Genomic DNA, 121,883 nt, shown 5'->3' on the forward strand with positions numbered 1-121,883 from the left:
GCACCGGGGGTCTTCCAAAAAAAAAAAAAAAATGCCTTCCTTTGGCCTTTCAATGTTGCTCATTAGATTGGAGTCTCTCCAAATATTTTCCTCCTGTCCATATGTTGTTTTTTCTGTTCATTCTGTTTTCCCCCTTTGACCAGCTCTCCCTTTCAGCCTATTTATATCTTCCGCGACCACACAGTCCGATCGTCTCCTTCCAGTAAAACAAACTTGGCACAATCCACACTGTCGACATTTTTCTCCAAGTGAAGACTCACCAGCCAGACCAGTAGAAGTCATTCATGTGCACACATTTTTATTTACTAAACAAGCATATAGCGGGAGAAAAAAAAAAAAAAAAAAAAAAAAAATAGCTAGCTAGCTAGCTAGCTGTAAAACTTTTCAATACTGTATTTATGAGTTCTTCATCCCATGGGGCGATGAAGGTGGATAATAATTTTGGTACTGGTACTGTGGATAAACGGGCATAGGTACTGTCTGTGTGTTCGGATATTTCGGGGTATTCATAACAACATATTCTGGGGGGTACGGAGGCATATTAATGTTTGGGTTTGGTACAGTGGAATTATTCGACATGTTCAGAGGGTTGCTGCTGTTAACACCGTAGTTCAGAGTTGGGGGGATATATGTCGCTACGGGAATGTTAATGTGTGAATCTTGTGCATGCAAATTTGGCACCTGCGGAGCCTGTACGTGCATGTTTGATACTTGTGCAGATTGCACATGCAAATTTGTAACATGTGGATTTGCCGATGCAAACATATTCATGTTTTTATTCGGAGAATAATTAGTGTCCACATTGGATACGGGAACGTTATAGTAATATGCACCATTTGCATTCGGAGGAATTGAATAATTCGGGTAGTGTGCTCTGACATACGGGGTATAATATTGGGGGTGGTTATCTATAAATGGTCCATTAACTGTTGGGTGAACAACAGGTATTACAGGGACATTTACCAAAATGCCTGGCACGTTCGGCTGCACGGGTATGTTTCTGGGAAAATGATTTGCCTCTTTGTATATGTGCACAGGTGCACCCATGGGAGGTTCTCCGAAAACGTTTTTGTAACTATACTGCTTGTTGTTTCTGAAGTGGATGGGGGTTTTTACACAGTCTTCCATTTTGGAGTTCCTCAGGGTGTTGTTCATAAGGGAATCGAATTGTTTCTTCGGCGCCAAAGTTCGCTGACGGGAGAAAAAGGGGCACATAAAGTGTAGGAATTAAAGTGGGCAAGCACGTAAAAATATGTCTACTCAGCGCCAGTGCACTTATTCTCTGCATCCTTTCTCACATGCACAGGTGTACAAAAAAATGGATCTGCATAATGGATAAAAAAAAAAAAAAAGGTGCAGTGACCCGTAAGCGCACGGTGTCATTATGCCGTACAGTTGGAAAGGGATGAAACTCCTTCTGGTACTTCCTATACGATGGGTACTTGTGGTGGTGGTTGACACTGTTATGAAACTTGTTCAGCAGCATGTCAACATTTGGCTGTGATAAAAGAGGGGAATGGCAACAGAAAAATGAGATGAAAAAAAAAAAAATGTATAAATGTATATATGTATACATGTGTATATGTCCAAATTAGCCAACATGACAATGGTGTCATTTATTTTGTAAACATGGAACAGATGTCAGTAGTGGCATGCAGTACAATTATCAGATTGAAAATTGGCTGCAATAGGGATTCAACCATTGAAGGTGGAGTGCATTCCACAGGGGTGATCTTCCCAAATGCTAAACTGTGGAGGATTCATTTTATGCACACATGTACTGAGGGGTAATTCTTACATATATGGGTCTCGTTCCTACATTTTTTCGCAGATACAAATCGGAAGTAGGGTATATCTGAGTTGGCGTGCTCGGTACTTGGGTGACCATGGGGCGGTACTCTGCATTGGGTGATGATACAAAAGAAGGGAAAAAAAAAAAAAAAAAAAAAAAAAAAAAAAAAGTCACTTAGAGATGCTCAATTTGGGCAGATGCGCCCTAAAATTGTCTTCCTATATTAATAACTAGGAAAACTACTAATCGCAAATGTATTCTCTCATCACGCGGGAATTTTCATAGAAACACATGCATTGTCACGCTTGTATGTACACTCTTCCATCGTACCCACGTTGTGGCCAATCATGCCATGCTTCATGTTAAATTGTTTGGCACTGTTAAACTCATTCAGGTCATTCAGATTGCCAATGCTGTTCTGGTTGGTAATGTTGCTCAGGCTACTCGGGTTGTTAAAATTGTTTAGGTTACTAAGGTTGTTAAAGTTTAAAACGTAGGCATCGTACGGGCGCAAGCTGGAGTTGCTCAAACTCACAGTGTTGCTCTTTACTATCGTGTTTTCATTTTCGGGAGCTATATTCTCATCTGCGTAGGGAAGGGAGGGGGAAAAAAAAATAGCCACAATTAGGATGGCATCATTGCACACGTATAACATAGTAGGCTCTACAATATGCAGAATGTTTTACCTGTCTCGCCCACGTTGTCATTGTTGATGTTCTCTGTAGAGGGGCGATAAAAAAAAAAAAAGAAAAAAGAAAAAAAGATGTGTAATTAGTGTAATGCGTGTGTGTATGTGGCGACCACCATAGCACTTCCAATGGGCCGCTCCACCATTCGATTAACTACCACTAGCACGATAGAATCCCACGCGGAAACCTCACCTGTAATATTTGATTCAGTTGTCTGCAGCTCAGACTGCGGGTTTTCGAGCTCCACCTGCTCAAAGTTCTGTTCATTCTTCGATTCCTGCGTGTGTGTACTCATTTTGCTAAAAATTGCGAAAAAAAAAAGGAAAAATTTACTCATTTGATATTTAACTGCTGTAATTGGGGGATACAAATGGAGAGAGATAAATGTTACAAAACTATGTCTTCCATCAAGTTATCGAATGTGATGTAAATGAACATGTTTACATATCAACATTTTTATAGATAATGTATTAACGTGCTCAATTTTAAAAAATAAATTTTTTTTTTTTTTTTTATTACTTGGCTAATTTTTCATTAAACTCCTTTGCTGCTGTTATAAATTCTTGTTTCTCCGTTGATTTGTCCTTCTTGTTGGCAATTTTATTTCTTGCATTGTTCTTGAACATGATCCATTCAGTTCTGGTTTTTTCATCCAGTCTTGGCAACGCTGGTTCTAAATTTAGGGCATTGATTCCCTGCACGAGCGGATGAACAGATGGGTGAACTGATGGATGCATTATTGAAGTGCAAATGAAGCGAACGTCAGGGGGATGCGTTCCTTTTGGTATGTACTCGTTTGGTGAGTTGCCAAAAAGGGGGGAAATATCATGCGCAAACGATGAGCGTGGAGCGAATGCTTTAGACTGATGTGCGCAACTTGAACGAATTTTTCTTTGTTTCGGAAAACTTACAATAAACTCCGCGCCTTTTCCGTCTTCCTTTTTTGATGAATCATTGTTTTTCTCGCTGCTTTCAACGTCTTCCCCGCTTGCCGATATGGTGAAATTTATTTTCTTCTGCTTGTTAGCTTGAGATAATGAGGGGGGGGGTGGGAAGAAAAAGGGAGAGAAGGAAACGTTACGATATCCGTCGGGCGGGGACGACAAAAAATAGCAGGGATTAAAAAGAATGGTTCAGGATACAAGATGATCAAAAGGAGCAGGTCAATCGTGGCACCAGAAGGAGTAGACGATAACATTGACGCTAACGCAGGAGCGTGGTGAATTCACTCACTTGGATATTTTTTCTCGTTTTCCATTTTGACTGATTGTATTTTCTCCTTCAAGTCCCTGAGGGCGAATTGGTTAAACCTGCCCTGCGGGTGGCTGCTTTTTCCTTCCTCCCTTTTGCCTTTGAAGAATTTTCCGAACTTATCCTTACTTTGTCTAACGGCTCCGAACAAATCTTCTTCGTCCAATTCTTTATTGTCTCTTTCTGCATCCTCTGGGTCGAGGTGCATTCCTCTGTTTTCTAACTCCTTGGCAATTTTATCCGCGTGCATTTTTACATGTTGCGGAATCTTGTTCACATCTAGGTTTGTGGTGTATAATTCTTCCTTATACGTAGTTGTTACCCCATACAACTTCCTGTTGTGTTCGAATTGATCCCATGGTTCTTTCATGTTATCGTCTAACGTTAATTTATTTTCATCGTACAATGATCCTTCACATACCCATCTCTTTAATTCTCTATTGGCACTATTATAATTATATTTTTTTTTTTTTTCCGAAATATCTGTATCAATTTGAAATTTCCCCTTGACATTTTGTACTCCATCTGGGTCTTTTAAATCCAGTTTCATATTTTTCGCAACAATTACGTTGTACAAATTTTCTGGAATGATCATTGCTTTATTTATTGGACCGCTTACTCGGTCTTTCTTTGGCTCAACCCTAGCGTAATTTAACGAAATATCACCTGTGTTATTTTCTCCCTTATTTCCATAATTATACGCGTGAAATAATCCTTTAACTTCATTTCCATCCTTCATATAAACGTTCACTTCCTTCCCCACGAGACAGCACATTACGTAGGCCAACCTCTCTTGGTTGACGCTCCGGTGCGCCTCGGGCGATTTCCCCTGTGTCGCTTTCTTCATTGTGTGTTTACTGTCGCAGGGAAAGCGCTGTGGAGCGCAAAATCATTCTTTCGCTGGAGGGCGTCGGAATAGGTTGCTATGTAGTTTCTATGCAGATGGTAAACGATCTGTCAATCGGTCTTTCAGATGGTTCGCAGAACGGATAGTCTCGGTACTTCCTTCCGTGTGCTCGCAGGTCGGATTTTCCTTGCCTGTGGCGATTCTCCAACTCCTTCGAAAGTCGTTTTAATTATGTATTTTTTCGGAGTGGAAGGGTGGTTCTTTCCGTTTTGCCCACGGGACTGTGTGCATTGAGGGCGGGGCAGTGGTGCATACGTAAGCCTGTGTGGGGATCCCACATCTGGGCACATATATTATGTGTATATAAACACAATGGTACACTCAGGTATTTCTCCTCCTCCCTCCTTTTTTTTTTTTTTTTTTTGCCACTTGGCGCTCTCGTCCTCTCCAATGAATCCGTGCTGCTACAAACGAATATCACGAATGATTCGAGAGATTCAGGCGATTCTCCAACTGGATGTAATTAAACATTTTAATTACTCTGCATGTATGTATTGGGTAGGCATAATTCGAAGCAAAAAAAAAAAAAAAAAAAAAAAAAAAAAAAAAAAAATGTAGGCAGGAATGGAACACACAATAAGTCGGTATATTTATCTAACGAAAAAAAAAGAAAGTAAAAAACGAAATCTGTGGGATAAAAAAAATTACTTGAGGTGTGTGAAAGTATTCTTTTCGTGGCTGCCAAGGAAAGAAATATGGTGATAAGCATCTAGCAAGGATGGTAGTATACCGCATTAGTGATCGCACTACTGCGCGTTCTGATGATCACCGTTAAGCTCACAGATAAGCACGCCAACAGTCTTTCCTAAGGCCTTACCGAAGGAACGCCCCACGGGTGACGTTAACGCCAAAAATATACACGCGCAGAAGGGGGGGGGAATGTACAATACGTAAGTACATTAAAAATATGAATAAGCTCGCGATAATTATTGCCCGGAAATAACCCCGACTAAAATCTGCTTCTAACTTGGCATTTTCTTGCAACACGTTTGTAAATCTACTTTCAATGGTCGTATGCCCTGAACGTGATATTCTTCTTACATTGCAAAGATTGCACAAAGAGGGGTGGGAAATTGTATATATGTGCTAACTCCCTGACGCTGTGATTTACTCGCGCCCTGATTTCGTTCCACCCATTTACATGTTTACAAATGGTTCTGTGTTACATAAAGGAGTTATATACTTCCGTGTGTAGCGACAAACACGCCTGTTTTGCGCAACATTGCCTTTTTGTCCCTGTCATAAGAAGGGGAAAGTAAGAACAAAAGGAAAAAAAAAAAAAAAAAAAAAAAAAAGTTCAATGAGAAAAATTGTAACGGGCTACAAGTGATAGCTCCTTTTTTTCCGTTTCAAATGACGACTCGTAAAAGATTTCAAATTAGCGGCGTTCACGGAAGAGCACGGGAAATTCTTTCTTACACGCATTTGAAAAAAAAAAAAAAAATGCGCGTTGTTATGTCAACTGCAGTAGTGGCCAGACGGAAGAGAATATGCTTAAGCTGTGCACATGTGTACATGTGCATATGTACACGTACGAATTTACGTATGTACCTACGCGATACGCTTCCTCTTAGCAGGTAACATAAATTCTTTCAGGGGCGTCCGTATTGGTTGGCCAAAAATGAGAAGCGAGTGTTCCAAATCGGTGAAGAGTGTTTTTGTTTTTTACTATGTAAGGCCCACCAAGAATTGTTCACAAAAGCTTGCACGAAAATTTTGTCACTCGTACGTTAAAAAAATTGATCGGGCAAACAGCTCAAAAAATGGATACATGTCCATGTGTATATAGACGTTCGCATATGTACAAGCTTGTGTGTGTATGCCTTGCACATATGAACATTTGAATGAATGTGAAAAGAATGCAGTTAGGAAAGAACTTGCATGCAAAGAACAAATCTTACATGAAGGTTTACACCGATTAATATCCATGTAGAGTGTTATATGTGGTATTTATATCACTTCATAAAATTGGGGATATGCTCAAATGGGCGGATAATAATGTCTGACGCGGTGAAAAATGCCTTTCCCGTCGTGTCGCTTGTTTTTGTTGCGTTCTCTTTTCCCAGACGAGCGGAAAGGGGAGGAAAAAAAATTTGCATAGTTTTGGCATTCCCCTTTTAGAAGGTATATAAAAAAAAAAAGAAGAAAATTACGAAAATACACATTTATACACGTGAATTGAGGATTCCACAATTTTATTTTACTCGTCATTTCTTTACAAGAATTTTTTTTTTTTTTTTTTTTTTGTACTTATTTTTTCCCCTTCGCTTATCCACCAATCTTACGGATAGTTCTCCCCCCGCATTTTTTGCACACTTCGTTTTTCCCAAACGATATGTCTGGGTTGTTAATCCATTCCCCCAATTTGTTGAAAAAAAATGTGTCACACAAAAAGTGGAATGAGCTCCTAACTCTTTCGTAAATTTTGCCAGAAGTAGGAGATTCTGTGTGGTTCGTGTAAAATACAAAAGAGGAGGAAGCGAAACGACCGTTTACTCTTTCACCTTTTCCCTATTGCCATGGCTCGCTTTGTATGTACAGGTTTCAAAAACGCGACATCCCTTTGCGAAGGCGCAAAAGGGGAACGGACGAGAAAAAATAAAACGTAAAATAGCAAAAAAAAGGAGAAAGTGCTTATACCTAAAGAGGTTCGTCCAGTTAACGGAGAGGCACAATATTGTAATTATCGAGAAGAATGTGTTTTGAACTTTTTTTTTTTTTTTTTTTTCCGAAAAATGTGATATGCCGACGGGACTTGTCCTCACGTCGCCTACTGCATTGAAAGCCCTGCTACGCAATCGCGCACTAGTGCAAATGAAACATTTTGAGAACATGCTACTTATTTTTCCTTATATATTGAGGTGTAAAAAGGAAAAATTCGATTCACTTCTTTTGAAGGACTTCAACATTTTGGTGCTATCACATGGTCGTTGATAAATGTTCTTTTTTTTTTTTTTTTTTTTTCCTCTGTTTTTCTCACCACCCTCAATGCTCAAGCGTTAAACCTGGGATTTTTCTTCCAAAGGAGGAACCCCGCTTTAGGGGGATTAAAAATTCTTAACAGTGTCGAGGGGAATTGGAGAAGCTCATCCTCACGCGTTTTGTCCTCATAGATCATCTGGCTAAATCTGCAAAACGGCACATCTCTGTTTGGTGCATATGCCAGGTAATCCTCTAAGCGTAGCACAGCAGCGAAGGGACACTGGAAAGAATCCCATGCGCGGGGAAGGCAAAAAGAAGGGACACACCTATACTCATTTTGTTCTCATTTTGGGGGGTGAAATCGAAATGGATCTACCTGCGGTAGATGACCTCCCACAAATAAAAAAAAAACAACAAATGAACACACAGATGTTGTGTATTTCCCCCCCCTAGTGTGCATAAATAAAAATGCTGAAATGTGCCGGGTGCCTATTTGGCCCACTAAATGGGAAGCCCAAATGTGCCCCACATTTCAGTGCCAGGAATTTCTCCATTTTGGAAAGATACATAAGGGCGAAGCCGCTGTCGCACGAGTTGAAAATTAAGGAGGCGAAAAATGAAGGGATCAATGGTGAAGGAGCCAGAAATGGAGAGGCAAGAAAAGCCAATGAAAAAGGGGCAAGCACATATTACCCCCCAAACATAACCAGAGGAGTTATACCGAAAAGTGCCTACATGAATACGTGGAAGTTACCAGATCAGCCCGCAAATCCGAAATATCTAAAAATAGCACTAATTGGGGCTCCCAATGCGGGGAAAAGCTCTCTCCTAAATTCCATTTTGAATAAAACGATTTCAGCAGTTTCGCCAAAAATTAATACTACCAGGCAAGACATAAAAGGTATATACACAAAAGACAACGTTCAGCTAATTTTTATCGATTCGCCTGGTATTGTCCCATCACATAAAAAAAAAAAGTTTTGTAAAGAATTAGTGAGTTATGCATGGAAGGGGTATGAGGAAGCAGATTTGATTTTATTTGTCGCGGACACTGTGAAGAGGCCAACACACGACGTGTTCAACATAGTACGAATGCTAGCACCCAAAAACGTAGAAGCATACAACAGTGAGAGCGAAGACGAGGGGGAAACACAGCAATACAGCTTTAATCACCCCAGTGAAGACAATGATCAGGAGGAACATTTCGAATGGAAGGGAGAACCGCAAAACGATTTGAGTAACGGCTCCACCAGCGAAAAACTTTACGAAAATTCCCAAAAGAATGTGCAAAAATTTGTAGATTATTTTTCCACCGCAATGGAAAAGGAAGCCAAGTATAGGGACAAAAGTGTCAAAGAAAACTTACTTAAAAACAGGAAAAAAATTATTCAATCATACAACAGTGGTGTAGATAGTAAGAACACGACGAAAAGTGAAGGGGAACAGCAAAAGTTGGTCCCACCCGTGATACTCGTCCTAAACAAAGTAGACTTATGCACAAACAATAAATGGGCCAATGCGCGGGCGAAGGAATTTATGAGCAACGGAAATTTTGACAACATATTTTTTATTTCCGCAAAATATAACAAAGGTATTGAGGAATTACTGGATTATATAACCAAGTTTAAGGCTAAAAATCAATTTTGGGTATACCCCAAGGACTCCAATACAACATTGACCAAAGTACAAGTCGTTGAACAGCTGATTAACACCTATTTGTATTGCTGGTTTAATAAGGACGTCCCTTACAAAGTCAAGCACAACATGCTGTCATGGTGTGTGAATTTGGACAATTCCCTCATAATTGAATATCAAATTGTTGTGAAAAGCCAAAAGGTTGCTAAAATGATTTGCGGAGTTCACAATAAACTTATAATTAACATGCGAAGAAATGTGTCTTACAAGTTGACGCAGCTGTGGGGCCAGAATGTATACGTGCATATCCACGTGAAGTCGGTTAGCACTTAATCGGGAATGACACATTTGACCAATGGCAGGTGCGAATTTACCTGAACAAGTCAGGCATAAATTCATTTGGGGAGCGCACCATCTAACCCAAAAAAAAAAAAGCAGAAATTGCACGTTTTATGGAGGTTTTCCTACATGTACATTTATCCCTACCATTTTAATCCTCAATCGGGTTGCCATTTTAGCATTTTTTTTTTTTTTTTGTTCTCTTATGGGGAAAAGTACATCCCTGCGCTGTGTGCAGGGGGAGTCGGTGGCTAGCTGCATGTACACATGTACATGCACAAAAAAAAAAAAAAAAAAACTGTCCAATTTAACACGCTTTAATGCAATTCAAAATTTTGAACGGCTGACGAAGCCTACTTCAGGTCTGGCCAAGTAAACCTCGCGTTCGTGAAGTTGTCCTCGGGCAACTGGTGAACAAAGTGGTACATCCGTATGCAGTAAACAGTTAAGTCGATTAACTCTCTGGAGTTCTTAAATTGGTCATTCTCATTGTAAATGTGATTAAAAAGAAGGTTGCAAATATTTCCCGCGTAGAACTCTTTTCCTATGCATTCATCCAACCCGATGCAAAAGCCTAGGGAATATTCTTGCATATTAATCAAATACGTATTGAAGGAAAACTCAGAAATTTTGTACTTGATGAGTAATGCCCTGTAATAGTCCCATATGATTTCCCACAGGAGAATCTTTAAATAACGATTATTCATCGTATTTAACTTGGAGCAGTAAATCCACACGTGCATACATAAGAAGTACATAATTTGTCGAACGTCGTTTCTGTTTATTTGAAACTTTACAAACAATTTCTCATTATTCATCCTTTCGTACAGTGGAGAAACAAAGACGTGAATATTTACTCTGTACCTCAAGACGATATTTTTGTACAGATAATTTATAAGGGGGACATCCCGAACCTTTTCCATCAGACTGTTTAAAATTTTCACATAATATTGGCCAAAAAGGCTGCTGCCACTTCTGATGTCATTCAAATTGGAGTTTAATTTTTTATAGTATGTAGAGGTGTTCATATTGTCCTTATAATTTTTAACGCCTTCGTGCATGACATGCCCATCTACATTTATGTCGCTGTTTGCAATTATGCGAAAATGATTTTGTCTTAGTTGCGCTTCCTCCTCGGGCGTGAGTATGTACTCACAGTACGACTCGTTTGTGGTCTTCCATTTTAAGTTTTTGTTACTCAGCGCGTTGTTGATTAGGCATTTGGACCTTTTGAACGTCTCAAAGGGTTTGAACTTTTGGCAGCGCCGGAGGAGGAACTGGTTCATTTTGCGCGCTTCGTTGGAGGGGGATGCATATGTAATGTGCACGCTCCACGCGTGTATCAGTTGCTCTCATTACACGCTCATGTTTGCATAAACATAAGGGCACATAAGCGTTCGTGTTAATCGATGGCGTAATTGTATGGCCTTTTCAAAGTGGAATGTCCTTTGCGCACGCTCCTCTTAGATTATGCAGGGGGCTTACCGCGCCGATATTTTTTTTACGTTTATTTTTAAGTAGCGAAAAATGTAATTGGAGGGAAGTACTTGGTCATGGAAACGCACGCTGACTTTTATACATGAGTACAAAAAGAATATTTTTCTTTTTTTTTTTTTTAGGCACTTATATACGCACATGCGAATTTGCGGTAGGTGCGAATAATGCGCAGCTGCGAAAAATAAAATGGTAGTTATATACTACACCATTTGCTGTTTGATAATTTTTCCATATAAATGAAGATTACAGGAGCGAATATTTATTTTATTTTTTTTTTTTTCTTTTGGCTGTATTTAAAATAAAATTATTTGGATCCTACGAAGACATTCCTTCCAAAATAAAGCCCTACCGTGTATATGTTATATGTGTGTATTTTTTTTTTTTTTTTTTTTTTTTTTTTTTTTTTTTGAAGCAGACGAGAGGGGGGAAATGGGAGTAGCTAAATTTGAAAGCAGAGAGGGGGCATAAACTTGCAGTTAAGACATGAATATATTTTTTCCCCCCATTTGGCAAAGCCGATGCGGAGCATGACATTCGATGCGAACTTCATGAGGTAAATTTTTAGCGTAACTTTTTAAGCAACACTCCCGAAACGTACCTTCCAGCTGCAACAATCACGTGACGGTCTTAACTCCACGCGCACTCGCCACTGCCCCGACGAGAAAGGCGCAGCCTATTCTTTGCCATCAAATGTATCAATGTGGCGAATATTATATTGCCACTCCGGGAGAGCAGAAGCGGTAGGCGGAATACAGTGGCGTTCAGTAGCAACAAAAATAAAGGGGGGGAAATTGCATTGAATTTGCATGAAAATATATGCGAATTTTTCGTAAAAATTTGCACCAATTTTGTGTGAAAGTTAACAGCAATATTTTGCTAATTAGGGGGCGATTTTTCCCCCAAGTGTCGATAAAATTTTGGCAACCCTACACCAAGGCGTTACCGCAGGCGAAGAACACGTATCATATATCCGTTTTTTTTTAAGGGGGAAAGTTTAAATTAATTCTTTCACCCTTCACCCCCTACAACGTTGACTCTACTAATTTAATATGTGCCTAACCTTATCCAGCGCAAGTGGGCAAATATTTGTCGAATTTCTGCCAACTATATAAAAGTAGCAAGTTGGCAAACATTTAACTAATTTCTACAACCTTTTGGCAGAATTATTTCCTTTTTTTGGCTCCAATTATTTACATTTCTTACAAGTTGACTTTTTTGGCGATAATTGCATCACAACCTCTACGCAGCCTTCAGTTGTTAAAAATTTTGCTGCACGTGAGAACTTGCAAAAAAAAAAAAAAAAAAAAGAAGATACATATTTTTACTTCCTACTGCGTAAAATTTCTCTCCGTACACGTGTGACCGTTACATGGGCGCGATCTTTGGCAACCACCTCTGTTTGTGGCTCCATACATTTGAAACACTCGTACGTCGTTCCAGCTAAGGAACAGAACGGACTTAAATAAAAATAAACGTGCTATATTATTTTATTATTATTATTATTATATTTTTTTTTTTCGTTTGCCAACCGTGTACATATTTGTTTGTTCAGTATTTATGCGTAGCATAGAGAAATGAATAGTTGTCATTCGCTTGCAACATTGAAATGAATGATGAAGTTTGCGAGGAAATCATACTGTAGACTATCGAGGGAAAATGCAAAAATATTAATGATACATGAAATCACCCTTTGAGACCTTTCCAATTGGTCAGTTACTTCCTTATAATTTTGGCGCTGTTACATAATTAGAAGAATATCTATTTTTTTTTTTTTTTTTTTTTTTTTTTTTTTAAATTGGAAACGCGCGAAGGCACACGCACCTGTACGAGTGCGAATACATACGTTTGCGTTTGTATGTTTATGCATATGTAGTTGCGCGTGCTTGCACCTCCCCCTTGAGTGTGTGTTTGGCAGAGTGCATCCCTTCACTTTATCCGCTAACTGCATTAGTGACTCTCCTTTTTATTATTTTTCGCTACTTATTTTGCTAATTTTTTACGATTTAATCGGACAAATCACCTCCGCGTGGAAAACCGAAAGAGGTGTACTAGAACTGTTGTTTTTGCCCAAACGGGAATTTGCCCCAGATACAACAGGGTAACACGTTGTCGAAGGTGGGAATAGGGTATTCCTCCACTTGATTGACCATTTGATCTACCGTGACTTTGTCGTTGTGACACTTCGCCATCGTAACCATGGATGTCACCGGGTTGAAGAGCTACAAAGAGCTGGTGAGCCTGACCGAGGAGGAGAAGAAAGTTAGTCTGAAGGAGTATCTGAAGGATAAAGAGAGATCAGAGCTGCTGATCAAAAAGTTTAAGAACTTCTACATTGATTTGTCTCGCCAAAGGTATGGAGCGAAGACGCTGAGCAAGTTAATTGAGTACGCGGAGGAAGTAAAACTGAAGGAAAAAATTGAAAAAACATTTAAAGGAGAAAAAATGAACATGACAGAAAATAGGAGTGTCCTTCACACTGCCTTGCGAATGCCAATCGAAAAAATAAATACACACAAAATTGTAGTGGACGGAAAAAATATTCTTGAAAATGTACATGAGGTGTTAAAGAAAATTGAAGCATATTCAAATAGCATTCGAAATGGAACTATAAGGACTTGCAAAAACACCAAATTCAAAAATTTAATATGTATAGGCATAGGGGGGTCGTACCTTGGAACAGAGTTTGTGTACGAGGCGATGAAGTACTACTATTACAACACGATGCTGGAGAAGACTGAAAAAAAAAAAAAAAAAGAGGCAAACCAGGGGGAAAGCAAAAATGAGGGAGAAAGTAATTTCCACATGGATTATGATCAAGACGAAATAATTAATGTACGATTTTTGGCCAACGTAGATCCAAACGATATTAATAGAGCTGTACACAATATTGACCAGACGGATACACTTATTGTTATAATTTCGAAAACATTTACAACAGCGGAGACGATGCTAAATGCGAGATCTATGAAGCATTGGCTAAAGTTAAAAATAAAGGATGACAAAGAATTGAGTAAACATATGGTTGCAGTAAGTACAAACTTAGAACTCACAGACGAATTCGGTATAGTGCGCGAAAATGTATTTGAATTTTGGGACTGGGTAGGAGGAAGATTTTCTGTAACGAGTGCTGTGGGTATTCTACCTCTTTCCATTGCATTTGGCTATGAAAATATGAGGCTCTTCCTGAATGGTTGCCACGATATGGATGAACATTTTTTAAAAACAAAATTCGAAGAAAACATTCCTGTGCTCCTAGCACTAACCAGTTTTTACAACAACCAATTTTGGGATTGTAAAAACGTAGCTATTTTACCATATTTCCAAAACCTGCTAAAATTTTCTGCTCATATTCAGCAGCTGTCCATGGAGAGTAATGGGAAAACGGTGGACCGAAATAACAAGTTTATTAATTATAACACGTGCCAGGTGTTTTTTGGAGAACCAGGGACAAATGGACAACATAGCTTCTATCAGTTAATTCACCAAGGACAGATAATTCCAGTAGAACTGATCGGCTTCAAACATTCCCACTTCCCTCTTCATTTCCCAAGTGAAAAAGTTAGTAACCATGATGAACTGATGACGAACTTTTTTGCACAGGCCGATGCCTTGGCTATGGGAAAGAGCTTAGAACAAGTAGCTCAAGAAAACGAAACGAACAAAAAAAAAATGGCTCCAGAATTGTTAACCCATAAAGTCTTCCAAGGCAACCGACCTTCCACACTGTTACTTTTTGATGAATTAAACTTCTACACCTGCGGATTGCTTCTCTCTTTGTACGAATCCCGAATCGTCGCGGAGGGATACCTACTCAATATCAACAGCTTCGACCAATGGGGTGTCGAGCTGGGAAAGGTTCTGGCCAAGGAGGTTCGCAACTACTTCCACGAAGTGCGTTCCAATAAGGAGCCCCCCGCCACCTCCTACGAGTTCAATGAGTCCACTAAGATATTGCTGAAGTATTACCTCAGCTAGGTACTCCGTCATCATACGAGCGGGTGATTAGCATCGATTAGAATAATTAGTGGCAGGTTTATAGCTTCTTTCCAGCGTGACTCATTCGCCTGTCCCATTTGCAGCGGAGCATCGTTTCCGAGGCGTATCGTGCGGACACGTCTATGCCCACCTTGCGTGACTGTAAAAATTATTCATTACCCCTTTTTGGTACGTAATTTAAAGGCGCACTCGAACTCACGCCTACTAGTGCCCTTTTGCCCCCGTGCCGTCCCAGGTTGCATGCTCATTTGCCGATGCGTACGCATGTATATCCCTGTGCTCCTTTGATTCTGAACTCTTAATTTTTTTTTTTTTTTTTTTCTCCCCCTCCGTATGTGTCCCCATATGTCTGTATCTTCAAATTTTATTATTATTATTTTTATTATTATTATTATTTTTTTTTTAATGTTCGTGCGGATTATGTTTGCCATGCACCTTGCTCATATGCCAAACAGTAAAAAGAGCAAAAATGCGAAAAGTTTTTTTTCTATACCCAGCAAACATACATGTGCACACATCAACAAACGCGTTTTCAATTTGCAATAAAAAAAAAAAAAAAACAATGCTAAGATAGGGACCATTTTCCATGCACGCATATTTATGCGTGCGCAACTTTATCATTCTTTGGAGCTAATCCTCAATTTTAAAATGTTTGTCACCAAACGAGACTTAAAAATGGAATGGAGTTGTTTAACCGGAATAAAAATGCGCTTTCACCTCTGCAAAAGGAGTCCACCTATTTATCTTTTTTCGACTTGTCAGTTCTGTAACAGGGTTCGTAGCTCACTGGTCATAGGCTGAACAAGTCGCATGATCAGTGGCGCATCGAAGAGATGCGAGTTCTCGTCGATGAGACCAACGCAAGAGGAAAAAATAGGAAAATTACGAATTGGGGAAAAGCGCACACAAGCATTTCTTAGACTTACAACTTTGTTAAAAGTGGGAAATTCGGGAAATTAAGCTTCTTCCATACTTGTACAAAATTGCAAACGTGATAAAATTGAAAAAAGAAAAACGATCGGCGAGGCACACTCAAATTGGATGGCTATAATTTTCCTGCATATCTACTCACCACTCCCAGTGTGCACAAAAAAAAAAAAAAAAAAAAAAAAAAAAAAAAAAAAAAAAACACCATTACAATATAAGGGATAATTTTAATAGGCGTAACGATTAATTCGACCGAATAGTAGGTTTAAGGGAGAAGCTAAATTGGGCATTTAGCAGAACATGTTCATGAGCGTAACCCCAAGTTGTATCTTTTTGTTAGCAGAGTTTGGCTAAGCCCCTTGCTAGATACATTTACTTCTTCCTTCCTTTTTTTCGTTTTTTTTTTTTTTTTTTTTTTTGTTTTTTTTCGTTTTTTACCTACCTCAATGGTTTAATCCTTGGCAATCTGTTTGCGTCCGGGTAAGGACGATCGGTGCGACTTCTGATAGAAGGCACGAATGTCCGAACAGGTCCCCAGGCTTGAGTACCGCGGGAGAGGTCCCGCATGTAAGTTGCGTCCAGTATGACGCTAAGGAGAAAGTTGCCACAAAGCATCCGTTTGATGATAACAGTTTTTCTTTTTTCGTTTTTCGTGGGAGGAGTTCCATGTGCTCCTATCACCAGTTGATACACTCGTTCATGTAGGGGGTAAGAGAGGAACTGTTCCGGATGCACACAGAACGAGTTCATATATACATCCTCCGGAAAGCGTGCAGGGAGAAGGGTATCTCACCCGATGAAAGACGAGAGACAAAATGATAACGTTACGTACGTTAATCGAGCGGATCGTGTTCGTGGCGATACTGATCGGTTCTTCCTATTTCTTCCTGGATTTCATGTGTATATATGATGTCTCCATTCGCTATTCTAGTCTGTTGTTTCTGATCCTGATATATGTGTTGTCGTACTTTCTAGCCATTCTGCCAGAGATAACGAACTCGATAAGGTATACCCTATTTTACAAAACGAGGAAGAGGAAAATTTATTCGTATTCTTTGAAGAAGGAAGATTCACTGAGAAGGAAAAGCAATGACAAGGAATTAAAAATCGATCATTTGGTGGACACCAGTTTTCTGTATATGAACCAGGACCACTTCGAAAAGGTGAATTTTGGCCATGGGTACTCGCGAGGGCTGAATCGATCCTCTGGCGAGGGAATCGATGCACTTTACAGTAAGGAGGGCGAATGTAGTGAGGAAGGATCCTCCTCAGGGAGAAGTATCTCCGTGGAGCAGTCAGACAATGTGGACCATGCAGCCAACCCCCCGATGCAATGGCAGGGGAAAAGAAGACGAGAAAAAAAAGAACGCAAGTACAGCAAAAACGAAATAAACGATTACGTATTGAAGAAAACGGGGAGGAACAAGAAGTACATAATAGACAGCTGCGAGGAGTTTGAGAAGATCTGCCTGAACGACCAGAGGAAAACGCTGAAGATGAAAGACCGGATTATTAAGTACATCGAGCTAAACGATTCGGAGGAGGAAGGGGACAATTTTCGTCGGGGTAGCGTGAATGTTGGCAGCGCGAATGTTGGCAGTGTGAATTTTGGCAGCGCGAATGTTGGCAGTGTGAATTTTGGCAGCGCGAATTTTGGCAGCGCGAATTTTGACAGCGTGAATGGAAGGCCATATCAATTCGTAAACCAAGTTGGAGGGTCCCGCCTGAGTGAAGAAGGGCACAGCGCGCAGGACTACTTGAAGAAGCGGAATGAGAAGGAAGGAAAGCATTTGGGTTCCTTTATCTACGACACGAAGTATTTAAACATACAGAATGAAGAATGCACAGAGGAAAGTATTCGATTCCAGAAGAATAAAAAGAAGTACATGTGTTTCATGGTGAATAACATGTTGCACGGGAGGAAAGAAATGAACAGGTGGAAGACCAGTTACTTGCAAGGGCTGAGGTCAAACACGAACAAGTATACTCTGCATAGTTTCTACGATAGAAATAAACATGTACAAAAGGATACGGATTTTTCCAGGTGGCATAATTTATTTCTTAAATTTATAATCAATATAAAAGTGGTATTCGTAAAGTTTTGCAAAAACACTTCATTCATTATCTCCGATTTGTTGATAACGCTTATGTTACATGTGGCTTGGCTTAACGTTTATAACTACCTACGAAGGAATGATGTATCTACAGATACGGGCATGTTTAATTGGAATACGGAGTACATTCCCCCCTTCTTCACCAAAGTCGAAGCGTACATACAGTACTTTATCCTGTACGATATATGTGTAAAGTTCTTTCTCTTCTTCTGTGCCAAGCATATATTAAGTTTTTGGTTTCTGTTAAACTTAATGAATAGCCCATTTTTCTACCTTATAGTTTCGTACGTAACGAATTGTCCACTAAGGAAGCATGGGTGGCTGTACCTGACCTGTCCATTTCGCTTTCTCAATTTTCTACGAATAGATAATTTGATTGGACAAAGTAACAACCACAATAAGATAAACTTTCCAGTGATTACTCTCTCTGTTCAAATTCTAGTCGTCATATATACCTATGCTTGTATCCATCTTCTAATTGAGCAGCCTTGTAGAGGGGATTACCAAATATATGATTACATTTTTTCCGGCATGCAGACGGTGTCTACAGCAGCCATGGGAAGAGGCACATGTTTTCCATTCACCTTGCAATCAAAAATTACACATACCTTTTACATATTCATGATTTTTACTTATATACACTACCAGATAAGGTACTTGAAGAATCACATGGTGGAGGAGAAAAAGATATACGGCAAAATTCCAAACATTGGTGCGAGGTACTTTGTGATTATTGGACATATGAAGCCAATAGCTCTGTACGTAATTATTAATGAATTACAATCCACGTATAATAATTTAGATGAAATAATTTTTTTAACAAGTCTTCCTGTTAAATTTTATTTAAATATTATTCGCCTGTTAAACAGAAGAGGGTATTGCCAAATCAGTCTTTGCCTATACGATTTGAACAAACCATTTCCTTTGAAGATTAAAAAAATTATTTCCTTTAGTAGTGGAATTTTCATATGTAACAATGTTATGAATACACACCACAATATTAATAACGATATGGAAACGCTAAAAAGGTACAACGAAATTAATTCTTTAGGCCCTTTCAATAAATGCATTTCCGTCTTCCTCAACAATATCTCTAATAATAGTATATTACTCAAGAGGAGCAATCGGAATATTATTTGCCTGAACGAACTTAAAATGAAACTTTTTGCGAAAACTTTGGATGACTGCCCAGGTATGTTTCTCCTTACTATTCTCTTTTTTATAAACACACCACAGAAGTTGAAGTCTAAACATACTTATATTTTGAGCAAATATTTTGACAACTTGGAGGAGGAGATCAATCCAGAGACCCCTCCTTTCGGTTCGTCCACTGATGGCGGCGCCAGCGATCGGGAGGAGGACCACGTAGGAAGTGCATCCACCCACCCTAGTGCATATAAAAAAGGGGATGGAAAGAGGGGAGGAAAGTCGTGCAAATCTCACACACAATGCGCATCACACACAACTAATAAACCATACACACGGAGTCGATTCCCCTCCAGATGGCTACACCTTTTCAGCGGGAAAAGGAGTCAGCGGTCCTCCACCGAGGGAGACCACCCCAACGGTAAACAATCCCGCGAGAGCAATTTTTACAAAATTGATCTACGTACAGGGGATACAACGGACCAAAATCCACCCTACAAGAAGAGAATCAGCAGGCCATCCGTGTCGATCCTGAAACGGGTGAAGAGCATCACCCAAGGAGGAACAAAAAAGAAAATGCCATTCCGAGGCTTCCTATCGTATGAGTTTGATGAAAGCATGTGTTACAACTCATACAATAATTATCTGCACTATATAAAGGGAATAAAATATAATATATACAAAATAAAGTTGCCGAAGAGTTTTCTCAATTTACACTTTATCACCATTGTCCAGTATATGTTCATGAATTACAACGCCTTCTTGATAGGTATCATAAATGAGTATAACGAGGTGATCCTAAACCCTGTTCATTTTATTTACACTTGTCTAGACGTACAGTTTATTCTGCTCACAGATAAGTACAACATTCTACAAAAAATACAAAACCAGAAGAAGGTACAACTGGACTGGCTCAATTCTGTAGACTGCGTGAAGATTAAAAAAAGTGACACGTCAAATGGAGCGGGGCACAAGAGCGGGTCGGCACCAACTGCTGGTCATCACTACTACAGTGAAATGAACAAACTGAAAGGCCAACCTGGGGTTTACTTCAACCCTGTGTTGAGTATCCTTCGTGTGGACAATTATTTGCAGGCTTTGGAGTTCTTCCGCATCAGGCGGGAGGGGCAAGCTGGTCAGGCGGTTAACCACTCGGCGGATGAACCGGGTGGAAAAGCGAACCACCCGCACGACGATTTCATCATTCTGATATACTGGCCCCAGTCCATCAACACCTTCCTGAAAGTGTTACACCAGCGGAAACGACACAACATTCTCATCCTGAGCGACCAAATTCCGTCCTACATCCACAACAACAAGTTGGCAAAGTACAGTATCTGCTACATACAGAAGTCGCCGTTGTCGCTGTACAATTTAATCCTCGCAGGAATCTTGCGTTGCAAAAAATGCGTAATTTTTAAAAATTATTTAAAGTTGAATTCCCATCATAATATTATATCGTATAATGAGAAGGCCAAAAATATCAACTATTTTGAGTACATGTGTGAACACAACGACAGCGACTTGCTCATCATCTTTAACAACATACAAAATATTTTCCGAAGGAGGGACATCAACGATGCCTTGGTGGATTACTACATACGCCAAGAAAGTAACCCATCAAAATCGTATGATAATTATTTACTTCAAAAAAAATCCACAAAAAAAAGGGATATTCAAAATGGGTATGACACACAAAAAAACAGTCACACTGTGGATGCCCAAGAAATGAGAAAAATGGACCAAGCGTGTAATAATATCATAAACGATAAAAGTAGAAAAACGAGGAAAAATATTTACCTCCTCATAGAGCTAAATAACACACTTTCCATCCAGTATTTAAATAACGATGTATATACAAATATCGACATTTTAAAAAAAAAAAAAAATAAAATCATCAATATGAACAAAGCTCATAATTTACTCTTCATCGAAAATTACAAAAAACAAATACAATTTTTTAAATATGGTAATTTACTTGTGGAAAATATTTTCAAAAAAATTGAGCACATTTTTGTGGACAATTATTATTTTTATTTGTACTTTTTACAATTCACCTCCGCCAGTGTCTTCATCGATGAACTGATTTATCACCTCATTGGGTATACCTTCCCCATCAAGAACAACTCTCTCAGTATTGGTACCATTGAAGCATTTATAAACGGAACCTACGCGGACAGTTCCAAGAGGATTAAGTCGGACTTGCTTCTCAGGCGCATAAATCCCAAGTACCATTCTAGAAACTTCTTTTTTCTCTTCCAGGTGGGTTCCACTGCACTCCATCTTGTGCTACTAATATGGTGTAGCTTCAACCTGATGTAGTAACACACCAATGCGATTCCGCCACCAACACACACCCTCTGCAGAAGTACCTGAAGAAGGGATCCATCGTTATCGGCATTTATCGCTGCAACGAGGAAAACAACATGAGTATAGTTATCCCCTGCCCCCAGCGCAACTTCATCATGCACAAATCGGACAAGGTACCAACAAGTCCATTTACAAAGCGGTCACATAGAATCGTCCACCACTGAGCGCCCAGTGCTCAAAATATGTAACCACTTACCCTATCCTGCAAATATGTCGATACTTCACATGGTTCCTTTTCATCGCAGGTCTATGTCATCGAAAGCCAGTACAGAGCCAAGGAAGAAACCCGTTGAAGGAATCAGAAATCCCGGAATATGCAAAGGTTTTCCATCTGATGGGGATATTTCACATTTTCGAATTCTTCATCATCCCAGGAGTTCATGGAGCAAATATGGAAGCTTTCAATGTTCCTATTTTTAAGCGCCATTTTTTTAAAATTCGTATCATGCGCATTACAGAAGAGGAAATTTTTAAAGGTGCCCTCATTTCCCCACATTTGTTCTTCTTGATCTCTCTGGCTAGAGCATATTTTTTTTACCTTCACATGATATTTATGTGTATTGTGTGAATTAACCTTAACGGAATTTTTTGTAACGCCTTTTTGCTCTGTCCGTACATCATTTGCGTTTCTGAAGTAGTCATATGCACTACATATATTTTTTAAAATGCAATTCTTGGAGTCGGATTCTTCTGTATTCCAAGTGTTTGTAGATGAAATTCCTTTGACCATGTTGCAGCATATTTTTCTCTCCCTCTGGTCATCATACTGGTGGCCCGTCTTCATCATTATGTTGTGATTTACGGTGAAGAGGTTGTTTTTTTTTTTCTGCGATTTGAGCATCATGTCTTTGTACAGCTGCGGCTGCGTGGAGAAGTTCCATGTGGGGAGACTCCGCTCGGGAGGGAGTGATACCTGTCTGGTTGGCAGACCAGATATGGAGGTTTGGCTCACTTGGTATAATCGGCGCATCTGGCTTTCCTGACTTGAACTTCTCGCACCGTTCCCTCCTGGAGAGCTATTCTCATAATCCATCAGGACCACACCATTTGCCCCACCTGCGTTACGACCCATTTGGTGCTTCACATCAGTGTAGCCGAGGAAATTTGTTACCCCAATACTGGTCTTCAAATTGTTTGACCCCTGGATATGTTCGCAATGAAACTTCGCCGCGTTGCGCGCGCCTTTTATATAAGAATAAGGCGTGGATGGATGTATTTTCCCTGTGTGGTGGTTGGTAGTTCTGCCGCATTGGTTAGTAGCCCCAGTGTTGTTCTCCCCCCTCATGTTTCCCCCGGATAGTACATGGTTCTCCCTAAGCGCACCGAATTTATCTCTCCGATTGAACTTCCTATACTTGTTAATCGTGAGATTATTTTTATTGACGCACATTTTGATCTTTCCGTTTGACGATTTCCCACTTGCAGCTTTGCATTGGAACCTGTTCTGCAGGAAAGCCAAGTAGTAGTCCCACAGTGGTGCATGTACCTGTTGTCCATTCTGCTGATTCACTATATAGGGGACGAGTTCCTCATTAGAAGATTTCTTCACGATGTATGATACGTTTGTATGATTGCCTTTTAAAATGGCACTGGGGATAATACACAAGTTGTTCGGTACCTTACTCCTGTTACTACTTCCAGATTGTGGGAAATGCAATTGGACTAATTTTCCATTTACTTGTTTTTCATAAGTTCCTTCGTTCTTCTGGTATGAGTCCGCATGTTGGAGACAATACTGATGTTTAACACCCCGTATGTTGCTAATTCGGCGATGAGTAAGGATATTGCCTCTATTAGGTTGCCCTCCTGGAAAATACACATTTGTTACTGTACCTTCTCCACATGGGCGGTAATATTTCATCACCTGTTTGGCATTCACACATTTTTCATTCCTTTTCGATTTGCTTAACTTATTCTTCACGTAATTTAGCAAATTCATCCGATTCATTTTCTGCTGACGCGAGTCAATTTTCATCTCATTGTAATTGTTAAAGGAATGGCGTTCCTCCAATCTTTTATTCATTCTTAATTGTGTGTGATGCCCCCCTTTTTTTGGTCCTGCTTCATGCCTCTCAAGTGAATAATTATGTTGCTTGTTCTCCTCTGCCTTATCTAACTGATGTAAGTTTTTTCGGTTCAAATTTTCGTGAAGAAGTAGCATTTTATGTTTTGAACCTAAATTGATCTCACTGAGGGGGATGCTTCTTATGCGTATTTTCTTTTCCCCTGTGCTACCGGAGGATACTGTTTGACCCGTATGGATGCTTTTCATCCTCTGAATGAAGACATTTGCGATGCATTTTTTTGTCATGTTATTTATCCGATTAAATAATTGACTCTTGCTTCCTAATTTGTTTGTTACTAGACATATTTTTTCGCATTTTAATTTTTGCAGGAAATATTTCTGAGCCCGATCCATGGAACCATTGGTTGTCGAAACGTCCAACTGAAAATTGTTGCTCTCGCCTTGTACGGACCTTGGATGTTCTTTCCGTTCCAATGATTCGTTTCTCCTTTTGAGCGATAGGCAATTGTTTCCACTCCCCCCAGGAGTTTGCACAATTTGTTGCACATTCTGCTGTGTTTGCTGATACTCCTGTTTTTCCTTACAATATATTAGGCGCGAGTTATCTTGACTATCGCGGATGTCCTGTTTGAGGGTTCCAACTAGCGTCTCGTCGCTCTTAAGCACTTCTCTCCTTGAAGTGTCAATTCGATTGGACTCATTTAAAACTACATGATGTATGTGACTATCCGTCTTTTTCTCCCCAATATCAACACCTTTATCCGTGATGATGGAGAAGCTAGGAGAATTACCGACAAAACCTTCAACGTACAACGCTGTTTCTTCCTTCACTCCAATGTCTCTGCCCCTTTTCGCCAACTCGCCATCGGTGCGTACATTCCTTAGGGGATTCTTGTTGATAGCCTTCATTTGAGCCTTCTTTCGACGCTTCCTCCGCAAACTCTTCACCTTAGAGCCAAACTGAATTACTCCATCGAGGGATTCATCTCTACTGCTAAATTTATGCACGATCCTTTTGACGTTGTCCGAAATGTCCTTTTCCATTTTATTGTAATTTTTCTTAAACATTTTTATCATTTTCTTCAGATACCCCCTTTTAAAATTCCTGAGGATATGGTTTTGTAGATGTGAGTACAGTTTGTGTACCTCTACCGATGTCTGCACATTCAGTTTAAATTTTTCTTCTGCGTCTGATTCGTTTTGTATGCTTTGTGCGTTCATATGTTTTTGATTCCGTTTGAAGGTTCCTTCTACTTCCTTTTTTTGAGTCTCTTCTTTCGCTCCCTTTTGTTTTCCTTTCCGTTGTTGTTTTCCTTTCTCCTGTTGATTTTCCCTTTCTGTTTCTTCACACTCTCTGCTAGTATCTGTGTATTCACTATTCACACTCTCGAACGAACGGAAGAAGTTGCTAAGTGATTCTATGCTGAACTCATGGCTGAATTTTCTGCTCTTGTATGTGTTGAAGGAGAAGGCATTTTTTCTCATCAAGACTTTATCTCCGCGTTCTTCGGGTTGTTCCTCTTCTACTGGGTCGTCGTCTACTACTACATCATCCATTACTGTTTCTTCCACTTCCATCTCATTTACCATATCACCTACCTCCTCGTTGCAGTTGTCATAGAGTGCTTCGCTTTGCTCGTACACCTCTTCCCTCTGTAAGGCCTCTTCCATTTGGTCAATTTCCTCCTGATCAGGTAAGTCCTTTTCCTTTTCCTCATTTTCCATTTTAGTCGACTCTCCATGCTCCTCATTTTCCGCTTCCCTTTGATGATCATCTGACTTTCCACTCACCTCCTCAGCCACCTCCCCTTTAAGGCTGTCCTCCTCATCTCCTACTGTTCCCTTCTGTTTTTCCTCTGCATCCCAGAACGCATCAAGCGTTTTAATCTCCGAACCTACCGTGAGAATATCATTGTCCATAACCGTCCTGAATATCTCTTCGATACTTTTTCTTATTTCCATTTCCATAGTGTTTTGAATTTCTTCCTCGGAATTTACAACTCTTCGCATATCACGCGGTTCTACTTCCATGGTCTCTTTGGCTTCTACATCTACTTCTTCGTTTACTTCCTCATCATACTCTTCGCCCCCCCCTTCACTGTCTTCCAACCCTTCTTCACTTTCACCTTCGTCGTACACATCGTCCTCTTCTTCCACGTCATCCTCGACCCCCTCTTCGCTTTCTTCTTCTTCTTCTTCTTCTTCTTCTACTTCTTCTTCTTCTTCTACTTCTACTTCTTCTTCTACTTTTACTTCTTCTTCTACTTCTATTTCTTCTTCTACTTCATCCTTTATTTCTTCTTTCTCCTCCGCGTCTACCACGCTTTCTTCACATTCTGCTTCCGTCAACTCCTCCTCATCGTCCTCATCTTCTCCCTCTTCATCCTCATCTATAACTTCTTCTTTTTCCTCCATTCCTTCCTCTTTTTCTTGTTCTTCTTCTTCTTTTTCGTCCTTTTCTTCCACTTTGATTCTTCCGCCTTCTTTGTCCAACTCTTCCTCATTTTCAGATGAGGTATCAATCACCTCTTCATCCTCCTGTTCTTCTGATTCTTCTTCTTCCTCCTCGTCTTCCGACTCCTCTTCACTTTCACCTTCGACCATCACTTTATCTTCCTCTTCACTTTCACCTTCGACCATCACTTTATCCTCCTCTTCACTTTCACCTTTGTCTATCACTTTATCCTCCTCTTCACTTTCACCATCGTCCATCACTTTATCCTCCTCTTCACTTTCACCATCGTCCATCACTTTATCTTCCTCTTCACTTTCACCTTCGTCCATCACTTTATCTTCCTCTTCACTTTCACCTTCGTCCATCACTTTATCTTCCTCTTCACTTTCACCTTCGTCTATCACTTTTTCCTCCTCCTCACTTTCACCTTCGTCCATCACTTTATCCTCCTCTTCACTTTCACCATCGTCCATCACTTCATCCTCCTCCCCACTTTCACCATCGTCCATCACTTTTTTCTCCACTTCACTTTCACCTTCGACCATCACTTTTTCCTCCTCTTCACTTTCACCTTCGTCCATCACTTTATCCTCCTCTTCACTTTCACCTTCGTCTAATTCTACTTCTTTTTTTTTCATTCCTTCCTCTTTTTCTTCTTCTTCTTCTTCCTCTTCGTCCTCGTCTTCCGACTCCTCTTCAAGTGAGTCACACCCCTTATTTTGCAACTCTTTCTCCACGTGGAGATGGCTATTTCCCAAGTGCACATTTTCCTCTCTCCCTAAATTTTTCGTGCAAATAAAACATTCCTCGTTAATTGTATTGCCTGATTTGGATTCCTTTTCTTTGTCTTCACGTTGGTCGCACACTTCTGCGCTCATGCAAGCGTCACTTGGTTCATCTTCCTCTGTGTCATTTTGGCTGTTTGTCTGTGATCGAATTTGGCATACGCTTAGGTTATAACTGGATTCCACGCTACCGTCTTCTTGGCTAGCTGCTTCGTTTATGCATCCCTCTTTACCTTCCTGATTATCATCCGTGTCATCCATCCTCTCTCCTTGGATTTCCTCCATAAAGGAGGATTTGATATACGCTAAACTCACATCATAGCTTTCCTCACTTTTTCTGCTCCTGCTACTTGCGCTTGCGTCGTCCCCCTTGTACAACTCCCTGCAACCTTCGCTTTGTGTATTTTTTCTCGAAATGTCTGCCTCTTCACTACGACCACTGTAACTTCCTTTCCTTTCCTCTATGTTTGCTACTGCATCATCCTCACTTAATTTACTGCAACTCTTACTACTACCTTGAAACTTAACAATATTTTCGTCCTCGCTGAACATACTACTCATTTCCTTACTTTCTATCCTGTTCACACTACTTCCCTCCTCGTTGAACATACTACTCATTTCCTTACTTTCTATCCTGTTCACACTACTTCCCTCCTCGTTGAACATACTACTCATTTCCTTACTTTCTATCCTGTTCACACTACTTCCCTCCTCGTTGAACATACTACTCATTTCCTTACTTTCTATCCTGTTCACACTACTTCCCTCTTCGTTGAACCCACAGGAACTTTCAACAATGTCATCTATTGCCGCACTGCCAGCCTTCGCAGCGCACACTCCACCATCGGAGCTAAAACTTATCTTCTCATTACTCTCATTGGAGGTGCCTCCAAAAATTTGGCTACCGAGATATTGGCTATCAGCAGATGGATTCATTTTTCCTGGGGAGTCCACCTCCCTGTCTACATTGGAATCCATTTTGAAGCTCTCTTGTTGACAATCACTGCTGTATGAACTCCGTTCGACATCACTGTGGTTACTTTTACATTTGGCTAAATCATTCACATCGTTCATGTCCTGTGGCTGAACATGAGGAATGTGTTCTCCCTTTTTCGATAAGACAATTTCTTTTAAGTTTATTATATCCTCCGACAGTACGTGATTATTTCTCCCCTTTTCCTCTTTCTGATTTTTTACGTAATCAATGTATACATCTTTGCAGTTGGTACAGATGGAAAATTCGTCTTCCCCATTCCTATAGTAGTCGTACGTTGGCATGTTGTTTATTCCATTTTTAAGATGATCACTGGTATGGTTCTCTTTGTTAACTACATCGTAAGCATTTTTTTCCATTTCCTTTTTGTAGTACCCTATTCCTTTCTCCACACGTTTCTCTATGCACACATCAAAGTAGTTCTCGTCCTCTGCATAAGCGGTGTCTTTCTTTTTGTATTTCAATTGCTCCTCCTTCGAGTTTGCACTGCTTCTTCCGCTGCTCAGTTCGTGTATAGAGGAACCTTGCTCATCTTGATGGGAGCTCTTGGGAAAGCTGTGCACAGACACAAATCCTTCCGCTTTGTTGGTGTCGCTATGGGAAGGAGCTGTCGTAAAGTGGTTAGAAGTGTCCTCCCCCACATTCACGCCTGCATCTGCATCAGCATCTACATGAGCATCTACATGAGCATCATCCTTTAGCTCATCGTTGGAACGACCCCTCTGCAAATGACTCACGTAAGATCGTCTCCAAGACTGACTGGACACATACTTAATTAGCCTTTTCAATTTCCTCGTTCTGTAAAATGTTTGCAGCTTCTTCTTTAACATACAATAGTATAAGTATCTGAAAAAATGGCACATGTTCATTTTTTTCATTCCCTTCCAAACTGCTTTTTCTTCCTCCCTCTGTAAATAGTAAAATGTCCTACAGGGGTTGTACCTTTTCTTAATTTTGCTCCTCAAAAGGATTTTCTTTTTATTTAATTTCTTTTTAAAAAATAACATTTTCCCTTTCTTTGTAATGTATATATATTTTCTCAGGATGGTCGATATTCCAACATATTGTATTTTTGTTTCTCCCTTTTTTATTTTGTAGCCATTTACTAGGTCTTCAATCTTTTTCTCGGGTGTCCATTTTTCTCTTTTTTCCTTATTCCGCCTTTTGGGTCCCCGTTTGGTTTTCCCTCCCTCTGTTTGTGTAGGGAATGTTCTGTGTCCTCGGCCACTATCGTTGTTTCCATTGCTACTGTTATCCCTGTTCTCATCACTGTTCTCGTCACTGTTCTCATCTCTGTCTGCATCGCTCCGCGAACTGTCTGTGTCGTAGATATGCACGTAGTTCCGCGCACACTCCCTCTTCGGGTACTTGCCATTGGCGACTGGTTCCAGGGACTTCTGTTGGTGGAACAAGTCATCTCGATCGTTCTCCCTCAACGTATTGTAGTCACTCTCGTCAGTGTAATCATAAATCGAATAGAAGGATTTTCTGGATGACATTCCTTTGGCTTCCTCATTTGCTCTCCCGAGTAAGTCCCCATTGGAATCTCCAAAACTGTTACATCTCTCATGTGGGTTTTGCATTACATTTTCTCTGTATGCATCTACCTGATGACTGCTACCTATATTCCCATCCGAACTTTTAATTTCATAAAAAATGGAATCATGAGAATTTCTTTTCGAATTATTATTACTTTGAAAAAACCAAAAATAGTTTTTCATGAAATTTATTTTTCCTGCTTTACTACCTTGATTATTACTTAAATAGTTCCCCAAACTTGAAATGCTCTCTTTGGAACTTCCGCCACTGAAGCTGTTTTGGCTTCGATCCTTGTAGTAGTAAATGCTTTTTCTCTTGTTGTTAACATCCATTTGGTCCCCTTAAATTAGAGCTCTTAAAGGATGCATTTGGTTTCCTCGCGTAACTGCGATGTAGGCACAAGGGGATAGATCATTCGGACAATTGTATTTTACCTCCCCTCTCCTCTTTCAAACTTTCCGTGACGCAGCTCCGCCTGGCACCGCTTACAAGGATTAAAGAGAACATGCATACAAGTATGCACACCTATGTATGCGCACGTGTGCTTTCTTCCAAATTGACGATTTAGAGAGGTTAACATAAAATTACAAAAATGGACAGAAAAAAGAGAAAAGAAAAGAATACAAATTTGTATTTTTTCTTTTTATGTTCTACTAACTCATTTGGCCCATTTCGGCATGTTACCTGTTTAGTTAAAATTTTGCGATTATTCCAAAGTGTTTTTCTTTTTTTTTTTTTTTTTTTTTTAGGAAATTTGTGCGATTAAAAGAACACCACCCGGTGTGCATAGCAGAACAGTTCTGTATATGGTGTTGTATTATTCCTGCAACAGAATTTTGCGCACTGTCAAAAAATAATTTGCACTTGGAAAGTTTAACCTGAAAATACGCGCATTTATTTTTACCATGGTCTTTTTGCGCGGGAAGGCAGGGGGTAATGTATTTGTTTCGCATTGATATTTTGTTCGAATTGGGCTGTGAGGTGGGGGGGGGAGTGGTGCGACACCTCGCTCGATTGGCGCTGTGTGGGGCCGTATAACCAGACGCTACGTTATTCTGTGTTATCATATGTATATCTTTTTTTTTTTTTTTTTTTTTTCCTCTCCCCATTTTTGCCCCATTTTTCCGCTTTTCGGTGCAGTTCAGTTTCATTTTTGAAACATACGCGAAAGGACACTGTTGTTACTAACCGCTTTTCACCCCTGCGATGGGATCCATTTCTTGCATGCAAAAGATGGAACACATTTTTTTGACAATTTTTACGATGCACTAGGTGCAGGCATGTAGAAAGAGCAAATGCGCAACCGGGGAAAGATGATAGAGAGGGTGGGTGGTATTCCACTTGGGAAAGATGGCCATATGGGAAATATCAAACCGGAGAAGTATCACCGTAAAGGCATTACTGTGTAACATTGCATCCTTATAATGACTACGGAAGGGGTGGCATGTTCCAGGCGAATTAACTAAATACGTCTGTGGTGCACCTCCAAGTCGCCCGTCTCTAAAAGGCAAGCATACGACTTGCAGCCGACCGTGCCACTCGATGCGTTTTTTTTTTTTTTTTTTTTTTTTTTTTTCTGTTATGAATGTTTGCTACAGGCGCCAAATGGGGCTAATTCAAGAGGTTCTGCTTCGTTCTGCGTCAAACAGAAATGCCACAATTGGGACGTGGATTATTCTATCCATCTTTTTTTTTTTTTTTTTTTTACCCTTCACTATGCGCTTTAGCATTTGGTGGGCAGCTTCCATTCGACTAGGTCCCGTTCGACCAAGTGCTTTTTTCCGCGGAACCGTCGCCGCGTGCATAAACATTTCCACATGTAATATTATATACTTGCGTATTATATTATATATACAAACGTATGGCACGTATAATATATAATATATATTATATACATACACTTATTTGATGCACTCCCTTTTTTTTTTTTTTTTTTTTTTTTTTTTCCATTAAAAAAACGTTTGTTCATTTTATCTCCATTATAAGTGCAAGAGCGAGCAGCGTCACGTCGTCGTCCCAGGAAATGCGGTATATAAATATATATACAGCCTTTGACCTATGTTAAAACTTTCTACATACACGTTGTGGGCTCTTTTCCTCAAATTAGAGTTTCTTTTTTCTTTTTCTCTTTTCGAATCATTTTTTTTTTATTCCGCTCTGGAAAAATTACAACGCTGCTTTGGATTACATTTTTTTTTTTTTTTTTTTTTTTTTTTTTTTAAATATTCATATGGATGTACAATAAATCTCATAAATCCTGCATTTTTTTTTTTTTTTTTTTTTTTTTTTTTTTTTTTTTTTTTTAATTCTCATTCGCTTAGCTTTTTAAAAATCCTTATATATATAGCCCTCTATTTTTTTTCTCTGTTGACTTTTTTTTTAATTTCTTTTTTTTCACTTTTCTTCATATTTTTCTTTATTCTTTTTTTCATTCTTTACCTTTTTTTCTGCGAGGCTTTTTACCCATTTGTACATTTTTTATCTACATTAATGCAAATGGGTAAGCAAGCGTGCAATTAAACATATTTGTGCTTCATCCTGTGTACAAATGCATATATTTGCATGTGTTTATGTATATACCTAGCACTTTGCACGTCGTTATTGGCAACAAGTTTCACTGTACAAGAGAAAAGGCCCCTTGACGTACACGATTTTTTGCTCCTTCATTGTACACTTATATTTATTCATTGACACCCGAGTACTTTGTACAGCTATCCTTTTAAATAAGATAAGAGAAGAAGAACGTGCGTCCCATTTGGGAAGTGTGATGTTACTTTCTTCAGTGATTTAGCCAGACCCGTTTTTTTTTTTTTTTTTTTTTCTTTCCTTTTTTTTTTTTTTTATATTTTTTAATTTGATTATTCCACCCCCTAGTACCATTTTGATTAAGAAAAAAGCTATTTCTTTTTTTTTTTTTTTTTTTTTTTAAATTTGCCTGTTTGTTCATATTTATTTTAACCCTATTCATTTTAATTTAATTTTTTTTAGATTTTATGTGATTGGTTTTTTTTTTTTTTTTTTTCTTTTATTTTTATAAACGTTCTATATTCAAATTTATGAAGAAGGGACAGTTGTTTATTTAAGTTCGCCTTTTAAACGAAACACACAACTGAGAAGTCGCATTGCGAGCACAGAGAATTTGGCTCGTCATTTTGGTCCCTTCCACTTCCTGCTTGCATATATGTAGTGTACCCATATGTGGAATACTTTTATGTAGCACACCTTTATGCGCCTCTACACAGTGTACAGTGCGCAAGGTGTATTGATTGTTTGTCACCGCATGTTACTTGGAAGCGCCACTTGCACATGTGATTGTATGTGCTTGTGCATGCATCGAGTGTAACACCGCATCTGCCTGGTAAAGAGCACCCACGAGCAGAACACACCTTTTACTGCGTACTTTGACAAACCGCGACTCGACACCATCATCCTACTACCATCCACATTACACAACCATACACACACATATATATATATATATCGGCCAAGATGAGACTTATCACCTTAGGATTCATCTTCCTGTCGACCTCCCTGCATTACTCTCACGTGTTTGCCCTTAATACCAATCGAAATTTGAACATTAAGCCGACCAGTCATAAGTCAAGCAAAAATGATAAGGCAAACGGAGCGGACAACATAACGAACAAAGGAGATTCCAACGATGCAACCACCGGAGCAACAGGCGCTTCAAATGGCAGTTCGAATGGCAAAGAAGGTACAGCGACCACCTCTGCTACCTCGGGACAGGGATCCCCAGGTACACCTGGAGGAACGATGACTCCAGGAATGAACCCAAGTTTAGAGGAAATGATGAAACCACTAAATGAAATTTTTGCAGGAAATGGAGAAGGATTAAACATAGAAAATATTATGAACAGTGAATCGTTCCAAAACTTCTTCAATTCTCTCATGGGAGGTAATCCACAAGATGGTTCCAGCAATGGCCAGGAGAATTTATTTAAAGATATGATGAGCGCCATTAATTCCCAATTAGCAGGTGCCACCGGAGGAGCAGCTGGTGCGGACGCGAACAATGGTAACAACGGACCGAACATCCCTGTGAGCCCAGAACAGTTGAACAAAATAAACGAATTGAAAGACAAACTAGAAAATGTCCTAAAGAAATCAGGCATAGATGTAGAGCAGCTGAAGAAAAGCATGGAAAATGAGAATTTCATGCAAAATAAAGATGGCTTTAAGGATTTCTTGGCCAATATGCCCATGAACCCAGCTATGATGCAGAACATAATGGGAGGCAAGGATGGAAATATATTCAACATGGATTCGAACCAAATGATGGATATGTTCAACCAGTTCAGTCAGGGTAATATGAATATGAAGGACTTTGGAATGGGTGACTTCATGAGCAACGGAGGGTTTCCTGCTGGTATGATGACCCCTCCAGTTGGCTCCCAAGACAAGGGTGCTGAAGATAACCTTATGGGGGGAAAGGCCTACGTATCTAACTCAAACAATAACGATATAAACTTTGCAGACAAATTAAATGCATTTGAGGATATCAACGGATCAGATGAAAGAATGTTCGATCTTTATGAAACGAATGATGAAGATGGGGTTACCAGTAACAGCATGAGCGACTCCGTAGAGGAAAGTGACATCTTGGAAGTGAACGGAACGAACGTGAACAGAAATTTGTCTGATGAAAATTCCGTAGAAGAAGATTTAGATGAATTAGATGCAAACTTCGGTTCCAATTCCAGCGCTACTGTGTCGAATGAAAGCAGTCAAAATAATAGAATCACGGACGAGGTAGAATCCAATGAAGAAGAATTAATTACATCCTCTGGAATTAAGGGAGATGCAAATAAAGTGACAACCACCAATGGGTATAAGAATAATAATGGCCTCTTCGACATGAACAATTTGAAGAAAGACAACAATGCCTCCTCCACGTATGGAAATGACAATGTAGGAGATAATTCAAATGGAGGAAATATAAATGAAGGAAATAACAACAAAGTGATGAAGAAACGTACTGGAGGAAAGAAAAAGAAAACTATAAAGAAAAAGAACCCAGGACAAATTCCATTCAAAATAGAATCCCTGCAAAAGTTAGTAAAAGAATTTGCCAACACGTCTAACCAGAAAATTATGGAAGATATTGTAAAAAAATACGTCTCCATGAATAATCAAAGCAGTACAAGCAACAGCGATGATGATGATGAGGATGAAGATATGGAAGATGAAAAAAACGGTAAGGGAAAAAGTTCCGAAAACGAGGAAGAACTGAGCATGGACGAATTCAGTGTTAAAGACATTAAAAAGCTAATATCCGAAGGTGTTTTAACATATGAAGATTTAACAGAGGATGAATTAAAAAAACTAGCCAAACCAGATGATATGTTCTACGAATTATCTCCTTACGCAAATGAAGAGAGGGACCTTTCGTTAAATGAAACTTCTGGTGTATCGAACGAACAACTTAATGCTTTTTTGAGAAAAAATGGATCCTACCATATGAGTTACGATTCTAAAGCGATCGATTACTTGAAGCAGAAAAAGGCAGAGAAGAAGGAAGAGGAACAAGAGGATGATAATTTCTACGATGCGTATAAACAAATTAAAAACTCCTATGAAGGAATTCCATCCAACTATTACCATGATGCCCCTCAACTCATTGGAGATAATTATGTGTTCACATCTGTGTATGACAAGAAGAAAGAGTTGATTGATTTCCTCAAACGCACCCATGGTGTTACCGACGAAAGTGACAGCACCAGTGGAAAGGACAAGGACAATTCCGCCGAAAATGGGGCATACAAATCCAAGTATTACGATAAGTACATGAAAAAATTAAGTGAGTACAGAAGAAGGGAAGCTTATAAAATTTTGAAAAAAAGAAGAGCACAGGAAAAGAAATTACAGAAAAAACAAGAAATGCAAAATAATAACAATAACGAAGTGGACTATTCAGAATATTTTAAAAAAAATGGTTTTATAAACAGCAGCAATGGAACAGTAAAAACATTCTCCAAAGATCAACTGGACAATATGGTGAAGCAATTTAATAACGGCGGAAGCGAAATTTTCAGTAGCGGTGGTTCTGGTGCAGACGTGGGTGGTGACTACTCCGGTATGGGCGCAGGTGGTCAGTTCTCACCTTCCAGCGGAAATAGTAACACCACGGGATACGTAACCTTTGATGGACAGAGCGTGGTCGGATCAAATGAAAATGAAGAGGAAGAGTCCAATGAGGATATACTGAATGAGGATGAGGATAACTCAGAGGACGATGACTGAAGAGGTGTGGCACCGTGGCGTGGACACAGTCGGCAAGCTAACGTTGAAAAAGCATAATAAAAAAAAAAAAAAAAAAGGGACCGACACAATACAACACAAGATGAGATAACCCCACAGCGGGATCCCCTGTCATTATATGTTTGAACTCTTATCTGTTGATTTGCACACACACACACACCCCAATACTTCTCCCGCCTAAGGCGATAAATGGATAAGTAGATTACCTGCCTAACTAGCTAATTCCCTCTTTCTTTCTCTCTCTCCTTTTCTCTTCCCTATTCGTACAAACAAATTAAAGATTTATCATATGATCTAAATTTGCTTGAATTAATTTTATAAAAATTTTATTTTATTTTTTCTCCCCTGTTGACAGATTTGAGTTTTCATTTTTCAGTTTTCATTTTTTCACTTTTCTGCCCTGTGTAGTTGCGGAACGACTGGCAATATATCCACGTCGTTGCAGCGTCCATACGACCATGTATTTATTTTATTATTATTATTTTTTTTTTTTTACTTTTCCCTCCTTTTAATATGTGATTTTATTTAATTTTTTTTTTTTCCTATTTTTCCAATTTTTTTTTATTTTTTATTTTTTTGCTTCAGCTTTCCAATTCAGTACGTATATATAATTGTATATATATTGGTACACGTGTGTATGTTTATATATATGATTATGTATCCATTTGATTATTTAAAAAGGAAGAAGTTTATAAAAAATGCCCTTATTTTTATTCCTTTTCATATAATTGCGCTTTTTAAGTAAAGGGTAAAAAAATGCAATGAAGTTATAAAAATAAAAAAATTTATTATTATTATTATATATTTTTTTTAAAAATTTTTTTTTAATTAAATTTGATATTTTAAAAATTAACATTTGAAATTTTTAATCCAACCCGCTCTTTTTTTTTTTTTTCTTCTTATTTTTTCACTTCGGCACATTTTTCGCCATATAGTTACAAGATGAGACAGACACGCCACTTTGACAAATGAATGTGCCGTATGTTAACCTTATCGATCTGCTTCCGATCGACGGTGTTTTGAAGTACTCTTATGGGGAGGAAAACTGCCATTTGCTATAGAGGGGGGGAGTAAACCAAACCGCCCCTCCTCCAAATATGCACATCTAATGGTTACTCTAACATACCCATTATGTTATAGATTAGCAGCTTCTTCTCGATGTTGTCGTTTTGAGTAACTCTTAAGAGGTCCAGTTGGCCCAGTGAGAGGGTGTTTACCAGAATGACGTTCCTACGGTTGACCTATTTTAACAACATTCAAGGGATGACAAAGAAAAAAAAAAAAAAAAAAAAAAAAAAAAAAAAAATGAAGCCCATATCGTCGCGCATTCCTCTACATTCTGTTCCGCATGTTTAGATGGGCCCCCCACAACGGGGTGAAAAAAAAAAAAAAAAAAAAAAAGGAGAAACGGAAGCGGAAAATATTTGTCACACGTTACGGTAGCTTCATCCACCCACAGTTAATTGTGCGGGGTGGAAATTCCTGTTCAATCAGGCTGGAAGCGCAGAATAAAGCCGCCATGGTGATCGGAAAAGTTCTCAGGGAGCGTGCATGTCCCAATCATTGGGGGTACATCTACGTTGAAAAAGAAATACATACTCGGATAAACGACCTTTTAAATCGTATAGTGTATGGGAGGAACAGTGGGGGAGTATGTCTCCAAGGGAGGGAGGAGGGTCATTTTACAGAGCGGGTCCTTACCCAAGATAACTCAAATGGCAAGGGCACTTCCAAAAGGAAGTGCTACGATAAGATAGCAGTAGATTTGTTAAAGGAATATGTGCGAGGATTTCATAGGGAAAAAGGAAAATGCCGCTTGGTAGTTTTCCAGGGTGAAGAACTAACCAATGGAGAGAAAACGGTGGAAGGGAAAGAACAAAGAGTAAACAACCTAAGCCAATTTACGAATGGCAAAAGCTTGAACAGAGATAGTAACCTTCCCAAGGTACAGTTAACTGAATATAGGGACACATCAAGTTTAAAAAAAAAACGACCCAGTAGGGAACTTGTAGATAATTTAAACAATAAAGTGAACACAAGTGTCCATTTGAACGATCTGCAATACATATGGCTCAAACACACTATGATTATATTTAAGTTGTTAATTGAAAGCAACCGGCGGGTAGAAGAGAAAAGAAAAAGTGAGATGACCACCACAGTATTGGTTCTACTTAAGAGGACACTGAGGGATATTCCTCGGGGTTGTCCAGAAAATGGAAGTACCAAAGTAGATACCCTCCTTCAATGGGCATATCTTTTGTCCAAAGTGAACATGGTCGATAAGGAGCTCATCATACAGATGTGCCATTTTTTTCAAAACAAGATGAAGACACTCAGTTCGGTAAACAAGTTCTACCTCCTAAGTTGCATGAGCAGTTTTCATTTCTTGTCAAAGAAGTTTCTACGATTAGAAAATTATCTGCAGAGATATTTTTATAATTTGTTGAGGATGGAACTGGGGGGGCACTTACATCAAGGCGGGGTCAATCTTCCCACTCATCGTCATGAGGAGCACTCAAAGGAGGGGAGCGAATCGACATACACACGAGCTCGAATCGCTAACCGGATGGATGAACCAACCGATACATTAGCTACCCACCCAACATTCAGCACCAGCGAACTGTGTCAAGTCCTATTCAAGCAAAAGAAACACCTTACACATTTAGACAGGACCATTTTGAAAAACGTGCTAAACGGTGAAGTGATGAACTATGGGAAAGTAACTGCCCCCTTCTTTAAATTTATTGTGAAGTTAGGTGACAGAGACTTGCAACGATTTTTATTTGATCGAATAATGGAGCACGTGGAGTTGTATGAACAGGCGGATCTAAACAACGTGTTAGGTAGCTTCATCAAAAGGGAGGGGTTGCGAAGGAAGTCACAAGAGAGACTAGAGAAGGGGGCGATACATCAGGCAGAGGAGCAGGATGAAGAATTTTCCACCCTCGTGAATATTTTACTTGAAGCGAATTTGGACAATATGAACCTGAAACATGTGTGCTACTTGTACGTGTACATAAATAGACATTTGAAGAAGGAGTTAAGGAAGAACATGCGCGGGCGAAAGAAAAAGGATATGCAAGCAGGGGAATGCGTAGACCAAACGAATTACACCACAAGTAGGCACACAACAAGCGAGCAAGAAGTGCACACTAATACATTTCTACCGTTTGAGGAAATCTGCGAAGAGAAGGATTTTTATGAAGGTGTGCCCGATGGGGATCCGCACGAGGGGAATATTAACCTCATGAACCAAGTGAACGAAAAAATTATTCTTACATTAGAAAAAAAAATGTATTACATAAAAATGAACAACATAGTGACCCTCATATATAATACGTGTCCAATCATTTCACCAAAGCAAGTTGCCTTTTTGGAAATTTGTTTTGCTCACTTAGTGGAGGAAAAATACTTAATGTTTAATTTGGCAAAAGTGTACCGTTCACTGTATAATCGCTTTCTACATAGCGGCATGTTTAAATCTGCAGAGTGCAGAATCCCTCCAAACAGGGGAAAGTACTTGAACCAGTCAAGCATCTCCAGCGAGGAGGATGCAAAATGGATATTTGCAGTTAGGTTACAGCATGATGAAAAAATGGAGAAAATTTTCAGCTACTTGAAGGAAAGGTATTACCTAAAGAGGGAACAGGACTTGGGGGACATCAGTATATGTACCATCCTGTTAAACGTTTGCCAGAAATTTTTGTTAGAGTTGCTTGTTTACTCTTTCCACAGGTCGCAGAGGTGGGGGGTGTTCCAATGGAAGGAGCAATTGCCTAGACAGGGGCACCTTGGGGGTAGTGGCGCTGCGGCGGTGCTGGATCTTGTCCAGCACATTTACACGCACCTGCACTTTGTGTTTGTGAGTACCCGTGGAGGGCTAAAAGAAAAGGGAGTCAAGGATGACTGGGATGGTGATGGTTATAACCATGGGGACCACTTGGATCGCAATGAAGAGGCGCACCTCCCCCTCTACCGTAAACAGTTCGAACTTGCACTGCTATATGGGCGTAACCTCGTGAGTCACATGGGCTCATACGTAGACTCGGTCGAGAGCGCCTTTGAGCTCTGTGGGACGAGTGTGGACGGAGTAACAGTTGGTCATTTGAGCAGTACTCTGCATGGGTCTAACGAAATGAACAACTCAGATGGGAAAAATATGCACAGGGGAATTACCCCCAATGTAGACTCTGAGTACAGCGACCAAGATTTTCATAATGATCCAATGAACGTACAAAATGTTCGTGACCTGATGCACTACGTGAATTATGTGTGCTCTTATATTCGTGAACAAATGGAAAAAGTTGAAGTAGAGAATACATGGGGAAAGGCGGAGGGTTCATAGGAGAAATTCCAATCAGGAGTGGCCACACTACTTCATCACCAGCGCGTTCACAAAATAGAAAACAATATGATTTGTGTATACAGCTGTGGAGATGCCGGACTGAATGCGTTCCCAATATGTGTACACAAGGAGTAAGAATCCCGCGCTGCAAACAGGATCATGCAAAACTGCGCCCGTTGCATAGATGCTCCGTTGAATTTTCACCCCCCCCCCCCCCCCCCCCCCCCCGGCCGTTTGCGCCATAATCGGTGTGCTCCTCAAATTATGCTTCTTCGAAAAAAGCATACTTTCGCAATACCATATGGAGCTCCAATTTGTGCGTCGTGTTTGCTAATTGGGTACTTTTTATTCCTATTTATTTTTCTCATGTGTAGTTTTTTTTTTTTTTTTTTTTTTTTTTGTAAAACGAAAGGTTTTCTTATATTCTTTAGAAAACGTGATTAGCGGTTCCTTTCCCTTCCAACCAAGCGAGGGGATTACCGTACTTCTCCTTAGTGATGAAAATGGCTACAATAACGGAGGAACTCACACTTGTGAAGAGAAGTTTCAACGGGGGCATAGGGCGAATATAAAAAAAAAAAAAAAAAAAAAAAAAAAAAAAAAAAAAAACAGGGAGATAGCACCTCGTGGGCAGAATAGTACTTTTTTTTTTCTAGAGAGGCAACTTAAGTGAAGTGGCAAGTGCCCACTCAGGTGTAACTGCAGGGTATTATTATTATGATCCCCGGAACAGTTTACTCATATGGGAAAGGGAGCCGCGAAGGATGGGGGAAGCTCATCCATTAGTGTGTGGAAAAAGGAACTTGGGCCTACGCTGGAAGATGTGTTTCTAAGAACGAGCTTACAGCGCGCACAGAATGGGGAAACAAACAAACCAATGAGTCCCCACCCCAATGGGGTGATCAACCGTGGAACCTCCCCCGATGGTAGTATGACCCCCGTGGAGGGAGGAGAAAAAAGGCTAAGCCGGAAATTTACCAATTTCGCATGCAGAGAAGAATTCATATTCGACGCAAACATAACGTGCTTTCCAAACTACATGCACAAGGCCTCCCTAAACATAAAAAAAAAAATAGACATATGTGATATCATTATTGAAGTGAGGGATGCTCGGTTGCCCTTTACCAGCACGAACGATTTCATCATGGATAGCATAGAAAAAAAAAACAAAGACAAACAACGAATCATTATCTTAAACAAGGCGGATTTAATCCCCAAAAAAGTAGCCCTAAGTGCAAAAAGTATAATTGAAGAGAAGACAAAACATATGTGCCTATTGACATCAGCGAAATTTAATAAAAGCATTTCAAAAATTAGGGATTTGTGTAGAGAAATGAAACCCCAATTTAGGAGCCTAGGATTATTTACCTTGCTAGTGGGATTACCCAACGTTGGCAAGTCGAGCATCATCAACTCTTTCAAAGATGTAACGCATAACCTAGCCAAGTATGGACACAAAAACAACAAAATAGCCTTTGAAGTTAATAGAAAGAGAGCCAAGACGAACGTCATTGCGGGAACTACTCAGATGGTCGACACGTATAAAGTTTCAAACAACCCTCTGCTCTACTTCATTGATACACCGGGGATTTATTTACCAAAAATGGAAGACAAAGAAATTAGCCTAAAGTTATGTGCCATAGGAAATGCACTTGAGTACAAGTACGACCACATGTATGTAGGAGATTATATTCTGTACACTCTAAATAAGAGGATGAATTTTAACTATGTTAAGGTTATTGGTTTGGAAGAACCAACCAATGACATTCGCTTTGTGTGCAATGTTATAGCGACGAAGTTGAACCTGTGTAGGAATTATAAGTATCTGGACATGAATGGTGGTTGTCGTTATTTTATTGATATGTTTCGATTGGGGTTGTTTGGGCGCATTTGCTTGGACAATGTGCCTCGCTCCACCGAAGACTTTGTCACCTACTTTGACTTCAACTCCGCAGAACCCCCTGCGGTCGACGCCTGCGCAGGTCCCTCTCCATTCCGAGGGTTGCTCTAGAATGGAGCGACCATTTAGCGAAGCAACCGGGCAGGTCACTCGCCCCATTTTACCTTTTTTTTTTTTTTTTTTTTTTTTTTTGTTTTCCTTCTTTTCCATCCCCCACTACCCAACTAGCCAAACCGTCACCTAGCCAATCGCGTTGCACAAAGAAAAAAAAAAAAAAAAAAAAAAAAAAAAAAAAAAATACAAATTGACGAAGTGGTTCGAAGGTCCAAGTTTGCACAGCCCTCGTTATGTGAACAAAAAAAGAAAAAAAAAAAAAGGAAGAAAACGAACGGACGGATGAACGAACGAGCGAACGAAACGCACAGGGGCTGCATAAATGTGGGACTCCTTTTATGCACAAATACATAAAAAATACGCGAGTGCGTTCGAAAAAGGCAGAGAGAAAAAAAAAAAAAAAAAAAAAAGGGGCCCAAAAATCATTTATAAGTCTTCTCATCTTTTTGACGCACCACGGTGCAAGACACCTCTGTGCATAGTTAGGTGCAATGGGTGTTCACCCTCAGCTACCGATACTATCCCAACGCAGATACCCTACTACGGGTCTCCTCAAAAGTCCACATCCCAGCTGTCATCCCCGTCGAGAGGTTCGCCCTCGGACAGCGCGTCCTCCTCCTCGATCTGCTTAATGTCAATATCCTCAGCATATGTCTCTCCTTTGGACACGAGCGGGGGCTCTAGCAAACGCCCCGCCAACTTATCCCAATTGAAATTGCTAAAAAAGGCATGATCCTTAATATCCTTGAACCCGTTTATGGAACATCCAATTCGTCCCTGAGGTAATCTACACAACAATCGCTTCATCAATTTTATGCTATCCTGATCGGTCACATACTCGGGAAATGTTAGATGCCCTGTTAGAATATCCCTGAATATTTCCAGTTGATCTTCTTGGTCATTACCAAATGGGAGGGGACCACAAATAAATTCGTACAGGCATACTCCTAGTGCCCATATATCCACAGTGCACCCATATCCTTTCCCCAAAATAACTTCCGGTGCCATGTAGTGAGGAGTACCAACAAGTGTGTAGGCCCTCCCCTGAATTTTCTTCGCACAACCAAAATCTATCAGTTTTACATAGCCCTGTTTGTCTAGAAGAATATTTTCTGGCTTCAAATCTCGATACACAATATTTCTCTCGTGTAGATATTCTATGGCTAGAATTATGGACCCCAAGTAAAATTGTGCCTGAGGTTTGGAGAGTAATCCTAATTTTCTAATGGCATCATACAACTCCCCACCAGTAACTAGCTCCGTTAAAAAATAAAAACACTTCGAATCTTTAAATGTCCTCACAAGTCTAATTATGAATGGGTGGTCATTTTCTGCAGTAATTTCCCTCTCCAATTTAATATTGTTTTGTTGATTTAGATTGATGATACTTCTTTTGCTGACACATTTTAGAGCATATCTAATTTGTGTCGGTTTGTGGTGCACTAACTTAACGGTTCCGAATGTACCTCTACCTATAATTCTTTCAGTTTCCAATTCGTCCATCTCCACTTTAGTGTCCTGCATCTTAATTCGCTCCTCCAAGTGAGTTAACATGGGTCCCTGAATAATTTGCAAAAACACACTTTTATCCACGAACCAGCACTCAACATTGGTTGCCTTACTGATGATAGATGCAGTTCTGGGTTCATCATATAGGAGAGCCCTTTCTCCAAAGTAATCATTTTTCCCCAATGTCCGTAGTCTCTTTCCATTTTTTGTTACTTCTACTTCCCCATTCTTTATGATATAGAACCTTGAACCCACTTCTCCTTCTTGAATTATATAATCCCCCTCTTCATACCTGGTAGTCCTAAAGGCTTCGATAAGTAAATTGCATTGCTTCTCACTTAGGTACCTAAAAATGTACATCTTCTTGATGATGCTTTTTTTGTTGTTATGGTCTATCGATGCATCTATGTTGTTGTCTCCTAGACAATCCGCCAAACAAGATTCTGTGATCAGAGCAATTTTGCAAATTTCAAGAGATTTTATTGTATGTCTGAATTTTTGCTTCTGGTTCAAAACGTATTGATCCCCGAAGGATTTTCCTCTTGTAAGTATGCCTATAGATTCATCATCCAGAAATAACTCCACCTTCCCTTCTAATACGATAATATACTTAACCGACTTAACCTTATCCTTATGAAGAATGTGATAATTGGCTGGGTAATCCCTAACAATGGCTGTGTCTGCTAAATCGTTTAGCTGCTCTGCACTGAATTGCTTAAAAATTTCGCTCTGTTGTAACGCCTCCGTCATGATGTTCCTGAATAGGACAACTTGTAAATTACCCAACACTATGTTTAACAACTTTCTACATATCGATGCGCATGATGTGTGTTCTTTCGCTATGATGGTGGCACTTCTCGGTTCGTCATACAACAGAGCTCGTTCTCCGAAGTAAGATCCCTAACAGGTAAGACCAACATTGGCCAAAATGGGAAAAAAAAAAAAAATAAAAAAAAAAAATAAACTTTGCCTACACATTTGGGGAGTCTGCAGCCTGATGGCCATCCATACCAATGGCAGACCAACACGTAAAGAAAGAAATATTCAAATGGGCGCGTGTCCATGCAGGCCCAGTTTTCGTATGTAAGTGCCCCCCCCTGAAGGGACCTCACCCAGTTATATTACTTTGTTAAGTACTCTTATTTCTTTATCGTTAATAAAAACTGTGGCTTTACCTTCCTTCAATATATACAACACATCACCATAATCGCCCTGCTTCACAATTATCTCTCCCGGTTTAAAAGTTTGAATAACGCATGCATTCGTTATCATATTCTTCTGTGCTTCAGTTAACATGTCGAATACAGACACTGAGTCAATGAAACTTCTGTTTTCGTTAAAATTTCTATTAGACAGTTGTTTTAGTGTTGCCCTGAAGGTACTTCTCTGTACACCCCACAGCGTCCCATCCGTCTCAGCCATAATCGTTGCGCTTCTCTGAGTGTTGTGAATTAGGGCTGCTTCGCCGAAGGAACTTCCCTTCCCCATGCTCTTCACCTTCTTGTCATTTACATACACGTCGAATTTGCCGCTGTTTATAATGAAGAAGTAGGATCCTTCGCAATGAAGCGAGGAATGTACGTGTGTGTGTATATATCATTGTGGTGGTGGTGTCAAGCAGACCGCGTCGAAAGTTTAAACAGACGCCAAGAAAATGCACAAAAAAAAAAAAAAAAAAAAAAAAAAAAAAAAAAAACGTACACATTCATGTTCATGCGCCTGTACTCAATGCACTTGTAAAGGTACCTTTCTCCCCCTGTTTTATCACTAGGTCTCCACTCTTGAAAACAAAAAACTGCATGTAATTAGACAGGGTCAATATTTCATTGTCGTTCAACGTGCTACAAACGAGGTTATTTTTGAGCGAGGACTTTATCATCTCAATGTCTTCTGAGAGCTTTTCCCTCAGTTGGAGGTGTTCCTGGTGGGTTGGTCAACAATAAAAAATAAAAAGGAAGGAGGAAAATATTTGGCTCAAAAAAAAAAAAAAGGAAAAAATTGCGAAACAACCAAGCTGAGAAGTGTTCACAATTTGTACCATGAACGGAGACTCCGTTCACTGGTACCGTACCTCCATCAAAGTGTCTTCCCCCGAAAATTCGTCATTTGAAAAAATTGCCTTCTTCTTATTCCGTTCATTGCTGAAATGCAGGTGGGCGATAGCAAAAAATGCACGGATGTATTTTTTACACATGTATTTTCCACTCACATAGAGAGGAACCACACCCTAACTTTGTACGCGAAAACTATACCAATAAAACTAAATTGTACTGTCGTTGGTAACAAACAACTACATCATTTTTGAGCACGTAGATAAGTAGAATAGGAGAGTGAAAAGGCATAAAAGATGGAGTATGCAGCGAACTGCTCAATATAACTCCCAACAAAGGTTGTACAACTGGTGCTGTGAATACAAGTTAGCATGTGTGCGTGTCTAAGCAGATTTGTCTGATAGGATTTTTCCTCTTCCACCTCGTTCCGTCCAACTGATTGGATGTGCACTGCCATACGCATTTTCACCTCTAGTCTACTAACTGCGCTTGGAGCGCATGCACAAAATGAGCAATGTGTAAAAACTGGCAGGTGTGCATACCAACCTTTTTCACACAAATGAAGGCAATAGAAAAAACAAACGGGTTTGTTTCTTCTACGATGTAGCACAGAGTGCGTTCGCATAGACACACACGCATGCATACATAAATGAATTTTCTTTCCACACTTACCCCTTTTTTGGAACATCGTCATTTTCATCCATTTTTTCCTCTTATTCCCTTAATTTCCTGCGTACTTTCCGTTTGCGGACTTTTCAAAATGTGTAAAAAGGGTATTCATGAGAAGTGTTCTTTTGACAAATTTAAAAATGTGGACGATAAAGGTGAAACGAACTCAGTGAGGTACACATTTTTGCAAAACTGAAATTATAGGCAAATCGGAAACGAAAAAAAAAAAAAAAAAAAAAAAAAAAAAAAAAAAAAAATTATTAAAGTGTGAAAAACACACCTAAATCCGTATCGGAAAAAAAAATAATTCACAGCAGAACGGTGTGATAAAAAAATTGTTAAAATGAAAAAGTTTAGGGGGATGAATAAACGAGTGGCATTTTTATCATGTTGATTTTGCGCTCGTTTTCCTTTACCTTCACTTAGTTTACATGTGTGTCCCCCCCGAATTCGTAACTAACAGAGCTATTTCCTCGCAAGTACTTGTCACTTAAGCGCTACGGCAGCCTGCCCCATTTTGCCCCTTCATTGGTATTTATTTTGGGTAGACTAGTGTAGCGCCATTTTGCTTTGAAGCATAGCTCTAATGCGATGGGCAAATTGGAAAAATGAATAGTATTGGTTTTAATGCAACCTAAAAGGGAGAGTTAAGTTTCCTCTTTTTGTTTTTCCCTTGTGTATCACTGAATGGTGCTGTGTGGTTCTTTTAATTGTCACATGGAATTGCATTAATTTGCATTAACATGTTTTTTTCTTTTATCTGGAAGGAACTACAAGCATTTGTACATTCCAGCTGTTTCCGCCCCCCTTTTAGTGAAAAGGTTATTTATAGTCGTAACTAGTGCATGTGTAGTTTCGTTGAAAATTTTGATGGGGGATTTGTGGAGAACGCAACAATACGTGCCTTGTTCGATTCATAGCAGCATTCCGTAGTTAACCATTTTAATGAGCCACTCGCCACGTTGCACACAAAATAAGATAAAAAGGGAGTATTTTTTGGAGGCATCCAAACTGGTGAGATATAACTCTCCGCATGTGTGCAGCAAACCTGGTGTAGGTCATATCCCCCCTCGCTCTGTCCACTTTTGTTACTGCCTTATTGGGGACACATGGGCCACTCCCCCGTGGAATTCTTTTTTTCTTTTTTTTTTGTTAGTGTTTAAGAAAACTTATGGGGTAGGGGGTACTATAATTTTGTTGCAATTTGAGGAGACAAAAAAAGAAAAAAAATGAGCAGAATGGCATGCCCATGAAAATACGAAGCAGTTTTCTCTTCCCAGAGTGGGGACAAAAGCATATTCCCGCAATTGGTACAACATACTTATGTATACGCAAACGTGGTGTTGGTACAACAACCATGTACTGCTAATCACAACGTAATGCAGGTAACATCATGCCGCCTATTTTTTAAATCAAAGGAATTGCTCATGACACTTGCGAGAGAAATGATGTGACCATAGCACAGCGTTCTATGTCCTATTCGATTTGTTCTGTATCGGCCATGCTCGCCTGCACAGAGGAGGCACCTAAACGTTTCAGCGTAAAAGTTACCGCGCTCGCCTACTAGTAGTGTCCTCCTCCATCATATTAAAAAAAAAAAAAAATTCTCACACGCCTCTCCACTGTTTGCACACAAACTGTGTACGCCGTGGAGTCAGCAAATTAAATGTATCAAAACTGCCTGAACGTGCATTATTATTATTAATTTTTTTTTTTTTTTTTTTTTTTTTTTATTTCCATTTGGCTAGCCAATTAGCTTAATTTTCTGGTCGGCATTCTTCGTTTCCTCTGAACGGTTGCTCTGGTACTGCTTTGCTAGCAAGTAGTAGAAATATTTGTTTTGAATTTTCTGCTTGTTGTAGGCCTGCATGGGGGGTAAGGGATGGAATGGGGTAATCGTCAAGACTGCTCGATTTGTGCAAGCAGACGTGAAAGCGAGGTGATGGTAACTCTCAAAACTGGCACACGTGTGTCTCCTTACAATCCTCTGAGCACGGCAATTCACTCACCTGAGTTATGTTCAAAATGTCTACGTTGCTGAGATCCGACATGTGCTTCATAAATAGAGGTATGAACACATTAAAAAAATTGGCATCGGTGAAGAACAAGTAGGACATTGATCTGAGTAGGGAGGCTAGCGTTGAGAGGCTCATAAAATAGACATTTTTGCAGATGTGCATGGAGAGAACTTGCAGAAGAGAGTAATTTTTCGTTTTGATAACGCGGCGTGTGTCACTGTTTTCTTTTTCTTCTGCATTCGTCGCATCGATACCCGTGGTGAGATTTAAAACGATTTTATTGTCATTGAGCCAAGAATAGCTATTATAGATGACATTCCTTATGGTGTGGTTAAATCTGTTCTTCTTAACAACTCTGTGCTTTGTGAAATTCAACAGAAAATAAAAAAATGTGGACAATGTACTTGGCTGGCACAAGTTATTAATGTACAAATCTACCATTCGATGCGTCAGGGCGTAAATAAATGCCTCTTTGTAATTTCTATTTGTATGTGATAAAAAAATTAACAGGCTTTTAATTTCGTCACTATCAAAATTGTCAATTATGTACAGTTCATTATTTTTTATAGCATTCAGAATTTTATTTTCCATTTTTTTGAATGTGGCACAATTGTGGTGTGCCTTCAAAGATAGCAAAGAGTCTACTATGTGAAATATATGACCAATGTAATAATTTTCGATATAAAGAATTTTTTTCCTGTACTGGTGAACAGCTTCGTCATCCATTTGTGTGGGTACCTCCTCGTCGGTCACGAGGTCGATTTCGACGTTATCCATATCTTTGCTCACCTGTTCAAACAGTTGTGCAATTTTCTTATGGTTAAATTGGAAGTGCAGATCTTCTGATAAAGATTGATTGTACGCTTCTACCATTTGTCGATCCCCCTTTTGCGTGTCTTCCAACTTAACGAATGGTTCGTTTTTTATATCTTTCTCTTTGTACTCATCGTGGAGGAATAGCTTGTGCCACTCGGACATGTGTGTACTGGTTACTTGGCGCTCTTTCTCGTTAGCATTACCGTTTACAAAAGTTAAGTTCAAATTATTTTTCCGTTCTAAGCATTTGTCCCTGTTGGTTGTCTTGGCGTCGACGAAGAAGGCGTAGAAGTTCAATCCATCGTTGTACAGGGGATGCTTAAAGAGGGGGTAGTTTTGTCGGTTCACGTTTTCAATTTCGATCACATCGGGGGCGTTCGCGGATTGGTTCTGCAACGGGGTGGAGAAGTCATCAGAGGTGCTGTTATCTGGGTTCTTAACATGGCTGCTAACGGGTCCATCCTCTTCGTTCTGAAAGTTGTCCTCATATTTGATCAAGTTGCGCAACAAATCTTCACACACGTAATTATTGAAGGTGATGTTTTCCCTTTTGTACAGGGCGTACGTGCGGGCCAGTAGACACAACTCAAAGCGGTTGGCATTCTCCCGATACACATTTTTATTTATCTTCCTTGTCAGGAGGAGAAACAGTTCTGCGTCCATAAAGCTCAGTTTATGTAGAAAGTGCACAATTCGCAGCACAAGGTAATTGTTGAAGTTGTAAAAGTTTTCCAAGAAAATTTCTACGACGGGCACAACATAATCGCGCAGACTGCTCTTGCCGCTTCTGTCAGTCGAGTCGGCTAGCAGGCTGAGACATTCTAGGTAATGGTAGATGACAAGGGGGGGCACTTCATTACTTACGATATAGTCTCCTACCTGGTTGCACAATGTTACATTTTTAACATTTAAAGAGGATAAGTAATGGAACATCATCATGCAATGGTTAATTGTGACATCCTTCAACACATCTTTCTCACGTTCATCGCGATGCCCGATTTGATCCTTTTTGTCACCGACCCTACTGAGTAGCACTTCCAGCGCGGCATTCACTTTCGTTACGAAGTCCAAGTCGAATATCTTTTCCATGTAACACAAATACAAGGTGGAAAAAATGTCTGCAAAATTGAGGGCATCCTTTTTATCTGCATTATTCTGAGACACCCCTTCCAAGCGTTCACACACAATTCGTTTGTACTGATCTATTAGCATTTTTTTTTCTGACGGTAGGGACGATTTTTCCTGCAAAATTGCAAGCACTAATTTTGGCAGTTCCCCTACCATTTGCTCCTTTCCATTTTTGCTTACTAAATGGGTGAGTATTCCTTCTGACGACCCTCCATCGGACTCATGGGAATAAGATGATTTCTCCCCCGCGTGTTGGTCAATCGATTTGATGTCTTCCTTACCGATTTTTTTATTCCCACTTTGCGCTTTTTTTTTGCCAAAATTAGGAGTCCTTTCGCGCGAGGAGGAGAATTTCCTTGTCCAGACGATCGGCCCTTTTCTCCTGAGCAAGTTATACCTGCCAAAGCTCCGCGATGCGAGCGAGCCTAGCAACAACCTCTTTGCGATCATCTTTGCCGGGGAAGGGGGTAAGACGGCCACGTTTGTTCTGTCCCTGTACAGGGGGGGAGGGGGTACTTATTTCCTCCAAAGTTGTAAGCCTATAAACGCGTTCCACTGCGCAAGCGTACCACCGGCCTGACTACTCCTTCTCGAGGATATGGTCCACCAAGTTGAATTCCACAGCCTCTGGGGCACTGAAATACCTATCCCTCTCCAAAATTTGCTCGATGTGACTCTTGTCCTTCCCCGTGTTGTTGGCAATAATTTCGACGACTTTCCTTTTCGTATTCATAATTTCCTTGTTCTGTATTTCAATGTTGGTTGCTTGGTTGAAGGGAATAACCGAGTAAGATTGGTTCAAGCAGAAAGACGAATTTTTGAGGGAAAAACGAAACCCCTTTTTCCCACTGCTAGCCAAAATACAGGAAATGCCATACGCCTTCCCCAAACAGTATGTGTACACATCGGATGAAATGTATTCTATCACATCGATAATCGATATGACATCTGTGATTCCATTAAGGTTTATAATTTTATTGTTTTCTAAATCGCCTGTACTGTTAATGTATAGATGAATTGGTTTTCTTTTGGACTCATATTCCAGGTAAAGGAGCTGTGAGATTATTTGCTCTGATATATGGGGATACACTGGAGATGACAGAAAAATGATTCTCTTGGATAGTAACATTGACGGGATGCTGATCCCGTGTTGGTTGTGTTCACCAGGTGAAAGGAGCAACTTCGTTTTGTACTTTTTAAAATTTTTTAATCTCTTTATTCGTACGTTGCTTCTGCTCGTTATGTAGCTGTACTTGGCGGTTGCCCCCCCTTTGTGCGCACATATGGGGGAAAGGGCAATCGCCGCAAGCAACAGCAGTAGCAACAGCAGAGGGTAACTTTGCATTTTCGCTTTAGATGCGAGCCTTTTCCGTGTGTACCGCGGGCATGGTAGGTGGTTCGGCCAGTGCGCATTTTTTTTGGAGAGATTGTAACCCTGGAAAGGGCAGTTTCTAACGAGCGGACGTTTCCTACTTATGGTGGGGGGGGGGGGGGACTCCTCCCAGTGGTTACACTACCCCATGTAGCGATGAACCATTCACCATGGCACAACTAGCCGAATTGTTCCTAAGGGACAAAAATGCTCCACGCATTTGCCAACAAGTTGAACATTCGCCTCGCACAGTTATGCGAAAAAAAAAAAAAAAAAAAAAAAAGGAAAAAGCAAAACATACATTGGATTATCACCTATATGTGCGTGTATTCTCCCCCTATTGTGTAGCCATTCGATGGATTCACCCGCGCCCATTGGTGCAGTGACAAGAATTTGCTAATTAGGTAGGGAAGAAGGATGAAAGAGGAGGAAACGTATTTACACCCAGGGGTAGTATCTTTTTTTGTTGGGTTTTCCATTTCAAATGAAAGAATTTAAGGAGACTTTCAAAGGGGAAGCCCCTCCAGAAAGTTCGTAAAGTGCATGAAGTACGCAATGCGCGCACACAATTTTACAACGTACGTGTTGCACCTTCCATGGGCATATCCACCCACATGGCAGATAAGTAGCGATGTTGGGCGCGTGAACACAGCACTCAGGGTGACGCAAAATTAACCTCGATGTAGGACTTTATCGTATTTGCTTCTACTTCCATTTCGTCGATGGATCTCATGGTGGTACTGAACAGAAAAAAAAAAAAAAATAGAAAAAAATGGGAGCACTTACAATGGTGAACATTGTAAAGGTGTAGTTTACGTGATGTGTGAAGGGGTACCCAAGAAAAAAAAAAAAAAAAAAAAAAAAAAAAAAAAAAAAAAAAAAAAAAAAAAAAAAAAAAAAAAAAAAAAAAAAAACAAAAAAAAAAAAAGTGGGCCCCCTCTCCCTGTTTGGGTCTTACTTGAATTCTTCCAACTTGAAGTTCTCCTCAACTGGACCCTTCAACGGAACCTTCACCAAATTCTTGCAAGAGGAACACACAACATCTCGTCCATATCCCCAATTTAATTTGGTCATGTCTTTATATATGTTATCATTATTCTTGTAGTCGGAACTTTTTCTAGGAATTATATGAATGTGGACCTGTTCTACCGTTTGCCCCGCATCCTTCCCATCCTGTATGGCTATAGAGAAGTTTGTTGTGTTGTGTAGGGCACCCATGACATGGCACATAAAATTTGATAACAAATTAATGTCTATAACTTCATCTATATCGAGGTCGTTATATTTTTCTTTCCTTTTTATTGTCGTTAGTAGTATGTGGCCAGGTAGAAGTGGTTTGTTGTTAACAAATCCATACGAGTGCTCTGTGGTTATGAACACCTCCCGTTTGTCAATTTCGAACATCCCAAACTGGTACTTTTCGCAGCTCCGATTTTTGTGCCACTTTAGTTTCGCCAGAATTTGCTTGTACTTATCCATTGTGAAGGTGGTAACAGAGGGGGGCACCTGTCTGCTAAATTCGGGGAATCAAATGCGTCCAGAATGAGTAAAGAGGAGCAGAGAGGAAACGAGCACGGAGGAGGAACTTCAAAAGTACAATCATAAAATGGTCACAAGTACGTTTGTGTCGCGCCACATCTCACCACTGCACCGCCTTACGAACAATCGCGGACTGCATATAGCCGCGGAGCTTATTTTTCGCCTTTTTTACCTTTCCTGTGTTTTTCCGTTCTCGGATGGGAAGTTCAATTACATGTGCCGCAAAACAGGATAAGGAAAAAAAAAAAAAAAAAAAGGTGAAGAATAAATCTCTTAATTTTTTAACTATTTTGTCGCCACCTTTGCACATTTTTTTGCAAGTGACTTTTTTTTTTTTTTTTCCCTTTGACACTTAAGGCTCATTGGTTTGTGCTTAAATTGCCTTGTAAAATCTCATGGGACAGGGGACAAACGCGCGCTCCGCACGTTACACGTGGGGAAGTGTGAAATATACATATATTTATATGCATGTACGTCCACACAGACGGGGGGAGGGAGTGGGAACACCTTTTTGCGCACTCTCTCGTGGCAACCACTCAGCGGAGAACTACTATGATCCAATCTTTCCATGACGACCCTTTCAAGCGTGCACACACCAATGATTAGTTGTACCCCAAATGATGTTTTTTTTTTATAATGAGCTCATTAGACTCTTCCCTTAGAATGCAACCTTGGCACAGAAAAATGTATTATGGGAGTATGTTTGCATATCGGAAGATGCCCACTCAGGAGCTCTGAGGAACCCTATCCCACCCATGTGGTGGGTATGTCATCAGTGCTAGGAATATCCCCGCCGAAATGTTTGCCCAACAGTGATCCTTCATATGCTTGTGTGCATACGCAATACCCGTATGATCCTGAACATGTGCATACCGCACGTTAATTTTTTTAACAATTTTTGACTGCTTCATAAAATTTCCGCTTGGATGTATTCCTCTCAAAAAAGGAAACATTTTCCATTTTTTTTTTTTTTTTTTTTCTACTTTCGCTGGGAAATTCCTTCGAAAAGGGGGAGGCCAAAGATATGCGCTGTTTTGCTTTTATTGCCCCAAATATTTACTGCGTAGAGGGAACCCTTTTAAGCGAACGTACATTTTGGCTGCGCGTTTACTTCATCGACCTTTTCTTACCAACATTTTGGAGCCATTTTCGCGCTTACTAAGAACGATGTTATGTATATATATAATCGCGGCCGCAATAAATTCACATATATATGTGTATATGTATATATATACTATATGTGTTTTTTTTTTTTTTTTTTTTTTTTTTTTTTTCATTTTCGGTGTTCCGCGCTGCTTGCTTTTTTCTCCAGCCTTTTGCATTGCTTAATTTGTTCATCACCCGTTCGTCACATGTTTATCTTTGTACGTAATAATATTTTATATATTTTTTCTTAATTAAAAGAAGGTCCCCAAAGGGGAAATGCGCTTTATAAAGAAAAACAATACCGCTCAGCAGGAGCGCATCATGACATGCATTTCACCTTTTTCGTGGGAAGTTTGAAACATATCAGAAGAAAAAACTCAGTTCAGATTATCATTCCCCTTTCAGCTTTACATGGTGACAATGCTGAAGTGATGAAAACGCTATTGTGATTTTTCAGTGCCAGAGGAAGCGCTGACGAAAACGCGGAGGCCAGCGCAAGCGCCCATGCGAACGTCTACACCAACGTCAGTGCAAATGCCAATGCAAGCTCCTGTGTCATCTTCTGTGAACTGCTGCAAATGAAACATTCACACAACCTCCTACGTTCGTGCCGAACTCTTCTTGGAATTTCTTCTGGTACCATTCTTTTTTCAAACTAGTCGAGTATCATCACGATCGGAAAAGGCAACAGTCCACATATAAAGTAAACAGCCAAAGTGTGGAAAGAAGGGCACGAAGAGAAAAAAGAAAAAAATAAAATAAAAAGGGGAAATATAACAAACAGAACAGGCAACCATGAATTTGTTCAAGCAGAAGGAGAAGACACCAAGTTCTATATCTCATATTTTAATAAGTAATATTTAAAGACATTCAAATTTGTCCTCCGTGTGAGTGTGTCCACGAATATCGGAAAGAGGGATATACTGCGTTGGAGCACCCGCAGGAATGGCGCTCTCCGACTTGGACACGTCTTCCGTTCGTTTTTACCTGAACAGGGAATATTTTTTTTTTTTTTTTTTTTTTTTTTTCTTATACGAACTAGCTATTTTGCATTTTTGTTCGAAGTGTGCATAATTTTTTTTTTGGTATGCCTTTTTCGACACCGAGTTATCGCTTTATCTCTTTACCACTTTACCGTTTTATTGCTCACCCACTCCTCCCTCGCAGATAAGCAAAAAGGAAAGTTCCCCGAACCGCTGATTTCGATAAGACAACTGGAAGAGAAGGATATAAACGAAGTAAGGCAGTTGCTACACGACCACTTCAACTCACTGACACTGCCTGCAGTTATATATTGGTCCATACAACACATTTATGATTTGCTAGTCATCGTGGTGATAAATTATATCTTTTTTCTGGATTTAAAGAAAATTTTTTATTTCTTGATTATATTTTTAATATATTTGTACATAAGGGCAAAGCTGGAATTTCTGAACCATATAAGAAATGACTGCCCAGATTTGGAGAATTTATATAAAAGCTACATAAACGTGGAGGGTTGCAATTTTTGGGTAGCGGAGGTTTTTGATAATAATTTTGGCTCGGCCAGCAGAACGACATGTAGTGATATACACGAAAGGGAAAAGATTTTACTGGAACAGGAGGAACAGGAGAAGTTGTTATGCAATGAGAAGGGAGAACAAGAAGTAAAAAATTCCGATGAAGAAAATAATAGCAAGTGCTTGAAAGATGGGCCATCGAAGGGCGGAGTGTTCGAAAGTGGTGAAGAATCGAATGAGGAAAAAATGTTACAGAAAAATAGCTTTAGCAGAAGGGAAGACAGAAATATAAATGCGGGCCATTCCAAAAAGGAAAAAATCATAACCACAAATGAGGGTGATAAGGACGGGGGCGTCAATCAAGGGACAAATTCTGAACAAAGTGGAACCAAAAGGAATATTGTGAATATGATGGACCTTGGAGAGTGCAAATCACCTAATTACAATGATATTTATTATAAATCGAGTAGTAAGTCACCCAGTAGGGGTGTAGACGGGTCGAATACCCCCGGAGGAGGGGTGAATCCTTTGAATGGCACGTCGGAGGTTGAGGCCATGGACGATAAGGACGACATGGATGGGAGGAAAAAAGGTAAAGGGAATAGCAGCAAAAATGGGGAACATGGTAAGAATAGTAATGATAGCAAATGTGATGATGAGGGATACAGGGAAAATGGAAACACTACCATTGGAGGAACCAATAATGATATGAATGAGAGTAACAGCCGAACGGTGGATCACGTCACCGATCTGCAGAACAGTTTACCCAGTGGTAGTGAGCAGAGAACGAAGCTTCTCTGCAACATAGGCGATATTGCCAACAAGGAGCTTATTGAAAGTAGAAGAACAGTTCCATATCGGTTAGATGAAATTAGGAGAAATATATTCCGATCCAAAACAAACGATGATGATGATTCGACCTTTCGTTTTGTGAACAGAAAAATAGTTGGCTGCGTAGGAATTGTGCCATTCAAGGGGGACAATTCTATAGCACAGCTAGTCAGAATGGTCGTAAAGAAGGACAACAGGCGAATGAGAATAGGGAGCAGGTTGCTAACCCAGTTGGAGAATTTTGCACATGAACAAAATTATCAAGAATTAAAAGTTTTCACAAATAATTTGAATACGGACAGTTTATATTTTGTTAAACAAAATGGCTTTAATTTATCTCAAATAGTTCGGAGGGGTCTGATGCGTGGCGACCTGCTCATCTGGTCCAAGATCCTTAACAAGGACGATTTTTACAAGTTCAATTCGTCAGGTACGAACCAGTATGTCAAGTCTATGAATTTGGGGGAATATTGATTTGGGGGAATGTTCATTTGGGTTGCTCCTCGTGAGTGGCACCATGTGATTGCGGGGCATGAGTTCTCCCCTCCTGTGTTCTTATATGTGAATTACGTACATTTCCTTGCGCGTCCATCTTTACCATTGCACATTTGCACTTCTTTGCGCTCATGCGATGAACGAAATGACTTAGCGAATTATTAAAGCGACCTATCCATTCCCCTCCAAAGGCATATCAATTTCTCATCGTTACTTCACATTTTGGCCACATTTATGAGCACCCCTACTGCTCATTTTTCGTTCTTCAATACTTATGCCGCCATTTCACGATAATACCTTATTGTAATCTATTGTGTTTATCCCCCTATTTCACCTCCTTTATGGTGGTTTCTAATTTTTTTTTTTTTTCCTTTTTTTTTCCGTTTGTTAATATGTTTAATTTATTTTAGTGAGGAATGGAGTGGATATTTGTAGTTTATCCTATTTTCTGTCATTCTTTATTTTTTCTTTTTTACCTCAAATTTGCATGTTCCCCTTTTTAACTTCAATTCTGTTAATTCGATTATGACGTCAAATCTTCATGTGAACGAGAGAACTTTTGTCTTAGAGGTTCTTCTTTTTTTTTCTTTTAGCCTCTTTACTCACTGCCTCCATTGCGTCTGTGTGTGTTGTTGGCAAGAGATCTTTCCGCCGCTTTTGCTTTTGCTTCTGCTTCCTCTTGCACATCCCCATCTAGTGCTTCCCATTTTTTGTGAATGGTTTCATCGATACGGCTTCCCCCCGCCGGAGCGTGAGGGCGCATTCGCCAAATGCGATGTCTCTCCACCCATATTACAACCCCTGCAGTTGCACATAGCGAGCACCACGCCCGACACAGCCAAACGAGCACGTGAAACTTTTATTTGTGCTTTTTCCTCGCTCCTCCTCTTCTTTTACAGATGTAACAAGTTACATGAATAATATTCTAGACTGAAAAAAAAAGAAAAAAAAAAAAAAAAGGGAGAAAGAACACCCGACGAAAGGCTCAACGGGAAGTTCCCCTGGAAGTAGTTTTTTCAACGGAAAGTGCAGGCACAGGAACGCGCACACTCCGCCATACACACACACCCACACACAGAAACAGCAGTAGAAGAAGTGTATACGCCAGCACGCACAGAGCAAAGAAACGAACAAACAAGAACAAAGAACGAACAAACGAGAACAAACAAACAGCAACAAACAAAACAAAAGACAGACAGAAAGGAACGAACAGAACGAAGATGATGCAGAAATTTTTCATCATTTTCGCGGCAGGCATCTATGGATTCTTCCTGAAAAAATGTGTAAAGAGCAACGCCATAATACCAAGGGAGCACATATGTGATTTTACATTTAATCCACATAGTAGCATCAAACCGGTGTTGGCAGACGGACCAAATGGACAGGAGGATAAGGACGTTTGGTGCGTTGTGCACAATCCACATCTAACGGATTACGTAGCAATGGTATGTCCAAAAAGGGAAAAGGAAGTTGAAAGTGGAAACTACGGCGAGTTGAATATCGTGCCCGCGAACTGCTTTACCGAACATTTGTACTCCCCTTACGATACAGAAGAAAAGGGAAAGGATATGCAAATCCTAGGATTAGATCCTTAAACACTATCCATACAAAGAACGTTTAACAATTTTGAGTTGAGGATGTTAATCATCCCGGGGTATTATAAAAATAACAAAACCATATATTGTAGATGTGACAACACGAAAACGGAAAAAAGAAGAAGTGATAGTCAGGGAGTTCATGATCATCGAGAAGTGGATTACGTGGGCAAAGTGGGAATAGTGAAAATTGTCTTAAATGAAGGAAAAAAAAAAAGCAACAGACCACCGAAAGGAATCGATTTTACTGAAACGAATGAATTCAAAGAAACAGACGATTTTGTACCAAGTGGAAATGATAGAATATTGGATGCCAAGGAAAATGATATAATTCATTTTAAATTTAAACCGAATCAAGAACCTACAGTAGAGGGATGTGAAAGTATTATTAACATGAAGTATGGATTTCTACAAAGGTATGTGTTAAGTCTCCCATCATTTCTACCGTGTTCCTATCCGCAGAACAATGTTCTATTACTATTAAGGCGGTTACAGAAACACCACCAACCGGACAGACGATGAAGATTGTCATGAAGTTTCAAAAGACAGAAAGCATAGATGGATGTGATTTTACCAAACCGACCGGAGAAGGAGATTATCAACATGGCTTTCCTTTAGTAGATATTCAATCCAATGAAAAAATATGTTCTGTACATATCAAATCCAGAAGCAACAGCAGTAACGGGTGCAAGGGGGAGGGAAGCAAAATGGCTGCAGGGATAAAGTGCCCTTATAAATTAACCCCTACTTATTTCTTTAGACATGTTCTACATGAAAAGAGCATGAAAGGCGTGAAAAATTATCAACCCTTTTTGATGACTGATGTGTTAGGAACAACCGATGTAGAGTTCTACAGCAATGTAAAAGAAGGATCTTATATCATTGGACTGCCAACAGGGATACAGAAATATTCGGTGGTGCGATGTCTTTGTGAGTATAGTGGAAAGACAGGAATTATGGAACTTAAAATAGATTCTTCCTCCAGATGGACATTCCTTAGCCGAACATTAATGCTACTCTCCCTCCTCATGGTTCTTCTATAAGAATGCTAGCGAAGACGAGACACATTTTTATTTGTTTTTTTTTTTTTCTTTTTTCTTTTTTTTTTCATTCTTCTTCACTTTTTTTTTTACTTTTTCTGTGCAAAAAAAAAAAAAAAAACTTCCTCCTTAAATCATCTAAATACCAGACCATATATTGTTGTTCTTACACCTTGAAACCGTGCACCCTAAAAAATGCAAAATTCTGCACATACATCGTAAAATATTAAATCCCGCAACCTAAATGCAAAATCTTACACATATACACCGTAAAATATTAAATCCCGCAACCTAAATACGAAATCCCACATATACACCGTAAAATATTATAAATCCCGCAACCTAAATATGAAATCTTACACATATACACCGTAAAAATATTATATCCCGCAACCGAAATTCGAAATCTTACACACATACACCGTAAAATATTATAAATCCCGAAAACCTAAGAACGCGAAATCTTACACATATACACCGTAAAATATTAAATCCCGCAACCTAAATACGAAATCTTACACATATACACCGTAAAATATTAAATCCCGCAACCTAAAAATCCGAAATCTTACACATATACACCGTAAAATATTATATCCCACAATCTAAATGCGAAATCTTAGACATATACACCCGTAAAAATATTAAATCCCGCAACCCCAAAATGCGAAATCTTACACATATACACCGTAAAAATATTATAAATCCTTCAACCTAAAAATACGAAATCTTAAACATATACACCGTAAAATATTATAAATCCCGCAAACCTAAGTACGAAATCTTACACATACACCCGTAAAATATTAAAAATCCCGCAACCTAAAAATACGAAATCTTACACATATACACCGTAAAATATTATAAATCCCGCAAACCTAAGTACGAAATCTTACACATACACCCGTAAAATATTAAAAATCCCGCAACCTAAAAATACGAAATCTTACACATATACACCGTAAAATATTATAAATCCCGCAAACCTAAGTACGAAATCTTACACATACACCCGTAAAATATTATAAATCCCGCAACCTAAATGCGAAATAATACACATATACACCGTAAAATATTATAAATCCCGCAACCTAAATACGAAATCTTACACATATACACCGTAAAATATTATAAATCCCGTAACCTAAAAATGCAAAATCGTACACATATACACCGTGAAATATTAAATCCCGCAATCTAAATACGAAATCTTACACACATACACCGTAAAATATTATAAATCCCGCAACCTAAAAATGCGAAATTTTACACATATACACCGTAAAATATTATATCCCGCAAACCTAAATGCAAAATCTTATACATACAACGTAAAATATTAAATCCCGCAACCTAAATGGGGAATCGTACATTGAATGTAAAAACTGAACCCTGAACCCTAAACCCTAAAACCCTGAACCCTAAATCCTAAAACCCTGAACCCTAAACCCTGACACCATAAACCCTAAACCCTGAACCCTAAACCTTGAACCCTGAACCCTAAACCCTAAACCCTGAACCCCTAAAACCTAAACCTTGAACTCAAAACCCTAAAACCTAAACCCTAAACCCTGAACCCTAAACCGTGAACCCTAAACCCTAAAACCCTAAACCCTAAAACCCTAAACCCTAAACCCTAAAATCCTAAACCCTAAACCCTAAACCGAATGAGACTTATATAGCCTGAAAACCTTAAAGCCAAACCATAGAAGCTTAAGCAAAAACTCAAACCCAAAAGAATTTAACCTAAAGTCCGAATTTTTAATGTTAAAGCCAGAAGCCTTAAACATGAAACTGGATCCCTTAATCATAAATTGGGACTCTTAACCCTAAATCTGAAATCCTAGAAGTGCATCCCCAACTTTCCTTCATTCTCTTTTTACTTTCTTATTTTATTCCTTTTATTTTTGCTTTTCATTTTTTTTTTTCTTCACTTTTTTTCTTTCATCCTCTATTTGACTTTTTTTTTTCTTCACCTTTTCCCTTTTTCGTTCTTTTCTTTTATCTTTTTCCTTCTTTTCCTTATCTTCCTTCTACTATTCTTCCCTTTCTTTCCTTTCTTTCCTTCTCTATGTTTTTATTTCATTCGTTTATTTCCTCTCCTCTTCTTTCTTTTCTTTTTTTCCTTTTCTTTTCTTTCCTTTTCCTTTCTTTTCCTTTCTTTTCCTTTCTTTTCCTTTCTTTTCCTTTCTTTTCCTTTTCTTTTCCTTTCTTTTCCTTTCTTTTCCTTTTCTTTTCCTTTTCTTTCCTTCTCTTTCCTTTTCCTTTTATTTTTCCTTTTCTTTCTATTCTTTTTAATTGCCTTTCCTTTTTATTCCTTTTCTTTTCTTTCTTAAATATGCTTTGTCTTCCCTCCATATCTTCCATATATTTATTTCCTTTTCTTTTTATTCTATTTGTATTATCCTCTCTCCTTTTTTCCGTTAGTTCTTTTATTCTTTTTCCTTTAAACTATCTTCTTCTCTTGATTTAAACATTACTTTTTTTCGCATTAATGTTTTCTCTTTTTCATTAAACATTCTTTTTTATTTTAAACATTTTTTTTTCCTTAAACCATCTTTCTTTTTCCATAAATATTCTTCTATTCCTCTTAAACCTTCTTCTTCTCACGGAATCATTTTCTACTCCCTTTAAATCTTCTTCTTATCTTTCATCCAATCCTTCTTTTCACCCTCTGAATCATCTTTTATTCCCTCTAAACATTCTTCTTTTTCCTGCATTTTAAACGTTCTCTACTTCCCTTGAAAACTTCTTTCCTTTCTTACATAAAACCTTCTTTTCTTTTTCCTCTTTAAAACCTTCTTCTTCTTTTTCCTCCTTCTTAAACATTTTTTCTTTTCCCACTTAAAAACTTCTTTCTTTTCCCCCTTAGAAAACCTTCTTTTCCTCCCTTAAAACCTTCCTTCTCCTTTCCTCCTTAAGAAAACTTCATTTCCCTTTCTCCCTTAAGAAACCTTCCTTCTTTTACCCCTTAAAAATCTTCCTCCTTTTTTCTACTTTAAACATTCCTTCCCTTCACTTTGGAGCTTCTTTCTTTTCCTTCCCTTTAAGGAACCTTCTTTTTCTTTCCTCCTTTAAGAAACCTTCTTTTTCTTTCCCCCCTTTAAACCTTCTTTTTCTTTCCTCCCTTCTATAACCTTCTTTCTTCTTTTCCTTCCCTGTAAAACCTTTCTTCTTTTTTCTTTTCTTTCCTTAAACAGTCCTTCCCTTTCACCCTTTCACAACCTTCTTTCTTCTTTTCCTTCCCTTTAAATCTTCTTTTTCTTCCCCCCCTTTAAACCTTCTATCTTCTTTTCCTCCTTTAAGTAACCTTCTTTTCTTCCTTCGTTAATACCTTCCTTCTTTTTTGTCCTTTAAGCCTTCCTTCCTTTTTGTCCTTTAAACCTTCCTTCTTTTTTGTCCTTTAAACCTTCCTTCTTTTTTGTCCTTTAAACCTTCCTTCTTACTTTCTTTTCCCTCTTTAAAACCTTCTTTTTCTTCCTCCTTCCCTATAAATCTTCTTTTTCTTTCCTCCTTTAAAATCTTCTTCCTCTTTCCCCTTAAAATCTTCTTCTTCCCCCATAAATGTTCTTTTTCTTCCTCCCTTTAAATCTTCTTTCTTTTTCCCTCCTAAGAAACCTTCTTTCTTATATTATTGTTTATTGGCAATGAAAAAAAAAAAAAAGGAACGAACAGAAGAAGGAAAATAAAAGAATTGAACGCATAGAATGAAAGAACGAAATAAAGAAGGAAGAATAAAGGAAGAAAGTAAAGGCTTTAGGGGTGTTAGAACTTAGATTTCGGGTTTAGGAAGAAGGTTGTAGGAGTGTTAGAAGTCAGATTCCGGGTTTAGGAATAAGGTTGTAGGGTTATTGGAATAAGGTTGTAAGCGTGTTGGAATAAGTTTTCGGGGTTAGCTTTAGTTGAGTAAAGGGGGGGAAAGGAAAAACTCCTCGCAGACAAACTAAACATGATAGTACGCACCAACCGGATTTTAGGAACCGGATGGCAGGGCTATTAGAAACTAGGGGAACCGGACAGGAAAAGAAGAAAAAGAAACGGGCACGTCGAATACGACGACGGAAGAAAATTGTTTCTTTTTTGAGGAAAATTTTTTTCTTTTCATTTTTTTCATTTTTTACAATATATACAAATTGTAGAAGACAACAAACAAGCAAGCAGAAACAAACAGAATAAACAAACATGTCATCAGAATCAACAAGGTCGGGTGCCAGTAGCGGTGGACTGTTGGGGAAGTGGATAGAGGCATTATTGAAGAATGGGGGTTCGCCTCCGACGAATCCTAAAGACATTACGGTAAGTGGATATAATAGAATAATGAAGAAGGGGACGAGGAGAGAGGGGTGAAGGCGAAAATGCTTCACAGAAGAAAAAAAAGCAAAAAGGTCATAAATGAAGAAAAAAGAGGAATTTTTGAGGGATGAAGAAAAGGAAGCTCCAAGGTTCAGGGTTTCGGGTTCACGGTTTAGGGTTCACAGTTTAGGGTTTAGGGTTCAGGAGTAATGTTTGATGATATAGGATTGATGTCTCTCGTTGTGGGAATAGGATTTAGGGTTAGGTTTTTCGAGGGGGAAGGTGAAGGATGAACTTCCAGCAGACGGAGACGGAACGGGGAAAGAACCGGATACGCAGTTCAACCGGAAACTGGAGGCCAGCCTGACAAGAAAGAAAATAAAATAAAATATATTTTTTATGAGGGAAAGAAAATAATGAAAAAAAAGGAAGAAAAAAAAAAAAAGAAAGGAAGGATTGAATGAATATGTTTCGGGTGTACTGCATTCAGAAATTGGAGTGAACCGCATTCTGAATTCAAGGTGTATTTGTAAGATTTCGTATTTTTAGGTTGCGGGATTTATAATATTTTACGGTGTATATGTGTAGGATTTCGCGTTTTTAGGTTGCGGGATTTATAATATTTTACGGTGTATATGTGTAAGATTTCGGATTTTTAGGTTGCAGGATTTAATATTTTTACGGTGTATATGTGTAGAATTTCATATTTAGGTTGCGGGATTTATAATATTTTTACGGTGTATATGTGTAAGATTTCGGATTTTTAGGTTGCGGGATATAATATTTTACGGTGTATATGTGTAGGATTTCGCATTTTTAGGTTGTGGGATTTATAATATTTTACGGTATATATGTGTAAGATTTCACATTTCGGTTGCAGGATTTAATATTTTTACGGTGTATATGTGTAAGATTTCGCGTTTTTAGGTTGCGGGATATAATATTTTACGGTGTACATGTGTAAGATTTCGTATTTTTAGGTTGTGGGATTTATAATATTTTACGGTGTATGTAACATTTCGCATTTAGGTTGCGAGATTTAATATTTTACGATGCATGTGTAAGATTTCGTATTTAGGTTGTGGGATTTAATATTTTACCGTGCATATGTGTAAGATTTCGTATTTAGGTTGCGGGATATAATATTTTACGGTGTATGTGTATGATTTCATATTTAGGTTGCGAGATTTATAATATTTTACGGTGTATATGTGTAAGTTTTCGTATTTTTAGGTTACGGGATTTATAATATTTTACGGTGTATATGTGTAAGATTTCGTATTTACGTTGCGGGATTTATAATATTTTACGGTGTATATGTGTAAGATTTCGCATTCTTCGGGGTTAATGTTCTTTCGTAGGAGGATAGCAATGTGGCCTGCTATTTTGTTTTATAGGATAAAATTTTCTTCTTTCGCGGAAAAGGAAAAAATAAAAAAAAATGCAAATATGCATGCACATTACCTTACCGGATTCGGAAGGAAAGAATAAATAAAATAAAGTAAAAAATAAAGAGGTGGGTGGGAAGAGGATGATGAGGAGGTTTTAGGGGTGTTAGAAGTCACATTGCGGCTTTAGGAGGAAGATTTTGTGGGTGTTGGAATAAGGTTTTGGGGGTGTTAGAATAAGGTTGCAGGGGTGTCAGACTTCAGAATCCGGGTTTAGGAGTATGGTTGTAGGGGTATTAGAAGTCAGATTCCGGGTGTTGGAATAAGGTTGTTAGGGTATAAGAAGAAGGTTCTAGGGTGTTAGAATAAGGTTTTAGAGGTATAGGAATAAGGTTGCAAGATTTAGGAAGAATGTTGTAGGGTGTTAGAATAAGTTGGTAGGGGTGTTGGAATAAGGTTGTAGGGGTGTTGGAATAAGGTTGTAGGGGTGTTGGAATAAGGTTGTAGGGTGTTGGAATAAGGTTCCGGATTTAGCTTTAGTTGCTTTGAGGGGGGGGAGGGAGAAGGAAAAACTCCTCGCAAACAGGAAGGCAAATCGGAAACTACACTAACAGGATGGCAGGGGAAAACTTGACACCCTGTCCAACTCGACAGGAGGAATCGGAAACTACCGTCTAAGCCGACAAGGCGGAAACAGGACAAGGAAAAGGGAAAAAAGAAAAAATAGTGAAAAGAAGATAGAGGATGGAGAAAAGTGATTAATTATAAATATATTTGTGGCTAATTTTATTTATGTTCACGTACACGTCTTCTTTCTTATCTCCTTGTAGGATGAATTGAGAAAGAGTTTGTTAGAAGCATGGGAGATTTTGAAAAAATGGTTGATGGACCAGGAGTCAAATGAAATAGGACGAATGTGTGATGGAGAAGTGGAACGGCGGGCGTCCCTGGGGGATAGGAATATGAGGCAGCACTACCTGAAGGTACTATGCACGGGTGTTGCCGAAATAAAGTATTTCATTAATGGTGTAAAAACAGAAAGGGACCGTCCCGAGAGCGGAACTGATAAGACAGAACCAACTGTTGAAGCGTTGGATGCAGCAAAATCTTATGCACGTTGTATTGTCGGAGCAGTGGCCCTGTCCGAAATCTATGGAGATCATTGTAAACTGCGGGAAGTAGTTGGGACAGTGGAATCAGAAGTGGACGCCAAATTAATGAAACATCTGGAGGCCCACGCAGGTGGGCGCGTAATGAATAAATGTGAAGGCATGAATCCGATCGCTCTAATGCTTGGTAAAGCACTTCTGCAGGAAAAAATAAAACAATGGACACAGGAAAAGAGGGACGCAAAGAGGGGCAAGGGGGAGGGATGGAGGGTTGGAATTTTGCGGGAAAGAATGGGAAGGTATTGTACTCGAAAGAACAATCCGCCTGCAGATAAATTGCAGGCGAAGAGGGAGCAGAGTTTACAGGAGAATAAAGGCAGTATGGTATCCTTCTTAGGAATGAAAGAAGATGACAAGAAGGACAGAACTGGTGGTTTGGGTATAGCTGATCTACTAGCAGATATAGATGGTAAATACAAATTAACGGAGAAAGACTTGGGGAAAGCATTGAAATCAGGAGTGCAGGGCGACGGTACTTTCCAAGTGGACAAGGCAATAGAGAATTTAACGAATGCATCTGAGGCAAAACTAAGTAAGAGGGGAAAGAAAAGAGTGAATTCAACAATTCATCACAGAGAGGAACGGATGAAAAAGGGAGAGAACGAGAAAAGAAGGGAATATAGAAGGAAGGGGGGAAGGGGACAGGGAACGGAGTTCCTTCCGTGTCCCCTTCCCTTTTCTTCTCTACTCTTCCCCCCTTCCTTCCTTTCTTATAACATTCATTATCATTCCTCTTTCTGCATGTTCCTGTTTCATCCACCAATCTAACATCCAATACCACATCATTCACTAATCCAACATTTTATACCGCGTCATCATCCCATGAACTTCCCCTTTTTCTTTTTATTACAGCTGAGGAATGCATGAAGGACAGCAGCAAGGAGTCATTTTGTGAGCGCCTAAAATGTGCAGAAAAACATTGGGAATTGACGAAACAGCAGAGCAACAACGTAAGCAGGGGAAAGACTGTACATATATATATACATATAAGTACATATATGTATATGTATATATGTGCATATATATATGTATATATATACCTTACTTTTCTATGTAGGACAAATTCTGGGACAACTATGTCAATGACGAATTGCGCAATCTCTTTAATTGGGGAACTGATATTAATAGTCGCACCGCACGTGATAATTGCGACAAGGGCGATTCCCTAAATAGTGCAAATAAAGAAGCTTGCAAACACATTACAGCTAAATTAGAAGTTATGTACCGAAAGGCAAGTGGCAAACATCAATTATCTGATCAAATTATACATTGTCTTATGTTAAAAGCTTATGCTGAAAAATTAAAAGAACAAGCAAAGCAAAAAGGATATTGTGACATACAACCTGGCATAACAAAAGCTTTTAGCGCAGCAGACGACATTAAAGAACAACATTGCATAAATAAGGAACTTTGCATTGTTTGCAACCTTGACGACTATGACAAACTTAAGGATTGCCCTATTGACAAAAATAAAGGGGACAAAGTAAAGTCTAAAGTGGAATCAATGCTCAACACCAACAGAAAAACGCAGGATCCCAAAATAGAACAAACCTTGGCTGAGTTCAATAAGGACAATTCCTTATGTGAACGTATACAATGCGCAGTGAACTGGTATAAGGACACCAAGACGAGTGGACAGGTAAGTGGGCACACGACACCTGATTGGGTGGTAAGGAATGGCAGTTACATGTATACACATATATATATACATATATGCAGACAAATGTATACATACATATATACACTTACATATGTACATACATATACATACACATACATCTATGTATATAATGTACGTATATATGTATACATATATATGTTCATGCATATATGTACATATACATATATACATATACACATATACATGTATATGTATACGTATGTATATATACATATGTATGTATACATGTGTATGTATATATGCATATGCATTTATGCATATGCATATATATATATATATATCTTTACTTGCAGGATGAACTTTGGACAACGCATGTCCAACAGCTGTGGACAGAACTGTCCGCAGCAATGACACAGAAGGGTACAGCAGAGAAAGAAGAATGTAAAACATTGCAAGATGGAAGTACGGCATCTCCTTCTGAGAAGACGGCATGCAAATATTTGCATGCCGGCTTAAAGCATCTGTATACGACGTCGCCGACAGGCGACGTCTTAAAGAACAACCAATCGTTGAGACAAGCGATGGGTTGTTTTTTACTTCATTCTTATGCAAAAATAATGAAAGAAAAAGCAATTTGTAATATTGAAAAAGGGATAAGCAGAGCTTTCGAATTAGGAAAGAAACTCAGTAATGATAGTAATAATGCTAATTGCAGTGGTGCCAAGGGACCTTGTGTCCCTTGCAAATGGGATGAAAACATCCTTAGCACTTGCAAAATTAACACAAATGGAAGCGCTGACCCAGATTCGAAGGTTGAGGACAAATTGAAGGGCATCGTAAAGGAAAACAATGACGCTGTGGTGGCAGCTGCACATAAAATGAATGAAGTGAAGGACTTATGTGATCGTGTCCAATGCATATCTGAAAGATGGTTAAAACAGAAACAAGCAAGCAATGGCAAAAGTGGTCAACCTCTGACAAAAAGGGACTGGGTAAGGAAATAATCATTACACTTACACATATACACTTACGTACGTACATACACATAGACTTACATACATATATATATATTTTACTTTAACTGTAGAAGGATGCATGGGAAGAAGTCAAAAAGGAAGCTGCCACACTTGGCGGCGCTCTCAAGGAGGCAACATCTAATGAAGAAAAAAAGAAAAAGGTTGAATCTTTCTGCAGCAGTATAAAGGACGATAAGGATGGAAAGGAGGCTTGCCTCCTTATAGCAGCCGGCTTAAGAAATCTCTACGACATCGAGGATAAGGGCAACAACTCTGTTGATGCATCGTTCCAAAGAACGATGCGTTGTGTTCTATTAAATGCCATTGCAGATAAAATGCGGAAAAAATTGCCATGTAGAGAGGAAAGGAGTGTATTGGAAGGGATAGATAAGGCATTTGAGAATAGTGCAAAAATTAAGGAAAGTAACGGTTGCAGGGATGATAAATGTTTTACGTGTGAGAGGTTTAGGGGCTATAAAAATTGCGCAATTAGAGAAAATAGCACCGAATTGGAAATAACGCCGTTAAAGAAGAAAATTGACCCACTCCTCAACGAAAATAAGGATGCTAGTAGTAGTAGTAGTAGTTCCTTAACGGTGGAATCTCTAACGAGGACCATATGTAAGTAGACACCACCAACACAATCGTACTTCACAATTCCCGCACAACCATCGTCACCATCACCACCATCGAACCATTCTACTATCATCACCAATTCCACCTTCCCCTCCTTCCTTTCTTTTTATTTCTTTTTCTATTTTTCCCTTCACCTTTCCACTTCCTTTCCTTTCATTTTCCTTTAACATCTTTCCCTTCCCGCAGGTGGTGGTCAATGCAAAAAAATGGGTAGTTTGTGTGGTCGTGCACAATGTGCAGGAGAGCAGTGGCTTGAAGACAGGGGAAAAGACAAGGATCAGCAAACTGACAGGGTATGGGCACATATATAATTGTCCACTCTATCATATGATATATTAGTATACGAAGTGTATGCGCATGCACTATTGTATATATGTTTTCATGGGATGAATAAATATACCCATACATATATACACATCTATGTGTATATATACATATACATGTATACATATATGCATATGCATAAATGCATATGCATATATATATATATATATATATATATATATTTCTTCAATTGTAGAAGGAAATGTGGACCGAAGTCCAAAAGGAAGTCACCAACCTTGTCACAAAGGTATCTGACAATGGGGGCAGGGACACCGATACAGACAGTCTGTGTGATTCCGTTCAATGCCCCAATGATGGTGCAGCGGATTGTGTAAGCAAAACAACATGCAAACTTATTGTTAAAGCACTAAAGGACATACATCAAATCAAGAAAGAAGACGGATCCGCTTTTGAGGGGGTCAAATTGAATGACCGAATATTTAAATCTACCATGCGTTGTGTAGCACTCAATGCGTTTATACACACATTAAAGGAACATGCGAGAAAGGGTGGTTACGGCTGTGCTGTAGAGAAAGGAATAAAGGAGGCCTTCCTTAAGGGGGAGGAGCAGAATAATCTAAATAAGTGGTGTAAGGATAATGGCAATGAGGTTGGTTCATGTGAGCCGTGTGAGGAAAGATTGTGTTTTGGTACTAAAATTGGGAAGGATGATAAACTATGGTCCAAAGTGATGGAGAAGTTAAACACTGACTCCACCATCATCAACACCAAAATACAACCAACATTATCAGAAATAAAAGAAAGGGTCACCTTATGTGATCGCGTGAACTGCATAGCGAAGTGGTACCATAAAAAAAAGGGACAGGGGAAGGGACAGGTAAGTGGGCATATATATAATTGTCCACTTTATGAGACGATAGAATGGTGCACAGTGTACATGTGCACTCTATATATTCTCATAGGATGGATGAATATAAATACATATATACACATATGTTACATATACATATACATATATACATACATAAGTGTATAGACGTATACATAAATATATGTATGTATTTACATATACCTACATATGCATATATATATATATATATATATATATATATATATATATATATATATATATATATATATATATTATACCACCACCCTATACAGGAAAAATTCTGGAAGGAGGAGGTCAAGGCATTGTGGGATGAGTTGGCAGGAGCAATGAAGACAGATGGGGGTAACGGCACTAGTGGAAATGGATGTAATCAAATGGATGATAATGGGATTAATAGTACTAGGGATGCCACGAACCCCGAAAAGACGGCATGCAATTATTTGCATGCCGCCTTAAAACAACTGTACGAACCGAATGCTTCGCTGTCAACAGGAAACAGTGGTATCTTGTCGAAGGAACACCCATCGTTTAGACGAACGATGGGTTGTTTCTTACTTCATGCTTATGCAAAGAAAATGAAAGACGAAGCGAAATGTGAAATAGAAGCAGGAATTAAGAAGGCTTTCAAAATTCGGGAAGATCTAATTGCTAATGGTAAATGCACGAACAGTAATGGTTCGTGCATTCAATGTAAATGGGATGAAAATTTGGACAAATGCAATGTGACCATTGACAAAACCTCTGTCAATGTAAAGACCAAAGTGGACCCAATACTCAAGGTCGATGAGCAAAACATGAAGACCGTCATTGAAAACATAAATAAAATGCAAACCTTATGCGATTACATTAGATGCGCCGGACCCAGGTGGTTCAAAAACGGCATGCAGGGTACTACTAACAAGAGTTGGGTAAGTATTACCACAACCAGCTCAACACTGATGGGGTAGAGAAAAAAAAAAAAAAAAGAATTCACATTCCGGGTGTCAGAATAGGGTCTTAGCGGTGTCAGAATAGGGTCTTAGCGGTGTCAGAATAGGGTCTTGGGGGTGTCAGAATAGGGTCTTAGCGGTGTCAGAATAGGGTCTTGGGGGTGTCAGAATAGGGTCTTAGCGGTGTCAGAATAGGGTCTTAGCGGTGTCAGAATAAGGTGGTAAGGGTGTTCGAATAAGGTTGTAAGGTTATTGGAATAAGGTTTCAGGGTATAAGAGTAAAGGATTTAGGTATAGGAATAAGGTTCCAGGGTATAAGAATAAGGTTTCATGGTTAGGTTTAGCTACTTTAAGGGGGGAGGGGAAAAGCTCCTCGCAGACAGAGATCGGATACGACACCAACCGGATACTATACACCAACCGGATACTATACACCAACCGGATACTACACCAACCGAATACTACACCAACCGGATACTACATCAACCGGATACTACATCAACCGGATACTACAATCTAACTGGATACTAAGCACCAACCGGATATTAAACCAACCGGATACTACAACAACCGGATACTACAACAACCGGATACTACAACAACCGGATACTACAACAACCGGATACTACAACAACCGGATACTACAACAACCGGATACTACAACAACCGGATACTACAACAACCGGATACTACAACAACCGGATACTACAACAACCGGATACTACAACAACCGGATACTACAACAACCGGATACTACAACAACCGGATACTACAACAACCGGATACTACAACAACCGGATACTACAACAACCGGATACTACAACAACCGGATACTACAACAACCGGATACTACAACAACCGGATACTACAACAACCGGATACTACAACAACCGGATACTACAACAACCGGATACTACAACAACCGGATACTACAACAACCGGATACTACAACAACCGGATACTACAACAACCGGATACTACAACAACCGGATACTACAACAACCGGATACTACACAACCTAGCAACTACATATATATAACCTTTTTTTTTTTTTTTCTACAGTGTGACTTTTGGGAGAAGGACGTCAAAACAGCACTGGAGATGATGTTCGAGAAGATCGATTCCGATGGAAAGGAGAACGATAATGCTGCATGCAATGATTTTGGTGATGGTAATAAACATAGTGTTGAAAGAAAAGCATGTAATCATATCGCGGCAGGATTAAACTACATTAACAATATTCAAGGTATTGACAACGGCCAGTCGAATCCAACTGCAAAAGAAGATGACAAGTTTTTTAAACAATCTATGATGTGCGCAGCACTTAATTTTTATGCAGATCAAATAATTAAAAAGTCTCAAGATAAATGTCCCATTGATGAGATAAAAATAATAGAAATGTTCATTTATTGGAATGCAAATAATAAAACTTCGTGTCCAAACTCTGGTAGTGGTGGTAGTAATAATAACTGTTTCGTTTGTGATAGGGTAAAAGATTCGGACTTCAATTGCAAACTAAGTGTTGACAGCTCTTTAATTAGTACAACACCACCGTCACCACGAAGTGGACAAAATTGCCCTTCTAACGACGACAAAAAAGAAGTCCAAAAACAAATGAACGAACTCCTCGATAAAGAATCCAAGGTGGGTGGAACATTATCCACCATAAATAAAATGACTACTTTCTGCTCTGAACTCCAATGTGCAGCCAAACAATACGGAAAAATTAAAAAAGGTACAGGCCCAAATAGAACAGTGACTTGGGTAAGCGAACCCATATCAATAACAACAACATTATATATACATATATACACATATGTATATGTAAATATGTATATGTATATATATATATGTATATATGTATATGTCTATGTGTATATATATGTATATATGTATATGTATATATGTATATATGTATATGTATATATGTATATATGTATATGTATATATGTATATATGTATATATGTATATGTATATATGTATATATGTATATGTGTATATGTATATATGTATATATGTATATATGTATATGTATACACATATGTGTATACATACACATATATATTTTTTTTTTCTCCTCTTTCCTCTTTTCCTTAATGATCAGAACAACATCGAAGGTGACGCCAAGGGCGTCTTAAAGGAACTTATACAACATATGACGAAAGAACAGAGTCAATCGGACGTTCACAAATACTGCAATAATGACACTGAATGGAGTAAACTTGGCCATAAACAAAGCAAAACAAATAAAGCAGCTTGTTTACTTTTTGCTGCAGGACTGAAGCACATTTATGGCCGTCCCAACGGCCAAAAGAAGGGCCCTGTTAATGGCCCATCGTTTGAACAAACGATGGGTTGTTTATTTCTTAAAGAATATGCAAAACAATTAAAAGAAATGGCAGAAGAACAAAAAAAGTATAAGGTACATCCTAAATGTAGTGTAGATGAGGGCATAAATCACGCTTTTAATGAAAGTGAAAACATTATGAAGAGTGTATTACCTCAGTGCGACAAGAATGGTAGTAATAATTCTTGTTTTGTATGCACACAAAACGATTATAATAATTGCCAAATTGGCAATACCAATGTAAAGACCAAAGTGGAATCAATCTTCCAAGACGAACCGAACAAAAACCATATGGAAAAAACATTAGAGAATACAGTCTGTCCCATCCTTCTTACGGATCTCCTTACCCCTTTTCTTCCTTTGGCTCCTGTCTCTATTGGCCTTTCTGCTATGGCTTATTACCTTTGGAAGGTAAGATAAAAAAAAAGAATAAAAAAAAATATATATATATATTTTAATGGACAAAATTAATAGTTAAAAGGAAAAAAAAATTCTAATGGAAAAAATTAATGGTTAAAAGGAAAAAAATTTTTTTAATGGTTAAAAGGAAAAAAAAAAATTTTAAATGGACAAAATTAATTGTTAAAAGGAAAAAAAAAATTTTTTTTAATGGTTAAAATGAAAAAAAAAATTTTAATGTGTAAAAAGAACATTTCACAATCTTCTTAACAAAAATATCCTCTCATTTTTTTTTTTTTTTTTTTTTGTAGTATTTTGGTCCTCTTGGTAAAGGAGGACCACGTTTCAGAAGATCTCCTGCTGAAATTCTTGGTCCATCAGTACAGGAACAAGTCCTTGATCATGTGCAACAAGATAGTTCACATGAATATCGATTGGTGAAGGAACGAAAACCTCGTTCTGCTCCAACGAGAACGAAACGTTCTGGTCCCGTGAATCGCCGCACGATTATTGAAATTCATTTTGAAGTGTTGGATGAATGTCAAAAAGGGGACACACAGTTGAACCAAAAGGATTTTCTGGAACTTTTGGTTCAAGAGTTCATGGGATCCGAATTTATGGAAGAAGAACAGGTTCCTAAGGAAGAAGTTCTTATGGAAGGGGTTCCTATGGAAAGTATTCCTTTGGAGCAGGTTCCAATGGAACGTGTTCCAAGTTTAGGTTCCGGGTTACTGGTTTAAGGTTCATGGTCTCAGGTTCACGGTTTAGGGTTAACGGTTTAGGGTTAACGGTTTAGGGTTAACGGTTTAGGGTTAACGGTTTAGGGTTTAAGTTTTAGGGTTTAGGTTTTAGGATTCACGGTTCAGGGTTTAGGACTGGAGTAAATATGTCATAAGGATAATATTGGTTTCATACCCCTTTTTGTCCTTTTTTAATTATGTGATAAAAAGACATAATAAGGAGTTTGAATATTCATGTTATTTCTTATTCTTTTTAAACTTCTTTTATTATTATTTTTTTTTTGTCCTCTTTATTTTTTTTGTATTGTTTGAATGTGCTCATGTGTTCAATGTATCATGAATATGAGAGCCTATAGAGGAAAAAAAAAAAAAAATAAAATAAAATAAGAAAAAAAAAGGATTTTTTCTTCCACCTTAATTTCTCATTTTGTTTGCAACTTTTTTTTTTTTTGGTGGTGAAGATTAAAAAAATGTTCATTTTTATTCTGTTACAATTTTCTATCTTTGAAATTTTTTTCAGTTTAACATATTAATTCGCCTATCATTTTTTAACGTGGGCTTCATGGGCATATGTTGACATACACGCAAGTGCGTACATCCGACGGATGCTTTCAACCCATTTGTCTATTACGTCACATTATTTATTTTATTTTTTTTTTTTTTAAGTTAAAATATCTAAAATAGGTTTTTCTATCGTTCTGTGCTTCCATGTGGTACGGATATCCCCCATTGGGGACCATGGATCTGAACTTCCCCCTCTTTTTCGGATGGTCCATTTGGACATTTCGCGACCGTCCGAAAGCAGAGCCCCAACTGTGGCCTTCGCTACCTCCCCTGCAAACTGAGCTTATATGTAAAGGGAGAAAATGTGTTAATCTCTACGTGCGTCATCGCTGTGTTATATATTTTTTCATCTTTTCTCATATGCAAAATTGAGTTCTCCCCGGAGTGTTGTTCTTACCTCAGTGGACTGCTACTTCGAGTTGGAGAAAAAAAAATAAAAATGAAATTACTAAACATAGAGACTATGTACGTTTCATTCAAAATGGATGGATTACTGATTAGGGGCAATGAAGGAATTTAGCAGAAATGAAAAGAGAGTGGAATAATTTTTTTGGACAACCTTCTTGAGATAGTGTAGCCTACTCGATTGTTGCAGTACACGTAGGGTAGTTGAGTGGGGCCTCATTTTATGTGTCAAAAGGTTTTCCTATCAGTCGCGACTCAAATGGAGGGATTCCCCCCTCACATGATTGAACATCGTCCGTTGTTCCGCTGAGGTCAGGGTTTCCACGTCGGCACACATAAGTACTGTACATTTTAGTCATTACCAGTTTGTCCATTTCGTGCTCGGCCAGTAGAACCGATTGGAGGTGAAATCGAATAAAGCATAACATAATGCAGAGCAAAAAAAAGGAGTGAAGTGCTACATAACGTCGAGAGGTTCCTTATATGGGACGATTTAAACAGACATTCTCAAATGTACTCACAATGTTGTATGTAATTCTTTTTTTTTTTTTTTTTTTTTTTTTTTGCTGAGTGACTTGTGTGATTTCTTCCGCACCGTCGTAAGTATCCCGTTCCATGCCGACGGAAAAATTCCATTGGTACCTTATACCCGTGCGTAACTCGCCCTTATCGTTCCTTTTTTCTTTTTTTAACAATTTCGCAATTTATGTAATCACCCTTTTGTACAATCTTCCAGTATGATCATTTTACGTGTAATAAAAATAAAAATAAAATGTAGCGGGAATTGTGTAGATCTAAAAGGAAAGAAAGATATCATGACTGAGGTGTGACTATGCCAAATCCTGAAGGTGGTAAGGCATGCGCTCTGGATAATAAACATGCCACTGAGCGTTCAATCATACACATTTGGCCGTTCCCCTTGGATTAAAAAAAAAAAAAAAAAAAAAACGTTAAGCAGGCCAGAGGAAGGAAAAAATGAAAATGTACATATTTGCATACGTGTGTATTTTATCAATTTTCGCAACAGGGGGAGTAAAAATTCAGAGAACTTGTAACTATATCTGCACGCAAGTGTTAAGGAATGCTTATACAAAAAAGACGGCGAAAAAAAAGTCTTTAAATTTTAATCCCCATAGGGAGGAAACTTACTTGGAGGCTGTTCAGTCGAATATAGCCAAAGCTACCAGGGAGGTTAAGAGTCCCTTCGGTCTGGCCATCATCACGCTTGCGCTGGGTTCGCTAGTAGGTTAGGGGAAGGCGAACTGCACATGGCAGCCATGTAACGTCAGACAGTGTTAATGTTAACCTGTTTGCACTTTTACTACCCCTCCTCCTCATTTTGATTTTTCTGCTCACCACTTCATCGCGATGAATTTTCAAATTTGTGGCAGGCCTCCTATACAAACGGAGGAAAGAAACGACAGAGGAAGGACCACACGGATCAGGCACATCAAGCGGCTTGTTCAAGTACAAATGCGTTAAATGCAACTTGGTGATATTTCCATCCAAAGGGAGGGACCAAAAATTCGTAAAGGAGGTAGGCCTCTATGTGTGGTGTGCATTTAAAAATTTCACACTTACGAACATGCATCTTCATTGTACTCTCTCAACCCGATCAACATAAGAATCTATTCTCCCTACCCCCTCTACACAGAACTTCATTTGTCCTAATTGTGGACAGTCAAACATGAACAAGCACCTTACGAAGGAGTGATGAGATGCTCCTTTTTTGAGACACTCCTTAGAGTTTAAGGAACCCTCCCCATAGGAATTCGCCACAAGTGGGAACACATACGTATTTGCACCATGATAGCGGGTGGGAGATACATACTTAACTTTTTTTCATTCAATTCATGAAAATTTTAAAATTTATAAAATTGTCCATTTGGTCAATATTGCCAATTGATAGGCGTCAACTGTCAGTTAATTCAGGAAAGAGATTACACACATGGGAGGTGTATGCACCAGGGTCGGTGCAAAAAACCGCAGTGGACAAGCAGAATCTACTTGTGGCCCACGCCGCGGGATATATGCGCGAATGAAAATGCCAATAAATTCGAAGTGTAAAAAACGCCAAAAAAATTTTACATTTTAATTGTGCATTTTTTTTTTTTTTTTTTTTTAGTTATTGTTTGGGAACGCTTTGTTGTGCGGTTCACCCTCGGGCTTACCGCTTCTTCTCCCTATGTCATTATGTCGTCACGTAGTCATGTCGTTATGTAGTACATGTTTAACTTGTCTTTTTTTTTTTAAAGGAGCATCTGTTACGACTGTTTCTGCATGACGGTCTAGGTAGCTCAACTGTATGAATACTTAACTGCGTTTTGAGGACAGTGTAGTTATGACTCTAGGAATGCACAACCCGCTGGTCGTTCAGCCCGAGCACATCAAGCACTGATCGTCCTTGTTGCGGCGGAGTGGGCACACCACATTCTGTGTGACAGTGGACTCGGTCGAAATGGTTTCCCTGGACACTTCCCTCGTGATGGCTACTCCCTCTTCGTTCTTCATCTTCGCGGCATTCTTCGCCACTTGCGTGTCCACCGTGAATTTTATTGCGTCCGTCGCGGCCTGCGTTCTCAGGTAATAGGCGCCTGTCTTCAGCCCCTTCTCCCATCCGTAGAAGTGCATACTGGAGAGCTTCGCGAAGGTGGGCTTCTGAATGTATATGTTCAACGACTGGGACTGCAGAGGAGTAAATAGGAAAGGTGCAAAGATAAAAAAATGGGGGGCTCACAAATGGTGACAAAAATATCAGCTGGCGAGCTACTGGAGCGGTAGTTGCACAACGGGCAAGCATCCATGTCATTTTGCACACATTAGAAGTTACCTGGTCAATGAAGGCGCCTCGATCGGCCGCCATATCAATGATGTTCTTCTGCTTGATTTCCCAAACAGTTTTATAGAGCTCCTTCAAGTCGTTGGGGATTTCGCTAATATATTGCACGCTTCCGTTGTGTGCAATCAGCTGTTGCTTCATGTCCTCATCCCACAGACCACGATCGAAGAGGTCCTTCAATAAGTGGGGGTTCACCACAAAAAATTCTCCACTCAGAACCCGCCTGTAGTAAATGTTACTCGTGTATGGTTCAAAGGACTCATTGTTGCCAAGAATCTGTGACGTCGAAGCAGTAGGCATTGGAGCTAAAAGAAGCGAATTTCTCAATCCGTGTTTCTTTATTTTTTCTTTCAGTTTATCCCAGTCCCAATACTTATTATCCACCTTCACATTCCACATATCGAACTGAAGAATTCCCTGGCTAGCTGGACTACCCTGATAGGTTTCGTAAGGTCCGTATATTTGTGCCAATTCCATGGACATCTCCAGAGCAGCATAATACATTGTTTCGAAAATTCTTTTATTTAATTCTTTTGCAGAATCTGATTCATATGGGTATCTAAGTAGCATGAAGGTGTCTGCCAATCCCTGTACTCCTATACCTATAGGTCTGTGTCTCTTGTTCGATCGCTCAGCTTCCTGAACAGGGTAGTAATTCCTTTCAATTATTTGGTCCAAGTTCCGAGTAATAATTTTTGTAATTTCGTACAGCTTCTTAAAATTGAATTCCCTTTTATCTACATCGACAAATTTGCACAACGCGATAGAAGCCAAGTTACATACGGCCACTTCGTCTGGTGATGTATATTCAATGATCTCACAACACAGGTTACTACATTTTATCGTACCTAAATTTTTTTGATTCGACTTCGCGTTACAAGAATCCTTATACAGCATGTACGGAACCCCTGTTTCTATCTGACTCTGCAGAATAGCAAACCATAGATCTTGTGCTAGTACTGTTTTTTTACCCATACCCTCCTCCTCATATTTTAAATATAGCTTTTCGAATTCTGCACCCCATGACTCACTTAACCCTGGACATTCATTCGGGCACATCAAAGTCCAATTTTGGTTTTCCTTTACTCTCTTCATAAAAAGGTCAGGTACCCATACAGCATAGAAAAGATCTCTAGCTCTTAGTTCTTCCTTCCCATGATTTTTACGAAGATCCAAAAACTCAAAAATATCTGAATGCCACGGTTCGATATACACTGCGAAAGATCCCTTCCTCTTTCCGCCACCTTGGTCTACATATCTAGCTGTATCATTAAACACTCTCAGCATTGGTACTAATCCGTTGGATATTCCATTCGTTCCTCTAATGTAAGAATTTTGTCCTCTAATATCCTGTACTGCTACTCCAATACCACCAGCTGTTTTGCTAATCAGGGCGCACTGTTTTAGAGTCTCGAAAATGCCTTCAATCGAATCTGATTTCATGCAAAGGAGAAAACATGAAGACATTTGGGGTCTTGGTGTGCCAGAATTGAACAAGGTAGGTGTTGCGTGCGTAAAATACTTCTGAGACATCAGATGGTACGTCTCTAACGCTTTTTCCAGATCTCCAATATGGATACCGATGGATACTCTCATCAGTAGATGTTGTGGTCTCTCAATAATCTTTCCATTTATTCGAAGGAGGTAGGATCTTTCCAAGGTTTTGAATCCAAAGTAATCATAATTGAAATCTCGTGTGTAATCAATTTCCTTGTTTAGTCTATCCTTGTGTTGAATCATGAAATCGTATACTTCCTTGCTGATCAGACTGGCTGGTCTTCCTCTAACATCCTTATACATATACAACGCTTCTGCTACTTCTGCTATATCATCACTGGTATTTTTGTGAAGATTATCTGTGGTAATTCTGGCTGCTAGGATGGAGAAATCTGGGTGTGTGGTAGCCATGTACGCACATGTCTGCGCTGCTAGTTCGTCTAATTCACAAGTCTTAATTCCGCTGTACATCCCGTTGATCACTCCTTGGGTTACTCTCGCAGGGTCTACTAATTCGTGCAATCCGTACGACAATCTCTGTATCCTCTTCAATATCTGATCAAATGAAATATCTTCTTCTTCTCCTTTTCTATTTAACACATACATGGTCTGTATTGGTTTTCCCGAGGGGGTTCTCTTAATTCCGTCGTCGGATACTCGCCCCGATGGAATTTTCTTCATATCCGCGTTGTCCACTGTGAGTGGTAGTCTCTTCGCGCTGTCTGCCATTTTTGGAGATGTACCTTAAGGATCAAGGTTGGAACGTTATGTCTTCGACTGAGTCGATTTTTCTGCGCCTTCGATTTTCCTAATAAGAGGGGGGGGTGGGTGGGGGGAATTGCGTATTAATTAGGCGACACCATGGTGCATATATGTATGTACGGTTAGATATTTCCATTTCGGGGAATATAATTCCCCCTTCAGAGCATCTACGTATTTTACGATGAAAAATAGTCCCCCCGTCATTACATCTCGCCCCTTTTGTCATCCCTCACAGGACAGTCTCAACTGGGGCACAGCAAAAGTATAGGTCTCGTGTTCTCTACTGCTTAACTCTCAACTTAACGTATACACTCAAATATTCTACTTCTTCAGTGGGTAATTACTTTCCATACAATTTAGGCTATACATAAGTGATCCTCCACCGTAACTGTGCGTACTTTTTTCTTTTAAGGGGATACGTCCTTTTTCCGTGACAATATCTACCAGCAGGATGACTTTCCTTTTGAAACAGACGTGCGATGTGTCTACTGGGAACCTTTTTACGGTGATGGAAATAGCTCTGTTCCTATTGTACTTCCAATTGACATGCACGAAAAATATGCCCCTGAGTGTTCATTGTGTGTACGTGTCTCTCCAAAAATAAGAGCGCCAGAAAATATTTTTCCTTTTTTTTTTTTTTTTTTTAACAAAGTATTCTCTCTGATTTTTTTTTTTTTTTTTTATTACTCTCCCTCTTTTGCGACATGCACAAAAATGTCAATGCGGTGTGCGCAAATTTATTATTATTATTTATTATTTATTTTTTTTTTTTTTCATACAAACAAGGCAAGGGGTGGAGGTAAAGCAGTTACTCCTATTTAGTTGCTATATTTAGACATGCCCGTTTGTGTGCAAAATGAGCATAACGAATGGGTGCACTCTGCCTGTCCTGCTTGTCTCACTCATTCTCTTTTTGTTGTCTTAATTCGAAACGCGCAAACGGTACGGTGCACTCGCGCAATTCGGGCACATATACAGAGGCGGGGAAGACACTGCTGCAATTGGCTCTTATCCAATCATCTGCTCATTTGTTCATCCGGTCGTTTTTTTTTTTTTCCTTTTTGCATTTTTTCCCAACGTTTAAGTGTACCTTGCAGAGGGATCCAAGTTGGACACTTTTTTTCGACTGGTCCTTTGCGCAGCTGAAAAAGGAGAAAAAATAAATAAAAAAAGAAAATGAGCAAATAGACGAATCAGCAAATAAAAAAATGTCTGCTGCGCCCCCTCTGATAATATACGTGCGACTGTGATGAGTAATCCTCGCGTTGGCATCGGGCGTGCAAACCGATTAACGCCCTTCTAACTCCTATTCGCACACGTATGTATCTTCTTACATGAAGGAACAACCTGGCGGTACAATTCTGGAACCCTGGCGCACACGCTGTGATAACTATCAAGTGGGCACAGAATTCACTGGGATATTTTTCTCCACAGGAATTATCTTGACAATTCTCTCAGAGACGCAACACGTATACTCACAGTATTTTATGCATGTGAGTTAGATGCGACAAAATTTTGAAGAACACCCTGTTTGTAATTTTTACAATTTCATCGTTGAATCGATGCCGGGTGGAGATCAACAAAAAGAGAGAAAAAAAAAAAAAAAAAAAAAAAGGCATAAAATATTGGAGGGGAAAAAATGTTAAATAATTTGGCCAAAATAAAAAAATTAGAACTTTATTCAGTGAAAAAAATAACCATGCAACAGAAGGACGCTTCATAAGGTAGACAAATGCACGAAGGAAGCATTTCGCATGAATGCAACATTGATAATCCTGTATGCATACGCTTTGGCGCGCATGGGCGAGATGGTTTTTTAAAAAGTATGAGGCAGTAAAATGTGCGTACGTGTATATGTACGTGCACATGCACACACGTGAAGGTAGGTACGGGCGTTAACACACAAATTAAATTTCCCCTAGACCGATGTACACGGTGTGTGCTTGGACAGAGGACATGGGAATTTTGGAAAACTGCGAGAGCAGCTTTCTCTTAGCCAATTGACAGGTACCGAGGTTAGGCTGGTAATCGCCACAGCTCCTCGGCTATGTGTGCGCATGTGCGTTCCGCGCATTCACACGCACAAACATGGGTTGTATGCATGCACGTGTTTGCGAACTGCGCTAACGTTTAAATGAACGACGCATGCAGTGGGCATATGAGATGATGAAAGAAACCTGGGGGGATTTTCTCCTCCCTTGTCCTTTTAAACAAAAGAGGGGATAAGGATAATTAACTAAACAATATACAGCTGGGGGGGGGTGTGCCGCTAAGTTAGCATGTGCTGCGTGTATATCTCTGCACGTCGCGTACGCAAGTACAAGTCACAATCACCAGGTTGAGACGTTCACCTGACGGTCAGCGCTCATTCCGTTCGGCGAAGAGGACATGCAAACAAGGACACAATGCATAAATGGAAAAAAAAAAAAAAAAATATATATATATATATATATATATATATATTTCCAATTTGGTACGCACACAATATGAATACTTTAATGCCATCACTCACGATGGAAGTGGGTGGGGAAGAGTATAAGAACACGGGTTGGTTATTACGTTCTTTGGAGTGTTCACGTTCATGTTGGAATGTTAAAATGTATTTGGTTCGTTCAGTTTGTTTCCTTTACTTTGGTTTTTCCTTCTTAACATTCGCGTATTGGCACTCTTTTTTCCTGCGCATTTTTTTTTTTTTTTTTTTTCCTGTATCGCCCTTTTTCGGACAAGCTCTAGATTGTGACAGAGCAAAAAAAAAAAAAAAAAAAAAAAAAAAATTGCGCAGGAAGAAAGGGAGGGGAGAAAAATCGAATACAAAAGGGGAATTAAAATTTGACAAAAACAAAATGCAACGAAAAATGGCACATCCAAAAATGGGGCACATAAGTCACAAATCAAATGCTAAGGGGAAAAGCGCAAACCTGCTGTGGGGGGAAACATACAGATTTTATATGGTCCCAAATGAGCGCTATTGTGATTTGGGGTCGCCTAGCAGTGCTGGAGGCAGCAGTGGAGGGGGTACATTACCTACGCAGGATTGGCACCAAAAGATGATCATGTGCAGTTGGCGCGGGGGGGCGAAGCGAGGGGGATGCTCATTTCACATAAGCACATTTTTACCCCACAAAGTGTGTGTTCATGCATGGTCACTATACACTGGAGCGATTTCTGAATTCGAAGGGGGATTGGCAAATTCCGTAAGAAAGAAGATGCCTGAACACACCTTTTCAAATAGGAAAATGTGTGCTTTTGCACGTTGGCCGCGTTACTTCTCAACGTATCTGCCTCTTTGTTTCGCCAACGCTGAGTTATCGGCTTCTCCGCCCCCTTGCCCTCCTTTCCCGCGCGATTTCTCTTCCGGTAAATCCCTAGGTGAGGGAGTCAGTCAACCGCCATGGCAGTATCATTATTTTAGGTGTGTGTTGTGGAGCAGTTACACGTGGCAGGACAATACCGCTTCATAAAAAGGAGTCCATGGCAAAGGGGTACTGTATACATGGACTTAAATGTATGTACACGTACACCTTGAAAGGGGAGAGGAATGCACGACTGGCATAAAAATATTGCGACAAACTGTAGCTGTTAACGCCTACTTATAGAAATAGGGCTAATAGAAAAAAAAGGAGGGAGACATTCGCCAATCACATATGTGCTCCTTTATCGTGGCGATCCACTGCTCATTCACAACTGCACTTTATAGGAAAAAGAGGAGTATGCATCGTCCGTCGTGTAGAACTCCCTTTTGCTAAAATGATTAACAGGAAAGGGTAAAAAAAAATACAAAAAGGAGAGTTTACATATATTGGCTTGAAGAAAAATGGAAGGTTAACACGCCATACTTTAATAAAGGTATATGTATATATGTATATGTATACATGTATAGCCCCTGCATGAGATAGAAAAACGACGTTGATTAAAAAAAAAAAAAAGAAAAATTATAAAATTGGCGAAATGGTAACCTATGCTAAGCAAAGGAAGTCATTCTACAAACATATAAACGTATCATAATCACTTGTAGAAGTTCTTTATACATAGAAACACGCTTCTCCCCTATGCGCATAAATGTTCGTGCCTATACATCTGCGTGCACTCACTTTTGCTCTTTCCCATTTTTTCGGATATATTCACGTTGCGCAGGTAGGCAGTCCGCACCTTCACACGTTTCCGGAGAAAAGAGAAAAAAAAGAAAAAATATATGAACAGGTCAGGTAACAAAATTAACATTCCAACCTCTGTGGATGGAATACAAAGTGGAGTGTACACCTTCTAAATTGTGCTGTTCGAAAATTTTTAAATGGATAAGTGACAGACAAAAGTTATGTGAATAATGCTTATAGTACTCTGAAAAGGTTGTAAATTGTCGAGAGGAATGGAAAAAAAGACCAGCACGTTAACATTTTTAAAAACTAATTTTCTAAAGATTAAAGCTGAATAAATTAAAAAAAAAAAAAAAAAAAAAAAATAGCCAGAAAAAATGCTCTTCCCTTTGGGAAAAAAGTTGTAGAGGCAGATTGGCTTTCTATCCGGTACACCCATACAATGTTAAAATATAAATGTTGGAAAAATAGGAAAAAAGAAAAATATATATATATATACGCACACGTGCTTGGGAGGCATCACTTTGCAGCTTTCAGTTGACGTAATAATGATGGCAGTGGGAGGAGCTCTGCTTCCTATAGATATCGTAAAGATCCCTCACTTCGACGGTGTCGTAGGGATTGTTAAGATTATATATATTTTTTGTTAATTGCAAGTATTTCTTTTTCAACCCATTTTTATGCTTGCCCTTTTTTTTGCTTTTTTTCCGATTTGTATTTTCTTCTACGTAGAAGCTTGTTTTGTTGTACACGATGGTGTTTTGGCATTGATTGCTGACACACTTTTTGGATTTAAATTTTTTGCAACAACATGTGCAACTACAATTGCAGCTGCAGTTGCTCCTTCTATTGTGATCGTTCCCGCCGTATGAATGATGTATGTTACCTATATTGGAGACTTTTTTCACACCCTTCGCTTTCCTCGCTTTGCCGAAATTTATCTCGTTCTGCGGGTAAAAAGAAGATATGGGGGGGGCAGGGGGGAAATCGCAGAGTGTAGGATTATCGCTGGGCAGTAGCAGGATGCACACTCCACACACATAGGAGGGCTGTCCCCCATCACAGAAGGGGGGCATATTTCTACAGAGCGGGAAGACTAACCCGATCGTCCACAAGACAATACCTCGCACAGGTACCAAACATACCGAATTTTTTCGAGTTGGTAAAATTTCCAAGGAAGGTTCTATAAATACCAGGAGAAAAAGCCAAAGGGGATGAAATGGCTGTTTTTTTTTTTTTTTTTTTTTTTTTTTTTTTTATGCCTTCTCTTTGTCAAAACGTGTAGGAGTGGACATAAAAATGAGCATACAAAGGGCGTGAGGGTGTCCATAATGACGAACAGAAAGACAATCCAAATTAAAAAAAAAAAAAAAAAAGCATTACATTATGTTATTCAGGAATCCATCTGTATATTTAGTAAAGTGGTTAAAAAGATTTTCCTGCTCTTGTATTGTCTGATTGTATGAGTTGAGTTTCTTTTTTATTTCATTTATTCTCTCCCTTTGCTCAATTAGCTGTGTGTTGTAAAGATGGCACATGTATTCCATCTCGGTGCACTTCCTCAGAGGGGCGTTAACCTGGATGCAAGGAGGTTAGGGGTGTGGAAGATGCAGCTTTTAGTCAGGGTGTTCCTGTACTTTGGTGTACTATGTATCCGCTCAGGGGAAATTTCAACTCCACTTTTGTAATCCCCTTCTCATGTGGGCAATCTCATACGACATTTGCTCAAACCCACACTGCTGAGTGCACTTGTCAGGATTTCTCCTACCTGTCTGGATTCCCCATTCATCTTTGCCTAGTCGAGTAGTCAATCAGGGGCAAATGAGCGGGCGCAAACTTACGCAAAAGTGACGCCACCGGGGGGGCCTTGCCAAATGTAACGATTTTAAGTTAAAATTTTGGAACCAGACGGAGGGGAAATTCCTCTTCGTGGGGACTGCACCTATGTACGAACCACTGCACGAAGATTTTCTAAGGGGTATCAGTCGAAATTTCTGGACATGGCCCCAAAGCGCACGTAATGCTTCGTTCCTCAGAAGGGGAAAACAGTGCAACCAATTTAGGGAAGCAGTTTGCCGATCACCTAGCCAACCAGATAATAAATTAGCCGATTGATTAGGTGGTCATTTTATGTATCACTCCACTTGTCTTTCATCAAATGAGTGAAAAAAAAAAAAAAATAATAACTAAATAAATATCCCTCACACGCATGACCCGTGATTGGTCACTCTTCTTAGAATGATTTGCGATGCGTTTATATTTATGTTTACCTTTGCCCGATGACGCAGAAAAAATTTTATAGATTTATTCTCCAAAGGGAATGGGTGCAAATCGGAGGAAAAAGCAACGAAACGAAAAAAAAAAACAAACAAACAAATGCGTATGCACCAAATCTAGTTAACACTCATTTGGTTATACTTGATCAGTCCTGCAGAGCACTTCCATAACGAGTGCGACTTTTCCCTTCCGTTGCGTATGCACGTCTGCGAGGTTCATCGAACACATATGCGCATGCCTGCATGGGTGTTTCACTTTTTCTTTTTTTTGGACACCTGGGGGAACCGTGAGGGGTGCATATGCCTAATGGCGCAACCGTCATGACAATTATCGGCGTAATGACCACCATTGGGCAAAAAACAAATTCGCTCTTTTCTAACTCAATGGGTAATGTATTTCATCTGAGGGTATTCAGCCAAATGAAATTGCAATTAGAGTTATGTGTATGCATGCACCTTCCCTTTGGTATTTCATTTTTTTTTTTCTTCTTTTTTTTTTTTTTTTTTTTTTTTTTTATAAACACTTTCTTTATGACCCATCTGTTCGAATAAGCTGATTATGCACAGTGAACGCACGCTTCAGTCTGCTCTCCAATTTTGCAGAAACATTCGGAGAACACCCACATACGGAAAATGCATGACATAATTTTTGCACAAATGGGTTTGGAGGGCTCCTCAAGTAAAGACACCTTTCACCCAGTTCTGTTTACGTTTATGTCTGTTTCTATATTTCCCTCTTTGTGCAGGAATATAGCAATATGCGCGTGCCTATCAGTTGAAAGAAAAAAAAAATTTTAAGCCTCCCTTATGGTTATGACCCATTTTTGTGTACCTCTCTCCCGCCGTATTTGGAGGTTCCCTGCATAGTTGAGCACTGGTGAATGTCCATTTGGAGGCGATGTGTAAAGAAAAAAAAAAAAAAAAAAAAAGTGTGGGAACACGGAGGTAGATCAACAGTGGGCATAAACATCTACATCTATGATGCATATAATTTGCAAATGAACAACGGTTGCATACGAGCCACATAAGTCGTGTTCACTTGATGAGGAAACCGCCCTACGCACGCAGGTAAACATAGGTTTGCAGCCTACCTTTGCAATGGCTACTTTTCCACTCCCTCAAATGGGGAAAAAAGAAGCAAAAAAGAAATAAAAAGGTGAAGTGAACGGACGTGTTATTTACGCATGGAGAGCGGAATACCGTTTAACACTTTCACAAAATGGTGATAGGCATTTATGGTCACGCTTTGCACATTAAGCTGAAGAAAAAAAAAAAAAAAAAAAAAAAAAAAAAAAAAAATTAACAGAAAGGTCCAAATGAATGATACCTTTAAAATATATCTATGCTTCACACAATCATCACCCACATTTTCAATTTTTATTTATTTCTTCAACACTATTTTGTACGAGAACTGTTACCCTTGATGGAGGTAGCCAAGTGAACAAACCATCTACGACTCGAACGAATGGCCAGGCTAGAATTTCCTACCTCCTACGTCGTAGTCACTAAAAACTTCTACTGGTGGTTATTTAAGTAGTAGGAGTGTAGTTGGGGGGAGGATAGCCTGATCAGTGTACTTCTATATATCCTACAACGGCTGCATCCTGGGGGATGTTAGCACACTAGGCATTTTGAAAAAATGGGCGCCTTCCCCTCCTCTTGTTCTGTACAACTCTAATTATATGTCCTTACTTATGTGATAGAGGGTCCATCTATGTAAACTTCCTGAAAAAGCACTGCATACCCCGCAAAGGTGTTTACTTCTCGACGTTAATCATAGAAAATTGTGTTTGCCTTAACGAGGAACGCAGGCGTAGGGGAACGTATCTGTATAACTCAACTTGGTTTTCCCTTTTGGACTTTTCCAAACCCATTTTTTACTTTAAGTTTATTACCGTTGTACCCCTCTCCGATTCCATGCACACCAGCACGTAGAACAATGGGGAATACACTGGGTGTTGAATGCTCCTATAACCAAGTCGGCGTGACGAGCATTCTGGTGAAGGAAAAAATAAAGAATAACCAAGAATGGACAATGAACGATGTAGACGCGCGCCGAGGAATCTTCTACTTGAGTGAGGATACTCAGGCTCAGGTGGGAACGAAAGAAGAAATTATTTCTCACAGAAAGGACCATAATTTCATCTCCGATGAAGGATCCCAATGGAAATCGGAACCATCCACCCCGAATGGGCAGTACCTCCAAATGCAGAAGGATATATATGCTTATCTGTTAACGATAAAGCATCTCATTGTGGGCCATTTACACCTGGTTGTACTGTGCCAAGATAGAGAAAAAAACGAACACCTTCAAATTGTACCGTCAAAAATGGGTACCCACATGGAGGAACCATTCAATGCGTATCGTCATTTCCTGAAGGACCAATCGGGGGTAGCGCAAAATAAACGGAATAACCAATTACTGGATGATCAAATTGCGCAGATTTATTTCTTCACCATAAAGATAAGTAGCTTGGATGAAGCTCTGTCCAAATGCTCACAGAACACAATCTCAAAGACGGTAATAAATTTTACCGGGAAGAGGAGTGGCTACCTTAGGAACAAGTTTTCCAAATTAAAAAAAATTAACAAGTTGTCCTATCACGAAGAAGTAAAGTGCATCAATAGAGCAATTGTTTTTTTGACAAAGTATTGTCCGAATAGTTTGTACAAATTTGTGCGGGAGGAAAATACACATGTGGAAAATAGGAAAAAGGAGGAGGAGGAGGAAGAAGAAAATAAAAATGGGCTACGAGAAAAATACCTGAGCGAAATGGGAGAAGGTCATGATGTATACCCTTACCTACTCGTCAGTGTAAAAAGAGGAATCACTTACCATTTGATTAACGCAAACAATGTTGTTACGCGGGTTGGTTCATGTTTCATTTCGTACAAAAGTGTGATCGGTTTGTTCTTTTTAATAACGGGAAAGCATTCCTCCATAGAAAGAATCTTTCAGCTAGCGAAACGTGGGAATAGAAAAACATTCGACATGTCCGTTGGGGACATTTATGGTACCTCCTATGGCAACGCCGGACTTAGTAGTGATTTGACTGCCTCTTTCTTTGGCAACGCACAGCACATAGTTGATGCTAAGGGATTGTTTGCACGTCCGACGGTGCAAAGGGATGCCTTGGGCTGGGGTACGGACTGTGACTCCTTCGATAGTCACAGCGACGATGACTGCGACGGTGATTATTGCGCAGATGATCCTCAGGAGACTCCCCACTGTGCCGGCGGGAACCGAGCACAGAAGATACGGACCGTGGTTAGAAATCCGCTCTTCCACTCTCACAGCGACACGGATGTTCCGCACGAGGGAGGCCTAACCAAACGGAATATAAAAAATAGAAGGCAAAAAAATATCCTCATGGTGAGTAGGAAATGCCAAAGTGACCTCGAAGTGGACCCAAACCTCTACTCAGATGGGGGTTTCCATGGAGGGCGCGAAACAACTGAGCGTCTTCTGTTTGGTGGAAAAATTTCCAGGAAAAATGGTAGGAAGAAAAAAAAATCCTCAAAATGTTATGAACACGTCAGGGGGGAAATTTTGAACTGTCGAAACGACTGTGTGGAAGGTAACGCTGGCGAGATTAACCAATCCGATCTAAACAGTAAAAACGGGAATGATTACCAACACGTTCAGGCGAACGTTCTGGGGGAAGAAGAATTAGACGAAGAGGAGGAACCCAACAAATACGAATGTGACCTATCCAGATCGTTACTCTCGATCGTAATTTTTAACGCAGTCCAACAGGCTTACATTCACAGCCAACTGTACAATGTTAAGAACGTTTTTTTTTCGGGCTATCTCCTTGACCATTCCACTTGCGTGGGACTCCTGAAAGTGATTCTGAATTTTATGTACCATAATATACAGCAGCTCCATTTTTGTACGTTTTCTTCGTACATGAGCAGTTTTGGTAGCGCCCTGCAGTGCCTACGTTGGGACGAGACCATCCCTTTTTGCTAATTCAGTTGAGCACGTTTGTAAAATGTGCCCACTTTTTCTTCCTTCCCTTGCTTCGTTTTGCGCACCTGTGTTGTTAATTTGCGCTGTTAATCTGTGTTGTTAATATACCCTGTCTTTCCGCCGTTTTCCCCCTCTTTGAAGTTTCGTCGATCCACCCGCGCACGTCCTGTATACATTCGGGCGTTCTTTCCTCCTAAGTAAGTTGTCCCTCACTCCCTTTTTTTCCGAAATTTCACGCAAAATCGCGTTAAACCCAATTTTATCAAAAAAAGAAAAAAAAAAAAAAAAAAAAAAAAAAACTGCCTAGACAGGTCAAGCAATATTTTGCACTTTTCCATTTCCATCAATTGTCGAGCAACTGAATGCTATAAATTTTAGGCCAATCGCATCGTTCTGATTTTTTGTTATCTCCATTACTTTCGAACATTTCAGCACGACACACATTTGCCATTTTGTGACAACTGAAGGAGTGGGGAGAATTCCCTATTTGGCCTGCAGTCGTTGTAATATACGTTAATTTAATTTATTATTTTATTTTATTTTTTTTACTTTTTCACATGCCCGTTCCCTTCACAACGGTTTGCAAATCAGTATAACGATATAAAATGGGAGTTGCTGGAAAAGCAGGTACAAACATGGCATTCCCTTTATATTGCGTTTTTTTTTTTTTTTATAATTTATTTTCGCGTTCTTCACAGGTTATTTTTTTTCCGCCGGTGTTCCAGCAGCGTACAGTTGAAAGTTCTCCTCTTCGATGATTGACACAGCGGTCAAATTGTGCAGGGATAGGCTGGGACATTGGCACATCATTTTCTTTCCTTTTTCTCCCTTCTCTGTTCCGCGTCGAATGTTCCTGGGCGCGCCCCCCACGTCACCTTATTTTCCAACGCACACGTGTGAACAGGTGTAATTAAATTATTGTGCTGGTTTGTTCCGCACCGCGCCAAAATCGAAAAATCGTGCGGCCGCGCAGAAAATTGCCAAAAAAAAAAAATATAAGCAACTGCAAGAGTCTTCATCGGGAATAATCAGGCATTCCCCCAAACGATTATATATATATATATATACATTTTGCATCCGCTCGGACGCATTCAAACATAAAAAAGGATAAAAAAAAAAAAAAAAAAAGGAAGAAAAAAGGAGGAAACAAAAGGAGAAAAGCACAGGAGAGACGCAAAAACGCTGCAACAGTAAGGGAAGCTCCACACTCCGCCGCGCTTGTTCATCGAACACCTATCTTCGTGTGCGTGAAGGAAAACACGGTCGTATATACGTTAAACGTATATGTTTACATATGCAAATGTGAGTTGCTCACTTCATATGCGCACCCTTCCCCCCGCAGGTGTAAGTACGCACAGCAGGAGCCCGCGTCACAAAACGAAACACGCTGGACAAAGGGAAAATGCGCTCCATTTATTTCAAGGTGAAAAAACAAAATCGAGAAAATTTAAAAAAAAAAAAAGAAAACACATAAGTCGATCGAACAAGCAGATATGTATGAATTAAAAAGTGTAACGAGCCATACAGAAGAATATGATGGCAATTCCACCACGGAATCGAGGACAATGGACATTGAAGAAGGGAACATTGGAAAGAAGGAATTTAATTATGGAAAAAAAAATAAATTAAAGTCTTGTGGCTTCTTTACAGACAACGAAAGTTCATTTCTTGGAAAAGGAAAAATGGCATCAGACAAGGATAATCAGACAAATGCAAAAAATAATGTAAAAATTACAGACATTTTAAATTGCCCATGGGAATTCCATACCAATTTTGTGAGTATGGTTTTATTTATAATTGGCAGTACATTTTTTCTTTACCCAAAGTTATACGTAGCTGGATGTATCATTTTTGCCATAGCATGTGTCATGTGTGTTTATAGCAATGTAATCGGTGCTATGAACGTTGGCAGGGAAAAGAAAAATGAATACATTGGGTATTTGTGTTACGTAATCGGGTGTGTTGTTTTTATAATCGGCTCAATTTATTGCTGTTTTAAGGAAGATTATTTTGCCATTATGACCTTCGTTGTAGGAAGTATTTTCTTCCTCGTTGGAGCCGCCTTTTTTATTATTGCTATGGATTTTAACAATATAAAAAGCGTGGATTATAAAGTCTTCATTGTTTACGTGTCCAATTTAGTTGGAGGACTTTTGTTTACGATTGCCAGCATTCTTTTTTTTTACGACAGTTGGTATAATTCAGCATGTTACATGTACGTCGCGGGCAGTTCACTTTTCACCCTGGCCACGTGGTACGATTACATCATTTACGTAACCGGAGTAGCGTAAAGTGTCTACCCTTCCAGCTGCTTCCCCTTGGCAGTACCCCCCTTAACCTTGGCATATTTTGCCATTCTGCCACTTGGAAAGTTTGCATAATTTAGCAGGCACCCACTCTTCACATTTGCTTTTTTTTCTGTGTCTCACATTCGTCACTACTTTTCACTTATATGTTTTCGTGCTCATTCAACAAATGCTCGACGAAGGAATTTCCCTTGTGTCGTTTGTGTTACGCTGCTTTACGCCCCTATTAATGCGCAATGTTCAGCCCCATTCGTTTTAATGTAATCTGAAGATTTGTTGTACGCCCACGTGTCCATGTGTGTGCATGCTAGCCCCCTTACCTCTGAACATATCGTCTATGAGTTTGAAATGGTGCATATCAAGTGTAAGAAATTTGGTGGGAATAACTACACAGAGTGGCCCCTCTTCCCTGCGCTTTGCAACATGGCGCCGTGGCTACCCTTCCCCATCTTTTTTTTACTCCCTTTCACAAGCTCCCATCCTACATTTGTGTGCACTTTAGCAAAGTGAGTGAAACTTTTTCAATAACTTGAACAAATTAAAATTAGTGGATTAACGATGTCATTATTTTTCCACCGGAAGTGTAAAGCCGTTGGTTCAGTTGCAGGTTGGCCGTGGAACGAGAGTATGAATGGCCAATTCGCTAATTTGCACACATGTGCTATTCTTACCTGCACAAAAAAAAAAAAAAAAAAAAAAAAAAAACAACAACAAAATGGCTAGCTGGGTAAAGCTACGTCCACACTTAAGGTCCAAGAGGATGAAAATAATTCACAAAAAAAGTTCACTACACACTGAGGTACACCTGCATTCGCGCCGTTCTGCAGGGTGAAGAGAATTATAGAAATTTTACTTAGAAGGCATAATATCGATGTATAAGAAAATACAGAGTCGAGGGGTCTCCTTAAACGCGATCCCCCCCTGGCGCATACCGTAAATATGTGCACTATTGTTTAAGGGGAGGATAAGGCGATAGAGCGAAGTTCCCGACATATAAGTTGCGAAACGGTTAAACTGGCAATTTAGAATGCGTGTACGCTGTGCAATTTTTCTCTTTAGATTATTTAACTATCATGCTATGGTGCTCCCATTTGATCATACGAATTCATCCCCCATGGTGCTCACACGCGGGGTTTTTAAAGGAGCTACGGGCTAGCAATTATGTATTGGTGTTAGCACAAAAGAGTGAACAGTGGATGCAGCGCTAATCCTACGGCGCTTTATTCATTTCCGTTGCTAGGGACTCTCCCAAGGGCAGTTAACTACGTTATTGCTATACATATTCTATATATAAAAATCGGTATATTGCCTTCCGCTTCTCCACCCCCACCCGATGGCCGGGCTTCCATTAAGAGTAGGGAGGAGCCTGAAAATCCGAAGAGGGCAGTTCCCCAATTCACGCAGCTTGAGCTCGTGCAGCAAGGGTGAAGCATATCAGCGGAATGGCATAAATGTGCAGCACACATACCGGGAGAGTGACGTGTACAGGCAGTACGATCACCTTCTGAACATAGGAAGGAAAACCCCAGAACAGGTAATAAAACTGTTGACCGATATAAGTAGGGAGAGGAAGTGTGACGCAGAAGTGGTGAAGACGATTACCAATCATCTGTACGATTTTTGTGAAGACTTTTTTCCACCTCAGTTGGTTAAAATATTAGAAATCTACGCCAAGTTAAAATACTCAAATGAAACCTTACTTGGAGTTGTCTGCAACAGAGTGAATGACCTAATCAATATCAGGTCTTGTCTAAGGGTAAAAATAATGACAAACATTTACAAGCAATTAAATCTCCACCACCCTGTTGTCAAATCACCACTTATATCTCAGCTGAATAGAAACATAAATGATTACAAAAATGAGTTGGTTTCTATAGTTAAAAATATATCGTACCTGTATGTAGATGCAGATACCTCTGCCAATATTATAAACAGAATTTTAACCAATTACGATTATTACGATAAAGATGGGTTCACAATACTTGAGGCGTGCAGTAGGTTGGATGACCCCCATGAAGTACTGATTGAGTTGGTGAACAGGAAAGTGAAGGAATTACATACCAATGGCAACAGTTGCAGGTTCAAAGATTTTGTAAAATTTTTAAGTGCATATAGAAGACTAGGGTTAAAGGAGAACACATATATACATACCCAGTTTGAGAAAAAAATTAATAACATCAAATTGTTGCCTCCAGAAAATATCTCCTATGTGCTACTCTTATTGTTATCGTCCAAAATTAGACATGAAGGATTATTCGACTTGGTTATCATCAATATAGAAAATTTCGTGAACAATAAAAATGAGCAGTTATCTTTGGAAGAGAAAAATTTGTATGCCATCCCCCAGGGGAAGAAGTGTGATGGGGAAAACTCACACAAGGAGCATACCCGGCGCAACACTTACAATCCATATATTCTTCACTTCTTGCCTTTCCACCTGCTATTACTAACGCTCCTAAATTATGGGGAGAAAAGTACACTTAAGCATCTGCTAAATCTTTGTGTCCTCGATTACCTACATTTGTACGATACATCATCTTTAATTAAGCTTCTGCATGTGTGCACACTCCTTTCCATGGACGGAGAAGAGACAAATAAAAAAGCACACATACATGAGCTGGAAGAAACTGCACAGGAAATTTTCTTGGCCCTTCAGCATGTGTATAAAAGCGCCACAATCAATGAAATGAAAATCTTATACGACTGTTTTTTATATCACCAAAAGCTTGTCGAAAAAAATTCCAAGTTGGTCAAGTTACACGATGAGCTGTTGCACACAGAATGCCTATCCCTTTTACCATCCTCTTATGATAATTTAAATTTTGAAAATTTAAAAATAATCAGGTGTGCTAGTTCGTCTTACTTGCAGGAGAAAATTAATAATAAAATTTATTTTTACCTCAACAGGAATGATTTTTTTTCCTCTGATGAGTGCGGATACGAGAACTTGTTACTTAGCGTAAAGTTGCGTGCGAACATTTTGCGCAAAAAGTATGAGGGGATCCACACTGTGGAAATGGTCTACCCTGGGGTAGCAACAGAGAGTGGACACATATCTCAAGGGTAATCACCACATGTGGATGTACCGACAAAATCGCATAACCCTTGTATGGCGTACACGTCCCTAGGGATGGAGAAGACACCCATGTTGGGCTTTGTCATATAGGGGGTCACCTTAGGGCCTATACTTTTTTTTTTTTTTTTTTTTTTTTTTTTTTTTTTTTTTTGGTCACATCTCCTTGGCCCCCCCAACGCATTTTTTTTCCTGCACTTAGATCAAACAAACCATCTGAACTGAGTTGCCATTAGCTTAATATGTGTTAGCTTAACGTAGATTATCTTAATACAGATTACCTTAACGTAGCTTACCGAGTGAAGTGCGAACAACCAGTTAACCCTCTAACATGGTACAGCTTGGGTAATATTTTTACTTTAAAATGGGTAAGGTTGAAAATGCGTGCAGTTTTTTTTTCACGAGGAGGAGGTATCACACCCACACTATATTCTGTGTCTTTTTTTTTTTTTTTTTTTTTCTGGGCTAGGGGTGGGAGAAGGTGTCCCAAATACTGGAAGAAGGTTGTGCTTACATGGTTTCACGTGACATGTATTTGGGTAACCACGCAACTGCTTAACCGCGTAGGTGCGATTACGCTTTCGCATTACGAGCTCGTTTTGGTAGCGCCAACGTAGCAGATTATATCCCCTTGCTCGTAGTCCACCTCGTAGGACATGGACTTGAGTTGTTCCGCAAAGGGGGAGTCCTTCTTAAGGTACACAAAGTTCGATGTGCAATTTTGCTTGTTCGAAAAAGAATTTAGCTTCTGGATCAAGTGCGTAAAAGTGGCTGCATCCGTTGCATAAGGATAGCAATGGTTGGAATCTTGCCTTTTCTCTGTTTTTATCAAGCCGCTAACTTTGTTGTTCTGCATGTGGAGAATAACATTGTAAAGGTCGTAATCCGCATTGCACAGCTCGAAGGCAAATAGCTTCGTCTTGATGGTGTCCTCCGTGGTGAAGAAGAAGGTACTCTGGTGTAATTCTTTGGCGTTCTTTTGGAGAAAGGTGTGCATAAGTTTGACATCGTAGGGATGGATGGACCTGGTGACGGAAGCGAACTGGTGAGGGAGGTCCACTGGTGGGGTAGTTCCTTCACATGATGCATCCTTCTTCACCTGTGCGTCTGCTTCTTGGCCTTTTTTGCTTTTTTCCCCGGAAGTGTCCCCATCAAAGAAGACCATATCGACTGGGTACTTCTTCGCGAAGTTGCTGTACAGGGAGTTGTTCTTGGCAGACTTGAACGTCTCCGCGTTTACATTTTTTCGGAGGGTAAATCTAGCGTCGAGCGCCACAATGTTGCTTCCTGAAACGAACAAGGGGTTTATATCACACTCGTTGATATAAGGAAGGAGATCCAAAATAAGATCGGAAAAGTTGATAATCTTGTTAATGAGCATTGGCATATCACATTTTTTAAATCTCGAAGATTTGCCCAATAAGGCATTATAAATTTTTGTTTCCTTCATCATGTGGTGGGTATACGAATAACTCAGCGGGGGAATCAAGAGAACATTATCTTTAAATATTTCTACGTAGGATCCACCTGAACCGAACATTAAAACGGGTCCGAAGTTCTGATCAAAATAGTATCCTAATATTAATTCAATTCCATCGTTTGTGTCTATCATGGTCTGAATGGTAACTCCTTTGAATTCACTTTCTAGGTTATGTTTTTTTACGTTTTGGTGAATAGTCTTATATGATTCAATGAGTTCTTCCTTATTCTTAATGTTAAGGATAACTCCCCCAATATCCTTCTTATGTGTAATGGTGTCCGAATATATTTTCATGGCACAGGGGAAGGTGATTTTTGAAAGATTATTTTGTATTTCTTCTAAGGTGTAGAACACTTCTGTTGAAACGGTTGGTATGCCATAACTCTGGAGAATTTTTTTGGAATCAAATTCATTTAAAATGTAGTTTTTATTTTTCAGGGCATTCTGTATTATGTCTTCTGGTGTGCCGCTACTGATGTGGTGTTTAGTGTTTCCTTCCTTTTCACCCACGTTGGAGTGGTCGACGTTAATTTTTTTTCCAAAGTGGTGTTTATAGATGATTCCATTCACATAATGATTCTGTTCTGCATCTGCCAGGAAGGTGGGGATTTCTTCATACAAGTTCTGAATGTGAATGATATTTTTATACAGCTTCAACAAATTTTGTGCGGAGTGCTCTGGGTGAATAAAGGTTGGTATGTTATTTTTATTTAGAAAGTTAGTAGATTCTTCTAGGGATACTCCTCCTAGGTAGTTGCAGAGAAGCAGTTTTCCCTTATTGGCCATATCATCCTTTACGCTGATGATTTCCTTTGCAGTGTTCATTGGTTCAGTAACACTTTGTGGAGACAACAAAATTATGATATTCTTAAATTGTTCATCTTTTAATAGCGCTTCTATTGTTTTTTTATACAACAATGGAGAAGCATCTCCAAGGATATCTACTGGGTTGGCTTTACTCCATGAAGGGGGTAAAAATGCATCTAGCTTTTTCTTTAAATTATCATTCAGCTTGGATAAATTCCCATCATTCCTGGTAATATTATCTACGAGAAGAACCCCTGGACCTCCTGCATTGGTCACTACACAAACTTCATTCGTCTCTGGATATTTGGAGAGGTTAAGTATTTTACACATGTTGAATAGTTCTTCAAAATTATCTACTACTAGAACCCCTAATTTTTTCATAGATGCATAGAATATTTCGTAATTTCCGACCATAGAACCAGTATGTGAAATAGCTGCTTCTGCTGCTTTGGCCGTTTTTCCACTCTTCAAAAGGATAATGGGTTTGTACAGACAGACCTTCTTACAAACGGCCATAAATTTGTTCATGTCTCCGATGGATTCTACATAGAGTAGGATATACTTGGTGTTCTCATCGTAGAAAAGATACTCCACTAATTCATAAAACTGCACATCGCACATAGAACCAACCGAAATGAAGTGAGAGAATCCGATATTGTGTTGTAGAGATAGATCTAACGCAGCTGAACAGATGGCTCCACTCTGAGATAGCAATGAAAAATTCCCTTTTAATATTGTGTTGTCAGCAAAGGAAGCGTTCATATTGTGGTAAGAATGGATAATACCTAGACAGTTTGGGCCTATAATTCTGATCCCATTAGTTTTTGCTACATCTATGATTTGTTGCTCTAGCTTTGTTCCTTCTGAACCTGTTTCCTTAAAACCAGCAGTTACGATTACTACACCTTTTACATTTTTACTTTTCAAATCCTTCATCACTCCTAAGACGTGATTCCTTGGAACGGCTATGACGGCCAAGTCGATATTTTCCTCTGGAACATCTCCAATTGTTTTGTAGCTATCTCGGTTGTACACTTTATTTCCCTTACTGTTGACAAAGTATAGTTTGTAAGATTCTTCTCCCTGCATAAGATTCTTTACGATAGAATTTCCTACGGATCCGGCCCTTTCCGTTGCTCCGATCACTCCAATGCTCTTTGGCTTGAACAGATAGTTCAGACTGTTCTTGAAGTTCTCTACCTGCTGTACATTTTGGTTATACCCCACCCACACGCTGTAATAGTTCCGCAGAACGCTCAATCTATTGCTGCGCTTGCTTAGAATCATTTTAAGCACAAAGGAGAGGGGGGGGGAAGGAGCAGAAAAAGTGGGACAGTACGATGCCGTCTTCAAGGTGAAGAGCCCTCTAATTTTTGTTGTGCTCTTCAAACGGTGCAACTGTGGTAATCACCAGATGTGGTCAGCTGTAAAGGGGATAGAAGAAAGTGACAGGATGGAAAACACAGCCTCCGAAACGCAAACTCTCTGCACAGGGGAAAGAAGAATAAACGAATTATGCGTAACGAACAAGTTCGTGGTGATACACCTCAGAGCGTGTATTAACCTCAGCTTTACTTCTCCTCCGAATGGGTGGAGCAGCCCTTCTTAACTCTTATATGTATGCCAACGTGCACAATGCGTGTGCAAGAGGCATTCTTCGTTTCACCTCCCAGTGGAAAGAAAGAAGAAAAATAGTCCACTGTGTACCGAATGGTGGGTGGGTAAAAGAAAAAGTAGGCAAAACTTAAAAGAATATGCAAAATGGAAAATGCGCAATCTTCCTTTAATGGCTGCAGCAAACTGAACAGATAGTAATGCCCACTTGCGTGATTGGCTGATGAGAAAGCCCTGTTTGGGGGTAAGGCGGGTCACTTGGTCTTAAGTAAAATGAACGGGAGAGGAGAAAATTATCCGATGGTTTATTTACAGGGTCATAATTCTTTGTGCGAAGGGGCAAAATGTGTTCATCTGGGGGCATACTCTGTATGGGAATTTCTCCCTACGTTTCTTTTTCTCATTTTTTTTTTTTTTTTTTTTTTTTTTTTACGAATGGAGAGGAGAATGCGCAGATGTAATTGGATATGAAGTGCCTAATGAGCACGAGAGTCCCCTTCGGCCGACTCATTGGTTTATAATGCACGCAATCCAACAGATAAGGAATGTGCATTCCCGGCAAGGGGAGCTGATCTAATTTGCACCAGCCTCGGCAACCGCGCGGGTTCTCCCCTGAGGTCGCGGAAGCTGCATTGGGCATACATGTACGCAGATAGGAATGTGTGCTCGTATGTTTATACATATATTCATATTTACGTTAATAAGTTCATATGTATGCTTTTTGTTTTTTATTTTATTATATATATGTTTTTTATTTATGCCTCATTTACGCAGAGTTTGGTGGAGAAAGTAAGGTACATGTTTTACTACAAAAGGAACTTTCCAAAGTTAAGCCGGCGTGGAGAAATTTCATCCTTCGTGCATTGTTATATGGGGAAATGTAACGGATTAGTACGGGGGGGCTATAATTGTGTAGTGGGGTAATTCTTCCGTTTGTTTTGGAAAAGAGAAAATTGTGTAACGAGTGGAAAATAAGATTCTCGCAAAAAAAGGGAGAAGTGAAAAATAGGGGGGTGTTTTTACTTTTTTTTTTTTTTTTTTCCTTATTTCCTCTTTTCCATTTTTCCATTTTTCCATTTTTCTATTTTTACATTTTTCCAGGTAGGTGTAACATTTTGGAACCTCCCTGTGTATATACGTCCCCCCAGCATACCATTCACACCCCTTCGCTCGCTGCCCCTAATGTATCCCCTAACAGGAGGAATTTTCATACACATATATAACACACATATATATAACACACACATATGGGAGACAAGTCCCAAAAGCCTTTAACCACGTAGCATAAATGACTCAATCATATGGTACACTTCGTGCATGACAGTTTATCTCCCAAAACTGGGTGTATAAATTTATGTACATGAAAAGGGAAAGGAAATGTCCCTCCGGTGGGTTCTCCTATGCAGGTTGTGTTCTGTTGGTGCGTGTGTAATTAGGCGTCACAATAAGGGGGGGGGGAATTATACTAGGTGACAGCAGATGCAGTGTGGGGTACTACGGTTGGCCAGAGTACACATTGCAGCTACGAAACGGCGCTCGCCGAAATTTTGCCCAGAGAGGTTGGAATGAATTTCCGCTGGTGTGAAAACGCCCCTTTGGAAATTTCATCAGAAAAAAAAAAATAAATAAAAAAAAATAAAATAAAAATAAAATAAAATAAAGCAAATATAATGAAGTGGAGAAGGTCATATGGAAGCCTCTTAGCAAAATATTTTTTTTTTTTTTTTTCTTTTTACATCAACTCTTCCACTCGTCACATTAAGGACTCTTCTCCCTGTCCACAACTTCCGGATAAAATTTGATAAAAATGGTGGTGTTAAAATTCTTGTCGTCTTCATACACCGTGTGTGCCGTCACCTCTGCTTGGAATTCAGAGCTGCAGAGCATCCCCTCCACGATACCAGCTGCAAATGAAGCGCAGTTAATATTTCCGTAATCTTTAGGCACACTAATAAATTTGTTTAGTAAAATATTTTTGTCGCAAAGCATGTACTCGTAAATGCTATCTTGAGACTTGAGCAAATCTGAGGAATGCTGAAATAGGTACTTCCACAAGTGCTTAGACAAGAAGGTTAACATGCTTATAATGCTTACACACCTCTTCGTTTTATTCTTGTATGGTAGGTATTCGTTTAGTTTATAACCAACTCTCAAGCCCATCTCGTGTAGGGAGTCTTCAATTCGATAACCCCGTTTACTTTTCCATAAACAATATTGCACTATTTCGCTAAACAGAATGCTGAATGCGCTCAAGCTCACTTCTTGGGGGGGTCTGTTAAGTTCTATTTCCACTGAGTTTTTCCCTTTCTCCATTTTTCGATAAGGGATTGTATGTAGCAACAATATTATCGTGGCACTCCTACGAGGGGGCTCCTTCCGAATGTGTTCCTGCGCATGTGTATCAGACTAAACCGGGCTTCTTTTCTCTCTCTATGCTTTTTAATTTTACTATGCAATGTTCAGACGCGATTTTTGCCTTACTGGACATAAAAGCAATGCAACCCCCTCCGCCCTTACTATTTGGGCATAACCTCATGCAGGGCAGAACGAAGGGCAGCTAATAGGGAAGCATCGCTCCTTCGCGTGAAGAGAAAACAACGGTTTCGTCCGCATGCATCCTCTGTGCCCTTTTCGAGATAATTTACAAAAGTGAAAAAGAAAAAAAAAAAAAAAAAAAATCTTCTAATTTATTCTAGCCTCCCTGTGTATGTAATGTATTACACGGACTCCCCCCAGCATTAATTTTTTTTTTCCAGGATATGCCTTAACTGCACCATGGGTGATGAGTCCATCTGGGACGACTTCCTAACGCTACTCTATCCATGCACTTCAGTGATCTAATTTTTTTTCTTTCGACCCAAGGGCTATGGAAACAATTTGGCGCATTTCCGGGGAGGGCATAAAGTGAAATCGCACGAAAGGAAAATAGGGGACTGAGGACTCCTCACCTACACACACACAATTCGTTATCCTGTATGCAATCCCTTTTTAAGCACTTTCAGAAATAGCTCTCTTTGCCCCCTGAACAAATAATGCAAAATTATCAGGGCAAAGGCGCCTGGAGCAATAGCGCCATTAGAAGGCAGCCTGACGAAACGCGATAACACCAAAATTAGCCTTTCCCATTATTCAAATTAGCTACTTCGTAGGTAGTAAGGGAACTGGCCTGCGCCATTGTATCACTTGTGCGTGTACCCTATTGATAGAGACAAGCAGAAGGACGCCTGCACCCTTCAATTGGGGGAAAAATACGCGACGCATTAAATATCAACATAATATGATCATCCTGTGGAGGAATGCCTGAGAGTTGTCCCACTGAAGGGGAGCGCTTTCCACATGTTCCGTCTGCCCTCCTCTTTTAACTGACCAACTTCTATTGCACATAAAATTGAGCAAATGTGCAGGGCGGAATTTAGAAATCACCAAATTTGCCAGGTACCCATGTCCGCTTATTCAATTTTGCTACGTGAATGATAAGGGGTTCGAATTGAAAGAAAAAAAAATCGCCACTTTTTTTTTTTTTTTTTTTTTTTACCAACTTGTTGTACAATTCCGATAGGGAAGTTGGAGGACAGCTTCTATATCTTCGTTCATTTGAAAATGTGGTGGTAAGTTAAGTTTTTCTTTATTCGACAGGAGCACAGTCGACATTTGCCCTTCATTTATGGGGGTCGTAGCGGAACAAAACAGGAGCGTAAAAGCGGGTCGTTCAAGTGCACTAAACATATTTGGATGTTACTCCAGAGCGTTTTTCAGTTGATACCCTCTTTACCTTGTATTTAAGAATAAATATGTAGGTATATCCCCATGTCTGCATACTCTTCCGGGCCCCTACCCGTCGCTTGTGTGCCCTTCACAGGAGTGTAACCCACGGAATAATGTACTCCCCATAAGGACGAAGTGATCATTTGTGAAAAAAAAGGCGAATTTTCTATAGTATCACTTAGCTGTGCTAAACAAAGTACGGGGATTGGTGTTCCTACACCTGGTGTGCCATTTTTACCACTAGGTTGTTTTTTCAGACGAATAATTGCACACATATGTGGTGAACTTCCCTTCCGTTAAGCCTTTTTTCCTTTTTTTTTTATCACACACAAGCTGTGCATACGTGCGTGTAAGAGTAGTGTCGCTTAAGGGAGTAATATTGAAACTTTCTGGTGGGAACAAATTCTTAAGGAAGGTAACCTTTCGCATGACTAAGAGAACTTGTAGCGTGAACAGGGCTGCTAACGGGTTGCCAAACGTAACCGCGAACGACGCGGCATATGTTACCTAGTGGAGCAAAAAAGAAGTCTATTCCCACCAAGGGAGTGTTTTTTTTTTCAATCACAAACAGAACTCTCCAATTGGGGACTTGATCAGGAAGGGGGCAGGGCCACGTGAATTGCGAATTTTTTCTTCCACCGTAGGAAGTAGCAAACATTAAAATAAAGAAAGTTTGTGCAAGAGCAATTAACCATGCGATGATGTACAGGCACGCAAGCGTGCCATTGGCACATATATGCATAGGAACGAATACATATGTATTCATATTTGCCCATTTGATTGCGTGCCTCTTCTATGCACACAAGTTAGCGCCAAGCGGGTGAAGATACACGCGCAGTTTTCTTTCTCACAGCTTTTAAAAGATAATCCACCGTGACTTAATACACGCATTCGAAATGTACATATGCATATATGTACATAGTTGCATGAGCATAGGGGGCAGTATAAATATGCAGCATAATATGAAGTGGCCGAAACGAAAAAAAAAAGAAAAAGAAAAAAAAGAGTCCATGTGTTTTTCCTAAATGAAGAGTACATAAGTGTATGGGAAGGTAAATATATATATCCACTAATTCTCCTTCGTCAACCTATCCACCCGACCGCGTGCGCTTTCCTTTATTCCCGTCCTTCTATGCACGTGAATGCGTTTCTTGCCATTTATAACAAGCCTACTACTTACCACTTCTACTATACTACAGAAGCCGAAACGCCAGGGGGGGAGAGGGGCTTAAGGAAAAATTAAGTGGCCACCGATGCAGCTGCAACATGGGCTTCTTTCGAAATAGCCACGAACATCAAATAGCAAGAAGGAAAAAAAAAAATAAAATAAATAATAAAAGCAGGAAAAGGAAAAATCAAATGGGGAGAAAAAATTAAAGAGTAAAAATGTTCATGTATACTGCATAAGCCATTGTTGATGCCAGCCTTATTAGTGCCCACATCATTTAGCATTTTTACGTATGCGTAACACGTGCATATAATATGCATATGTACATGCTTATTATTAGCCAAGGGCACCCCTCCACATGCGTAAATAATCATAAAAGTACGAAAACGTACAGAAATACTTATATAAGGGTACATACATATATTTCAACCTTACATGCGTTACATGCATATTTGTACATGAATACAAACGCGAACACGTATCATATGAGCTAAGATAAATTAAAAAAAAAAAGAAAGGAGAAAACAACGCGGGACCAAAAAGGAACCCTTAAAAGAAGGAAGAGGAAGAAAAACATACATCCATCATTCATCCTACGAAAAAAAAAAAAAAAAAAGTTGCGTAAGAATCTCCTAAAAAATACAGCCATACGAATTGAGCGCCACATAACTCAAGGAGTTATCATTTGTAGAGCTTCCCAAAGTTGATAATTTTACAAAAACTAGAGTTCACATCTCTTCCATTTAAGAAAGTGAAAAATGTTTTTCTCTTCTGGTTTCCCCTTTGATTCTATGGGCGGGCAACAAACCCGTAGGAAAAGAGAAGTAAGCAAGAGCGGAATGAATGGCGGAGAGGAGCTACGAAGGCCCCAATGGGGAAATTTCACCCATTGAGATTTGCATACATATGGGAGCATGCCTTTGTATATCATCGGATACATGCTTACGTTTACCAAGTTATCCACCACTTCACATATGCAAACATGTACAGACATGAGAACACACATGTAGATATGTCGCAGTTCGCGCGCAGAGGTTTCGTTAACACGTGCCATGTTGCGTACATACACAGATGGAAACAGAGTGTTGTGTGTCGGGCGCGCTCTTAAAACTGTACATGTAGAAAAGCCAAATGTAGTGATATCAACAGCGAGCTGGCACATTGCTGGGCTGTCGCTTTGTTCTTTTCCGCATTTTCCATCGTGTTCCTTTTTTTTTTTTTTTTTTGTGCACACAACAAATGGAAAAGACCGTGCTAAAGTGGAACAACTGAATATAGCTAGCTAAAAATAAATAAATAAAACGCCTGAACAGTTCATACACATTTGCTTTTCTTTTTTTTTTTATTTTCGCCTCTCCGTTCAGGTGAACAATTCAAAATATTACGAAGTTTTGAATTTAAAAAAAAACTGCACCACTGATGAAGTAAAAAAAGCGTACAGAAAATTAGCTATAATACATCACCCAGATAAGGGAGGAGACCCAGAGAAATTTAAGGAGATCTCGAGAGCATACGAAGTTCTGTCTGATGAGGAAAAAAGGAAATTGTACGACGAATACGGAGAGGAAGGTCTCGAAAATGGAGAACAGCCAACCGAAGCAACCGATCTGTTTGACTTCATACTGAATGCAGGAAAGGGGAAGAAAAAGAGAGGAGAAGATATTGTAAGTGAAGTGAAGGTAACTCTGGAGCAGTTATACAACGGAGCAACGAAGAAATTAGCCATAAGTAAAGATGTTATATGTGCTAATTGTGAAGGTCATGGTGGACCAAAGGATGCCAAAGTGGATTGCAAACAATGTAACGGAAGAGGAACAAAGACGTACATGAGATATCACTCCAGTGTACTACACCAGACGGAGGTAACCTGCAATGGCTGTAGAGGAAAGGGAAAAATATTTAACGAAAAGGATAAATGTGCAAATTGTAAAGGAGGATGCGTTTTAAAGACAAGAAAAATTATCGAAGTGTATATTCCAAAGGGAGCCCCCAATAAACATAAAATTGTATTCAATGGGGAAGCGGACGAAAAACCAAATGTAATTACAGGAAATCTTGTGGTCATACTGAATGAGAAGCCGCATCAGTTATTCAGAAGAGAAGGAGTTGACTTATTTATCTCACATAAAATTTCCTTGTATGAATCGTTAACCGGTTTTGTTGCAGAGATTGTGCACTTAGATGAAAGGAAAATTCTAGTCGACTGTACAAACTCTGGATTTGTGAGACATGGAGACATTAGGGAAATAGCGGAAGAGGGAATGCCAACATATAAGGATCCATTTAAAAAGGGAAACCTATACATTACCTTTGAAGTGGAATACCCCATGGATTTAATTATAACAAATGAGAAGAAGGAAATTTTGAAAATTTTGAAGAAGCAAAATGAAATTGAGAAGAAGTACGATTTGGAAAATAGTGAATGTGAAGTCGTTACATGCCAGACGGTAGACAAGGAATATTTGAAACAGAGACTCAGCAAGCAGCAGCAGCAGGATGCCTACGATGACGAAGACCATCAGCCCGAGATGGAGGGTCAGAGAGTGGCCTGCGCGCAACAGTGAAAGGGCTTCTGTGGGAGGAGCGATTTCCCCAAATCTGCGTGGTTATCGCAGACTGCATGGGATCCTTGCGCCCCAGGACGGATGCATAGAAGTGTTACATCATTTTATAAAACGGAGAAAAAAGAGAGAGTGATCCAGAAGGATTAATCGAACCAATGAAGCCAAAGCAGCGGAGTGACCCTTTACGGAGGACTTAGTGACCCCCTGAAAAGGGAAAGCAGAAGCCATCCCCGCATGGGGAGGTGCTCAACCTTAACTAAGGAAATTTACATTCCGGAAGTGAAAAGGGAAACATATACGTATACTTTGTCGCATTGCACCCTCTCTTCATTAACCATGGGAAGAAGGAATCTCCTTCGCCATGCAAAAGAGGCGACACAAGCCTATTTTAAATGCAGCGTGTATTCGAGATACGTGCCTTGCCGTGAAGCTCTGAAGAAGAACGCGCAGTTGTAACGAAGTATGCTGCCTTTTTTCCTTTGCAAAATTTTTGGCGTCAAGCATGTTTTATGTCATGTATACACGTTATCGAGCACGTAGGCATACATCCTTGAACTCGTGCATATATTGGCGCGCATGTAGACATATAAAACTGAGATAGAGTTACATCCACACGTCAACAGGAACTGCGAGAGCGATGAAAAGATTTGAAAAGAGCAGTGAATGCGTGTCCAGAGTAGGAACAGTTAAAAAGATGTTCATCACATATTTTCTTTTTTTTGGTTTTTTGCATAGCTGGTTTAACTTTTGTAGCTGGAGGGCTGAATTAAATTATTTTTTATTTTTATTTTTATTTTTTACTTTTATCTTTTATTTTTTATTTTTATCTTTTATTTTTATTTTATTTTTTATTTTTATTTTTATATATATATATTTTTTTCACACCTTAATTGTATATGACCCCATGCGTGCAAAGCAAGCGGCACGCCGAGTACACATGCGCATTCACATGTGCATGTGTCCATGTATGCTTATGTATGCATGTGTTGCACTCCATACACGAACATAAGAACAACGCTTTTCTCACATTCACCTCCTTTATAATCATCACTTATATAGAAGTAATTTCTTCAATTTTTTAAGGAGCCTCTTATCGTGTAATTAGCAGTGAAATGGGGAAAAAAAGAAAAAGCGGCAAGATGACAGAGCAGTATCCCCCCTACTGTTGCCTCAGGGCCTTTGGTTGGTATTAAAAATATGTGGAAGCAACATGAGCGAATGGCATTTTTTCTGTATATTGGGAGGTTTTTTTTTCCCATTACGTTAATTTTAGGTCGGTCACTCTTAAGAATAATGGCACCACGTATAACTATCCTCCCCGTGGGCAGGTCCCCGACGTGAATGATACCAACATGCCAAGGACAGAGATACGTTCTTATATGTTCCCCCGCTCCCCCCAATAAGAAGATGAATTTAATTAATGTGGCAGAAGGGAATGAGTTGAATCCTTCAGGTGAAGTCAACCCGTGTTTCGATTGGCTACGTTTTTACAACAGCAAAAAAATGATGCATTGGGATAGGCACGTTTTGATGGAATGCTTTACGCGGTGGTGTTTTTTGACATGGGGGAAGAGGGATGGTCCCTCAAAAAGAAGGGCCCTTTGTCAATGGTAAGGAGCTGATGAAGACGTGCGCAAAGGGGAATACGCGTGGTGGAATTACCACCTCCTCCCTTTTTTTTTTTTTTTTTTTTTTGCTAGGATGACCTTACTCCTGTGATAATATTCCTACGATTCTTCCTTTTGCATATCGTCCTCTTCTACCTTCCCGGGTGTGTCGTTTTCCTCCGTTTGGGTATTCTTCTTCTTTTTGTTTTTCTTCTTCTTCGACGACGTTGTCTTCGTCGTCTTTTTCTCCTTCTGCTGCACGAAGTTGGCACCCGGTGTTTTGGTTTTGATCGCCCTTTGTATTGGTTTCTTGGCATTCATAAACCCATTTAAAGTTAACCTTGCCGTGGCAGAAGTTCCAGGAGCACGGTAAACGCCAGTTTTCTTCGAATCGATACCTAACTGTTTATGTATGTATAATTCCTGCGGAGAATTTTCCATGTAAATACCCAAAGATGCATCCGATTCGGAAAAATTAATCTTGTTAAAAGGGAGAATAATAACCTTGTATAATTCTTCAAAATTAATTCTACTAACAATAAAACCATCATGCGTAAAAATTTTCAAGTGATTATCGACGCGAAGTCTTGGGTGGGTAGTTGCGGTGAGGAAATGTTTTCCGTCGTTAAAAAATTCACACACCACTGCACAGGATGCTTTTGTTTTGCTAACTTCTTTCTCTGTGGAAGTATTCCATAAAGTGATATCTCCACTTAAATTCCCAAACCCACCTGTTAAAAGTAACTTCTCTGAACAATTCAATCTTAAGGTGTTAAATTTATGCCTTCCAAAGGAATGAGCTACGTTAGCACATTTGTCATACGAAACAATTTCTGCGGGAATGTCTCCTTTGCAAACGTAAAACTTGTTTTGATTGGGGGACCATATATAATCATAGATTTGTCCTCGATCAGTCATTATATTCACTTCGCTAAATTTATTTGTTTCGATAAAAAATAAATTACTCAGTCCATAGTAGTACTGCTTCTCCTTATCCACCTGTGTGTGTACATTTAACAACACTGCACTGGCATTTTTGTTCCATTTAAGCTTCATTTCATCTGAGTTGAAGAAAGTCTTGGAGTACACGTGGTTTCCAAAATCGGATGATTTAAAAAGCTTAAAAACGGATGGTTTACCCTTAGATCCTCTTTCATACGTCGCGATAAACACTCCCCCTCCTGCGCCTTGTCCCCCTCCTTCTTTTCCTCCTCCTTGTCCACCTCCACCTCCTCTTCCTTGTCCACCTCCACCTCCTTGTCCACCTCCACCTCCTCTTCCTTGTCCACCTCCACCTCCTTGTCCACCTCCACCTCCTTGTCCACCTCCACCTCCTTGTCCACCTCCACCTCCTTGTCCACCTCCACCTCCTTGTCCACCTCCACCTCCTTGTCCACCTCCACCTCCTCTTCCTTGTCCACCTCCACCTCCTTGTCCACCTCCACCTCCTTGTCCACCTCCACCTCCTTGTCCACCTCCACCTCCTTGTCCACCTCCACCTCCTTGTCCACCTCCACCTCCTTGTCCACCTCCACCTCCTTGTCCACCTCCACCTCCTCCTTGTCCACCTCCTCCTTTTTTATTACCTTGCTCAGGGGACACATCCAAAAATTCCAAATTTTCCAAGGTCATTTTATTTACATATGATGTGAAATTATTTTCCTTATAGATGTAAATGGTGTTGTTAATTCGGATAACACATATAGACTCGTTCTCGCTCCATTTGTAGAAAGGCCACAATTTACTACTATAACTTTTGAGCGTGTCCACACGGACGGGAATTTCATCAGAATGATCATCGCAGTGGCCCCTTGCGCCGTCCTCATGGTCGCTGTGTTCCTCTGCGTGGTGGCCTTGACTCGACATTTTATTCGTCCCTTTGCCAGCGTCATTATCACGAACATGATGACCGCTGGCATGATGACCACCAACATGATGACCACTGGCATGATGACGACCAACATGATGACCACCAACAGGATGATTACCGTCAACATGATGACCACCAACATGGTTTCCATCGGCAGGTTTACCGCCAACATGATTACCACCAACATGATGACCACCAACATGATTACCATCAACATGATGACCACCAACATGGTTTCCATCGGCAGGTTTACCGCCAACATGATTACCACCAACATGATGACCACCAACATGATTACCATCAACATGATTACCAACAACATGGTTTCCATCGACAGGTTTACCACCAACATGATGACCAACAACATGATTACCACCAACAGGTTTACCATCAACATGGTCATCGTTCCCCTTTTTCTTCCTTTTTTTCTTCTTCGGATCAGCCGCCTTGCCAATCTTATACATGAACAAATTATGTGGTGATACCTCCGGTTTATACTGACAGTACAATACCAGATGACTATCCTTGGGACTGCTACAAATAGCCTTAATGGGTGTCTTCGCTTTTATTTGGAAGGAGGAAGAGGAGCAGCAGGAGCAGCAGCAACAGGGGGGGTGGTTTTCTTTCTTCGTGTCAACATCTTGTCGTAGGTCTATAATTTCTGCCACGTGTAAGTTAGATTTTCTCACGAGAATTATTTTTTTATAATCATTTGTGCAAGTGGCTAACTCCACATCATCAAATTCTTTATAAATACGAATTCCCCGATTCAGTACAAAATCATTGTTAAATTTATTTCCATTTTTTTTTACTTGTGTAAAAGAAGGGTTTCGGGTTTCATTGCTTTCGGTTGTTTCTTTCATGTCTATGCATTCGTGTTTGGTACTTTCGTTAGGTAACGCCACACCATTTTCTTCACTCCGTTTAATTTCCTCTTCTATGTCGTTTATGATACAACCACTAAAGCGGACATCATATTCATAAATGGTTGCTTTGTTCTTGCTCAGCGCAAGGAAGAACAAGTTCTTGTTACTATTGCTCGTTTCTGTCGATTTCATTGTTGCGGCGATGTAATCGTTCCAGTGGGATGTTCCTTGTCGGTGTTATGCTTATATATCCGTGTGTTCGTTATATATACGCACGTCGTCACTTTTCGCGTGTGGAATGATCGATCCAGTGCGTGGTTTCGACTGTTCTGCTCGGTTTGCGCGCGCGCACACAGTGCATCTCTCCACACACACACACACACACGCACGCACCTTCTAAGGGAGCTGTGAACAGTCTGCTATCAACGTCGTTATAGACTCTGTTATCAACTCAGTTATCAACTCAGTTATCAACTCAGTTATCAACTCAGTTATCAACTCAGTTATCAACTCAGTTGTCAACTCAGTTATCAACTCAGTTATCAACTCAGTTATCAACTCAGTTATCAATTATGTTGTCGACTGTGTTATCAACTCAGTTATCAACTCAGTTATCAATTATGTTGTCGACTGTGTTATCAACTCAGTTATCAACTCAGTTATCAACTCAGTTATCAACTCAGTTATCAATTATGTTATCGACTGTGTTATCAGCGCAGTTATGAACTCAGCTATCGACTGTGTTATGGGATATGTTAGTGGTATCGTTATGGGATGTGTTAGTGGTATCGTTATGGGATGTGTTAGTAGTGTCGTTATGAGATCTGTAGGCGGATTAGCTTGGGGCGTTATGGAAAACACCTGGTAAAGTCACCCTGATTCGGGGAGTTATGAAGGACACCTGGTGAAGTTACCCTGGTTCAGGGCGTTATGGAGAACACCTGGTGAAGTCACCCTGGTTCAGGGCGTTATGGAAAACAACTGGTAAAGTCACCCTGATTCGGGGAGTTATGGACGACACCTGGTAAAGTCACCCTGGTTCGGGGCGTTATGGAAAACACCTGGTAAAGTCACCCTGATTCAGGGCGTTATGGAAAACAACTGGTGAAGTTACCTGCCGATAGTTTTCCACTTTGGCTGCGCAGCGCGTTCGGTGATGTCGGGAACGGTTCGCGTGCCCGTGCTCGTAGCTTTTTTCCTCCTCTTATCTCCGTTTAAGGGGGATGTGGCGGGGATGGTGATAAATTTTGAAATTCGGTTCTTCTAATTTATGGAAAAAAAAAAAAAAAAAAGAAAGGGAACACCTCCTCACCAGAGCGCGAAAAAAGGAGAAAAAAAAAAAAAAAAAAAAAAAAAAGAGGAAAAACACTAATCTCAATGAAAAAGTTTACAAATGAAGGGCGAGAGGAGTATGGTGTTGCGAAATTATTTTTTATAAACTTATTTATTTCTTCTTTTTTTTCCTCCTTTCCTTTTTTTTTTTTTTTTTTTTTTTTTTCCTTTTTTTTTCTTGTTTGTACAAAACGCAGAAAGAACAGAGCAAAAAATAAATAACGGACTCTTGCGTATGTCCGTTGCGCATATGGCGGAAAAGGGGCGGAGCGTTTATGCGCCCAAGGGGGGGGGGAGGGGAGGAGGTACTGCATACCATCCTTTCCTTTTTTGCTAACGTAATGGGCATAGTAAGTTCAGTCTACTACACAACACAAATGATGATCCTTTAATTTTTTTTTTTTTTCATTATTCTTATTTTAAAAATTTTTCTTACTTTTCTTTTTCTTTTTCTGCACAAAAAAAGAAAAAACCATTTTCCCCTGAAACGTGTAAATTGCAGGCCATATATTGTTGTTCTAACACCGTAAAATGCGAAACCGTCACCCAATATCCTAAACCTTTCCTTTTCCCTTTTTTTTTTTTTTTTTCTTTTGTCTTGTGTCGGGTGATTCGTCCCCAGTTTCCGGTTTCCGGGCTGTTCAGTTCAGTCCCTGTCTGCGAGGAGTTCCTTCCTACTCTCTCCTCAAAAGTAACTAAAGCTTACCCCTAGAACCTTACTCCTAAACCCAGAATCTGATTCCTATACCCCCAATACTTTATTCTAACACCCTGTAACCTTACTCCTGAACCCGGAATCTGACTTCTACCACCCTGACACCTCCCCCCTAAAGCCGGAATCTGACTTCTAACACCCGTACAACCTTACTCCTAAACCCGGAATCTAAGTTTTAACACCCTGACACCTTTGTCCTAAACCCAGAATCTAAGTTCTAACACCCCAACAACCATATTCTGACACCCGGAATCTGACATCTAACACCCCAACAACCGGACTACTAATACCCCTAAGACCTTCTTCCTAAACCCGGAATCTGATTTCTAACACCCTGACAACTTCGTCCTAAACCCGGAATCTAAGTTCTAACACCCTGACACCTTTGTCCAAAACCCGGAATCTAAGTTCTGACACCCTGAGAACTTCCTCCTAAACCCGGAATCTAAGTTTTAACACCCTGACACCTTTGTCCTAAACCCGGAATCTAAGTTCTTACACCCTGAGAACTTCCTCCTAAACCCGGAATCTAAGTTTTAACACCCTGACACCTTTGTCCTAAACCCGGAATCTAAGTTCTTACACCCTGACCCCTTCCCCCTAAACCCGAAATCTGACTTCTAGCACCCTTACAACCTTATTCCAATACTGGTAAATCCTTATTCTAACACCCCTACAGTCTTCATCCTAAACCCGGAATCTGACTACTGATACCCCTACAACATCATTCCAACACCCCAAACAACCTTCATTCCAACACCCCAAACAACATCATTCCAACACCCAGAATCCGAATTCTGACAACCCGAAAACCTTCTTCCTATATCCGGAATCTGAACCCTAAACCCTGAACCCTAAACCCTGAACCCTAAACCCTGAACCCTGAACCCTAAACCCTAAACCCTGAACCCTAAACCCTAAACCCTAAACCCTAAACCCTAAACCCTGAACCCTAAACCCTGAACCCTAAACCTAAAACCTGAACCCTAAACCCTAAACCCTAAACCCTAAACCCTGAACCCTAAACCCTAAAACCCTGAACCCTAAACCCTAAACCCTGAACCCTAAACCCTGAACCCTAAACCTAAACCCTGAACCCTAAACCCTAAACCCTGAACCCTAAACCCTGAACCCTAAACCCTGAACCCTAAACCCTAAACCCTGAACCCTAAACCCTGAACCCTAAACCCTAAACCCTAAACCCTAAACCCTGAACCCTAAACCCTAAACCCTGAACCCTAAACCCTGAACCCTAAACCCTGAACCCTAAACCCTAAACCTAAACCCTAAACCCTGAACCCTAAACCCTAAACCCTGAACCCTAAACCCTGAACCCTAAACCCTGAACCCTAAACCCTGAACCCTGAACCCTAAACCCTGAACCCTAAACCCTAAACCCTAAACCCTGAACCCTGAACCCTAAACCCTAAACCCTAAACCCTAAACCCTAAACCCTAAACCCTAAACCCTAAACCCTAAACCTAAACCCTAAACCCTAAACCCTGAACCCTAAACCTAAACCCTGAACCCTGAACCCTAAACCCTAAACCCTAAACCCTGAACCCTAAACCCTAAACCCCTAAACCTAAACCCTGAACCCTAAACCCTAAACCCTGAACCCTAAACCCTAAACCCTAAACCCTGAACCCTAAACCCTAAACCCTGAACCCTAAACCCTAAACCCTAAAACCTAAACCCTGAACCCTAAACCCTGAACCCTAAACCCTAAACCCTGAACCCTAAACCCTAAACCCTGAACCCTAAACCCTGAACCCTAAACCCTAAACCCTGAACCCTAAACCCTAAACCCTGAACCCTAAACCCTGAACCCTAAACCCTAAACCCTGAACCCTAAACCCTGAACCCTAAACCCTGAACCCTAAACCCTGAACCCTAAACCCTGAACCCTGAACCCTAAACCCTAAACCCTGAACCCTGAACCCTAAACCCTAAACCCTAAACCCTGAACCCTAAACCCTGAACCCTAAACCCTAAACCCTGAACCCTAAACCCAAAACCTGAACCCTAAACCCTGAACCCTAAACCCTGAACCCTAAACCCTAAACCCTAAACCCTAAACCCTGAACCCTAAACCCTAAACCCTAAACCCTGAACCCTAAACCCTAAACCCTAAACCCTAAACCCTAAACCCTAAACCCTAAACCCTAAACCCTAAACCCTGAACCCTAAACCCTGAACCCTAAACCCTGAACCCTAAACCCTAAACCCTGAACCCTAAACCCTAAACCCTAAAACCCTGAACCCTAAACCCTAAACCCTAAACCCTAAAACCTGAACCCTGAACCCTAAACCCTAAACCCTAAACCCTGAACCCTAAACCCTAAACCCTGAACCCTGAACCCTAAACCCTAAACCCTAAACCCTAAACCCTAAACCCTAAACCCTGAACCCTAAACCCTAAACCCTAAACCCTAAACCCTAAACCCTGAACCCTAAACCCTGAACCCTAAACCCTGAACCCTAAACCCTGAACCCTAAACCCTAAACCCTAAACCCTAAACCCTGAACCCAAACCCTGAACCCTGAACCCTAAACCCTGAACCCTGAAACCCTAAACCCTGAACCCTGAACCCTGAACCCTGAACCCTAAACCCTAAACCCTGAACCCTAAACCCTGAACCCTGAACCCTGAACCCTAAACCCTGAACCCTGAACCCTGAACCCTAAACCCTAAAACCCTGAACCCTGAACCCTAAAACCTAAACCCTAAACCCTAAACCCTGAACCCTAAACCCTGAAACCCTAAACCCTGAACCCTAAACCCTGAACCCTAAACCCTGAACCCTAAACCCTAAACCCTAAACCCTAAACCCTGAACCCTGAACCCTAAACCCTGAACCCAAAAACCCGGAACCCAAAAACCCGGAACCCAAAAACCCGGAACCCAAAAACCCGGAACCCAAAAACCCGGAACCCAAAAACCCAGAACCCAAAAAACCCGGAACCCAAAAACCCGGAACCCAAAAACGCTAAACCCAAAAAACCCGGAACCCAAAAACCCGGAACCCAAAAAACCCGGAACCCAAAAACCCGAAACCCAAAAACCCGGAACCCAAGAACCCGGAACCCAAAAACCCGGAACCGAAAGAACCCGGAACCGAAAGAACCCGGAACCGAAAGAACCCGGAACCCAAAAACCCGGAATCCCAAGAACCCGGAACCCAAAAACCCGGAACCCAAAAAACCCGGAAACCAAAAAACCCGGAACCCAAAAACCCGGAACCCCCAAAACCCGGAACCCAAAAACCCGGAATCCCAAGAACCCGGAACCCAAAAACCCGGAACCCAAAAAACCCGGAACCCGACACTCTACGTCTATGTTATTTTGGAAGGAGGAAGAAGAAGAAAATGTGGAAGAATCGAAGCAAAGCTGAAAAGGGGGAAAAGGAAAAAGGGAAAAATGTCTTTTAGGAAAGGAGGCAGAAAAAGAAGAGTGTTTTAAGGAAAGAATAGAAAAGTCTTTAATGAGGACAAGAAGGAAATGTCTCTTAGGAAGGGAGGCAGAAAAAGAAGAGTGGTTTAAGGAAGGAATAGAAAAGTCTTTAAGGAGGACAGGAAGGAAATGTCTTTATGGAAGGAAACAAGGAAGTATGAGCAGGGAAGAAATGAGGAGAAGAAATGAGGAGAAGAAATGAGGAGAAGGAAGGATGAGTAGGAAAGGAATGAAGGAAGGAAGAGTAATGAAGGAAGGAAGAGTAATGAAGGAAGGAAGAGTAATGAAGGAAGGAAGAGTAAGGAAGGAAGGTTTAAGGAAGGAAGAGTAAAAGAAGGAAGGTTTAAGGAAGGAAGAAAAAGAATGATTTAAGGAAGGAAGAAAAAAAGAATGGTTTGAGGAAGGAAGAAAAAGAATGGTTTAAGGAAGGAAGGTTTAAGGAAGGAAAAGTAAAGAAGGTTTAAGGAAGAAAGGGCAAAAGAAGGAAGAGTAAAGAAGGAAGAAAAAGGTGGTTTAAGGAAGGAAGAAGAAAGGAAGATTTAAGGAAGGAAGGTTTAAGGAAGGAAGGTTTAAGGAAGGAAGGTTTAAGGAAGGAAGGTTTAAGGAAGGAAGGTTTAAGGAAGGAAGGTTTAAGGAAGGAAGGTTTAAGGAAGGAAGGTTTAAGGAAGGAAGGTTTAAGGAAGGAAGAAAAAGGAAGTTTTAAGGAAGGAAGAAAAAGGAAGTTTTAAGGAAGGAAGAGTAAAGAAGGAAAAAAAAGAGTGGTTTAAGGAAAGAAGAAAAAAAGGAGGTTTAAGGAAGGAAGAATAAAGAAGGTTTAAGGAAGGAAGGAAAAGAGTGGTTTAAGGAAGGAAGAAAAAGAGTGGTTTAAGGAAGGAATAAAAGGATGGTTTAGGGAAGGAAGTGTAAAGAAGGAAGGTTTAAGGAAGGAAGAGTAAAGAAGGAAGGTTTAAAGAAGTAAAGTTTAAGGAAGGAAGAGTAAAGGAGGAAGATTTAAGGAAAGAAGAGTAAAGAAGGAAGGTTTAAGGAAGGAAGAGTAAAGAAGGAAGGTTTAAGGAAGGAAGAGTAAAGGAAGGAAGAGTAAAGATGGTTTAAGGAAGGAAGACTAAAGAAGGAGGGAAGTAAAAGAAGAAAGAGTAAAGAAGGTTTACGGAAGGAAGAGTAAAGAAAGGAAGAGTAAAGAAAGGAAGGGTAAAGAAGGAAGGAAAAAAAGGTTCAAAAGAAAGAGAGGAAAAGAAGAAGAAAGAAAAGATGAAATGAAAGAAGAAAAGAAGGAAGAATAAAAGAAAAAAAAGTCTCTAAGGAAGAAAAGCGAAAAAAAGAAGGAAGAAGAGAGAAGAAAAGAAAGAAGGAATGTAGGAAGAAAAAAGAAGGAAGTTTTAAGAAGGGAGAAGAAGAAGAGAAGGAAGAATGAATGAGAAGAAAAGAAAGAAGGAATGTAGGAAGAAAAAGAAGGAAGTTTTAAGGAGGTAAAAGGAAAAGAGAAGGAAGAATGAATGAGAAGAAAAGAAGGAAGGATTAAGGGAGAAAAAGAAGGAAGGTTTAAGGGAGAAAAAGAAGGAAGGTTTAAGGGTGAAAAAGAAGGAAGTTTTAGAGGGAAGAAAAAGAAGGAAGGTTTAAGTGAAGGATAAAGAAGGAATGTTTTAGGAGGGATAAGGAAGAAGAAGGAAGAATTAAAGGGAAGAGAAAGAACGTTTCTTAAAGGGGGAAAAGGAAAAGAAGGTTTCTTAAGGGATAAAGAAGGAAGGTTCTTTAAGGGAAGAAAAGGAATGTTTAAAGGGAAGGAAGAATAAAGAAGGTTTTGTAAGGAAGAAAGGAAAGAAGGAAAAAAAAGGAAGAAAATTTCTCCTTCTTCTTTTTTTTTTTTTTTTTTTTTATATTTTCCTTCTTTAATTCTATAATATATATATATATATTTTTTTTTCTTCTTCTTTGTTAACGACGAAGACACACAATCATGTCAGCATCCAATGATGGATTGTTACAGAAGTGGTTGGAGCAGAGTGCCAATGCAGGAACTGCTGGTCCGGGGACTCCGGATCCTGCGCAGAGGGCCAAGGAAATTACCGTAAGTGAATATATGTATATATGTACGTGCATATGTGTATGTATATATACATATGTACGCATATACATATGTATATATGTATGTACGGGTGCACAACTGCAACTGTACACATGTATATATAATTATTATTTCGAGGAAAATATATTTTTTTCCACTTTCCATTCTTCATTCTTTGTATACGCAGGACAAGTTGAAGAATGATTTTCAGGATGCATGGGATAAATTGAAGACTTCTCTGTCGAAGGGGGAAGCGTCGGAAATAACGAAGCTCTGTCATAAGCAGGTGAAATGGAATACGGATCCAAGGCCAGGGGGCAATGAGTCATTTGAGAGGGAATATAAGAAGGATCTATGTGCTGGTTTAATGGGTATTCGCTATTTTATGAGTGGTATAACGGAATTGGGAGGGAACACGAGGGATGCGAAGATCGAAGAGAACCTCCCCGAAGATAAGTGGTTTGCTCGTTGTACCGTCGGTATGCTTGCCTTATCCGAAATCTACGGAGATCATTGTAAATTAAATGAAGTTATAGAACAAATATCGGACAGGGTGGAATGGACTTTAGCGCAGCGCTTGAAGGGTCATATGTACATGATGAAGAAATGTGAAGGAAAAGTGGATGCAATCGATTTATTTATTGGTAGAACAATTCTTCAGGATCAAATCCGAAATTGGGCAGAGGGAAAAAGGGCGAGTGGTACGAGGTCTGGGGCCTGGAGAGTAGGGACACTGTGGGGCAACAGGTGGAAACAAGTCTGCAATGGTGGAAAGGGAACGACGAAGATGGAGGATGAAAGGAAAAAGGAAAATTTGAAGACTAATGCAAGTAGCATGACGAAGCTCATGAAACTGGACAGCATTCCTGCTGGTAGTAGTCATGCTGTATCCATAGGAGATATACTAGTGGATACAGACAATAAATACGCCACCAAGGAAGACACATTGAGACAAGTATTTCAGGATGTAATGCAAAACGATAGTTCTGGTCCCCTTAATATAGGCCAGGTAATGGAGAAGTTGAAAAAGGAAACTGAAACAACAACAGGTAAGTATTACATCATGAACATATTACATCATTAAAATATTCATGTATTAATATAATACATTATTAATGTAATAAAATGAAGAGGAGGGGGAAGGAGGAGGATAAGGAATAGGAAAGAGGAAGGGATTGAAGGAAGAAAGGGATTTAGGAAGGGGAAGGAAAGAAGGAGGGTGAAGGAAAGAGGAGGGAAGGAAAAGGGGAAGGAAGGAAAAAGAAGGAAAGAGGAGGAAAGGAAAGGAAAGGAAAGGAAAGGAAAGGAAAGGAAAGGAAAGGAAAGGAAAGGAAAGGAAAGGAA

At 39.7% G+C, this 121,883-nt stretch overlaps 26 protein-coding genes and 1 pseudogene across 26 annotated transcripts in view, besides 1 other annotated feature; 15 read left to right on the top strand and 12 right to left on the bottom strand.

Annotated features, from left to right (window-relative positions):
* Nucleotides 1-396: 396 nt before the first annotated feature.
* On the bottom strand, nucleotides 397-4,579 carry PKNH_0422300 (ataxin-2 like protein, putative; the record flags this gene model as incomplete). Its single annotated transcript, XM_039113880.1, has 9 exons — nucleotides 397-1,191; nucleotides 1,394-1,498; nucleotides 1,799-1,899; nucleotides 2,123-2,377; nucleotides 2,479-2,511; nucleotides 2,674-2,780; nucleotides 3,001-3,176; nucleotides 3,393-3,508; nucleotides 3,715-4,579. The coding sequence occupies 9 exons, from the start codon at nucleotides 4,577-4,579 to the stop codon at nucleotides 397-399; spliced, it is 2,553 nt and encodes an 850-aa protein (XP_038969492.1).
* Nucleotides 4,580-8,029: 3,450 nt separating this feature from the next.
* PKNH_0422400 (GTPase Era, putative) lies at nucleotides 8,030-9,529 on the top strand (the record flags this gene model as incomplete). Its single annotated transcript, XM_002260618.1, has 1 exon — nucleotides 8,030-9,529. The coding sequence occupies one exon, from the start codon at nucleotides 8,030-8,032 to the stop codon at nucleotides 9,527-9,529; it is 1,500 nt and encodes a 499-aa protein (XP_002260654.1).
* Nucleotides 9,530-9,888: 359 nt separating this feature from the next.
* On the bottom strand, nucleotides 9,889-10,821 carry PKNH_0422500 (conserved Plasmodium protein, unknown function; the record flags this gene model as incomplete). Its single annotated transcript, XM_002260617.1, has 1 exon — nucleotides 9,889-10,821. One exon carries the CDS (start codon nucleotides 10,819-10,821, stop codon nucleotides 9,889-9,891), a length of 933 nt encoding a protein of 310 aa, XP_002260653.1.
* Nucleotides 10,822-13,228: 2,407 nt separating this feature from the next.
* On the top strand, nucleotides 13,229-15,007 carry PKNH_0422600 (glucose-6-phosphate isomerase; the record flags this gene model as incomplete). The annotated part of the gene is made up of 1 exon (XM_002260616.1): nucleotides 13,229-15,007. The coding sequence occupies one exon, from the start codon at nucleotides 13,229-13,231 to the stop codon at nucleotides 15,005-15,007; it is 1,779 nt and encodes a 592-aa protein (XP_002260652.1).
* A 1,844-nt stretch (nucleotides 15,008-16,851) lies between these two features.
* PKNH_0422700 (conserved Plasmodium protein, unknown function) lies at nucleotides 16,852-21,878 on the top strand (the record flags this gene model as incomplete). The annotated part of the gene is made up of 3 exons (XM_002260615.2): nucleotides 16,852-21,477; nucleotides 21,582-21,698; nucleotides 21,831-21,878. The coding sequence occupies 3 exons, from the start codon at nucleotides 16,852-16,854 to the stop codon at nucleotides 21,876-21,878; spliced, it is 4,791 nt and encodes a 1,596-aa protein (XP_002260651.2).
* A 5-nt stretch (nucleotides 21,879-21,883) lies between these two features.
* Nucleotides 21,884-29,716, bottom strand: PKNH_0422800 (uncharacterized protein; the record flags this gene model as incomplete). The annotated part of the gene is made up of 1 exon (XM_002260613.2): nucleotides 21,884-29,716. One exon carries the CDS (start codon nucleotides 29,714-29,716, stop codon nucleotides 21,884-21,886), a length of 7,833 nt encoding a protein of 2,610 aa, XP_002260649.2.
* A 3,157-nt stretch (nucleotides 29,717-32,873) lies between these two features.
* Nucleotides 32,874-35,645, top strand: PKNH_0422900 (translocon component PTEX150, putative; the record flags this gene model as incomplete). Its single annotated transcript, XM_002260612.1, has 1 exon — nucleotides 32,874-35,645. The coding sequence occupies one exon, from the start codon at nucleotides 32,874-32,876 to the stop codon at nucleotides 35,643-35,645; it is 2,772 nt and encodes a 923-aa protein (XP_002260648.1).
* A 1,366-nt stretch (nucleotides 35,646-37,011) lies between these two features.
* Nucleotides 37,012-40,008, top strand: PKNH_0423000 (conserved Plasmodium protein, unknown function; the record flags this gene model as incomplete). Its single annotated transcript, XM_002260611.1, has 1 exon — nucleotides 37,012-40,008. The coding sequence occupies one exon, from the start codon at nucleotides 37,012-37,014 to the stop codon at nucleotides 40,006-40,008; it is 2,997 nt and encodes a 998-aa protein (XP_002260647.1).
* Nucleotides 40,009-40,750: 742 nt separating this feature from the next.
* Nucleotides 40,751-42,019, top strand: PKNH_0423100 (uncharacterized protein; the record flags this gene model as incomplete). The annotated part of the gene is made up of 1 exon (XM_002260610.1): nucleotides 40,751-42,019. The coding sequence occupies one exon, from the start codon at nucleotides 40,751-40,753 to the stop codon at nucleotides 42,017-42,019; it is 1,269 nt and encodes a 422-aa protein (XP_002260646.1).
* A 555-nt stretch (nucleotides 42,020-42,574) lies between these two features.
* On the bottom strand, nucleotides 42,575-46,286 carry PKNH_0423200 (cGMP-dependent protein kinase, putative; the record flags this gene model as incomplete). Its single annotated transcript, XM_039113881.1, has 5 exons — nucleotides 42,575-44,431; nucleotides 44,657-45,087; nucleotides 45,278-45,452; nucleotides 45,603-45,672; nucleotides 46,255-46,286. The coding sequence occupies 5 exons, from the start codon at nucleotides 46,284-46,286 to the stop codon at nucleotides 42,575-42,577; spliced, it is 2,565 nt and encodes an 854-aa protein (XP_038969493.1).
* A 1,709-nt stretch (nucleotides 46,287-47,995) lies between these two features.
* PKNH_0423300 (conserved protein, unknown function) lies at nucleotides 47,996-50,663 on the bottom strand (the record flags this gene model as incomplete). Its single annotated transcript, XM_039113882.1, has 2 exons — nucleotides 47,996-48,115; nucleotides 48,261-50,663. The coding sequence occupies 2 exons, from the start codon at nucleotides 50,661-50,663 to the stop codon at nucleotides 47,996-47,998; spliced, it is 2,523 nt and encodes an 840-aa protein (XP_038969494.1).
* A 130-nt stretch (nucleotides 50,664-50,793) lies between these two features.
* On the bottom strand, nucleotides 50,794-51,558 carry PKNH_0423400 (ATP-dependent Clp protease proteolytic subunit, putative; the record flags this gene model as incomplete). Its single annotated transcript, XM_039113883.1, has 1 exon — nucleotides 50,794-51,558. The coding sequence occupies one exon, from the start codon at nucleotides 51,556-51,558 to the stop codon at nucleotides 50,794-50,796; it is 765 nt and encodes a 254-aa protein (XP_038969495.1).
* A 682-nt stretch (nucleotides 51,559-52,240) lies between these two features.
* PKNH_0423500 (histidine triad protein, putative) lies at nucleotides 52,241-53,064 on the bottom strand (the record flags this gene model as incomplete). Its single annotated transcript, XM_039113884.1, has 2 exons — nucleotides 52,241-52,325; nucleotides 52,544-53,064. 2 exons carry the CDS (start codon nucleotides 53,062-53,064, stop codon nucleotides 52,241-52,243), a joined length of 606 nt encoding a protein of 201 aa, XP_038969496.1.
* Nucleotides 53,065-55,065: 2,001 nt separating this feature from the next.
* PKNH_0423600 (N-acetyltransferase, GNAT family, putative) lies at nucleotides 55,066-57,074 on the top strand (the record flags this gene model as incomplete). Its single annotated transcript, XM_039113885.1, has 2 exons — nucleotides 55,066-55,123; nucleotides 55,438-57,074. 2 exons carry the CDS (start codon nucleotides 55,066-55,068, stop codon nucleotides 57,072-57,074), a joined length of 1,695 nt encoding a protein of 564 aa, XP_038969497.1.
* Nucleotides 57,075-58,315: 1,241 nt separating this feature from the next.
* Nucleotides 58,316-59,733, top strand: PKNH_0423650 (annotated as a pseudogene).
* Nucleotides 58,316-59,733: a sequence feature (6-cysteine protein).
* A 4,179-nt stretch (nucleotides 59,734-63,912) lies between these two features.
* PKNH_0423700 (SICAvar, type I) lies at nucleotides 63,913-75,446 on the top strand (the record flags this gene model as incomplete). Its single annotated transcript, XM_039113886.1, has 12 exons — nucleotides 63,913-64,026; nucleotides 66,242-67,112; nucleotides 67,433-67,530; nucleotides 67,638-68,219; nucleotides 68,555-69,193; nucleotides 69,289-69,838; nucleotides 70,040-70,146; nucleotides 70,374-71,015; nucleotides 71,303-71,938; nucleotides 73,022-73,723; nucleotides 74,065-74,718; nucleotides 75,018-75,446. 12 exons carry the CDS (start codon nucleotides 63,913-63,915, stop codon nucleotides 75,444-75,446), a joined length of 6,024 nt encoding a protein of 2,007 aa, XP_038969498.1.
* A 1,944-nt stretch (nucleotides 75,447-77,390) lies between these two features.
* Nucleotides 77,391-78,129, top strand: PKNH_0423800 (uncharacterized protein; the record flags this gene model as incomplete). The annotated part of the gene is made up of 3 exons (XM_002260604.1): nucleotides 77,391-77,661; nucleotides 77,807-77,952; nucleotides 78,070-78,129. The coding sequence occupies 3 exons, from the start codon at nucleotides 77,391-77,393 to the stop codon at nucleotides 78,127-78,129; spliced, it is 477 nt and encodes a 158-aa protein (XP_002260640.1).
* Nucleotides 78,130-78,788: 659 nt separating this feature from the next.
* Nucleotides 78,789-81,480, bottom strand: PKNH_0423900 (ribonucleoside-diphosphate reductase large subunit, putative; the record flags this gene model as incomplete). Its single annotated transcript, XM_002260603.1, has 2 exons — nucleotides 78,789-79,100; nucleotides 79,246-81,480. The coding sequence occupies 2 exons, from the start codon at nucleotides 81,478-81,480 to the stop codon at nucleotides 78,789-78,791; spliced, it is 2,547 nt and encodes an 848-aa protein (XP_002260639.1).
* Nucleotides 81,481-86,140: 4,660 nt separating this feature from the next.
* On the bottom strand, nucleotides 86,141-87,396 carry PKNH_0424000 (conserved Plasmodium protein, unknown function; the record flags this gene model as incomplete). Its single annotated transcript, XM_002260602.1, has 4 exons — nucleotides 86,141-86,554; nucleotides 86,709-86,790; nucleotides 86,991-87,184; nucleotides 87,376-87,396. 4 exons carry the CDS (start codon nucleotides 87,394-87,396, stop codon nucleotides 86,141-86,143), a joined length of 711 nt encoding a protein of 236 aa, XP_002260638.1.
* Nucleotides 87,397-89,822: 2,426 nt separating this feature from the next.
* PKNH_0424100 (pantothenate kinase 2, putative) lies at nucleotides 89,823-91,856 on the top strand (the record flags this gene model as incomplete). Its single annotated transcript, XM_002260601.1, has 1 exon — nucleotides 89,823-91,856. The coding sequence occupies one exon, from the start codon at nucleotides 89,823-89,825 to the stop codon at nucleotides 91,854-91,856; it is 2,034 nt and encodes a 677-aa protein (XP_002260637.1).
* A 1,493-nt stretch (nucleotides 91,857-93,349) lies between these two features.
* Nucleotides 93,350-94,147, top strand: PKNH_0424200 (conserved Plasmodium protein, unknown function; the record flags this gene model as incomplete). Its single annotated transcript, XM_002260600.1, has 1 exon — nucleotides 93,350-94,147. One exon carries the CDS (start codon nucleotides 93,350-93,352, stop codon nucleotides 94,145-94,147), a length of 798 nt encoding a protein of 265 aa, XP_002260636.1.
* Nucleotides 94,148-95,495: 1,348 nt separating this feature from the next.
* On the top strand, nucleotides 95,496-97,229 carry PKNH_0424300 (conserved protein, unknown function; the record flags this gene model as incomplete). The annotated part of the gene is made up of 1 exon (XM_002260599.1): nucleotides 95,496-97,229. One exon carries the CDS (start codon nucleotides 95,496-95,498, stop codon nucleotides 97,227-97,229), a length of 1,734 nt encoding a protein of 577 aa, XP_002260635.1.
* A 592-nt stretch (nucleotides 97,230-97,821) lies between these two features.
* Nucleotides 97,822-100,809, bottom strand: PKNH_0424400 (succinyl-CoA ligase, putative; the record flags this gene model as incomplete). Its single annotated transcript, XM_002260598.1, has 1 exon — nucleotides 97,822-100,809. The coding sequence occupies one exon, from the start codon at nucleotides 100,807-100,809 to the stop codon at nucleotides 97,822-97,824; it is 2,988 nt and encodes a 995-aa protein (XP_002260634.1).
* Nucleotides 100,810-102,894: 2,085 nt separating this feature from the next.
* Nucleotides 102,895-103,449, bottom strand: PKNH_0424500 (trafficking protein particle complex subunit 5, putative; the record flags this gene model as incomplete). The annotated part of the gene is made up of 1 exon (XM_002260597.1): nucleotides 102,895-103,449. The coding sequence occupies one exon, from the start codon at nucleotides 103,447-103,449 to the stop codon at nucleotides 102,895-102,897; it is 555 nt and encodes a 184-aa protein (XP_002260633.1).
* A 3,378-nt stretch (nucleotides 103,450-106,827) lies between these two features.
* Nucleotides 106,828-108,633, top strand: PKNH_0424600 (HSP40, subfamily A, putative; the record flags this gene model as incomplete). The annotated part of the gene is made up of 2 exons (XM_002260596.1): nucleotides 106,828-106,893; nucleotides 107,434-108,633. The coding sequence occupies 2 exons, from the start codon at nucleotides 106,828-106,830 to the stop codon at nucleotides 108,631-108,633; spliced, it is 1,266 nt and encodes a 421-aa protein (XP_002260632.1).
* A 1,727-nt stretch (nucleotides 108,634-110,360) lies between these two features.
* PKNH_0424700 (eukaryotic translation initiation factor eIF2A, putative) lies at nucleotides 110,361-113,168 on the bottom strand (the record flags this gene model as incomplete). Its single annotated transcript, XM_002260595.1, has 1 exon — nucleotides 110,361-113,168. One exon carries the CDS (start codon nucleotides 113,166-113,168, stop codon nucleotides 110,361-110,363), a length of 2,808 nt encoding a protein of 935 aa, XP_002260631.1.
* A 7,263-nt stretch (nucleotides 113,169-120,431) lies between these two features.
* Nucleotides 120,432-121,883, top strand: part of PKNH_0424800 (SICAvar, type I (fragment)) — a gene marked incomplete at both ends in the record, with an annotated part of 5,458 nt that continues 4,006 nt past the window's right edge. The window contains 2 exons of the mRNA XM_039113888.1: nucleotides 120,432-120,542; nucleotides 120,727-121,588. Of these exons, the coding sequence (XP_038969499.1) occupies nucleotides 120,432-120,542; nucleotides 120,727-121,588 (973 nt within the window). The remainder of the gene's footprint in view (nucleotides 120,543-120,726; nucleotides 121,589-121,883) is intronic.

The sequence above is a fragment of the Plasmodium knowlesi genome, assembly GCF_000006355.2.
Source record: "Plasmodium knowlesi strain H genome assembly, chromosome: 4".
NCBI lineage: Eukaryota > Apicomplexa > Aconoidasida > Haemosporida > Plasmodiidae > Plasmodium > Plasmodium knowlesi.